Raw genomic sequence first — 144,179 nt, forward strand, 5'->3', positions numbered from 1 at the left:
AGCTGTACCAACCCAGAAAGTGAGGGAGAGTGTAAAGATCTGTAGGGTACCAAGACTTTATAAAAGCATGAGACCGTGTCCTTGTGATGGCAATAGTTTATCCATCCACATGGCTGCATCAGTTTCATAAGAAAAACAAAAGCAAGAGAAGACCACCCAAATAATTACAGTTTCAAAAAGTACTGAAAGCAAGGGCTATTGAGGAGAGTTTCTGCTACTTACCAGTTTTGGCACCCAATTTATTTCTGCCTTCGTTTTGATTACATAGTAGTCAGAACATTCTGATGCTGGAGGAATGTAGTGAAAATGACAATATATTTTAAGCTCACCTTGCAACCTCAGGATAATCTTCAATTAACCCGTTTCAGAAGCTTGAAAGTAAACAGTAGAAAACTTTTTTCAATAGAGAATCACCAAAGTGATCTGTTTGCATTCCTTATTGAATAAAGTGTCACAAATGAAGAACTCCAAACTTATCATTTTTACGAACACATTTATAAGAAGTCCAAATATATTTATATCAGTGGCAGAAAAATGAAGAATCTTTATCCTCAGGCTATACTTTTTTAGAATGAGTTAACTTGACAGTGCTCATTAACACATCAGAAATTGTCTTTGTATTCAAATTTAATATATACTGCAGTCAAGTCTGTTCTAGTCTCAAATAGTTAAAAATATTTTTAAAAATAAAATTCAGAACACGCATCGAAGGAAGCCCTGCAGCAGCTGAATTTCTACAGAACATCGTTGTAAACCACCCAGCCACAGCACGAGGGCTTCCTAGGTGGCTCAGCAGTAAAGAATTTGCCTGCCAGTGCAGGAGACACAGCTTTGATCCCTGGGTAGGGAAGATCCCCTGGAGAAGGAAATGGCAACCCACTCCAGTATTCTTGCCTGGAGAATCCTATGGACAGAGGAGCTTGGCAGGCTACAGTCCACAGAGTTGCAAAGAGTCAGACACGACTGAGCATGCACGCATGCCTCCCAACCCCCACCCCAGCCACAGCATGATACACACCATTTAAGCCAAACATGAGAATGTGGATAATCAATCATTCAGTGTAAACCTGTTACCACTTTACTTACTCAGCTGTGGTTTCCAACTGGTATGTAATAGGCATATAAACTGATTTCCAGTCAATTTAGGAGTTTTCCCAAAACACATCTTCATTCATTCATCCAAAGATTACTGAAGCTTACCATGTGCCAGGTACTGTTCTAGAAACTGGTTACGCAAAAGCAAGCAAACTCCCTTGCCCTCATGCAGCTTGTACTCTAGAGGGGAGGGGCAGGAGACAACTGAAAGTATTTAATAATAAGCTGAAGAATGTGATAAGTTGATGTTATAGACTGAATGTGCTCAGTGGCTTCAGTCATGTCCGACTCCATGCAATCCTACGGACTGTAGCCCGCCGGGCTCCTCTGTCCTTGGGATTCTCCAGGCAAGAATACTGGAGTGGGTTGCTGTGTCCTTCTCGTAGACTGAATGTGTCCCCCTGAAATTCATATGTTGAAACCTAGCCCTCTATGTGATGGTATTTGGAGGTGGAGCCTTTGGGAGGTAATTAAATCATGAGGGTGATGAGCTTCTTTAGTGAGATTAGTGCCTTAATAAAAGAGACCCCCAAAGAGCTCCCTTGCCTCTTCCTCCCTGTGAGAACACAGAAAAGACAGATATCCACGAACAAGGAAGCAGGCTCTCACTAGACACCAAATCTGCCAAGGCCCTGTTCTCAGAGCTACAATCTCCAGAGCTGCGAGAGACAAAGTTCTGCTATTTCTCAGTCTCTGGAACTTTCTTACAGCAGCCTGCAAACGCTAAGCGCCACTGAGGAAAATAGAACAGGGGCTAGGGAGTGTTTCACTTTAAAAGGGCTGCCAGGGAAAGTTACTGAGAAAAGCGACATTTGAGCATAGACTTGAAGGAGGCGAGGGGTCAAGCCATGCGGGTGTCTGGGGCAAGACCATCCCAGCAGGGAGCACGGGGCAAGGGTCCAGGGTGACGCTGCCCAGACACACGTGAGTGACAGCGTGGAGGCCAACGTGGCTGGTAGAGACTCTCAGGAGATGTGCTCAGAAAGGTGAGGATGTGTATGAACCCGGGCTGCTTGGGACCCTCAACCTCATAGCAGGATCCTGTCCCTCTCTTTGCCTCTTCCCTTGAGGGATCACCATCTTCCCATGCATCTGGGAGAAGCAGAATTTGTCTTAAGTGCATTCTTGACCAGACACACTGCAGCCTGCTTCTCTGCATTCACCTGACTAGCCTGCAGCCCTCCATTCACATTGCTTCAGGTCACCTTGGCGGCTGTTGTTGTTTAGTAACTAAGTTGCGACCGACTCTTTGCAATCCCATGGACTACAGCATACCAGGCTCCTCTGTCCATGAGATTTCCCAGGCAAGAATACTGGAGTGGGTTGTCATTTCCTTTTCCAGGGGATCTTCCAGACCCAGGGATCGAAACCACGTCTCTTGAGTCTCCTGCATTGGCAGGCAGATTCTTTACCACTGAGCCACCAGGGAAGCCCTTCCTGTCACCTTAGCTGTTGGGATTAGAATTCTCCCCTGATACAATGCTGCTACGTCTGCCCTGGCCTTACAAAATGACAGTCCCTGCTAAAAGTGGGGCACAGCGTCAATGATATAGACATGGTGTGTCACAGACTTTTCTAAAGGCTTGAAGAAATCATAAGAGGAATCAATGCAGGAGAAAAACCAGGATATCACCATACTAAATCCATAGTCTACCAGGCATCGCCGTCTCAGGAGTTTTTTCCCAGCTAATTCTCTATTAACCCAAGTTCCTCCACAAACCACCAAACTTCAAACATTGTTTTCTCTTACCCAGACCTGAGGCTATCAAATTCCTGTCTCTGGGCCACCAGAAAGAGGCCCAAATTTTGCAATATAGCAACCTCTCGTTGAAAGAAAACACTACTTGAATTTATTCGGAAAAGCCCCTTCGTCTTCATTGTTTCAACTGAGTTCAGACTATCATCTGGGCCTTGCCTGTACCTAACCAAAAGTTTCATGGAAGCATTTTTCCTCTGCCAAGATCAAGTCTTTTGCCATACCAACACACATACATCTGCTGGCAACTTTTCTAAAAATGGCAACATTTTACTTCTAGGATGCTTGATACAATTAAAACCTGTTATATGTGATGGAAAACAGAAAAAAAGTAGCAGCATTACTAAACATTCAGAAAACTAAGATCATGGCATCTGGTCTCATCACTTCATGGGAAATGGAGAAACAGTGGAAACAGTAGCTGACTTTATTTTGGGGGGCTCCAAAATCACTGCAGATGGTAACTACAGCCATGAAATTAAAAGACAGTTAATCCTTGGAAGGAGTTATGACCAACCTAGACAGCATATTAAAAAGCAGAGACATTATTTTGCCAACAAAGGTCCATCTAGTCAAGGCTATGGTTTTTCCAGTAGTCATGTATGGATGTGAGAGTTGGACTATAAAGAAAGCTGAGCACTGAAGAATTGATCCTTTTGAACTGTGGTGTTGGAGAAGACTCTTGAGAGCCCCTTGGACTTCGAGGAGATGCAATCAGTCCATCCTAAATGAGATAAGTACTGAGTGTTCATTGGAAGGACTGATGTTGAAGGTGAAGCTCCAATGCTTTGGCCACCTGATGCGAAGAGCTGACTCATTTGAAAAAACTCTGATGCTGAAAAGATTAAAAGCAGGAGGAAAAGGGGATGACAGAGGATGAGATGGCTGGATGGCATCACTGACTCAATGGACATGAGTTTGGGTAAACTCTGAAAGTTGATGATGGGCAGGGAGGCCTGGTGTGCTGCGGTTGGACACGACTGAGTGACTGAACTGAACTGAACAGACCATTACTAAAATGTTTCAATTTCTCTTAGAAGGAAAGAAGAATTTTTAGATAGAAAGTGTCTTTATATTTTTTTGGATACACTGTTTGGCATGTAGGATCTTAACTTGCCAACCAGGGAGCATGGAGTTTTAACCACTGGACTGCCAGGGAAATTCCCAAAGTGTCTTAATATATAATACTAATATATTTGTCTTTATAGCAGTGCAATCATAAAACATAGTTAAAATTTTTTCTTTGGTGGATGGGGCTTTCAACAGTCCTGCTGTAACCATACCCACTTCAGTGTTCTTGCCTGGAGAATCCCAGGGACTGGGAAGCCTAGTGGGCTGCCGTCTATGGGGTCGCACAGAGTTGGACACGACTGAAGCGACTTAGCAGCAGCAGCAGCAGCAGCTGTAACCATGCAGCCAGTCAGAGCTGCCATGACTTGAAACTTAACTGGGTATTCATGCTGAGAAGTTTGTCTAAACCATTCAGATTTGGTAACAAAATGACAGCAAAACCAATGTGATCCTTAAAAAAATAGAATAATATTTAATTGCTTGTTGTCAGTGATCAATAAGACATTAAGGCTATAGTTATTGATTACATAAATATCTCCCAGTGAGAGAGAAAGTGTACATCAATCCAATCAAGTTAGGAAAGAAGACAAAAGGGAGGGAATTAGCTAGAATTAAACTGACTTCTTTATGACTCCTTTCTAGGCTCTAGGTCATTGATCCATAGTCACTTCTGGAAGCAGGTTAGGCTTTGAATAATAATTATAGGCTGCTGCTGCTGCTAAGTCACTTCAGTCGTGTCCGACTCTGTGCGACCCCAGAGTTAGCAGCCCACCAGGCTCCCCCGTCCCTGGGGTTCTCCAGGCAAGAACACTGGAGTGGATTGCCATTTCCTTCTCCAATGCATGAAAGTGAAAAGTGAAAGTGAAGTTGCTCAGTCATGTCCGACTCTTAGCGACCCCATGGGCTGCAGCCTACCAGGCTCCTCTGTCCATGGGATTTTCCAGGCAAGAGTACTGGAGTGGGGTGCCATTGCCTTCTCTGAATAATTATAGGCACTTAATAATAATAGTAGCAGTCATGGTAGTAGAATTTAAACTGAGGCAAGCTCTATTCTAAATGCTTTGCATGCAAAGTCACTTGTTGGTTGCAAGAGTCATAATACTTTCAGTTTCAAGAGATGGAAGTCCAACTCAAGCAAGCTGAACACACACCAAAATATTGGTTGATATGGTGGGAAGGGTTCAGGATAGCTCAAAAAATCAAAGGAGGAGCAGAAGCAAGGAGAGTCCTGGGGACTCGCTATCCACCCCGTTTCTGCACATTTCCTCTGGTTTCACTCTCCTCCTTCAGAGAAGCCTATTCCACACAGTGAAGAATAGTTACCTGGAAACTCCAACCGTGCATCTATCTTAGTTTGGACTCCCTCAAAGCAGACCCCAAGGCAAGAGTTTGGGTGCACTGCTCTACTGGGGAGATGATCTCAAGAAGTATCATGAGGGAGTGGGGAAGTGAGACAAAGGAGGAGAGCCCCCACATGGATGCGTGAATGAGCAGCCACAGCTGGAGTGGAGCCCAATCCCACTAGGCAGTCTCAGAAGGAATGTGTGGAGAACCCCTCAGATTGTCCACCTGAAGCAAGGAGGCCGAGGTATGTGTCTACCAGCTCCCTTCCTTCATTGTTTGAGAGTTGCTCTGGGGATGGGAGCTCTCTAGCAAACCTAGCTTGCTCCCCAAGCCAGAGAATGGCCTTATGCAGACAGACACAGAGATATCCAAATGGTGAACAGGAACTTCAGCAGGTGACCTCAAGAGTCACGTATCAAGGGATATGGTGGCACGCTTGTAAGAGCCACAGCTCCTTCCAGTGCCATGGCCCCCAAAGCAGTGTGGAGCTGCTCCTCTTCCAGCTCCAGATCCAGCAAGCCCTGGAGGAATCCTGATCTAGCTGGCTTAGGTCACACGCCCATGATGAACCCATCCTGGTCCAGCAGAGGGCTGTGTCCTAGGGAGGTGAGGAGCTTCAACTGTTGGAATGGGAAATGTTTCCTTGGCCCTTTCCTCCATCCTCTTCAGTTACCAAAAGCCATTCACTACCCAAGGGCCAAGTCCTGAGGAGAAAGTCGCTGACAGGCACAAAACTGTCTGGTTCTCCAGTTTTCACCAACTTGATCTCCCTGTAGAAAGAAAATAGTCATTATCAAAAAGCCAATTGTCATTCTGCCTCTTTAGAAAAATTCCCATTAAAGATAAAGCAAATTTTAATTAGATTAAGTATCCAATTACTGTAATTACATTTTTAAAAAATTCACATCATGAAGATGACCCTTTTTAAAAGGGTTACAGGAATAATTAGTGTATTCATATTAACTAAAATGTATTGGATAATATTTATACCCAGAAGACAAAGTACATTACACACATTTCACCTTTGGGGAAAGCCTGCAAATGTTTTGGCAGTGGCATGAATATTTATAGGCGAGAGTGTGCTTTAGCAAGATTATGTGAGGAAGCATTTAAATGCTCACCAATTTTTACCCAGGGGTAAAGTATACAGAAAATGTAATGCACAGATTATGGATATGCAAAGTGTGACTTTAGTGGGGAATTTCTATCAGTTTGCTTAATTAATTGGAGCCAAAGACTATTTCTTCTCATTGAAGGCAGAAAGGCCCAAGGTATCCAACTGTGACCTCTCTCTGCTCTGTGTCACCAGAGGCAGGGGCCAGTGAGGAGCACTGATAGCAAAGCAGTAAGGACATTCTCACCTCGACCCCTCGCCACCAGGAAGCATGGATCTTCATGCCCTTGACCTTTATCTGCGCAGTCCCAGTTGGGTAAAGCTTCAGGGTGAGGAATATGGGCCTTCTAGAAGCTTCCTCCCTATACATTTCCCTCCAAAACCATCTACCCTTTCCTGAGTCCAATTTGTTTTCACTGGACTCACTTAAAGCTGTAGCTCCTACTGCTGTTTTTGTCTCATACACAGTTGCCTTCCAGACTCCATCACATTTGTTAGCTCACAGGAGGGAGAAAGAGGAGGGTAGTGGCATAGGCTCCATTTCACAGGTGAGAAAACTGGGGCTCTGAAGCTTGGAATGACCCCCAGAAGTAGCTGGAAATAACTTCACAGAACTAACCTTGAAAGGGAGCTGCCGCTGGCCCCAGACCTGTAGGGCCTCTGCTCTGCCTTTAGGAAACTACTTAGGGCCTCCACCAACTGCAGGAATATCTGCTCTGCTACCACTTATAGCCATCAAAAAAAAAAAAAAAAAAAGACAGCCCAGAGACAACCCTAGTGGCCCAGTGGTTAAGAATCCACCTTCCAATGCAAGGGACTCAGGTTCAATCCCTAGTCAGGAAACTAAAATCAGCCATGCGGCAACTAAGCCCACGTGCAGCAACTACTGAGTGCACACTCTAGAGCCCTCATGCCACAGTGGAAGATGCTGCATGCCACAACTAAGATCTGAAGCAGCCAAGTAACACACACACACGCACGCACACACACACACACACATTTGTATGTGCATATAAAAGCAGCCCAGGCATTGATGTTTCCTCTCATAGATAACTTCCAAACTGAAATCTGGGTTCATCTGACTGGGAAACAGAGTTATGTATCTGCACCCCAGTGGCCAGGGGAAATACAGTTTGTTGGATTCGACGTTGAGAAAGTGAGGTTCTCCATGTGGATAACATCTGACAAAGAAAGGGTATTCAAAAGGTGTTTATCAAATCTCCTTATCCCTGATAGGAATTTCATCCATCTCTCAATGCGCTGGTCCAATACAGCCTCTTGTGTGTGTCCTGTCCCACCTCTCGCCTGCCTCCACTAGCCTTTCCATTCTGTGCTTTGCAGTTGCATGCTTTGCTCCCTTCTGCTCAGTGTTCTGGATATTTGGGTCTCACTTCCCTGCTCACCACGCTGATTTCTGCCTTTAATAAGGTCTGTGGCTCTACAGTAGGGCCACCATGGTTCCTTATGGGCTCTTTAAAATTGTTTTCAGAGGCCAAGGTACAGCCTTGGAATCTCCTCTGGGATAAAGAAGCCTCAAAAATAGAAGAATTACATTTTCAGAAATAGCCAAAGTCACCATATTAAAGTTCCCCAGAGAAATAGAGCTAATGGTATACTGCTCAGTACATATTTCACTCTGACTCCATCTCCTATCCTTGACTTCCCAAACTTTCTCCTTACTGTGCCTTCTGGATTCAAGATCTACCATCAGAAAAAAAATCAAGTTTGGAAATCACTAATATAAGTCATAGAAGTAAGTCAATAGCTTATTGACAGCAGGCTAAACATTGGGCTATGATCAATGACTATGAATATGACTTAAGGCTGAGTGACTTTTTGATGTCCCTCATGGAGGAACAGTTCAGGGTCCCCAGGCAGGCTCAGCTGGAAGCAGCTGCAGTTAAGTGGCTCTAGCTGCAGGGCCTTGAGGGACTCACATCAGGGAGCCCTGCTGGTCATCACAAAGCAGAATGGAAATAGATTCCAAGGAGAAGGCAAAGAGAGGTCCCCTCTTTTGGGGTTTAAGGCTGAGAGAGCCCCTCTTAACCACTTATTGCACATCAGAGGAAGGTAGGTTCTCTTCCCTGGATCCTGAGGCCCACGAGCAGTTTGTTTCTGTTCTGAAATTGGGTGTTAAGAAAGACTAAAGGAGGTAAATCAGGAGTATTAGGAAGGTAGTTATCACAAAGGTAAGAATGCCAGCAACATAGGAAGAGCTGCTAGGGAACAATTTACAAGTTCCTCAGGAGTGAGATTGCAGGTGAAAGGGAAAACAGTTTGTTCTCCGTGCAAAACCATTAACAACAGAATTAGACCAAATAGTTACTGATAGTGCTTCCCAGGTGGCACTAGTGGTAAAGAACCCACCTGCTAATGGAGGAGACTTAAGAGATGTGGGTTCAATCCCTGGGTGGGGAAGATCCCCTGGAGGAGGGCATGATAACCCATATCAGTATTCTTGCCTGGAGAATCCCATGGACAGAGGAGTCTGGGGGCTACAGTCCACTGGGTTGCAAAGAGTTGGACACTTCTGAAATGACTTAGCATGCATGCATGCAGTTACTGATAAGAACTTGCATGTATTCAGGAAGTTCTGTATAAACATCAATGTATTTTTGTACATAAAGCACTTAGAAGTATGCCTCTGAGTGGTTACTGCAGCCACTACCTGTTGTTGTTTAGTTGCTAAGTAATGTCCAACTTTTTGTGACCCCATGGACTATAGCCCACCAAGCCTCTCTCTCCATGGGATTTTCCAGACAAGAATACTTGAGTGGTTTGCCGCTTCCTTCTCCAGGGGATCGTCCTGACCCAGGGACCGAACCCACGTCTCCTGCATTGCATCCTTTACCACTGAAACACCAGGAAAGCCCACCACCACTGCAGCTGCTAAGTTGCTTCAGTCGTGTCTGACTCTGTGTGACCCCATAGACGGTAGCCCACCAGGCTCCCCCATCCCTGGGATTCTCCAGGCAAGAACACTGGAGTGGGTTGCCATTTCCTTTTCCTACACCTACTCTAAAAACCAACTACAACTCCTTAAAAGAGAAGGTCATCTGACTGCTCATTATACTCTCTGTTCCTGTCACCTTCCAGTGTCTTCATTCATTCAAGACTTTAACACCTGAATCACTGTCTTTTTTTCCATCCCACTTTTGTCATAATACTTGGTAACTTCAATGAAAGGGTGTAACCCAAGTTTCCATTGTGGCTTATCATTTGCACGAGCATTCTGGCTGATGTTATCTTCTCCCAGACTTCATTTAAAATTGATAGACTGATCATTTCTATTTTTATTTCCAGTCCAAACATCTTTTCTGAGCTTCAGACCCATCTATCCAACTGGATAGCTACCTCCAGGCTCCTCTGTCCATGGGATTCTCCAGGCAAGGATACTGGAATGGGTTGCCATGCCCATCTCCAGAGCATTTTCCCAGCACAGGGATTAGATCCACACGTCTGCCTGCATTTGCAGGCAGATTCTTTACCACTTGTACCACCTGAGAAGCCCACCTGGACACTTCATGGACCCTCAAACTCAACTCATCAAAATCTGAACTCATCTTTCTCACAAATCTGATTCTTCTGCTCTCAAAATCTTGTTATATGAAGCCAATGTCTATCCAATCACCCAAGCAAGAATTTGGGGATAATCTGAGATTCCTCTGTGTCTCTTAGAAGCTATATCCTATCAGTCATCACCTTCCTAAGATGCATCTGCTCTCTGTGAGCCCAGAGCTTCTCTGGTTCCAGAAAGCAAAACTGGCAGTTAAGAGAGCAAGTCCTGGAGTAAGCATGTGTGCTCAGTCATGTTCAAGTCTCTGTGACCCCATGGAATGTAGCCCACCAGGCTCTGTCCATGGGAATTTCCAGGCAAGAATACTGGAGTGGGTTGCCATTTCCAGGAGTAAGCCTGCCTGGTTTCAAATAAAAGCTTCCAATGTATATTGTGCAGTTGTGGGCAAGTTACTTCAGCTTTCTGTTCCTTAGTTTTCTCATGTGTAAAATGGGTACATATTTCTTACTTCTAAAGTCAAGAGAATCAATTGTTATGATATGGAAAATACCTGGACAATAGGAAATGCTCAATAACTTTTAGTACTAGTGATGACATCAATAATAACGATGCCCGAGTGATGCTAGTAGGGGCATTCCCCTGGCTGCAATAATTGAGGATTCAGACTTGGAGGATATCAACTGCTTCTTCACAGACTTTCAATCAATCTTTCATTTAATCCCACGCCACATCTTTGCCTTTAAAGAAACTCATTACGTTCAATTCCTAATACTTTATAGGTTCTGAAAGCCAAATTGGTTTGCTTCTTGGAGTCTTTCTCTCTGTAGGCCCTTCACTTTTTATTCTCTAAACCTGCACTGTTCAATATGGCAGCCTCTAGGCATACGGCTACTAAGTCATTGATATGTGACTGACAGTCCATGAGGTCGCTAAGAATTGGACATGACTGAACAACTTCACTTTCACTTTTCAGTTTCATGCATTGGAGAAGGAAATGGCAACCTACTCCAGTGTTCTTGCCTGGAGAATCCCAGGGACGGGGGAGCCTGGTGGGCTGCTGTCTATGGGGTCGCACAGAGTTGGACATGACTGAAGCAACTTGGCAGTAGCAGCAGCAGTGTCACACATGTGGAAATGATAATATTTGGGATATTTTGGGTTAAATAAATTAATTTCACCTGTTTGTTTTCACTTTTTAAATGTGTGGCTACTAGAAAATTTTAAATTATTGGTTGACTAAAAATTTTGTTCAGGTTTTTAATCCAAACAAAGTGTTTGACAAACCCGATACATAAGTAACTGGCATTTTATTTCTATTGGGTACTGTTGCATCTTATAAACGTTTTGACATCTCTATCTGCTGTCACGTTTTCTCCCATCCTCTTCAGTGTTTTAGTTGATACACTTTTTTTTCATTTTTGTGAGGGGTCTGGAGAAAGCAAAGATAAGAGTGTGCTCCATCTGCCATGCATGTGTGCACATGAAGTCGCTTCAGTCGTGTCCAACTCTTTGCGACCCCATGGACTGTAGGCTCCTCTATCCATGGGATTTTCCAGGCAAGAATACTGGAGTGGGTTGCCATTCCCTATTCCAGGGGATCTCCCTGAGCCAGGGACCAAACCCACATCTTTTGTATCTCCTGCATTGGCATGAGCACCATAGTGGTACTCCTGCACCCCTAGAAGCACTTGGGAAGCCCTCCATCTGCCATGTTTAACTGGAAATTATATCTAAGCTTCTCATAACCTAGTTCCTGCTTATATTGCCTTATCACTTTATGTCACTGACCCTAAATGAACTATAACCAAAATGAATTACTAATAGTTTTCACAGCACATAAGGAAGCTTCAAGCTTTCATGTCTTTGCTTTCTCTGCAACCTTTTCCTGGACTATCCTTCGAATTCCTCTCACCTGTCTGCCTAGTAACTTCCTCATTCTTTAAACACTCACTCAAATTTTACCTATTTTCAGAAGCTCTTTCCTTATTTCTCCTTCTTACAGTTGAACTGAGTGATTTGGAGTCCAGAATATTTGCTGCATGTTCTTGATTCTATGACTATCTACCCTATAGGGAACCTATCTTATTCATAAGAACCAAAAGAATGTTTGTTAAAGAAATTCATAAGGACAGTAACAAGAACTGTGGGGACACAGAGGAAGGAGAAGCTGGCTAAAAATGTTTCATGAAGGCAGTACTTTTCAGCTGTTCTTCAGAGAAGTTTTTAGCAGTGGAGATGTGTAAGGAATTTTCCAGGCAGTGTGAACAAGATAAGCAAAGATTCCCGGAACGCAAGAAATATGTTAGGGAAATAGCAAATGGTCTAGTTTGAACGGCGCATTGGTAAAACCAGACCAGGGAGGGCCTTGAGGTCACAGAAAGCAGCTGGACCTTTCTATGAGGATAAAGGGGAGTTTTTCAAAGATGTGAAGCTATGGAGAGCTTCAAACGCATTACACCTGAGTTTTAGCATTATCACCTTGGGCTTCAGGTGGAGGATGGATGTGTGGGGCCTTCCAGAGGGACTGGAAGCTTAACCAGTTAACTGATGGGCGGTTAAGGAGGGGATTGAGCAGTGCGGTGATAAGCGTGAAAGGAAGGGCGCGGCCACCCGTAGTTTAGGTGTAGAACGCCCCTGTGGGCGTGGGTTACAGGGAGGAGTTTCTAGCTGGAACGAATGAGAGGACGCGGGTACCATTCAGCGCACCCGGGGAGCGCGCGGGAGGAGCGAGTCAGCCCCACGCGCCGCGCTCGCGTGTCCCTCGCGCGGCGCCGTCCGCGCAACGCTCGGGGGGTTGGCGGAGGCCGCGGGCGCTGCGGTTCCGGTTCCGGCGGGCGCCCGCACCTGCGGCGGGGGCGGGCGGTCATGGCGTACTCCACGGTGCAGAGGGTGGCCCTGACCTCGGGACTCGTCTTGGCCGTGTCGCTGCTGCTGCCCAAGGCCTTCCTGTCTCGCGGAAAGCGGCAGGAGCCGCCGCCGGCGCCCGAAGGTAAGCGCGGGCCGGCTCCCCCACCCCGAGCCGCAGGGCGAGCACGAGCGCCTAGAGCCCCGCTGGAGAGAGGGCGGCCGCGGGGGTCTCCGGCCCCGCGGAGTTTGGGAGGTGCCAAGCGCCAGGGTTCTCTTGGCCCCAGCGGGCAGCGGCCGGACCGGGTCGCTCCAGGCCTTCGCCTGCAGGAGCGCGCGCAGACGAGCCTGGACGCACTCTCCGGTTGCTCTCACCTCTTCCCCTCGCTGGCCTAACTCAACTACTCACTGTCTGCCCAAGTGCTTTGAGTCAGGAGGGCTGCCACTTGAATTCCCCTTTTTAGGGTGTCCGTGTGCTTTCTCTCGTGCTTTCGAATGAGATAGTTGGACTGGGCATTATTAACCTTAATTTGTTGTGTATTTTCAGTTTGGTGTCGAGAGCCCTCTGCTTCAGGCTCTTTTTGTGCCTTCGTAAATATAATGTGAAGATTTTAGTAATCCGAGTTTCAGTTACTGAGATGCACATGGTTCTGCATTTTCGTTACGTGAACAAGTATTTCTTAATCCTTTGTTACTGGCATGATGTATGTGGTGGTTAAAAATCCAACCTGTGGTTTGCATTCTGGGGCTTTTGCATAATGGGTGAGTGTAACAGGGCAGGAATGCCAAAGGCTGGGAGAAAAACTGGAACAGTTCTCTGTAGATTGTGAAGTTCTGGTAACTTTCTTCTGGAAATTGTCTGTGTAACATCCGTAAGACCCGGTTTTACAGTGTTCGTGCTTCCACTGATATTCAACCTGTTGATGTTGGACAGCTCCTTGAACTGAAACTCATTTCCCTCTAATTTGTGCACATTGACTGTAACTCCACCCTCTTGTACATCATAGATTATAAATACAAGAAATGCAAAACACCAGGCTCTAGGGGTGAAGGGCAGATCCAACCCAGAATTCTGTTCATAGACTTTGCTTGATAATCTTTATGTTTGTAAAACTATCTCCCTAGGAGACACTTCTTTTAAAAAAAAAAGCAAACTACCTCATTTGTTGGGTTTTCTTTTTTTTTTTCTCCTTTCTGTCTTGGTACAAAACCCGAAAGGTTTTACTCACTTTGTCTAATGATGAAGAGTGAATTGATGATGATCCTAAGCGGTTAAAGATTCGTCTACAATAGTGTCTTATCACGTTAAATTTTCATCGTGCTGAATTGTCTTGAATAAGTTCTCTTCAATACGGGTGGGAGAGTCTCTTCTAAATGTTGTGTAGAGAGACGATCAGAGATGGCTTTTTCTCCTAGGAGCTCAAGTAATAATAATCAGTGTTCTTATCTTAGAAACTTTGCAGTTTCTGTTCCCTTCATTCCTCAAGTGTTATTTCCTTGGCATCCTTCTCATTGCTCAGCTTAAATGCAATCTCCTCAGAGGCTTTCCCTGATGATTCTAACTAAAGTCACTCTTTACACTCCCATCATTTCCTATTCCTATGTTTTATTTTCTCGATTGAAGGTGTCATTGTATCATATGACATTTTCTTATATATTTTACTAGGTTTTTTTTTTGTTTTTTGTCTCCACTTTGTAGAGTGTAAGCTCCTGAGGGCAGGCAGTTTGTCTTGTTTACCACTGTTTCTTTAGCATTTGGCATATAATGGACAGTCAGTATTTTTAAATGAATAAAATGCTCTTTTTGCATTCATTATCAAAGTAGTATAATCTAGGTAAAAGTAAGTTAGTTTTTCAGTCGTGTCCCATTCTTTGCGACCCCATGGACTGCAGCCTGCAGATAGCCCCTCTGTCCATGAAATTCTCCAGTCAAAAATACTGGAGTGGGTGGCCATTCCCTTCTCCAGGGGATCTTCTCCACCCTGGGATTGAATCCAGGTCTCCTACATTGCAGGCAGATTCATTACTGTTTGAGCCACCATAATCTATGTGAAAACCTACATTAACTGATGTAGTCCAGTAACTGAAATTTGCTAACTAAAATCCTTGTCTTGGTACACTGACATTTTAAAAACGGTGACTCCTAACCATTATTGGGTTATATATCCCTTTGAGAATCTAATGAAAATTATGGATTTTTCCCCTAGGAAAAATGCCTATACTTTTTGTACATACATCGAGAATTTGAGTATCAACTCAGAGAAACCACAGACTCCAGAAACTCCTGCTCTGTAGAAAGGGATAGCCCTGATTCTTTGAAAATTCATGTCATCCGTGTCTTAAAATTTGTGTCATTATAGCTTCCATCTCTGCCCATTGGAATATATGAAATGAGCATTGTCCCTTTTCCACATGACAGCCGTTAAGTTAGTCTTTAGCAAGTATTTATAATGTACCCTTTAACATAGCTTACACACGGTATATAAATACTGTTTAATTCTTTAAAAAAAAGAGCCAAATCCCTGCCTCGAGGAACTCACAGTTGAGTAGAGGGGATAAGACATTGAATAAGTGCAAAAAAGTATCAATTGCAGGTACTCAAATCCTTGCAGGGAAAGGAGGAGACACATGTTAGAATGGTTAGTTTTATTGGTGTCTCAAGAAAGGTGTTATGGAAGAGAAGAGCCTTTTCTCTTTTTTTGGTAATAGCTTTCTTGAGATATAATTCACATACCATGCAGTTCATGTATTTAAACTGTGTGACTGCATCAAAATATACTCAACATTGCTTATTATTAGAGAAATGCAGATCAAAACTGCAATGAGGTATCAACTCACACTCGTCAGAATCAGTTCAGTTCAGTCACTCAGTCGTGTCTGACTCTTTGCAACCCCGTGGACTGCAGCACTCCAGGCTTCTTTGTCCATCACCAACTCCCAGAGCTTGCTCAAACTCATGTCCATCAAGTCGGTGATGCCATCCAAGCATCTCATCCTCTGTCGTCCCCTTCTCCTCCTGTCTTCAATCTTTCCCAGCATCAGGGTCTTTTCCAATGAGTCAGTTCTGGTCAGAATGTCCATCATCAAAAAATCTGCAAACAGTAAATGCTGGAGAGGCTGTGGAGAAAAGGGACCCGTCTTGCATTGTTGGTGGGAGTGTAAACTGATACAGTCATTATGGAAAACAGTATAGAGATTCCTTTAAAAACTAGGAATAAAACTACCATGTGCACTGACCATACCAAGTCCTGATGAGGATGCAAAGCAACTGAAACTCTCATACTGCTGGTAATGATGTGGAATGGTACAACCACGTTGGAAAACAATTTGATAAATGCATTTTAATAAAATTAAACATGCTTACCACATTAAAAAAAAACAAACTGCCATATAACCCAACAATCCCACTACTGGGTGTATACCCTGAGGAAATCATAATTGAAAAAGACACATGTACCCCTGTGTTCATTGTAGCACTACTTATAATAGCTATGACATGGAAGCAACCTAGATGTCCATCAACATATGCTTGGGTAAAGAAGCTGTGGTACACATACACAATGGAATATTACTCAGCCATAAAAGGACACACAGTTGACTCAGTTTTAATGAAGTGGATGAACCTAGAGCCTATTATACAGAGTGAAGTAAGTCAGAAAGAGAAAAGCAAATATCATATATTAATGCATATATATAGAATCTAGAAAATGGTACTGATGAACCTATTTGCAGAGCAGCATTGGAGACACAGACATAGAGAACAGACTAGTAGACACAATGGGGGAAGGAGAGGGTGGGACAAATTGAGAGAATAGCATGAATATATATACACTACCATATGTAAAATAGATAGCCAGTGGACATTTATGTATGACACAGGAAACTCAGCCCCGTGCTCTGTGACAGCCTAGAGAGGTGGGATGGGTGGGAGGTAGGAGGAAGGTTCAAGAGGAAGGGGACATGTGTATACCTATGACTGATTCATGTTGATATGTGGCAGAAACCAACACAATATTGTAAAGCAGTTATGCTCCAATTAAAAATAAGTAAATTTCAGAAAAAGCAGTAGCCATTTGCAGCAAAATGAATGGCTCTAAGAATATGCGTAGTGAAAACAGAGACAAATACCATGTGATATCGCTTATATGTGAAATCTAAAAAATAAATGAATATGTATGCAAAGCAGAAACAGAACCACAGATGTGGAAAACAAACTTGTGGTTACCAAACAGGAGGAGAAAGGGGGGAGGGTAAATTAAGGGTATGAGATTAACAGATATAAACTACTATGTATTAAATATGGATAAGCAACAAGGATATACTGTATAGCCCGGGGAATTATAGCCATTATCTTGTAAAAAACCTATAATGGAGTATAATCTGCAAAATATGGAATTATTGTGCTGTACACCTGAAATGAATATAATATTGTAAATCAACTATACATCAATAAAAAAGTAAGCAAAAATAAACTGTGTGAATGGTTTTTAGCATGGTCACAGAGTTGTGCAGCCATCGTCACTATCAATTTTAGAACACTTTATCATTCCCGCCGCCCCCCAAAACCATCTTTAACCTCTTTAGCCATCACGCATTAACAGTCCCCCACCCTGAGCCCCTTCAGCCTTCAGTTCGGTTGAGTCATTCAGTTGTGTCTGACTCTTTGCGATCCCATCAACTGCAGCACACCAGGCTTCCCTGTCCGTAACTCAAAGCAATCTCCCTGAGTTTGCTCAAAGCCATATCCATCAAGTTGGTGATGCCATCCAACCATCTCATCCTCTCTCATCCCCTCCTCCTCCTGCCTTCAATCTTTGCCAGCATCAGGGCCTTTTCTAATGAGTCAGTTCTTCACATCAGGTGGACCTTCCTAGGCAACCATAGATTGCCTGTCTATAGATTTGCCTGCTATGGGCATTTCATGTAAATGGAATCATACAATATGTGATCTTTTGTGACTGGTTTCTTTCACATAGTATGTTTTCAAGTTTCATCCATGTTGTAGCACGTATCAGTGCTTCATTACTTTTCATGGCTGATTAATATTCCATTATGTGGAATATTCCATCTGCATTTTATTCATTTATTAGTTGGGCATTTGGGGTTTTGATGATTATGAGTAATGCTGCTATTAACATCCATGTACACGTTTTTGTGTGGATATATGCTTTCATTTCTCTTGAGTATATGCATTTGGGAAATGTGAACATTTTAGTGTGGCTGGAACTAAGAGTGGAATTTCGCTCACATTATTACTCTGTGAGCAGTTTTGAGGAACTGCTAGATTGTTTTCCAAAGTATCTATCATTTTACATTCCCACCATTAATATGTGAGGGTTCCAATTTCTCCACATACTCTCGGACGTTTGTTATTGCCAGCCTTTTTATTATAGCCATCATAACGGGTGTGAAGTGCTATCTTATTGTGGGTTGTTGTTTTTTTTGTATTTCCATGACGACTAACAACTTTAATATATTTTCATGTGTTTATAGGCTGTTTGTGTAACAACTTAGAGAAATGTCGGTTCAGACTTTTGCCCATTTTTAAATTGGGTTTCTTGTCTTTATTGTTGAATTATAAGAATTCCTAATGTATTTTAGGTACAAGTTCATTATCAGATATGTGACTTGCAAATATTTTCTTCAACTCTTCACTTTCTTGATGGTGTCCTCTTAAGAAAAGTTTTTAATTTTGATGAAGTCTAACATTTACCTTCTTCTCTTCTGCTTTTGATGTCAGACCTAAAAAAATAATCTCCAGATCCAAGGTCATGAAGATTTATGTCCATGTCTTCAAGTTTTATAGTATTTACTCTTATATTTAATCCTTTGATCCATTTTGAGTTAATTTTTGCTTTTGATATGAGGAAAAGTCCAACTTCATATGGATATACGGTTATCCCAGTATTATTTGTTGAAAAGAATATTCTGTTTACATTGAACTGTTTTAAGACCCTTGTTGAAATTCAGTTGACTAAGTGTGAGAGTTTATTTCTGGACTCTCAATTCTGTTCCATTGACAAACATCAGATATAGAATATATACCTGTCCTTACGTCAATACCACACTGCCTTGATTACTGAAGCTTTGTAGTTAAATTTTGAGATCATGAAGTGTTAGGTCTCCAAACTGTGTCCTTTTATTATCAAGGTTGATTTCTGAGTGCTGTGGCTCAGGATTTCCATACACATTTTAGGATTAGCTTGTCAATTTCTGCAAAAACCAGCTGGGATTTTGTTTGTGTGGAATCTGTAAATCATTTTGAAGAGTATTGCCATCTTAATAACAATAAGTCTTTTAATCTATGAATAGGATTTTTAAAAACTTATTTAGGTCTTTAATTGATTTCAGGCTTCCTTGATAACTCAGTTGGTAAAGAAATCTGCCTGTAATGCAGGAGACCCTGGTTTGATTTCCTGAATTGGGAAGATCTGCTGGAGAAGGGATAGGCTACCCATTTCAGTATTCTTGGGCTTCCCTTGTGGCTCAGCTGATAAAGAAACCACCTGCAATGCGGGAGACCTGGGTTCGATCCCTGGGTTTGGAAGATCCCCTGGAGAAGGGAAAGGCTACCCACTCCAGTATTCTGACCTAGAGAATTCCATGGACTGTATAGTCTATGGGATCACAAAGAGTCGGACACAACTGAGTGACTTTCAGTAGTTTTCAGTGTACAAGTCTTCTTTTGTTAAATATATCCCTAAGTATTTTATCCTTTTTGATGTTATTGTAAATTGAATTATTTTATTAATTTTAAGACTATTCATTACTCAGCTTTAGAAACACAATCTTTGTGTATCAATACTGTATTCTGTAGATTTGCTGAATTGCTTATTGGCTGCAGTAAATTATTGTGTTGTCTGCTGCTGCTAAGTTGCGTCAGTCGTGTCCAACTCTGTGCGACCTCGTAGACGTCAGCCCACTAGGCTCTTCCATCCCTGGGATTCTCCAGGCAAGAACGCTGGAGTGGGTTGCCATTTCCTTCTCCAATGATCGTGTTGTCTCCAGAGATTGTGTTACTTCTTTCTTTCCGATCTACATGCCTTTTCTTTTTCTTGCCTAACTGCCTGGGCTAGAACCTCTAGTACAATGTCAAATAGAAATGGTGAAGAGTGAACATCCTTGATTGTTCCTAATCTTAAGAAAGCTTTCATATCCTTAAGGATAGTGCTAGCTATGGATGCATTAATAGAACTAAAGAATTTTTAAAAGGGGGCCTGTTGAGTGTTTTTATTATGAAGGGATTGAATTGAATTTTGTCAGGTGCTTTTTCTGTCTATTAAGTGACCATTGGGTTTTTGTCCTTCATTCTATGGATATGATACATTACATAATTGATTTTTGGATGTTAAAACCTTGCAGTTTTTTTTTTTAACTAAATTAAGGAGGTATCTCTAACGTGTTTTTATTAGCCAGATTAACAAGGATATTTCAGGCAGAGAGAACACAGCAAAATCAATACCCAGAGCTTTGAAATAGCTTTAGAGTTGTAAGAGATGAGACAAGGGCCCAAATTGTAAAGATTTTTTTCATGCCATACTTAAGGAGTTTGGATCTTATTCTAAAGATCGGTGAGGCCATTGTGAGTTTGTTAGTAGAAGAGAAACTTACAGTCTGAAAGGACATCTTGGCAACAGTGTAGAGGCTGTATCAGTGAGGGTTTCTTCAGGGAAAATAATGTTGCAGTAGTCCATTTGAGACCTTGTGAACATCATTAAGGCAGTGTGTTTGGGCTCATCAGTTTAGGATTCTCATGGTGAGTAACAGAAAATTCAGCTGAGTTGTCAAGTTGAAAGGAGGATGTATTGACTAGAGCACATGAAAAGACTTCGTGTTAGAATTGGCCTCCTATGTGGTTTGATCCAGAGGTTAACAATCCCATCAGGGCTTCTGTCTGACTTTCTTTGTCCTTTTTACTTCTGGGTTCCTTCTCATGTCGGCTCTGTCCTCTGGCTTCTCTCTCTCAGGCTAGAAACAGTATTTGCAACAGTTCCAGATATCACCTCCTCATATTTAATTGTCCAGAGAAAGAATGTTTTTTTTCTTTTGAACTCTTCCTTCACTCTCATATCACTTTTATACCTCCACTCCCAGTTCTTTCCCAGTAGTTCCAGCTAACATATCCACCCATCTTATTGACTTGAGTAAAGTTATTTGCAGTGCTCTGGGTAGAAAGAATATGCTGATCCGCTGTGGAGTTGAGAGTGGTTCCCAGAGGGAAATAGGGATACTGGAGGAAGAAGGAGTAAATGGAGCAGGGGAAGTGTCCACATTGAACAGGAGGGAAAAGAACAATTTTAAGAGACATTTTTAACTAGAAGTGGAATGTGAGGCAGAGGGAGGCATCTTGAATTATTCTCAGCTTATTGGCTTAGGTGACTATACCAAATATACTACCAAAATAGTAATGAAGCAACACAGATTAAAGGGGAAAGGCAACGATTTCAGAAATTTGTAGACTAGTATCACATCCCCTTTTTCCATCTTTTTTCATACGTGAAATCCCTGGAACCCACATCCATTCCTCATGTGACGTAGTTACAAGTATTTAAGTATGGCCCTCTTAGAAGGCAAACAGTAGCAAGTGTAAGCCAGTTGGCTCATGGAAGAGCAGCCTATTGCATCCCCCATCCCCCTTTATAGGGGGTTCCCTGGTGGCTCAGCAGTTAAGAATCTGCCTGCCAGTGCGGGAGACTCACTTCCCAATCTGGATATAGATATTGGAGCAGGAGGAAGTGGCAACCTGCTCCAGTATTCTTGCCTGGAGAATCCCATGGACAGAGAAGCCTGGCAGACTACAGTCCATGGGGTTGCAAAGAGCTGGACTTGACTTGGTGACTAAACGCATATCCCCCTTTTTAAAATTCTTTAGTTCTATTAATGCATTCTGGGGATTGCTTTAGACTTTGGGTATTTCGCTTGCTGATTTTTGCTGTGTATTAGAATTTTAAACTTTTTTTTTTAAAGGTACTCCTATAGCTTTGTCTATTTTGTACATTCACTTGGTGTTTTGGAACCAAATAGAGGAATATAGCCTTTCTTGTTGCATTTTGTCTCAGTTTGATCCAGAATTCTAGCCTCTTGACTTTTCTTCAGAACATTTATTGTTTCATTCATTGTATTTGTTTTTACCATCTCTCTCAGCTATGTATCATTCTTGATTTTTAAAAAACCTTTTTTGTTAAAGACATTTTAACATAAGAAAAAGTAAAGAGAGTAGTATAATAAGATGAATCCACATCATCCTTCTTCAACAACCATCGTCCTGTATCATGGATATCCCCATTTACTTTTCCCCCTATGCAAATACCAAATCTCAGACACTGGGATTTCATTTCATCCTTAAGTATTTTTGTATACATCTGTGAAGCATAAGAAAATAAAAATTATTTTTTAAATATAGCTTTAATATCATTATCGTACCTGAAAGTCAGTGATTCCTTAATGTCATGAAATCAGTATTCAAATTTCTCTCTCTGCCTCATAATTTTTTTTCATGATTTCCCCCTTGATTGTGATTAGCATATCTTCTTGATCATTCACATTATCTAAAAAAAAAAAAAAATCTATCAGTCTTTTGAAACTGCTCTTAAGGTCACCCCATTGTGTTCATGGAAACCCATTTGTGTACAGTCATTAAACCAGTTGGTTTGATTGCTTTATCCCATCTTATTCTGTCCAATATAGGCTTATGGTCTGCATGCTTCCTTTCTTCCCCCTTCATTGTATTCTCAATATAGAATCCATACTAACCCTGTTAAAGCTTAAGTCTCCCTCCACAGAACCCTCCAATGGCTTCCTGACTCACTCAGATGAAAAGACAAAGTCTGTACAGGGCCTACAAAGCCTACTTAATCCTCTTCTCGTTGCCCTCTTTCCCATTTTGCTTTGAGCGCACTGGCGGCCTCCTCACTATGGCTTGAACGTTCCCGGTGTGCTCTCACCTCAGGGCCTTTGCATTTGGTGTTTCCTCTGCCCGAAATGCTCTTCCTTAGATAGCTGTGTGAATTTCCTTTATCTTCTTTACATCTTAACTTAAAAGACATCTCCTGAGCCTTCTCTGGACACTCTTGCTAAATCTTTACTTTCCCCCAACACATCCTATCCCCTTTGCCTGCTTCATTATTTCTCTTAGTATTTATCATTATCTTGTGTATCATCTCTTTTCTGGTTGAAATAGGAGGCTCCATGAGGGTCAGGATTTTTGCTTTGTTCACTGCAGTATCTCCAGCTTTAGATCAGGCCCACACATAGTAGAAAATCAATTAAAGAATTTAATCAATAAATTGAAGAATTGGAATTAAGCAAATTAATGAATACTGGCTCCCAAGGATCAAGGTTTCCTCCATTAGCATTTATAAGCCATTATTGTTGTTTAGTTGCTAAGTTGTGTCCAGTTCTTTTGCAACCCAGTGGACTGTAGCCTGCCAGGTTCATCTCTCCATGGGATTTCCCAGGCAAGAATACTGGAGTGGGTTCTCATTTATTATTATTTATGGCTGTGTGAATTATTGTACATCCATATGATAGACTGTTATGATTCCAGTAAGTTATATTCATGAAGTATTTGTGTGTGTGTGTGGCCAGGTTTGTTTTTCTTTTAAATCAAAGGGGAAAAAATATTGATTTCTCTGGAATCACTAAACCAGTGGTATTGATTTATAAACAGGGTAGACAATACAAATACAGAATAAATTTGAAATAAATTTGAAATCTGGTACTGTGCACCTATTGTTTGAGACTATTTTAATTGAAGTATAGTTGACTTACAATATTGCATTAATTTCTGCTATTCAAAGTGATTCAGTTATACCTGTATCAGTTCAGTCAGTCAGTCGTGTCTGACTCTTTGCGACCCCATGAACCACAGCAAACCAGGCCTCCCTGTCCATCGCCAGCTCCCGGAGTTTACCCAAACTCATGTCCATTGAGTCAGTGATGCCATCCAACCATCTCATCCTCTGTTGTCCCCTTCTCCTCCTGCCCTCAATCTTTCTGTGCATCAGGGTCTTTTCAAATGAGTCAGCTCTTCGCATCAGGTGACCAAAGTATTGGAGTTTCAACCTCAACATCAGTCCTTCCAGTGAACACCCAGGACTGATCTCATTGAGGATGGACTGGTTGGAGAGTCCAAGGGACTGTCAAGAATCTTCTCCCAACACCACAGTTCAAAAGCATCAATTCTTGGGTGCTCAGCTTTCTTTATAGTCCAACTCTCACATCCATACATGACCACTGGAAAAACCATAGCCTTGACTAGACAGACCTTTGTTGGCAAAATAATGTCTCTGCTTTTTAATATGCTGTCTAGGTTGGTCATAACTTTTCTCCCAAGGAGTAGGCGTCTTTTAATTTCATGGCTGCAGTCACCATCTGCAGTGATTTTGGAGCCCCCCAAAAATAAAGTCAGCCACTATTTCCACTGTTTCCCCATCTATTTCCCATGAAGTGATGGGACCGGATGCCATGATCTTAGTTTTCTGAATGTTGAGCTTTAAGCCAACTTTTTCACTCTCCTCTCTCACTTTCATCAAGAGGCTTTTTAGTTTCTCTTCACTTTCTGCCATAAGGGTGGTGTCATCTGCATATCTGAGGTTATTGATATTTCTCCCGGCAGTCTTGATTCCTATATATACATTTTGAAATAGTCTTTTCCTTTTCAGTTTATCATTGGCTACTGAATATAGTTCTGTGTGCTGTAAAGTAGGACCTTGTTTATCTGTTCCATGTGTAAGAGCTTGCATCTGGTAGCCCCAGCCTCCCCCTCGGTAACCGCAAGTCCGTTCTCTCTGTCTGTGAGTCTGTTTCTGTTTTGTAGACAGGTTCACTCGCATCATATTTTAGATTCCACAAATAAGTGATATCATATGGTATTTGTCTTTCTCTTTCTGAATTCACTCAGTGTGATAATCTGTAGGTCCACCCACGTTGCTACAAATGGCATTACTTCATTCTTTCCAATGGCTGAGTAATACTCCGTTGTATATGTGTACCACATCTTTATCCGTTTATCTATCAGTGGACATTTAGGTTGTTTCCATGTCTTAGCTCTTGTGAATAGTGCTGCTATGAACATAGGGGTTCATGTATCTTTTTGGATTAGAGTTTTGTCAGGATATATGCCCAGAAGTGGGATTTCTTTATTTCAAATATTTTCTTCCATTCTGTGGGTTGTCTTTTTGTTTTATTTATGGTTTCCTTTGCTATGAAAAGGTTACCAGTTTGATTAGATCTCATTTGTTTATTTTTGTTTTTATTTCTGTTGCCTTGGGGGACTGACCTAAGGAAACATTGATACAGTTTATGTCAGAGAATGTTTTGCCTATGATCTCTTCTAGGAGTTTTATGGTGTCATGTCTTATGTTTAAGTATTTCAGCCATTTTGAGTTTAATTTGGTGTATGATAAGAGAATGTGTTCTAACTTCATTGATTTACATGAGGCTGTCCAGTTTTCCCAACACCACTTGCCGAAGAAGCAGTCCTTTCCCCATTATTCTTGCCTCCTTTGTTGAGGATTAATTGACCATAGATGTATGAGTTTCTTTCTGGGCTTTCTATTCTGTGCCATTGATCAATGTGTCTGTTTTTGTCATAAACATCAAAACATCATAATACTATGATGTTTTGATTACTGTAGCTTTGTAGTGTTGTTGGAAGTCTGGGAGAGTTATGCCTTCTATTTTGTTCTTTTTCCTCAAGATTGCATTGGCAATTCTGGTTTTTTTATGGTTCTAAATAAATCTTAGGATTATTTGTTCTAGTTGTGTGAAAAATGTCATGAGTACTTTGTTAGGAATAACATTAAATCTGCAGGCTACTTTGGGTAGTATGGCCATTTTAACAATAGTAGTTCTTCCAATCCAAGAGCATGGGATATCTTTCTATTTCTTTGAGTCATCTTCAGTTTCCTTTGTTAATGTTTTATAGTTCTTAGTGGGTAAATCCTTCATCTCCATGCTCAGATTTATTCCTAAATATTTTATTTTGGGGAGTGCAATTTTGAAAGTTATTTATTTATTTATTTTTTACATTCCCTTTCTGATATTTCATTGTTAAAAGAAATACATCTGATTTCTGCATGCTAATTTTATGTCCTGCTACCTTGCTGAATTTCTCAGTTCTAGTTTTTGTATGGAGTCTTTAGTGTTTCCCATTAATATATATTGTATCATGACATCTGCATATAATGACAGTTTTAGCTCTTCCCTTCATTCGAATACCTTTTATTTCTTGTCTGATTGCCATGGCTAGGACTTCCAACATTATGCTGAATAGAAGGGGTGAAAGTGGGCATCCTTGTCTTGTTCTGGATTTTAGTGGGAAGTCTTTCAGCTTTTCACCATTGAGCCTTTTATTGGCTGTGGGTTTATCCTAAGTAGCTTTCATTATATTGAGGTATGTTCCCTCTATACCCACTTTGGTAAGAGGTTTTTTTTTTTTTTTTTTTTAATCATGAATGGATGTTAAATTTTGTGAAATGTTTTTTCTGCATCTGTTGAGATGATCATGTGGTTTTTGTCTTCTCATATTTATTTGCTGTATCACATTGATTTGTGTATGTTGAACTATCCTTGTGAACTTGGAATGAATCCCACTTGGTTGTGGTATATGATGTTTTTATGTGTTGTTGAATTTGGTTTGCTAATTTTTGTTGAACTTTTGCATCTATATTCATCAAAGATATTGGCCTATAATTTTCTCTTTTGGTGGTGTCTTTGTTTGATTTTGGTATAAGGGTGATGATAGTGGCTTCATAGAAGAGAATACCTTTGGGAGTGTTCCTTCCGCCTCAGTTTTTTGGAAGAGTTTGAGAAGGATCAATATAAGTTCTTGTTCATATGTTTGGTAGAATTTGCCTGTGAAGCCATTTGGTCCCAGACTTTTGTTTTGTACAGAGTTTTTTAAAGATTCTATTTTATGCCTAGCGATTAGTCAGCTCAAATGATCTATTTCTTCTTGATTCAGTTTTGGTGAGCTGTTTATTTCCAGAAACTTACCCATTTTTCCTAGGTTGTCAAATTTGTTGGCATATAATTTTTCAAAGTAGTCTCTTAAGGGTTTTTTTGTATTTCTGCAGTATTATTTGTTAAGGCCTCTTATTTCTTATTTTGTTCTTAGCTTGGCCAGAGGTTTGCCAGTCATGTTTATCCTTTCAAAGAACACACTGTTGGTTTCACTGATTTTTTTCTTTTTTCTTTTTAATCTCTACTTTATTTATTTCCTCTCTGATCTTTGTTTCCTTCCTCTTACTGACTTTAGGTTTTGTTTGTTCTTTTTCTGATTCTTTTAAGTGAAAGGTTAGGTTGTTTGTTTGAGATGCTTTTGTTTCTTGAGGAGGCCTGTATCACTGTGAACTTCCTGATTGTCACTAGGACTTGCCTCTTAGAACTGCTTCTGCTGCAGCCCACAGATTTTGTATGGTTGTGTTTTCGTTGTGATTTGTCTCAAGATATTTTTAAATTTCCTCTTTGGTTTCATTATTGGCCCATTGGTTTTTTAGTAGCTTGTTTTTAGTCTCTGTGTAATTGTTTATTTTCTCATTTCTCTTTTCTGTGGTTGCTTTCTAGTTTCATGACACTGTGGTCAGAAAAGATGCTTAAGATAATTTCTATACTCTTTAATTTGTTGAGGCTTGTTTTGTGCCCTACTGTGTGGTCAGTCCTAATGAATGTTCCATGTGCACTTGGAAAAAGTATGTACTCTGGCTTTTTGGATATAATGTTTTGGAAATTTCAACTAAGTCTAGTGTATTGCATAATCTAAGGTCTCTGTTGCCTTATTGAATTTTTTTGTCTAGAAGATCTATCCATTGATGTGAGTTGTGTTTTAAAACCTCCTACTATTATTGTATTCCTGTTATTTTCTCCCTTTATGTCTGTTGGAATTTGTTTTAGGTATTTGGTGCATATATGTTGACAAGTGTAAATTCCTCTTTTTGAATCGATCCTTTTATTATTATATAATGTCCTTTATATTCCTCTGTGGCCTTTGTTTTATAGTCTGTTTTGTCTGATATAAGTAGTGTAACTCCCACTTTCTTCTCGTTTCTGTTTGAATGCAATATCTTTTTGCGTCCCCTCCCTTTCATGCTGTCTGTGTCCTTTGCCCTAAGATGGGTCTCTTATAGGCAGAATATTGTAGCTGTTGTTTTTTCAATCCCGTCTGCTACTCTGTGTCTTTTGATTGGAGCATTTAGTTCATTGACATTTAAGGTAATTACTGATAAATATGAATTTATTGCATTTTAAGTTGTATTTTCCTGTTGATTTTATATTTATTCTTTTTCTCTTTCTTTTTGTTTTTCCTTTTGTGGTTTGATTTTCTTTTGCATTATACTTAAATTCTCTTTTTTTTTTTGTTTTTGTGAATGTGTTATATGTTTTTGTAGTTATTCTGTTTTTCAAGTATGTTAATTCCATCCTTTATCTGTGTACTTTAGACTGCTCATATAGGCTCAGACACACTCTAGGAAATGAAAAAGAATCTACGTTTTTCTTACTCTCCTCTCTCACTTTATGATTTTTATATTTTCTTGTACATCTTCATATTCGTCCATTTGTTCTTCATTGTGGTTATCACTTTCACAGAAATTTTGAATTTTTAAAAATCTGTACACTGGTCTTATCTATTTTTTAAATTGTATTATTGAGGTTTTTTTAATTAAAAAAATTTTTTTGACCATACTGCACGGCTTGCTGGACCTTAGTTCCCCAAACAGGAATCATGCCCAGGTCCCAGGCAGTGGAAGCCTGAAGTCCTAACCGCTGGATCACCAGGGAGTTCCCCTGGTGTACTGCAAAGCAAATGATGTAAATAAATGATTTAGGTGATTTTGTCTTTCCTATATATTTATAACTTCATTTCTATTTAAAAAGGATCTTTCAATATTTCCTTTAGGATAGATTTAGTATTGCTGTGTTCTTTTTATTTTTTGCCTATCTGAGAAATTCTTTGTCTCTCTGATTCTAAATGATAATCTTGCTTGGTAGAGTATCCTAGGTTGCAGATTTTTCCCTTTCAGAACTTTGACTATTTCTTTCCATTCCTTTCTGGCCTGCAACATTTCTGAAGAGAAATCAGCTGATAGCCTTACGGGAGTTCCCTTGTAATTAAGTCCTTGTTCTTTTCTTGCTACCTTTAGAATACTATTTTTAACTTTTGAAATTTTTATTACTATATGTCTTTTTATAGGTCTGTTTGGGTTTACCTTGTTTGAGATCTTCTGTGTTTCCTGTACCTGGATATCTGTTTCCTTTCGGGAAGTTTTCAGCCGTAATTTCCTTTAATACATTTTCATTCTCCTTTTTTCTTTCTTCTCATGACGAGTTCTAAATGATATGCAAAAATTGTGTGCTATAAATAGAAAGTAAAGATGTGTTCACTATGCATAGTCACTAGAAAGAAGCAGATCAACATTTTAACAGTGGTTATTTTAGGAATTATAGGTGGTCATTATTTATACTTTTTGTATTTTCTCAGTTTTCCATAGGTATGCATTTCTTTTACAACCAGAAAAAAGTTTCTTCCTTTTCATGTCCACTCCATAAAAAAGGGAAGAATCGTTTTTAGAATTGAGCCCAAGAGCTACACAAGATGTTCACTTCTCTATTAGTTGAAAAGTCTACTATCCTGCTTTTGCTTTTTGCAGATTGGAACAATAGTTATCTATTGCCATTTGTTCAAAATTTTTCTTTACCAATTTAATTTCTAAATTTTTTTTTAGTTTGGTGACGTTATTTGCAAGTTTTACCAGTCTTCCTGAAGGAAATTATTTAGTGAATGGATTTGAACTTATCTTCCTCACCCATCTGGGACATTTTTTCCCTCTATAATTGTTAATTCTCTTCTGTTTAATCCTAAATTCATATCCTTTGATAGAGAATATGGAAGTAAAATATAGGTTGAGCAGTTCTGCTTTCTCAGCACTACATTTTATCATCAGTTAAATTTGCGTTTTCTTTTCTTTTATTGGAGGATAATTGCTTTACAGTGTGTCGGTTTCTGCCGTGTAACAGCATGAATCAGTTCTGTATATATAGGCTGGGCTCCCTGTGTTATACGGCAGCTTCCCACTAGTTACGTATCTCCCACATGACAGTGTGTGTATGTCAGTGCTACTCTCTCAGTTGGTCCTACCCTCTCCTTCCCCTGCTGTGTCCATAAGTCCACTCTATGTCTGCATCTCCATTTCTTCCCTGCGAATAGGTTCATCCATATTATTTTTCTAGATTCCATATATGTGCATTAATATGTGATACTTGTTTTTCTTTTTCTGACTTATTTCACTCTGTATAAGAGGCTCTAGGTTCATTTACCTCACTAAAACTGACTCAGATTTGTTCCTTTTCATGGCTGAGTAGTATTCCATTGTATATGTGTACCACATCTTATTTATCCACTCATCTGTCAGTGGACATTTAGGTTGCTTCCATGTCCTGGCTGTTACGAATAGTGCTGCGATGAACATTGGGGTACATATATCTTTTTGAGTTGTGATTTTCTTGACTATATGCCCAGTAGTGGAATTGCTGAGTAATATGGTAGTTTTAGTCCAAGTGTTTTAAGAGATCTCCATGGTATTCTCCATAGTTGCTGTATCAGTTTATATTCCCACTAACTGTGCCATAGGATTCCCTTTTCTCCACATCCTCTCCAGCATTTATTGTTTGTAGTTTTTTTTTTTTAATCTTTTTATTTTGTGTTGGGATACAGCTAGCTAACAATATTGTGATAGTTTCAGGTGAACAGTGAAGGGACTCAGCCATATGTATAGAGGTAGCCATTGTTCCCCAGACTCCGCCTCCATCCAGGCTGCCACATAACATTGAGCAGAGTTATATGTGCTGTCCAGTAGGTCCTTCTTATCCATTTTAAATATAGCAGGGTGTACATTTGTATCCCAAGCTCCCTGTAAATTTTGTATTTCCACTCTAAAAATATCCCTTTTGCCTTTGCTAGCCTTCTGTAAACTTAGTTTGAACCTTGGCTTCCTGTGTGGTTCTCCCAAGTCTTGCTGCTCTTTCACTCTGATTTCTTCTGTCTTCTATTCATCTTTTGTCTGTTCCTTTAGAAGAGCCACCAGTACGTGTTTCCCAGGAAAACAGTAGATGCACTGGTAGCTCTTCTAAATATCCAGGCAAAAGTGCATTTCAAGAGCTTTCTTCTTAGAGTTTCATGCCATGGAACTACATGGCTTTATTTTTAGGACTTCTTAATTCTGCCTTACTAGAACCTGTGCCACACAACCCCTACGTTATTGCCACAAATTCTAAGATGGGATGGTCTCTCTTTCCTATGGTTCTCCTTTCATTTCATCAACCAGTTTCTGCTTTGGCCAGAATAGCCATTCTGCTACTCATCTTACACACCCGTGGAACATGAAAATGTCAGCATACTAGGTCAGGGGCTTGTCAGTTGTTCCCAGTTAGCTGACTAAGACTTAGCACAGGTGCCAGAGCGTTTGAAGTCTTCCACAAAGACAGAGTGCTGCTTCTGTGCTAGAGCTGACCCCAGGAGAGTCCCGCCCTCCATCTCCGTTGGCTGGGCCCATGGCGCTCAACAGCAGTGTCACACCTGGCATCTCTCCTGCTCACCCTGCCTGCCTGTTTTCCATTGCGCATCTCACTTTGAATGCCTATAAACAGGGTTCCTTACCATCGCCTCCTCAGGAAGCCTGCTTCTCTGGAACAGTTCAGACTCCTCTTGTCCCCGTCTTCTCCTCAAGTGAGTCCTACTCACTGGCTCTTAATCTCATGGATACATATGTTATAGACATATATAACATGGACATATATACATAATGGTAAGTGCCTGGAACAGATTATTTTGGTCCCTTACTTGTTCTTCTCCTAAGGAAACATCAGACATCTACTCTGAAAGTGTATACAAAAAAGAGAGGAGATAGTTTGAGAGACTGTGAGTGCATGTGAATTAAACACTTTTTCAAATTCAAAAACTCGGAGGTGTGTGGGTATGGAGCACCATGATGAGTCACTCTGACTGCTGTTTTCTTTTCTCAAAACTGTGAAGTTGAAAACACTCAGGATAATGAAGTAAACGTTTAGCCTTGAGAGTGACTGGGCTGCGTCTTGAGATTCCAGAAAGGGGTAACAGGCCTAGTATTAGTCGTTCAGGTCAGTTCAACAAAGTGTACAGCATGTGAGACCCAGAGCATGCCCTGTAGGCATAAAGAAAATACTAGACTTTCATTCAAGAAGTTCATAGTTTATCCTCCAGCCAGGGTACCGGGAGTGCACCTGTAGTTGAATAAATTGGATTTATTACTTGTTCAGCAAAGGAAGATGTATACCATGATGAAGCAGAGTGTTAGAAAAGTCTTACTATAGAGATTGAGGCTTGTGTTAGGTGATTTTGAAGAAGGTTCAAGGACATGGGGCTTTGCTATGGATTGTGTGCTGTCAGAAAGTTGGGTGAATTCTGTGACTGGGTGTCTTAGAGTTTATGTAAAGAGAGCAGTCTTAAAAGCTATAGCTATAATTAACAAAGTGGCAGCAGTCCACAGTCACTCATCATCTAGGAATAGTGGCTGTTTGATATACACACACACACACACACACACATTTCTTATTTCTTTGGGCAGTGTTTGTGTTTTTTGTGTGTTCAGACAGATTACAGAATGTTATTAGTATTATTATTTTGCCTTGATCCATCATGGTCACAGAATGGCCTTGTCTGCTGTTGATGTCTGAAATTGCCTACGTCAATAACGTCAGATATGCAGATGACACCACTCTTATGGCAGAAAGTGAAGAGGAACTAAAAAGCCTCTTGATGAAAGTAAAGAGGAGAGTGAAAAATTTGGCTTAAAGTTCAACATTCAGAAAACTAAGATCATGGCATCTGGTCCCATCACTTCATGGCAAATAGATGGGGAAACAGTGGAAACAGTGTCAGACTTTATTTTGGGGAGCTCCAAAATCACTGCAAATGGTGACTGCAGCCATGAAATTAAAAGACGCCTACTCCTTGGAAGGAAAGTTATGACCATCCTAGATAGCACGTTAAAAAGCAGAGACATTACTTTGCCAACAAAGGTACGTCTGGTCAAGGCTATGGTTTTTCCAGTGGTCATGTATGGATGTGAGAGTTGGACTGTGAAGAAAACTGAGCACTGAAGAATTGATGCTTTTGAATTGTGGTGTTGGAGAAGACTCTTGAGAGTCCCTTGGACTGCAAGGAGATCCAACCAGTTCATTCTAAAGGAGATCAGCCCTGGGATTTCTTTGGAAGGAATGATGCTAAAGCTGAAGCTCCAGTACTTCGGCCACCTCATGCGAAGAGTTGACTCATTGGAAAAGACTCTGATGCTGAGAGGGATTGGGGGCAGGAGGAGAAGGGGACGACAGAGGATGAGATGGCCGGATGGCATCACCGACTAAATGGACGTGAGTCTGAGTGAACTCCGGGAGTTGGTGATAGACAGGGAGGCCTGGCGTGCTGCGATTCATGGGGTCACAAAGAGTTGGACACGACTGAGCGACTGAACTGAACTGAAGAGAACACCAAGAACTAACTGAGTGCCAGGCCAGCTGGTAGCAACACCAGATCTTTTCTTGTTCTCAGATGTGATTTGTAGGTTTCGATTAGCAATAACTAAAGTTGAGTAGAAATGGTACTTAATGGGAGTCGTTACCCATTTCTGTTCCAGTCCATTCAAGTAGGAGCTATGAGACACAAAATTTCAATGTAACTCTTGAATAAGGCCAGGTGTGATAAGTGTAATTGAAGAAGTTCAGACAGTGTATTCTTAGCAATGGAGATGATAAGAGAAAATGCTTCAGGGACAAGGGCAGCATTTGGCCTGGGCTTAGAATAGGTTGGATTTAGGTATGTGAAGTGGGATGGAGAAGCAAAACCACTGGAATAAGCAAATTTTGGGGCTAAGAGGCAAGAAATCAGAAGGCAGGCCCAAAGCATGGTGAGAAGTCTAGTTTGGCTGAATCGGGGGTATGTAATGGGAAAGAAGTGTGAAGAGGTACTTGTGGGCTAGATGATGGAATTTGGTTGTTTAGGAGTTCAGGTTGTAAGGAGGGAAGATCAGAATTCGTTAAATACCTACTGTGTGTGCTGGGTGCTTTGAATATGTTATCTTATTTAATCTGTAACCCTGGTAACAACTCCAAGAAGTAGGTCTCATGATAGCCGTTTTACAGATGATGAGAATGAGCTCTAGAAAGGTTGATTTAACCTCCACTCAGATGTTGGCTGCACAGTGAGAACCTCTGACTGAAATGGTGGTGCTCATTTTACTTCTCTGGCCTCCTCCTGCATGACGCAGTCTCTTGTCGATAATGGGAACCATTGAAAGCTTTTGATCAGAGATATGGCAAGACTAGTTAGAGTTATGCTTCAGGAAGATTACTCTGATAACAAACAGTAATAGTTAACACCTATTGAGTATATGGACCAGACCCTGTGCTAAGCAGCTTAGACCCACAAATATCTCCTTTAGTTACGTGTAGTATGAATTGGGAATGGAGAGGTTGGTAAGAGATGAAGAAAAACAACTGATTAAACAGGGAGAAAACATTAAGGCAGTAGTCAGCCAAGTAGAGTTAGGTAGGAGGGGAATGTGACAAGATGGGCTCTGCGAGGAGACGGGTGAGAAACAGTCAGCTGTTGTTGGAGCCGCCACCTTAAGTAATGCTGAATTAAATATGGCTTTGAGAATGTCCTCAGTATTTAGGGAGAGGCTTTCATATCTTAAAGGACTGGCCATTAAGACCTTTCTTACATTGTGGTAATCAGAAATATAAACACATCCAGTTCTTTATTGATTTATATGCCCTGAGAATGAAATGCTGCAGATGGTTTAATGTTGCTTTCAGAAAGCTCTTTTGTTAACAGTGCTAGAGTTTCTGTTTTTGTTTTTAGCAGTGGGGCTGGTTATTAACAAGGGAAAGTAGAGCTTCACTCTGTAAAATCCATTAAGTTTTTAGTCAAGCTTAAATGATTTGCTAAGTGAAATTTTAATAATTAAATAAACCGAAATATGGGGAAAGCTTTCAATAAACAATTGGGATTTAGTCAAGTCCACTTTATAGAATACTTAAGTACATATAGAGATAGGAAACACAGCTGTTTTCTATTTTGGAAGGTCTGCAATTTTAATGTTCTAACATCTTTAATGTTCTGATCTCTCTAGCTGTTTGTTTTAAAGCTTTTTTTTTTTTTTTAAATCACAAATCCCAGCTTCCTAATTTATCCCTCTCCTCCTCCCTTTCCCCTTTGGTAACCATAAATTTTCCTATGTCTGAGTTTCTGTTTTGTAGATAAATTCATTTCTATCTTTTTTAAAGATTCCATATATAACTGATATCATATGATATTTGTCTTTGTCTAGCTTTTTTCACTTAGTGGGATAATCTCTAGGTTTATCCATGTTGCTGTAAATAGCATTATTTCATTCCTTTTTATGGCCAAGTAATATTTCTTTGTGTATATATTGCCTTATATATAAGATTAATATATGCACACTATTATATATAAAATAACCAACAAGGACCTACTGTATAGCACAGGGAACTACACTCAATATTTTGTAATAACCTATAAGGGAAAAATATGGAAGTGTGTGTGTGTATATATGTGTTTATATATATACACACATGAAACTGATTCCCTGTGCTGTATATCTGAAACTAACATGACATTATAAACCAACTATACTCTTAAAACCCACAAATCCTTCTATAATGTAGCTGTAAAGTAATATTTAATATTTTGTAACATTTATAATAGTGGAAAATTGTGATATAAATATATAAGGAGATGCTCTAAAGCAGTTTGAGTGAATGAACTAGAGCTACATGTATCAATCTGGTTATATTTCTAGGTCAAAATATTAATCCTCACCCAGAAAAAGCAAAAAAAGAGTTGCAGAAACATCAGTACAGTGTGATACTGTAATATAAAGTTTTTTTTAGTTGTTACAATATACATGACATTTATCATTTCAACCATTAGGTATACTGTTCACAGTGTTACACTACACCATCCATTCATCATATAAAGTTTTAAAATACTCAGACAATATTGTATGTTGTTCATGGATGTATGCTTGCATAGTGAAGCCTAAAAGCATACATTCTGATAATAAGAACTAAACTCAGAGATGTGGCTATCTCAGCGAGGGTGGGAGGAAGAGACACAAGGGGCTCCAGTTAACATCTCGTGGTAGGTAGTAATACAAGTGCTCATGTATTATCATCTATAGTTTTTTTTATACTTGGGGTCTTTTCTTTAAATTTTTTTCTTAAAAAATCATTTCAACCAGACATCTCCAGGTGTTTGCTTGCCATTGACTTTTTAGGCATCCTGGGCTGTTCAGTTCTAGGAAATATGGTGGTACCAAGGTCCAAGAGGTCAGGTTACTCCCTATTGAGAACTCTTGCTGCTGCTGCTACTGTTGCTCAGTCGCTTCAGTCGTGTCCCCATAGACTCTGTGTGACCCCATAGATGGAAGCCTACCAGGCTCCCCCGTCCCTGGGATTCTCCAGGCAAGAACACTGAAGTGGGTTGCCATTTCCTTCTTCAATGCATGAAGTGAAAAGTGAAAGTGAAGTTGCTCAGTCATGTCCAACTCTTAGCAACCCCATGGACTGCAGCCTACCAGGCTCCTCCACCCATGGGATTTTCCAGGTAAGAGTACTGGAGTGGGGTCCCAGTGCAGTTAACTTCATGGAAAAATCTATTCCAGATTCAGCATTCTGAACTTAGCTTGCCATTTCAAGTGTACCTTTGGTTACAGGTGGCAGGGGTTATAGATCCAAAGCCTAATTGACTCTACAAAGAAAAGAAAATACAGGAGGAGAGCAGGTTTTGAAAGGTGAAAACAAGTTTCATTTCATAGCTTTGAGTTGATAGACTCAGAGGACATATACACCAAAGGACATACACTAATGGGATTCAGAGATAAGAGGTAAGAGCTTGGAGGAAAGGTTGGAACTAGAGCCTATACATTTTGGAAATTGAGTGAATGAATTTACCAAAGGAAAAAGAATAAGGAAAAAACAAAAGATGAAACTAAATCTTTAGGAGAAAGGATTAAAGAACAGGTGAGAGAGATGGAAAGAAATAGGTTGATGGACAAGTCAGTGGGCCAAGATCAGGAGAGTGATATGCCACAGATGTTAAGGCAGGAAAGTTTGAGAGATTTGTTCAGATTAATCCAGTATTTATTGAATGACTGTGGTGATCATTTTCTTGTGTAGCAGAGGAATCTTACGAGTGAGAATTGAGTAAAAGCCATTGGACTTGATAGTTGCAGTACGTTACCATGTTGCTGTAACTATACTTCTTGTCTATAATCTCTTTAAATGCAGAAGTTCTTTTTATTTATTTTAATCTGTGTCTGGCATAGTGTCTGGCATATTGTTAAGTGTTCAGTAGTAAATATGTAAAATGTTACATTGAATATAAAATGCACAGTTTTATCCTAGGACATAAAATGTTTTTACCATCTAGCCTATCTCTTCCACTGCTGTCAGTTCCCCCTTCTGCCTTTGAAAACAGTATTCTCTACTTTTTCAGTGTTTTTTCCTAGGGATCTTAGTTCCCCAGCCAGGGATCGAACCTGTGCCCCTGCTAGTGGAAGCAGGGAGTCTTAGCCACCAGGGAAGTCCTTTTAGTGCTTCTTTGATTCTAATTGTAATCTCCAGTTTGTGCATGCTAAGTCGCTGCAGTCATGTCTGATTCTGTGCATGCCAGGTCGCTGTAGTCATGTCCGATTCTGTGCAGCACTGTGGACTGTAGCCCTCCAGCCTTCTCTGTCCATGGGGATTCTCCAGACAAGGATACTGGAATAAGTTGCCGTGTCCTCCTCCGGGGGTCTTCCTGACCCAGGGATCAAACCCACGTCTCTTAAGTCTCCTGCATTGGCATGCAGGTTCTTTACCACTAGCACCCCCTGGGAAGCCCATAAACACCAATAATCTCCTTTAAAATCAATTTTATTATGTTTCTCTACACCTGGCCACATCCTTCAGCGTTGCTTTTTAAACCCCTGTATTACACTTCCTCCCATTACTCTCGCTTTAACTCAGTATAAAGAAGACAAATCTAACAGTCAGGCTATGCAGAGGTGGCATGGGCTTCCTGGGGGGCATACTGAGTTTTCTGTTTGGCATTTGGCAGGGTCAGAACCACCGCTTAAGGAAAGTGGAGGGTATTGAACACAGGTGGCTAGATAGCTCTTTTAAAAAATGTCAGCTTTACTGAGATATAATTCACATACTGTGTTGCACAATCAGTGGTTTTTAATAATAGTCACAAAGTTGTACAACCATCATCGGAATCAGTTTTAGAACATTTTAATCATCACCCCTCAAGGAAAAATAAAACCCATACCTGTTAGCAGTCACTTTGTTTTGCTCCCTCTCCACCCTCCCTCCCTCCCTCCACCAAGCAACCATGAATCCACTCTGCCTCTATGGATTTGCCTGATCTGGACATTTCATATTAATGGAGTCATATGTGGTCTTGCATGACTGACTTTTTTCCCTTCACTTAGCATCGTGATTTACAGAGTTCATCCATACTGTAGCATGTGTCTGTACTTCTTTCCTTTTGTATGGCTGAGTACTGTTCCATTGTACGGATATAGGGCATCTGTTTATTAATCAGTTGATGCACATTTTACTGTTATGAATAGTGCTGGCTTTAAACATTTGTGCGTAATTTTTTGTGTAAGCGCATTTTGGCGGCATTCTGGCGCCAGCAGCCTGAAGAGGCTGGGTAGAATTGCTGGGTCGTAAGGGATTGTTGACCTTTTTGAGGACCTGTCAGACTGTTTTCCGAAGCAGCTGCATTATTTTACATTCCCATCCAGCTGAGTGTGATAGTTCCTTTCTCCACATCCTCCCCAACCCTTTTTATTATCTTGTCTTTTTGATTATAACATCCTCGTGGGTATAAAGTTATATCTGATTGTAGATTTATTTACTTTACATATCTTCTTATAAATTTGGATTCTTGACCTTTATGAGATATGATGTTTTCTTTCATTTAGTGGATTGTCTTCCCTTTTTAAAAATGGTGTCCTTTGCAGCACAAAAGCATTAAGATTTGATGAAGCCCACTTGATCTTCTGTTGGTTGCTTGCGCTTTTGGAGGCATATCTAAGGACGTGTTCCCTAATCTCAGGCCACAAAGGTTTATGTTTATGTTTTTTTCCTAAGACTTTTATGGTCTCGGCCCTTACATTTAAGTCTCTATTTTGAGTTAATTTTTAGAAATTTAATGTGGTGTGAGGTGAGGGGCCCAACTCATTCTTTTCTATGGATGTCTTGTCCCCATAGCACTTTTTGAAAGACTGGATGGCTTTTAAGGCTCCTTCTGACTCTGGAGTTTCTATGATCCTTTGTATCATATTGATTTCTGTTACTGCCATTATTATCCAAGCAGATGGACAGTCAAGATTTCATATGCTGGCCATCCTTTTCCCAAGAACACATTGTGTCTAAAAGCAGGGATAACTATTATTAGTCTTTTATCAGTTTGTTCTAGATTTCTCAGTTGCTTTCAAGTCTATCCTCCTTTGACTTCTCTGATACTGGTTTGCTTCTGGCCGCCTTTGACCAGCTCAGGGTTTTGTTTTGTTTTGTTTTTTTCTTGCTCCTTTTGCACATAACTTTCACATGTCCTTCCACCTTTTTTTGGCATGGGGATTGTTCACTCAACTTAAATTTATTTATTAGCTATGTCATTTAGATAGCTCAGAGTTCCTTCTCAAGCCTAACTAGAATCAAGTAAAAATTTCCTCAGGATGTGCCACCAACACTTAGAATTTAACATGTGCAAATAGGTGTTCAGTCTTCCCCTAACCATAACCCCTCTCGGTTTTCCTCTTTGTTCTCTCTTGGTATCTTAAACCAACCTTCGAGTTTTCTAAACTGCCCCCCTCATTCATTGTTAAATACTGCAGATCATTACAAGGTAAAAGCCCTTGGATCCATCCTTTCCTTTCTACAGGCATAGCTGTCAGCTTGCTGATTTTCTGGACCCTAGTTTCTTTCTGTGTTTAGTCTTTACTCAACTGCTAGGATAATCCCCCTCAAACACCCTTCTTGTTAAATCACTTCCCTGATCGTAGACCCACAGTATTGAATTTATATGACACAAGTTAGCATTTAATCTACCTGCTTTCCTTGCCTTGCCCCTTGCTACGTCCCTAAAAGGATTTGGAAGTTGGCCTTGTTTATTCTTTCTCTGTTCGCATCCTTGTCTCATTGCGCATATTCCTCTTCTCCCGGTGTGCTTTTGCTTCTCTTCTCTTCTGAATCTCATTCCCTCCAATGCTTGATCCCATCTGACTCCTTTCCTTTTTTTGGCATTCTTTCAATACTTAGACATTTAGTTTGTCTAACAATAAGATCCATGATCCTCTGTTCATTTTTTGCTGTTTGTTTTGGGTATACTACTTTTTAAAAGCCTTGCTTCATGTGGGAACCACTGTTTCTGTTTCATTTATGGCTCTCCTCCTTTCCTGCCTGCAGTACAGAGTAATAATAGCTGTCCAGTACATCTTCTTGGTTGATGGAGCTATATAAGTTTTGGGGGGAGGGAAATGTGTGATGTTTAGCATCATCATCATCATTTTTCAGTTATAGAAATGCAAAATAATGCCTTTTGTGCCATTACTTGGTTTTAATTTTTTATATTTTGTTTTATGCCAAGTTTTGGAAATGGTGTTCTCAGTACAGTAAGATGGAACTCAACAACATATTACTACAGATAGTAAATCTACACTAACCACCAGATATATCAGATTCACTCAAGAAGATGGTTAGCTTTTTGGATGCTGACTAAGTATTTGTTCAAAGTGCATGATAGCCTTAAAGCTAGTAGTCACCATTTAAGCTATAAAGATCCTTGACAATTTAAGAGCAAAACAGTCACCAGCACCCAGAGTAAACTTCCCAGGTGACTCAGTGGTAAAGAATCTACCTGCCAAAGCAGGAGACCTGGGTTCGGTCCTTGGGTTGGGAAGATCAACTGGAGGAGGAAATGGCAGCCCACTCCAGGATTCTCACCTGGAGAATCCCGTGGAGAGAGGAGCCTGGCGGGCTGCAGTCCCGGGATCTCAAGAGTCGGCCACGACTGAGGGGCTGCACGTGAGCACAGCACCCAGGAGAAGGAGTAGAGGCCTGCTGTCTTCCTTCAGTTGCCTGAAGCTGTGCTTTGTGCTGACCTCCTTTCAAAAAGAAGCATTTCTTCTCATAATTTCCATGTCATCCGAAGTCATTGACAGGAGGGAAAAGAGGATTATTGGGGTGGAGCTTGTCCGAGAGAAGGTACAAAGCAGAGGGCAGCTCCTGGCCAGGGGCTGGCTGTCCACTCTGTGCCTGCCCACCCACACTCTCTCACCTCAGGAGCAGCAAGTGGACTTAAAGATAGTCCTCAGTTCACCACACTTGATTAACGTCATGAGCGCAAGCTTGCTTTCTTATTTCATTATTTTCTTTTTAATCCTTTACCTTCAGTCTACATGCCTGTTCCTTTCTCCTGTTCATATGCACCTACTCTAGTGTGTCTGTTTTATGTTCTTATGCCTACATATTTGTTTCAAAGATATGTAGTATAATTATGGTGTGTCTTTAGCTTACACGTGGTATTTGCTTATTTATTGTTTAACTCAGTGCTGTGCTTTTAAAAATATGTTCATGCTTCTGTAGGTACATCTAAAGTGTGTTTTCTGAAAGCTACATGAAATTCCATGTTTGTATCTACTCCATTTTGCTTTTATGTTCTAACAGTTACGGAGATCAAAGTTCCTTCAGGCTCCCTACTACAACATCATCACAGTGAACATTCTCACACAGGTCTATAAAGCCTATTGCTTGAATTCAGATATAGACAGCCTTATCTGAGAATTTCTCGGGAACTTATCCATTAGTGTGGGATCACTGGATCATAGGATATACCCTCAACATCACTAAGTACGGCCGTATCACTTAACAGAATGCCTGCATCCATTTACACTCTTACCCACAGTGCACGAGCGTGCTTGCCTCCCACATCTTGCCAGTACCTGCTATTACCCACCATTCTGATTTTTGCCCTTCTAATAGGTATAGTGCTATCTCATTGTTTAAATTGGTATTTTTCTCGTTGGTTTTACTTTGATCATCTCTTAATATACTTGTTAACCATTTGAGCTTCTCTTTCTGAGAGTTCCCTACTAATATCTTTTGGGCATTTTTCTGTTGGGCTTCCTCTGATGTTCATATCAAATTGTAGGAATTCCCTGACTATTCCAGAGGTTTGATCCCTTGTCAAGTTTAGATACTGCAAAAGCTTTTCCTTCTCTGTCATCTGTCTTAACCCCGTTCATGGTATTCTTTATTGAACAGAAATCCACAATTTTATTGAAATCAAATCCACCAGTTTTTTACCATATAGTCTGTATTCTCAGAGCCTGAATCAGGAAGTCTTTCTGTTCCTTAGTCTTTTCTGTCAGTGGTTTATCCACAGAAGCCTGTTTGCATGGCTTTTGAAGAGATGTCCTTTCTTTCTTTCTCACCTATGACTTGCAGGAGGCTTGACAGTTGGTGTTAATGTTTGGCTGCCCCGATGGAGGAAAACAGTGTGAGAAAATTGATGTGCACTCCTTTCTCTAAGCCCTGTTTTTCCACCCACAGAGATGAGCCCCTATGACCCTGTTTGTACTACGTGAATCCTGTCTGCTCAGCTGCAGCTGATTAGAAAGTGCCACATACCTACCCAAGCTGAGCCCTCAAAATCTTCCTGCAGGGAATTTGGAATTATGACCAGTCTCTGCTGACCTGTTGAAGGACATGCAAATTGAAGGGTTTGGGGGTGAACATCTTCATGTTCAAGGAGAAGCTAGTAACAAAGTAACAGAGAAAAAACAAAGAAACGGAAAAAAGCCTTCTGGCCCCTTAGAGAGGGAGAATGATTGAGGTACAATGTGAGAGGAGCTGTCCTGAATCCTGATGGCTTTCCAATTTCCAGTTGTGTTCTCTTCTGAGACCAAAATTATATATATTGCATTTCCTGACATGTATTAGTGGGGGTGGCTAACTGCTCTAACAGATAGACTCCACAGTGTATCATGGCCCTAACACAATAGAAGTTTATTTCTTACTCACATAAACAGGTCCAGATGGTGCTAAGTTGGTGGGGTGGCGACAGCAGAAGGCTCTGTGCTGCACAGTTATTCAGGAACTTGGGTTGATAGAGGCTCTGCCATTTTCAACACTTGACTCCCAAATGCCTCCCTAGGTGTCAGCATCCAGCCTGAAGAAAGGAAATGAACACAGAATTCAATACATGAGAAGTTGTATAGACCAGGCCTTGAACTGGCACCTGTCATTCACGTTGCTTTGGCTGGGTCTCATTCGCACAGCCACATTTAACTGTATGGGAAGCTGAAAAATGTCATCTCCCTGTGGACCAAAAAAGGAAGAGAAAATGGGTTTGGTGAACAGCTACATAGTGTTTATTATCTGTGTGACACTCTAGTGATACCTGTTCCGGTTTTTTCTTAAACTTGTTTGAGTTGGCTTCTATTATTTGTATCTCAGAATGTGACATGTTTCAAAATAGCTGTATTTAAAATAGTAGAAGAAATAAAGACTGGTTAATCTGTTTTCTCAGGGAAGTTGGGTCGATTTCCACCTATGATGCATCAGCAGCAGGCACCCTCAGATGGCCAGACCCCTGGGGCTCGTTTCCAGAGGTCTCACCTCGCAGAAGCCTTTGCAAAGGCCAAGGGATCAGGTGGAGGCGCTGGAGGAGGAAGTGGTGGAAGAGGCCTGATGGGCCAAATTATTCCCATCTATGGTTTTGGAATTTTTTTATATATACTGTACATTCTGTTTAAGGTAAGTGGAATCATCCTGATTGTATTACATCTATGAAAATCTATTATCATCATAATGAGAATCATTGTCGGCATTAAAACCCTTTGTATTTCAGAGCCCTTTTTTAAATCCACTGTCTCTAAATTTTGCCTCTTCTTTAGAAGATACTTAAGACAGTTGTTATCTCAGTTTCATAGATGAGAAAATCTTCACTCAGAACCCAGATAATTTGCGCCAGAATTCACAACTGAAAATGTAGAAGCAGGGCTTGAACCTGGATCCTTCTAATTCCTAATCCATTGAGCAATAAAGTTCAAAGCCTACCCTCTTGCTGCCCTTCCTGGTTTTTTTCTTGACTGGGCATCTTTGCAAGCTGTAAAGGCATAAAGATGTTCTAAGAAGAACTTTATCATTAGGGTTGGCATTGTGATTTCTAGGTAATCACTGTGAGGCCAAATAGTGACTATGCCAACACCACTTTTTCCTCCTTTTACCAGGAGTGCTATTTTTAATGTCAGTTGCAGTAATTCACTCAGTCGTGTCCGACTCTATGACTCCATGGACTATAGTCTGCCAGGCTCCTCTGTCCATGGAATTCTCCAGGCCAGAATACTGAAGTGTGTTGCCATTTCCTTTTCCAGGGGATCTTCCTGACCCAGGGATTGAACCCGGGTCTCCTGCATTGCAGGCGGGCCCTTTACCATCTGAGCCACCAGGGAAATCCTAATAGTAGTAATTCTCCTGAAACAGAACTGCCACATCCTGAAACTAAGCCTGATATTGCCTAGTTCTGAGGAGACATGATTTGGGTCCTTTAGAAAGTAGACTCCTAATTAAGTTCCGTGTCTAGGCAGGCCATGGCCCTTAGTACTGCAAGCAGAGGAAGCAGATTCACTTTGCCCTCCTAACTAGAGTACGAGGTCACTTTTCTCCTGCCTAGGAATTCAGCCAGCTCAACCTGGCAGCCCAGGTTGAGTCTTCAATGAACATGGGCAAAGCACATGACTTGTGAAGAGAGTGTTTTCTTGTGCCTCAATAGTTTTTCACTTGGGAACCTTCTGTTGGCTTTTGTGTTTTGCGATGTTTCTCTAATGTTGCTGCTTGATTTGATTTCTCCCAGCCTTTTTTTTTTTCATTTAATATGAGGGGTTCCGTGACTTTGAGGTTCTGAGCTGCTGTTGATGTGCTGTACCTCCTTCACTTCTCAGCTCTCAAGGGGGAAGAGTACTGCAGAGGACCAGAAGTGCTCTACTGCCACACCTGGAAACACCCACAGGAAAATTAGTGAGTGCCCTTTCAGTATTTCAGAAGTTTCATTGAGTCAGACAGCTGTAAAGCAGCCAGAGTGACAGTCTGTGGATATGCCTTAAAAGCATTTCTCAAAAGTTGTCCCAGTTTAATCTGATGGCATGTTTACCTTAGCTGGCTTCCCTGGTGGCTCAGATGGTAAAGAATCTGCCTGCAATGGGGAGACCCGGGTTCAGTCCCTGGGTCAGGAAGATCCCCTAGAGGAGGAAATGGCAACCCACTCCAGTATTCTTGCCTGGAGAATTCCACAGATGGGCTGTAGTCCATGGGATTGTAAAGAGTCAGACACGCCTAACACACACACACTGGGAATTCTCAAAAGTTTCCATGTTGATATTGGGCTTTTAAGGGACAGACAGTTATGAAAAGTACAGAACTGTCAGTTCATTTTTTGTTAACATATATTACAAATTAATATTTTACACTTAGAACGGGTTTCTTCTCATTTCCAGACTTCAGGATATTGGCAGCAAAATTCTTTGTTTCACGTAGAGGAAAACTGAGACAGTGAGATCAAGTCAGTTGCCAAAGTCAGTTATTAGATCTAGGGATCGAGTTTAATACTTCTGACTCTTGAAACATGATCATCAAATATTTATGGACCGACTAGCATATTCTATGCTCTCTGGAAAAATGAAATGTATGTGGCATGGCTCTTCACTCTGAGAATTTATAGTCTAGGATGAATGTTAGGAAAATATAACTGGTGAAAAGTTTATTGCCTAGAAAAAAGGGAGTTGGTGCAAGCCTTCTGGGAAATCGTGTCTGGCTGTGGAGGAGGCCTGATAGGGAACTTGAGTAAGACACAGCCTGAGACGGGGCAGCTGTGCGAAAGAAGGCATGAAGAGTAGGTCAGTTAAGCTGTTATTGCTGAAGGCCTTGGAGGCCAGACTATCCTGTGGATACTGAAGCCTCATCAGAGGTTTTTAAAAAGAAAGACATCATCAAAATGAAGAAAGGCTGCACCATTGAAGCATCTGCCCTCAGCCATAGTTGCTGTTTGTATTTACTCTGGATTCACCATGAAAATAGATATCCCAGTGGCTTCTGCATCCTGAAATCTTAAATATTCAGGTTTAAGTGACTGCAATCCTTGCTGTATTCTTAGCTGAGATAGTGTCTAACCAAAAGTGATGGTAAACACATCATAAAATTTTTTAAAAATATTTGTGAGCTAAAGAGTAGCAAATTCATAATGTCACATAATGCATTTAAAACAGAAAGAAGTAAATAAGATAAATTCCTAAGAGCAGCTGTCTTATGATATAGTAGCAGTTGTATCAACTTTTTATACTTCAATTTTGAATCATACACAAAATAAAAATAACCCAAGCATTTACATGGCACAGATGTTAATCGGATGCAGAAGAATATGTTATAAAAGTACTAAAAAGCCTTTGAAATGTTATATTTTATAGTGACCCTCTAAATATATCTGTGTAGGATGACACTCAGATATGAAACAGAATGACTAGATTATCTACATAATGAACAACATTTTATTTTCCTATTGCCTTAAAGTTTATTTCATGTGCTGATTGAGTGATTTACTTTTTTGTTCTACTTTTAGGACCTTAACATTAGTTTCAATAGATGTGCTCCTTTCTGACCTTTTTTGAGAAGACTGCTTCTGGGGGAAGGTTACACAGTTCAACCACAGATGACTGAAGTAGAAAACCGGGGCCAGGAACGTGTCAGCCCTAGTTCAAGTCTTTTTCTTTTGAAGAATTAAACTGTTATCTTCCATATGTTTCCAGATCTTAGGTACAGATGAAACAGTGCTCATTTCAAGGCTTTAATACCTTTTCGGAAGACCTTTACCAGATTTGGTACTTCATCCTCAAGTACTGTTTGAATTAGAAAGATGATATTTATCTTCATTTCTTCTTGGCTGACTGTGTAGGGCTGTGTTTTGCATTTGTAGGTGTTTCTTTGGCTGGTCCTGCTGTATTTCTGGGTGTAAGAAAGGGTGATTTATTCATCAGTTTCTAAATGTGTATCCTTTAGATCTTGGTACCTAGACCTCAGTACCCTTTGTGCTCTGATTGGATTAGCTGCAGAGACCGTCAGTCTCTTCTCTGAGTCTCAGGACCAGCCTGGATTATTGTAGAATGTCACAGCCGCTGTGTTTCAGAAAAGAGCTTAAGGAGTTGTATATGATGGTTCTCAGATTAATGCTTATTTTTCAGCCAATTTTGAGCTTGTTCAACTGCAAGAAAAACTGAAGGAAACAGAGGAAGCCATGGAAAAATTAATCAACAGAGTGGGGCCTAATGGTGAGAGGTACGTTTTCACATAACAGGGATCAGACTGTTGCCCATTAAGAGTTAATTCAAAATTTTATCTTTCTTTGATTTCTGGCCCACTTGATTTCACTTTATATTATTGTTATCATATTAGCATTTGCATATTATTTTTCATTTAACATTTCCATGCTCACACTTTCAAGTGTCATTTTCAAGAGTATATGTTCTGTGTTGTGCAACGTTATTGTGAGAGTGAGTAAATTTGTGAGTGGATGCCACAAGGAAAAATGACTGGGTTTTAAGGAAGTCATTTTCCTAGCTGTCTAAAAATGGCATTAAGTGAAACAAGATTATTAAATAGTGTGCTTTCTGTTTGAGACAAAATTCGGGGAGCCCAAGTATGCTCAGAGTAGGCATTTGTTTTTTGTTGACTGTGCCAGAACAGAACTGGATGTGTGAAGTAGGTGTCAGGAGCCAGACTAGCCCTTTAGGATGCCCCATGGCGAAGACACACTCTTCTTGCTACAAGGCTGGCTGAGGATCTGAAATGGTGGCTTTGGGGGTTAGTGGAAGTTGGCATCAACTAAGAAAACGCAGGTGTAGGAAGGCGAGAGAGGAGAAACTAGAATGTGAAATTGAGGACAAAGAGGGATTCGGTTCGTGCTCAGCCTTCTGACAAGGATGGGGTAGGAACTGGGGTGAATGGCATGCGGGAGGTCCCATGCAGGAGGTCCCATGCAGGAGGCTGTCTTGAAAGGTCCCTCCTGTAGACTCAGGGGCTCGATGTAGAGTCTCTGCCTCAGAAAACTGCTCTGCGTTGGCCCCTTCTGTTTGCCGTCCATGGTGCTGTTAGTGCCCCGTACTCTTTTTCCCTGCTTTCTGGCTCCTGCCTTGCCCATATGTGGCTGGATATGAAAAAAGTAAACATCCTCAAATTATAGTCCCTTGGTTTGGCTTTTCCCTGCAATGTCTACATTGCTGCTGAAGTGACCTTTTTAAGAGTGATTCCTGCCTATCTGGGCCCAGCACCCTTGACCTTCTTTTGGTCCAGAAAGCACAGTGACCATCTGGCCTTCTCCAGAGCAGTCGAGGTAGGTGTACATGTCTATACATGAGTATATCTGTGTGAGTGAGTAATACTATTTGGTGTTATTAGCAGTTACTAAGAACCAAGCTCTAAGCTAAATACTTTACGGACATTATCTGTTTCAATGTTTCGTATGAGTGTGACTAAACTAGTTTGTGCAACTATATGTGTCTGGCCTTTTCTGCCCTTCCCCTATACCACTCAGTCTGGGTGGGCAAGTACCCAACTTTTATAGACCCTTGTGCCTCAGAAAATATCGTACCCTGGCCTGGTCTGTTTGAAGCCCTAGGCAACACCTAAAGGTCAGAAAACTATCAGTGAGTATCTGTGGGCAGGGCCTCCCACCTGGGAGACCCAGTCACTCGGCCTTGGAGTAAGAAACTACGTGAAGATATTTTCTCACTATTACTCGCTGCTGTTCAGACTCCCTTAGCTCAGATCAAACAATGCTGCCATGCATCCCATCTGTCCCATTGCCCAAGCTAGGGATGCAGTACTGTGACTCCTAACTACTGTCTGTCCTCTTTGGGCCAGCCAGGATTGCGTCTCCACATTTCATGTGCAAAAGCAGAGGAGTTGTGTGTCTCCTCCACCACCCTGCCATCACCGTTGCATATGAAGTCGTGCCATATCACTGTTTCTGGGGCAACAGGCCCTAGCTCAGATTACTTACTCCTTGTCAGATGCTGGAGTGGGGACTCTCTGAAAACACATGGATTGCACTGCTTCATGGCAACTATTGTGTAAAATAAATACTTCCACAGTACCTGTCGGGAACCAGGGATCAGCTCTCCTTTCACTCAAGAGAGCATAGCTTGTGTCTCCCTTTCCCAGATCTCATTTTCCAGTCCACAGGAGGTGACTTTCTCTCTGAAACGCCTTAATCTAAAACCTTTTATCCTTATAGGTAGGCCCTATGGGTCTTACACCTTCAAAATTGCAAGGGCTAGGTAGCTACATGTTTTATATTCTTGTCTTTTTTATATTTAAATCCTTTAACTTTAGTTTCTGTAGCATTTTTTCTTTTACAAGTCTGTGCTTCTAGGGTTATTAGAAGAGCCCAAAATAACCCAGTATTTTTTCTATCAGATCAAGATTTTGTCACATTGCCAGGCTTCTGGGGGTCAAAAAGGGGATTTAAGACAAAGAAGACATGTTCATTTGCCTTCCAAGTCCTTTTATATAATATCACTCCGTAACTTTAAGATTTTACTTAAAATTCCCAATATATGCCATTTCTAATACTTAGTGCTTATAAAAGAATCAAAATATGGGAAAACTTTTCAGACAGCTTTCACCTCTGAGCAATATAAGTCTGCACATGTTTTAGAATAACTAGGCCTCCTAGAAGGTTGCTATTGTGCCATGTTCTGTCTGATACTAAGCAAACTCTAGTCCCAGGACACAAAGACTAAGGAAGGGGTCTCGGAACCAGAACTGAGGTGTCCTTATTTCTGTCCTGTGATCAGCAAAATTTCCTTCCTGGAGCAGCATGTCCAGCTGTAATTATTTACCTAGAAGCATGGAGTGCCCCGAGAGGAGACATGAGGGTGCAGCCTCTGGCAGCAGACACCTTGGCAGGCATGTTGTATATGTATGTGGGGCTGCACGTTTCTGGCAGGCATCGTTGGGGTATAAACTCTGCGAGGACAGGCTTAGTCTCTTGTCTGTTAACTGCGTTCACATAGTAGGTACTAAGTAAATACTTGCCATTGGAAGAGTATATATAGTCACTTTTGAGGTAAGCATTTGTACTCATCATGGTAGAAGAGTAAATCCTACCCATTCCTTGTTGGCATCCTTCTCTTCCTTTCCTGATCTTTGTACGCAGAGTTCTATAGGATATGTCACATAGATAGCTGCTCTTTTCCTCATCAGACAGAAAATGTCTTTTGAGTGAATGGACATCCAAAACAGAGCTCATCATCTACCCACAGATGAGCCTATTCTACCTGTAATGTTCCGCATCTTAGCAAACAGCTCCACCAACTACTTAGTTGCCCCAAAGAGGAATTAAATGTCATCTTTGATTCATCTTTTCTTCACTTCTCGTATCTCATTAATTACCTGTCCTGTCATTTCTTCCTGGTTAATAAGTGTCTCCTTGCAAAACATTCTAAACTCTACCAGGGCAGGAATTTTCCTTTTTATTCCTGGTGCCTAGCACAGGACAGTAGTAGGCTTTAGAAAAGTATTAGTTGAAATGGAAGAATGAGTGAGCAAATGGAGAATGCCTTAACTTTTTTCCTGTAAAGAAATTGTTGGGGAGGGAGGTGGGAGGGGGGTTCATGTTTGGGAACGCATGTAAGAATTAAAGATTTTAAAATTTAAAAAATAAAAATAAATAAATTTTAAAAAATTAAAAAAAAAAGAAATTGGTGTCTTTTAATTTTTTTTTTTTTTTTTGGTCCATGTTGTGTGGTATGTAAGATCTTAGTTCCCTGACCAGGGATTGAACCTGGGTCCCCTGTATTGTAATAGATTATGGAGTCTTTGGACTGTCAGGGAAGTCCTGAGAATGCCTTTACTTTTGACATAGGTCAGAACTAACTCGTGGTTTCTTTTCCTCTAATTTGCCTCCCTTCACTTCCTGCTTTCCAAACCAGTGGATTATGTCTTTCAGCCCTTCATTAGGTCCCTGTTGCTTTTGATTATGAGTAGAATGTTTTACATGACTTACGTAGTCTGGGCTCTGCATACCTCAGTTGCTTTATCTTTCCCCATTACTCTTCTCCATGTCTGTGATCCATCCACACTGAATACTTGCTTTTCCTCTGAAGTACCTGTGCATTTTTGCTTCTAGGACTTTGCATATACTTTTTTCCTTTGCTTGGGTGTTGCCCCAACCCCCTCCCCACAGACACTTATTTTATTGGTTCCTTGTCTTAGAGGTCTCAACTTAGTCATCATTTCCTCTGAGAGCCTTTCCCTGGACCCACAACTTGGTTAGGTGTTCCTCCTACATGATCCCAGGCCACCTATGTTTACTGGATATTGTAAGCATCATGTTACTTCCTAATCCTCTGTTAACTTTTCTGGCTTCCCTCATGCCTTATAACCTTCTTGAGAATAGGGAGTTTTCATTATTCAGACTTGCATTCCTAATGCTGGCACAATCGACAGTGTCTGTACATGTTAAAAGAATGAATGAGGTGGATGTAAAGAAAGTACTTTAAAGCAGACATTTTCAGCAACAATTAGAATATTTTTGGTACCTATTTTGATTTGCACAACCCTCTATGGCTGTCAATTGCAAGTATTATTTTCTCTGTAAGGCACTGCATCTCAGAGAAAAGGTGTGCTCTAGGAGTGTGTATTAGTTTTCTGTGGCTGCTGTAATGAATTATCCTGACCTTAATGCCTTAAAACAATACACATAGTTTCTTACAGTTCTATATGTTAGAAGTCCTACATTGGGCTAAAATCAAGGTGTTGGCCAGACTTTTCCCTGCATTCTAGAGGTTCTGGGGTAATATCTTTCCTCGCCTTTTCCAGATTTTAGAAGCTGCCTGTATTCCTTGGCTCATGAACTCTTTCCTCTACTTTCACAGCCAGCAACAGTGAGTTGAGACTTTAGCCTCTTCTGCCTCCCCATTCTGCTTTTAAGGACCTTCATAAATGCATTGTGTCCTCCCAGATAATCCAGAATACAGCCCAAACTGGTAGGAATATTATAGCATCAACCAAAATAAAGCACAGAAGAATGAAGATAAGGCTTTGCAGTATGAGTCTTGAGTTCAGCTTTGAGTATGGTTGAAGAAACCTCAGCGCATCCATGTATTGTATATGTATAGCTGAGTCCCTTCACTGTTCACCTGAAACTATCACAACATTGTTAATTGGCTCTACCCCAATACAAAATGGTATGTTTAAAATGAAAAAAAAAAAAAAAACAGAACGTCCATGTATGATAGAAAATTGAAAATCAATAGAAAATTGGGGTATTGTGGTCAGAACAAAGGACCCAAGTTTGGAAGTGTCCATTTGGCTGGGAGTAAGAGGCAGAAAAGATGAGATTACCAAATCCTTGAAGCATGTTATGTCATGTGGCCATTGCCAGCAGTCTTCTGCTGGTCTGATTTCTTTTCTCATTTGAGTGATGTTGTACGAAGCTGTTTCATTCTGTGTTTAACTCTTGGATTCAGAACTTAATGACTCCTCGGAGTTTTGAAGCATTCAAAAGTTTGTGTTGTCTCCCAACTTGACCTTTTATTTTTCTAATGTCTTGGAATCAGCCATACCCAACCTCACCTAGCTTACCTGTTCATGCAGTTGCTAATGATCCTGGGCCACTAGGACATGGTTTTGAAGGGTGAATTTAAGATTAATTTTAGTATAGTGACAAGGCCTCCAAGTAGAAATGCCCAGGAGGTAACTGGAGTTATGAGACTGGCCTTTGTGTGAGAAGTCAAGGTTAGAGGTAGAGTCTGAGCATCATGTATGTAGACGTGATGGTTTAGTCTGTGAATTGGGTCTGCTTCCTGAGGACATGCCTATAGGAGTGGATAAACAGGAGCCCTGGGATTGAGCCTTCAGGAAAACCATGTTGGAGGAGGAGGACATTTCAAGGAGAAGATGGGCCGCAGTACAGAGAAGTCAAGAGGAATGAAATGTGATAAAAAGACTTAGACTTAAGAGTAAAGTGGTCGTTGGAGAATTCCCTAGTGGTTCAGAGGACTCCATGCTTCCATTTCAGTGAGTACAGGTTTGATCCCTGGTTGGGGAAATAAGGTCCTGTGCGCTGTGTGACAAAAGGGACAAAAAATAAAGTGGTCATTGATTTTCACAAGGTTTGGTAAAATGATGGAGTGGCAGCCAGATATCAGGGAGGTAGAAGAAAATGGACGGTGAGGAAGTGGGGACCAGTCAAGCTAACACATTTATTGAGCACTTAAAATGTTCATGGCAGTGTGCCTATACTGCAGTGAACTTATTTCTGACATCCAGGATTATCAAACCAAATTGAGACAATGAGGAAACCATGAAAGTGCTTATTGCAATAAATTCAGAAGATGTAAAGTGGACCATGATTAGCTGCCTCATGCATGATGCAGACACTGAGTACACCTGAGGACACTTTAGTTTGGAATTCTCTAAAGAAAGCGTCTCTCTTCTGTTTCTGCTTTTCTTAGCCTACCCATATCCCTTTAAATTAAGGGCTCTGATTTTCCATGAATTAGAAAACAAAGTCAAGACTGTTGTATTCAGTAAAAATCAGAATGTACTAAGTACAGTCCAGAGAAGTAACATGTGCAACGTGTTGTGATAATCACATAGACTCTTTGAGCTAAGGGTGACCCAGCTACCCCCAGAAGCCTCCCACAGAATCAGTTGTCATAACAACAAGAGTTAGGGGTTATAGAACAGATGAGTAGTTAAGGTGAGTCAGGACTCCTCTGCTGATGGAAAGTATAAAGCAGCTGTTCACATGCATGTAGAACACACAGGCTTTCCTCAGTTCAGAGCTTTGAGACCATTTATTGTAGAAAAAGTGGAGCTCCTGGGGTTTTTATTTTCCTCCCACTGAGATCTATAAAAATGTTGCACCTACATTTTCCTCAGTTAACATGTTAATATTGACAGGAGAAGCAGTTTTCTCTTCTTCCCTGTTAGTCATTAAGGGTAACATAATGTAGGTTAAATGTAAAAAGAAACATAGGCTTGGGACTGGGAAAGATTGATGACACCACCATGAGGCTGGGACAGAATATATCATTTCTTTCCTCTTCATGGGTGTTATATTGACTTCGAGTGCTTTGGGGTTTTAAGAGGAGAATAAGTAGCCTCTGTTAAATCCTGCCAGTAGATAAAACTGGTCCCAAAGCAGACAATTCTCAGTCTTACTGAGTGGGGCCTTGCCTGCCTGTTGATACGATGCAGCGCTTCCCTCTCAGATCATCACATGTTATCCTTGAGCCTCATCTTACTCATGCAGGCATTTCTCCAGAGCCAACACAGCTGAATGAGGTGGTCACATACAGGTTTTCTAAAGTGTGGAACTTGAGCACTGTGCTTCAAGAATTGCACTGAATGTTATTACGACTTAGGAGACTAGTTTTAGGTAGAGTGCTGACATTAACTAACAATGTGAATAAATATATAATTTCTTCTCCATGGGCCTCAGTTTCCCTAGTTCCTTTGGTCTGGATGATTTGTCAGAATGATCCAACTCTCACATTTTAGAATATGTCTTTATTTCTGCACAAGTAGGTTCAGCCTGGCAATTCTAGGGTTGGCCTAGTAGCATATTTTTCCCTCATCCAGGCAAGTGGTCCAGCACATTTTCTTTTGATGACATTACTGCAGAGAAAAGTGGCTTGTAGTAAATGGAGTAATGTAAGTAATGGTGAAACTGCTTGAGGATAGGGAATCAGGGCAGTGAGGTGTACTGTGAAAGAACCTGAAGGCTGAGATATCTGGAGTCTTGTCCTAGAACTGACATTAAATCATTCTGGGACCTCGGACAATCACTTCCTCTGTTCTAGGCCTTAGTTTTCCCATTTATAAAATCAAAACATTGAACTAACATCTCTGGTTCCCATCTATGCAGTTCCAGAATCAATTCCTACAGTAATTATCTGTTGCTATTGAACTTGTTATTCTAGAGTCCAGACAGATCATAGTAATGTCTATGTTCACTGCCTAGGAGTATTTGCTACTAACTAGCTGGATTGTCTACTGTTTCTAAGCAGAGCACAGACTGTGACTTCTGACCAAGAAAAACGATTGCTTCATCAGCTCCGAGAAATCACCAGGGTCATGAAAGAAGGAAAATTCATTGATAGATCCACTCCAGAGAAAGAAGCTGAGGAGGCCCCTTATATGGAGGACTGGGAAGGTAAACAGTGTTTTCTTATTTCTTTGTTAACCGTCAGCCCAGAAAAGAGATCTTCACAGAATTTTTAAAATCAGCTTTATTACTGAGGTATAATATATACACAGTTCACCAATTTTAAGTGTATGGTTGGATAAGTTTTGACAGAGAGTTGTATAATCATATCACAGACATGAAATAGTCATGATACTTCCATCATCGCAGAAAGTTACCTTTCCCTTTGCTGCTAATCCCCTTCTGCCCTGGCAACAGCTGAACTGCTTTCTGTCCCTCTAGCTTTACCTTTTCTGTATCATTGGGCCATACTGCACATGTTCTTTTGCATTCTGGCTTCATTGATTTAGTGCAGTGCTTTTGAGCTTCATGTGATGAGTGTATTAGTAGTTCTTTCTTCTAATTGCAAAGTAGTGTTCTGTTGTCTGGATATAGTTTGTTTCTCCATTCACCAGTTTAGGAACTTTTGGGCTGCCAACTTTGAGCTATTATGAATCAAGCTGCTGTGAACTTTTGCATACACATTTTTATTGGAACATATATTTGTATTTGTTTTGGTATATCTCTAAGAATGAGATTTTGGGGTTTTCTACGTGTATGTTCAACTTTGGAAAGCAGGTTGATTATTCTAAAATAATTTTGCCTTCCCATTTTGCAGTGTATGAGAATTGCAGTCACTCCACATCCTTGGTATCACTTGGCATCGTCAGTCTTTTTAATTTTAGCTGTTCTAGTGAGTGTGTAGTGGTATTTAGCTTGTGACTGTGGTGTGAATTTCCCTAGCAACTAGTGATGTTGAACATCCTTTCATGTACTGATTTGTCATCTGTCTATCTTTGGTGAAGTGTTTGTTCACATTGTGTGCCACTTTCTTGAGTTGGTTATATTCTTACTGAGTTGCAAGAGTTTCTTCTGTATTCTGGATATAAGTTGTCAGTTATGAATTTTGCAAATATTTTCTCTTAATTGTGATTTGCTTTTTAATTTTCTTAGTGGCATCTTTCAAAGACCAGAATTTTTTTTTTCATTTTGATGAAGTCCAGTTTATCATTTTCTCTTTTATGATTCACTTTCTTTGTGAGCTTTTAAGAAATCTTTGCCTTACTCAAAGTTACCTAAATCTTCTGCCTTCTTCTAGAATTGTATGGTTTTAGCTCTTACATTTAGGCCTGTGATCTATTTTTTACTTTTTATATACAGTGTGCAGTATCAGGATGAGGTTAATATTTTTCCATATTGATATTCTATTGTTATTTATTTTGTTATAAACAAAATTTTGTTATATTTAATTATCTTGGTGTGTTGGTTGGAAATCAACCAACCCTTCCCTTTTGGAAAATGGAAAAATCAATTAACCACATATAGGTGGGTGTATTCCGGATTTTCTGTTCTGTTTCATTGATCTTTGTGTGTATACTTATACTAAAATCACAATGTCTTTATATTGACTTGAAATCTGGTCAGGCTAGTTCTTCAACTGTTTTTTTCCAAAATTATTTTTGTAATTCTGGGCCCTTCACATTTTCATATAAATTTAAAATCAGTATGTTCTGTTCACTCACTTAGCCGTGTCTGATTCTTTGCGACCCCATGGACTGCAGCACGCCAGGCCTCCCTGTCCATCACCAAGTCCTGGAGTTCACTCAGACTCACGTCTATCGAGTCCGTGATGCCATCCAGCCATCTCATCCTCTGTCGTCCCCTTCTCCTCCTGCCCCCAATCCCTCCCAGCATCAGAGTCTTTTCCAATGAGTCAACTCTTCACATGAGGTGGCCAAAGTATTGGAGTTTCAGCTTCAGCATCAGTCCTTCCAATGAATATTCAGGACTGATTTCCTTTAAGATTGTCTGGTTGGATCTCCTTGCATCCAAGGGACTCTCAAGAGTCTTGTCCAACACCACACTTCCAAAGCATCAGTTCTTCGGCACTCAGCTTTCTTTATAGTCCTACTCTCACATCCATACATGACCACTGGAAAAGCCATAGCCTTGACTAGACGGACCTTTGTTGACAAAGTAATGTCTCTGCTTTTTAATGTGCTGTCTAGGTTGGTTGTAACTTTTCTTCCAAGGAGTAAGCATCGTTTAACTTCATGGCTGCAGTCACCATCTGCAGTGATTTTGGAGCCCCCAAAAATAAAGTCTGACACTGTTTCCACTGTTTCTCCATATATTTGCCATGAAGTGATGAGACAAGATGCCATGATCTTTGTTTTCTGAATGTTGAGCTTTAAGCCAACGTTTTCACTCTCTTCTTTCACTTTCATCAAGGGCCTCTATGTTACTTTCTACAAAAAAAAAAGCCTGATGAGATTTTGATTGGCATTGTATTGATTCTTTATTTTTTATTTTTTTTTAGTTACATTTTTTATCTTTAATACTGTTAAAATTTTTCCAGTTTTAATTAACATATTTTATATAATTTTCAGGTGTACAACATTATAGTTTGATTTATATAGGCATGCATAAACAAACATATATATGGTAAATAATTATAATAGGTTCATCTAAAATCCACCTTTTCACATACATACAGTAAGAGGAATAAGAAGAGAAAAAATTGTTTGTGATATGAACTCAGGATTTACTCTCTTAACAACTTTCCTGTTTTTCATACATCAGTACCTAGTACTTATTTAACTTATAACTGAAATTTTGTACTTTAAGCCATCTTCCTCCAATTTCCCCTCACCTCATCTTTCACTGCTAGTAACCACAAATTGGATTTCTTTTTGTGAGTTTAGGTTTTTTTGTTTGTTACTTTAGGTTCCATATGTAAGTGAGATCATATAGCCGTTGTCTTTCTTATTTCACTTAGCATAATACCTTCAAGTTTCATCCATGTTGTTACAAATGGTAGGTGCTTCTCATTCTTCTATGGCTGGATGATATTCTGTTGTGTATATGTGTGTATGTATATACACACATGTGAGCTCAGTATCCCAGTTGCATCTGACTCTTTCCAATCCCATGTTTTATAGCCCACCAGACTCCTCTGTCCATGAGATTATCTTAGCAAGAATATTGCAGTGGGTTGCCATTTCTTCCTCTACAGGATCTTCCCAACACAGGTATTGAACAGTGGTAAAGAATCTGCCTGCCAAGGCAGGAGTAACAGGAGATGCAGGTTCAATACCTGTGTATTGATTCTTTAGATCAGTTTGGAAAAATTGACATCATAACAATATTGAATCTTCTAATCCATTAACATTTTTATCTTTCCATTTATTTAGATCTTTAGTTTCTCAGCAATGTTTTATAGTTTTCAGTATTTAGGTCTTGTACATGTTTGTAAATTTATCCTTAAAGTTCATATTTTTGATATAATAAGTGATATTTTAAATTTTTTAAATTGCTTATTGCTATCTGTGTAGAAACACTATTTTTGTTTTCTGATCTTGTATCCTGTGACTTTCTTAAACACACTTCTAGAAGCTTCCTTTTTTTTCTTCAGATTTTTTTAAGATTAAATTTCTTTAAACTTGCTATGTAGATAGTCTCAAATTATTTATATAAGACAGTTTTACTTCTTTTCAATATATAGGTCTTTTCTTTTCTTGGCCTACTGCACTGGCTAGAACCTCCTTGCACAATATTGAATAGAAGTGGTGAAAACAAATATCCTTGCTTTCCTGATATTAGGTGGGAAGTGCTCACACATCCTCCATTAATATGATGTGAGCTCTTGGTTTATCATGGATGTTCTTTTCCAGTTGAGGAAGCTTCCTTCTGGTTTTACTTTGCTGAGAGTTTTTCATCATATATGGGTATTGAGATTTTATGAATGCTTTTTGTTAATCACATGAACTGATCATACTATTTTTCTGTTTTGATGACTTAAGTTAGTGAATTATACTGATTTTTTTTTGTAAAGAAGAGTTTGTGTAGGATTACTTATTTATTCCTTGAATGTCTGGCAGATTACTCCAGTAATACCATCTGGGCCTGGAGTTTTCTTTGTGGCAAGACTTATATGACTCTGAATTTAATTTCTTAACATGAATTGCCCTGTATCAGTTTATTTCTTCTTGAGTGAACTTTCATAGATTGTATCTTTCAATGAGTTTACATATTTTATTCTCAATATCAAATTTATTAGTATAAAATTATTTATAATATTCCCTTATTTATTTAACATGTGTAAGGTTTATAAGGATGTGTCCTATTCTTCTCCAGATATAGGTAATTGGGCCTTTTTGTAATTTTTTTTTCCTGATTAGACTGATCAGAGGTTTAGCAACACTGTTGATCTTTTCAAGAGCTATACTGTGGTTTGGGTTTTTTCTTATTTCCTATTTCATTGATTTCCATGGCTTACTTAGGGTTTGACATTCTTTTTCTAGTTTCTCAAGGTGGAAGCTTAGATCCTTGATCTATTTTTGGCCACTGTTTCATTAATGAGATAGCTCTCTTGAGCTTCTGTGCTCTCTTGATTCTCCAGTTGCATATTTGTTAGATTTTTTGATATTGTTCCACAGCTCACATGTGGCCTCTTTTTTTTTTCTTCAGTCTTTTGTTTCCACCATGCTTAATTTTGGATCGTTTTCCTATGTTTTCAGCTTTATTAATGTTTTTTTCCAGTATATAATCTGGAAGAGATTATATATTCTTATATATGATATATAAGAGCAGTATATAATCTGCTCTTAGTCTCATTCAGTGTGTTTTTAATCTCAGATACTGTATTTTCATCTCTAGAAGTTCTGTTTGGGTTTTCTTATGTCTTTCATCTCTCTCATGTATTTTCTTCTACCTGCTTGAACATATGAGACATAATTATAACAGCTTTCTTAACAGACCTACTGCTGGTCTTATTTTCTGTGTCATCTCTAGATCTCTTTCTGGGTATTGATATTTTCTCCTTGTTATGGGTCCTCATTCCCTGCCCTTCATGCTTGCCTGGTAAATTTTGATTGGGTGATGGGGTATTGTGAGTTTTACATTGTGGAATGCTAGACTTTGTCTTAGTACTTTAGTGTTGGACTTCTTTCTAATACACAGTTAAGTTACCAGAGATCAGGTGGATCCTTCAGTGCTCGTTTTTAAGGTTTGTTAGAGTGGGTCCAAAGCAACCTTTATTCTGTGACTAATTTAGCCCTGTTAGTAAAGCAGTATCTTTCTCTGGACTCTGCCTGATGCTCCACAAGGTCTTTCCACTTTGGCTGGTAAGGACACGAACTGTTCCCAGCTATGTGTGAGCTCCAGGAATTTATAGGCCTAATGCTTTTAGCATTTCTTTCCTGGCCCTGGTTAGTTTTATCCCATATATGCACAGATCCTAACACAGTTACAAACATTAGGAGCTCCCTCTGTAGATCTCTGGAGCTCTCTTTGCGAAGCTCCTTTCCTTCCAGTATTTTTCCCTATATATTCTCACTGCTCCAGTCTCCCTGAACTTTGTGTTCCAAGCTCAGTGAGACCACTGGGCCCTGCTTCCCTTTTCTCAGGATCCATGACTACTTTTGTTACGTAATGTTTGAAAATTGGCTCTTCATAGGTTTCATTTGATTTTCTAGTTGTTTAACGGGGGAATCCTCATGCCTTCATTATTGCCAGAGCAGAAGTAAGAGCATACATATTAACATCAGAATAATCCTAGGTATATGAAATAGTTAAGGATGGAGGGGAGAAACCTTAAAAACTAGGAAAGAAATAGTTGTGAATAGGTATTCGCTCTTGGCAGGAAAAAATTTCTTGAGCATAAAAGCAGTACAAGATCTCTTCATCATAAAAACAGAAATTAGGACTAGAGGGGAATTTCTTCAGCTTGATAAAGAGAATCTATGAAACCTACAGTTAATGTTATATTTAATGGTGAACAATGAGTGCTTTCTCCCTAAGATTGGGAACATGCAGGGATGACTACTTTTATTCAGCATGGTGCTGAAAGTTCTAGGTAGTACAGGAAGAAAAGAAAAGGAAATAAAAGGCCTGCTTGCAGGTGACATGATGGTCTGATAGAAAACCCTGAGGAATCTATTTTAAAAGCTAAAACTAATAAATGAGTTCAGCAAGGTAGATAAACATACAGAAATCAATTGTATTTCTGTACACTAGAATGAACGTGCTGGCGTTAAAATGAAAACTTTGTAATCATTCAAAAAAATGAATGATTTAGGTGTAAATTTCACAGAACATGTACAGGATTTGCATGCTGAAAAACCATACAACACTAATGAAAAAATGAAAGGTCTATTAATAAATAAATGGGGAGACAGACTGTGTTTTTCTCACTTGCATTCATTTCACATGCTAGCAATGTGATGCTCAAATTCCTTCAAGTTAAGCTTCAGCAGTATGTGAACAAAGAACTTCCAGAAGTACCAACTGGATTTAGAAAAGGGAGACGAACCAGAGGTCAAATTGCCGACATCCACTGGATCATAGAAAAAGCAAGAGAATTCCAGAAAAACACCTACTTCTGCTTCATTGACCACACTGAAGCCTTTGACTGTATGGATCACAAAAAACTGGAAAATTCTTAAAGAGATAGGAATACCAGACCATCTTACCTGTGGCTCTTGAGAAACCTGTATGCAGATCAAGAAGCAACAGTTAGAACTGGACATGGAACAATGGATTGGTTCAGAATTGGGAAGAGAGTATGTCAAGGCTATATATTGTCATCCTGCTTATTTAACTTATATGCAGAGTACATCATGAAAAAATGACATGCTGGATGAAACACAAGCTGGAATCAAGATTGCCAGGAGAAATATCAATAACCTCAGATATGCAGGTAACACCACCTTTATGGCAGAAAGTGAAGAGAAACTAAAGAGCCTCTTGATGAAGGTGAAAGAGGAGAGTGAAAAAGCTGACTTAAAACTCAGCACTCAAAAAACTAAGATCATGGCATCCTGTCCCATCACTTTATGGCAAATAGAAGGGAAAACAGTGGAAATAGTGACAGACTTTATCTTCTTGGGCTCTAGAATCTCTGTGGATGGTGACTGCAGACATGAAATTAAAAGATGCTTGCTTCTTGGAGGAAAAGCTGTGACAAACCTAGACAGCATATTATTTCTTGCTGACAAGTCTGTGTAGTCAAAGCTATGGTTTTTGCAGTAGTCACATACAGATGTGAAAGTTGGACCATAAAGAGGGCTGAGCGCTGAAGAATTGATCTGTGGTGTTGGGAGAAGATTTTTGTGAGTCCCTTTGGACTGCAGGGCTTCCCTGGTGGCTCAGATGGTAAAGATCTGCCTGCAATGCGGGAGACCCGGGTTTGATCCCTGGGCTGGGAAGATCCCCTGGAGAAGGAAATGGCAACCCATTCCAGTATTCCTGCCTGGAGAATCCCATGGACAGAGGAGCTGGTAGGCTACAGTCCATGGGGTCGCAGAGTTGGACACGACTTAGCGATTTCACTTTTACTTTGGACTGCAAGGAGATCAAATCAGTCAATCCTAAAGGAAATCAATCCTGAATATTCCTTGGAAGGACTGATGCTAAAGCTGAAGCTCTGATACTTTGGCCACGTGATGTGAAGAGCCAGCTCACTGGAAAGACTGATGGCTGGGAAAGACTGTAGCAATAAAAAGGAAGGGACTACTCATAAATGCAGCAGTTTGGATAAACTTCTAGATATGTTGAATTAAAAGAAACTAGTTGTAGAAGGTTATTATGTCATGTGATTCTATTTATATAACAGTCTTGAAATGGCAAAATTATAGAAATGGAGGACAGACTAGTAGTTGCCAGAGGTTAAGGAGGGAATTAGGGGCAGGAGGGAGTAGGTGTAGCCATTAAAGGGCAATATAAGGGATCCTTGTGGTGATAGAAGTGTTCCTGTATACTGACTATACCAGTATTAACATCCTGTTGTGACATTATAGTGTGTAGTTTTGTAAGGTGTTATCATTAGAAAAAACTAGATAAAGAGTACATAGGATTTCTGTATTTCTTATAACTACACATGAATCTACAATTAACACAAAATAAAAAAACTAAAAAAACAATGCAAGAAATTATAAGGGAGAGGATACCATAACATTAAACTTACATGGTGTATATAAAATTTTTACTTTCTGTAGATCAGATAAGGTCGAAAAGTTTTCAGAACGAACACTAATTTAGAAAAATATTCGTAACAAATATGACTGGTAATCAGCAAAGAAGACGGTATCTTTAATATATACAAAGTTCTACAAATAATTTAGGAAACACTGATCTCCACCTGACTATGCAGTGCACAAAAGAAAAAAGTTCAACTGGCTACAAAACAGAAGAAAAATTATTTCATTCTCAGTAAGAATCAATGAAATGAAAAATGGAATGACTTCTTTCCTTCCGAACTGCACATCTTCTTTATATAACCTGTTCACAAATAAGGTAAAATTATTCTTATTTATTTTCTACCTACTACTTAGGTTTTGTTGAAATTATGTAGAGTTTTAGCTCCAAATGATTTATGTAGCTTTTAAAGATATTAGCCTTTTCTAAGTATTTAACAATGTCATTAAATTTCTAACCACATTGTCAATAATTATTTATTTTACATTGATAATTCTTACAGATTTCATTTTTTTACCACTTTCTTGTATATACTATCTTCTTTCTTTAATTTAAACTTTTGATTAATTTTTGTATCTGTCAGAATACTTTCTTAAGGTCCTCCTCCAGCTCCCCCAAAATAGAAGGGTGTGCTTTCTAAGTATTGGACCTAACCATTTTTCACCTTGATACAAATAATTTTTTGGATGGATATAAAATTATATGATCATTTTTTTCCCTTATAAGTCTGAAAACATTGCTTCATTCTCGACTTTCATTTGATGTTGAAAATGATAACTCTTATCCCAGTCTTATTCTTTTTCTCAGTGGGCAATCTGTTTTTGGTTAGCTAGTTTGTTTTCTGTCTGGAAATTTGTATTCTTTTTATACTTAAAAGTTTGAATTTGTAAAAGTTCATCAGCATATATCTGACTGTGTGTTAATGTATGGATTTTTCAAAGTATTTTTACCTAGCATTTATCCATCTGAAGACTTGGGACTTTATTTCAACTCAAGAATATTTTCTTATAATTTCTTTGATTATTGCTCCCATTTAATCTACTCTGCCCTCTCACTGTAGAATTGTAGTAATTCTAAGATTGGATCTTGGATAGGTCTTCTGTGCAGCTTATCTTTTTTCTCATAATTTCCATTTCTTTGTCATATTTATCTTTGAATTCTTTGAAGAATTCTCAAGGAGAATTCTTTACCTTGGACTTCTAATAATATATTAATTTGGTTTTCAGTCATGTCTATTTCAACCTACTCTTTTCTTCCTTATTCAGGTTAAAATTTTTTTGCTATTAGGATTTTCAGTTTCTGACAGCTCGTTCTTATATTCTGTTTGCTCCTTTTTTTTATATTGAAGCCTGACTGGTTTTATACATACAATAACCAGTTGAATATTACTGGAAATGTCAGTTAAAAGCTGATTGACCTTAACTTCTGTTTCCTGCATTGACTTTTTTAAGGGGCTCTTTACATAGTTTGCGTAGTTTGGTTCCAGTTTTGATCGGCTGACTTCCTTGTAGGACCAGTGAGTGTTTGTTTCTTGCTTATGTTTTAAGTTCCTGCGTAATCAGTACGTTGGTGGATATGGGCTACTCAAGTAGTTAAAATGTGAGTCACTGTTTAATTTTCTTCAGCAGGCTTCCCCATAATAAACCAAGGCAGATAGTCATGAAATTCCAACATTAAGCTTTGTTCTTGGTTTAGGGAGAAGGCAGAAACATGCCAGAAAACAGCCTTCATTCTTAAGCATTCAGTAGCTAGGAGCTAACTAGAAGTGGACTTCCCCAACCTCTGCCTTTGACCAGAGAGACTGTGAGGACCTTGGGTAGCTAAGCTCCAATGTCCCCAGCATAGTTAAACCTGGGAACTATAAGACTGCATTGGCGAGATTCTTGACACACTACTATAGTGCTGGTGAGGATGTGAGAAGATGGAGTTTTTTTATATCACTGGTAGGACTAAAAATTTATACCATTCTTCTGGAAAGTAATTTGGCAGAGTATAAAAAAGGCTTTTAAAATGTCCATCCTGTTTGGTCTAGTTTTCATATTTCTAAAATTCTATCTTAAAAAAAACAGGGAAATGGACATGGATTTATATTCAGAGATCTTAACTAATATGAAACTTATAATGGAAAACTGGAAAGAATCTGAATGTCTTACAGAGGGGCATGGTAAATCGTGTCAGTTATGTAGCTGTATGATGATATTTTGTAGCCAACTTTTAAATGCCCAGTAATATGAAGAAGTACTCATGATATAATGTTGAAGGAAAAGAATCTGGGTACAATATTTTCTGTACGGTATGATCCCTCTTTGTTAAAAAAGAGAAAAATATATGTTATCACTTGCAGTGATATAAAGGCCAGAGGTAGTACAACATATTGTTATCAGTGATGGGATTCTAGGTGACTTGTTTTCTTTTCTAAAACTTGTCTGGGTTTTTCCGATTTTCTACAATAAGCCTGTGTGATTTTGACTTTTTTTTCCCCCCAATCATAAATGTTGTAAAAATGTGTCTCCACACTCTGCATGGCACCAAAAAAGACCCCTACTTTTCAGAATTTGTAGGCAAAAAAAAAAAAAGGTTTATGTTAGGGTTCAATTTGCCAATTATCATAATGTGCAAATGGGTTTTGAATTCTCTGGCCGAGCACGGCTGCTGGTGCCAGCACCGGCATATGAGCTCCAGCACGGCCCATCTGCTGCTTAGGCTCGGCTTGGCTGACACAGATTTATTTCATTTCATTCTTTAATTTGGCAACATTTTCTCTTTTCTCATTATCATTGCTGGGATTCGTTTTGTTTACCAGTTTGCTGTTTTCTTTTGTTCCCTGTCGTGAAGACGAAGAAGCCAACAATGGGAATCCTGTCTTCTCAAAATGCAGTCCTTGTCCTTGGGGATCTTGGGCATGTCTTGCTAAAGTGCTGTCTATTTCTGACACTTGCAAGCCATTTCAATTGTTTTGATTAGTAGAAGACTTTCTGGTGTATTTTTCAAAGAGCTCAACATTCCTTTCCTCCTCCCCCCCCTCCCACCCCGCCCCTGGGAAGCTTTGGAAATGGTTCCAAATAGAAATTATAAACATTAGCCTTGAGCTATGCTCTCTCCATCTGGTGTTTGGCACTTTTTTTTTTTTTTAACTGAGGATCATGTTGTTTGTTTAATCTTCATCACTACTGCAGAAGCTTGAGGTGTGAGACTTACACTCTGCCCCAAGCACCCTGCACTTGAGAAGGGATTTTCAGCTGAATTGGTTTGTATTTCATAGAGCTGGTGGACAGTCAGCCGGATCGCCAAGAATTTGCTCAAGTGAAACTTGAGAACTGTTAGTTATCTTAGAGATTTCTTGAATGGATTTGTTGGGATAGGATGGCTGCTGCCTTGAGAAGCCTCTTTGAGCCTGACACTATTTATTTGGAAGAGACATTCTTTGTAAGACTTTGTGCTACTTTTTTCTCTAGGTTATCCCGAAGAGACTTATCCAATTTATGACCTTTCAGATTGCATCAAGCATAGGCAAGAAACAATTCTGGTGGATTACCCTGACTCAAAAGAGCCCTCTGCTGAAGAAATAGCTGAAAGAATGGGAGTGCTGGAAGAGGAAGAATCAGACCGTGTGGGTTGGGCAATGCCTACTGAGCCCAGAGCTCAGGAAGATAATTCTGTTACCTCATGTGACCCAGAGCCAGAACCATGTTCCTGCTGGTCTCCTGAAGAAGAGGATCCCGCCGTCTTGGCAGAGAATGCTGGATTTGGTGCAAACAGTTACAGTGAGCAGGAAGAAACCACTAACGAAGTGTGGCCCTGTGACTTGAGAGATGAAGGGTCAGGCATCCGTGCAGATAGAGCAGATCCAGGTGGCATGCTGAGGAAGCGGCATCCCCAGGGTTTAGAGTGAGAACAGTCAGTCTAGGACCATTACTGGAGTCCCAAGGTGACCTTTCTCTCCTCTCTGATTTCATCCTTGGCCCTGTGCCCCCGTACTTCATTCTCCGTGTTTAAGTATCACAGCCAATCAGGCCACTACCATGGACATCATGTATCCTTCCTGGTGCTTGCACACCTGTCACTTTATAAAACATCATAGAAATCAGTATGAACACAAGACAGCCTCCCTCTTTCTCTTCCTTCTTTGCTCCATCAGAGATTCGATCCACTGAGTAATTTCTGATCTATCATAATTACAGATGGGACCACTCAGGGCAGAGGTCTGACTCTCCATGTTAGAAGTAACAGATGGTTAGCCTGTGATGAACATCAGATCACACATGATGAGGACTTAAGGTTGCAAGAGTGAAGATTTCAGGGTCTAAGGTGCCTTACTCTGTGGGCCCTGTGCAGGTTAGTGGTCTGCGGGGTTCAAGGAGAATATTTTGTTTGTGGGGATGGTGGGGCCAGAGCGGGAACTCTTGCCTGAGCTGAAGCCCCTTAGAGCGAGGGCCTCCTGAGGAACCCGTTACAGCGAGGGCCTTTTGCAGAGCCCCAAGGCTGCCTCAAACCTCCACCTTTCTCTGGCATAGAAGACTCTCACTGGCCTGAGAATGAGCCTAGAGGCTTGCTAGTAATAATAGTAGTAGTGTTAGTCACTCAGTTGTGTCTGACTCTCTGTGACCCCATGGACTATAGCCCGCCAGGCTCCTCTGTCCATAGAATTCTCCAGGCAGGAATACTGGAGTGGGTGGCCATTTCTTCCTCCAGGGTCGGGCTTGCCGGGAAACGGTTTTTCTCTAATAATGCCTGGATCTCTAGCTTCCTTTGTCCTTGTTCTGCTTAACAGAACTGCCAAACGTAGAAGCACCTTCATACCTCTCATCTTCCGTGGCTAGAGGAAGCTTGAGATAGAGACTTTAGTCCTTACCCTGTGGAGCCAAGGTTTGAAGCTTCAGGAAAGGCTGCTGAAGGGTGGAAGTCCTGCCATGAGATGCTCACAGGGCCAAGGAGTGTCTGACGGAGAGTAAACCCATGCACTGACAGGCAGTCCTTGCTTAGATGCCGTTTCTGAATGTTGTGCCCTCTGGGAAATTTGTTCTTACAACAAATTAAAACAGAAACGAGGAGGATTGAACTTGTAGACCACGTGCTGCCCTTGGTCTAAGGACCTTGGACCCACACTATTGGGGCCCTGTATTGTAGGGACCCAATATAGCAGTGCCTGGGAACAGACCATGTGTTCCCTATTTGGATATCTGAGTCTGTTGAGAAAGTTGGGCAAAGTGGGAGGTATTAGGACAGGGAGGACTGTGACCAGACCCAGAGCGTAATTTCTGAGCTGCCATCTGTCATGTGTCTCCTTGAGGTAAGATGTATTCTGTATGGTAAGGATGAGTGAATTCAGTTTACAGGTAAGACCTGAGAGTTTCAAGAGGACATATTCCTGAGGACCACGAAATGTGGAAGACTTGAAAACTGAGCAGTCAAGTAAAGGTGGACTGGCTTTTAGAGTTCCACTATGCCTGGAATGAGCCAGAGGCCAAGAAAATGATTTAATAACTGTTAAAGCACGTGTAAGCATGCACACTGCCGTCACAGGCGCAGGACCAGATTAAGATGATGTGTCAGCTGGAGCTGTGCAGTGTTTGTTAATGACTTCAGACAAAAGTCAATGAAGACTGAGTCCATAGGAAGCATATTGTGTCTCTCTGGAACGTTAGATTCACTTGTAGAGAAAGGAGTTTAAAATGTACTGAGAACAATCTAGATGTAATATAATGCTGAAGGTAAAAAATAATGTAGGTGCTGTTTTCTGTTTCGATAAATTATTTGCCATGTTCTTTCTCTCCATTCACAGTGGGGGGCTGATTTATGAGGAAAGTTCTGGGACTCTGGTTCAAGTTTCTTTTTTCCTTAGGATATGATTCCCTTAGTAGAGGTGGATATTTGTTTCTTTCTGCTTATTCTCTCATTTATTCATCTTGCAGACCCCTGCTCAATTCCTGCCTTTGAAAGAAAAACGAATATGAGAGCCTTATCCAGTTTATTTTTTAAAATAAACTGAACTATAAAAGGGCTCAAGATGGTGAGTTCTGCAGGCAGAGAAATATTGGTCACAGTCCCAAGTAGAATCTGGCCAGCTCCTTAACCCTGAGAACTTTGGCTTTCTCATCTCTGAAGCTGGGGAGCCAGAGTCCAGGTCTTTACAGGGTATGAGGATTAAATCACAGTTATGGAGATTAAGTGAAATCATCAGTGCCTATAAAACAACATTGGTCCTATCTCATATAGGATAACCACTCAGCAAGTGGTAGCTACTTTATTGTGCAAGATTTTATGCTATAATTGAGATACGGACCCAAATCCATATGAGCACAAAGGAAGAAAAAGTCACTTTTCCTAAAGTACTTCCAAGAAACTCCAGAGGAGATGGGTCTTGAGGGATGCTATGAACTTCTCCAGATGTGCAAAGAAGAGAAAGGATACAGTTGGCAGAAAGTGGTGGCAGGGCAGTGGGTGTGAAAGTAAATGGATGTTCAGGTATTTTGATATTTGAGGCTGGCATGTAAGGTGTCACATAACCAACTCTTTATTTGGAATGTTCATCTCTGGAGGAAATTGGCTTGTAGAAACAGTTCTGCCCCAAGTACTGAGACCTCATGATGATTCTTGCTGCGCTGATTCTTGGTGGGCTTACAGGAAAACATTTATGTATTTATATTTTTAAAAATTTACTTTTCAGTCATTTCAGATTAGGCAGTCCTTTTTGGATTCTTCAGAATTATGTTATTCTTCAGGGATGAGATTATATGTGTATGTACAGTCCAGGATGACCAAAGTCCTGGGCCCGGTATTTGTCATCTCTTTTCTCCTGGTCTTCATTTCTCCAGAACTGATCTGGGCTGAGAACCTGATCAGTCCCCTGGGACTAGGTCTGCAGTGACTCTTGGGCACCATGGCAGAGCAGAGAGTCACACCTCTGGGGTCAGATAGTTGGCCTAGGAAGTAACTGCATCACGTGGGGCCGTGCTTAGTGACTCGGGCGGGTGATCTGGCCTGGAGATGCCTCTTCCTGGTCAGACCAGGCACACGAGGAGAGCACCTCCTGAGCGCCAGGACTGCTGCTGTGGGAGCTCGGGAGCCAGGGACAGAGCGCTGCAGTGAGAAGTGGAGGCCATGTGGCCTCTGGAAGAGATGCCTGTGAGCACCCCATGCACCTTCCCTGGCCTGGGTCATCCAGCGACTTACAGTCCAAACTGGGACAGTTTAGGAAAACGGAGCTTAAATAACAATTACACCAGGATAATAGCTGTCAACCAGGACTCTCCATGGACCCTGTCCAGAGCTGTTGGAGATCATCTTTAACCTGATCACTAAACCACAAAAATCCTCTTTCCTTTTTTCATAGTAGTGTCCTGCAAATGCTATTTCCCAGAGGCAAAGCCACGGAGAGAGGCCACAGTCCAGGTAGGTTCTTGATCTGGGGTAATAACCAACACTGCTCATGACCACATTAAATTCCCTCAACCCAGACTATATTCCAGAGGAAAATCGAATGCTTCAGCTACCCGGAAAGCAGGAAAACAAAGTATCACAGACTTTGCCTTGATGATTTTCATACAGCTCTTTCTAAAATGTACCTAATGTTAGGTTTTTCCTTTCCCATTTTCTTATACACATTAAATAGGCCAAATTTCTTTTCCTTAGATTATTCCTTAACTTCTCTAAGAACCAGTTTCCTCAGTTTTGAATTGGGAAGCTCTCCCCTGGTGGCTCAGACGGTAAAGTGTTTGCCTGCAATGCGGGAGACCCGGGTTCGATTCCTGGGTCAGGAAGATCCCCTGGAGAAGGAAATGGCAATCCATTCCAGCACTCTTGCCTGGAAAATCCCATGGACGGAGGAGCCTGATAGGCTGCAGTCCATGGGGTCGCAGAGAGTCAGACACGACTGGGCGACTTCGCTTTCACTTTCCCCTTGCAGAGCTGTTGGGATGAAGTGAGAGGCTATGTATAGCATCTGTCCAGGGTAGCCTGTGTTGGGTGCTGAGGCCAGTGCCATCAACAGCGTAGCATTCACCAAGTTCCTGTGCTGCCGGGCTGCTGGACTTGACGCTCCAAGGCTAGCCTGACTGCCAGGAATGGTCCAGAGCCCAGGTCCTGCAGTCACTGGGTGACTTCAGTTTTGAAGTCAGGTCTGGTCTGCCTAGGACCAGACCTGTAGCTGTCAGGCATAACTGCAGCCTCCCTTGCTCCTGACACATCTGCCACAGGCTGAAAAGAAAATTCCCAAGCGTGTAGCATGTCCAGGTTTTGTTTAAACAGGTTGGGCTGCTCTGAATATGGCTAGAGGAACCCAGTGGCTGGGTCTTCATGTTATTTCTACCACTTTGGCCTTCCCCGCCTTTTTTCAGCTCCACAGCCGTATGTGTGTTCCTCTGGGCCAGGCCCACAGGGTTTACTAGGAAGCAGCAGCCCGCTCTTCCGGCTGGCACAGCTGAGCCTGCAAAGGATGCGCTTAGTGCCTCCTGTCCTTACCCTTCCTCCCAGCCCTTCCTAGCCCTCTGCGTGTGGGGTCCTGACCATCTTTAAACTTGAGGAGCACAGCCAGAGGGAAGACAGTTTCCTCCCACAGGTGACTGTTTCCAAACCAGCTATGATCCCCATGTTACCACCACCCTCCTGCCCTCCCCGGAGGCTCTTAGGGCAGAAGGAATGAATGATGCAGAAAAAAACTTCTAGGTAAGAAACATGGTTTTTCTTTGATAGGGGGGAAAAAGTGCACAGCAGTGTTGAAACAGTTCAAGTTTAATTTGTTGATATATGGTCTGTACTTAGACAAACATTAAAGTTCTACAACATACATAATAATGTGAACATGGGAAAATACCAACTTTGTCATTGCACATACCAATAAATAAATACATTTGCTCCAGAATACCAAAGAGTTTATTCCAAAAATCACTTAATAAAAGCACAGTTTTGCAAGTTTATCTAAAACTCGATAATTTTGAACAAAAATAAAATGTCTGACCACTCCAAAATAGGAAAAGACAATCTTGTGCAGACAGACACACATTCTAGGCGTTATGCAAACTGGCTAATGCACGCTCTCAACAAGAGAAGTGTCACCGTTCTAAGTCCCCTTTGTCACCAAATGCAGGACTAAAGAGGCCAGAGTTGGGCTTCCCTTTCTACGTCACTCTGTTACTCTCTAGGAAACTCTGGATCTCGGCCTAATCTCCAGCTCGGCCTGGATCTTGAGAGGGAAGCAGGGAGGAACAGGAGAACAGAAGAGGAAAGAGGTGTCACCACCTTCTCAGGAAAGGAAAAAGGCACAGTGATGAGCCAGAAAGTGATGAGCAAGGACCAACTTTCATTCACCCCGAATCCAACCGCAAGCTGCCACAGTCTAACCTCCTTATTCTGTGAGAGAACAGATCTAGAAAAATCCCATGGTTTGCTCAGAATCACTTGATTACTAAGTGCAGTAGTGCTTTCTGTAGGAACCAACTTGCTTCTCAACATGGCTGGAAAATTCAAAAACCAAACCTGTCCCTAAACATTTGTTGGACTCCCCCCCCCATATCCTGAGATGAAAGAAAACTGCAAAACTAGAGGCATGGAAGGACGGATGACCGATAAACTCAAACAAGAGCCCACAGTCTGGCCTGTTCTGGGGGCTGCTCCAGTTCTACAGGCCAGGGCCCAGGGCAGCATAGGGTCCCGGCTCTGGGCCCTGAGTGCCAGGGAGTCAGGCCCCCCTTAGTGCTGGGCATCAGAGCAAGCAGCCTCCTTCAGCTCTCTGGAAACGTGTGCTCTGAGCGCCCCCTGGCATCCTGAGGTGACAGGGCTATCTCAGCTGGGGTAAGGAACGGTAGAGAAGGGAAGGCCGGGAAAGCCGGGGACCCCACCTTGGAGATGGAATTTGTGCTTGCGTTAACAGAGCCGTGGACACGGCCAGCCCACCCACCCCCCTACCTGCTGTAAGGAAAGCACAGGCATCTTAGTTTGAAATCATCACTGTGGCTTCTTAAGAACTACCTCTGAATATTCATTTAGAGGTAAATGCCCCACTACTTCCAGAGGGGAGAAAAAAAAAAAAACAAACATCTGCTTCTACAGTTTTGTCCCTTCTTCTCACTGCAGGAGGCAGGCCCCAAAGGTTCTCTTCTAGCCTGTGATGATAACATTCCTTGGCTTCTACCACCTGTCCTAAGCATGGGTCTGGACCTCACATGCTCGTTCTGAATTAGTGTCATGATTTTTAAGGCACATTCAACTAGAATAAGTTCAAATTCATCTAAAGCACGCATGCCACACCAGTTTCTCCAGGTAATTACAGAATGGAAACTGAGGAACTGAACTTTTCTGGATAGCATCTTCCCAGTAAGAACCTCCGGAGAAGGAGTTGGTACTTCCCAAGGTACGCTTTCTGATCAAAGGGCGTGAAATGAACAGAATCCACAGGTGATCACAGCTACATCCTCATTCCTTTCCTATTCATCCACAGAAATATGATCATAATAGGAAACCTTAATTGATTGTTCACCGATTGCTCTTGGCCCCAAATACACAGAGACAAAGAGACAGACAGAGCACCTTAGAGCCAGAAGGAAAGGAAAGCCAGGACTGGAGAAGAGTTAGGGATGTGAGTCTTCCTGCCCTGCAGAACTGTGTGGGGGCAGAGACGGGGGGTGGCCCCAGGGGGAGTTGGCAGCAGGAGCGGTTACGGAGAGCTGCCTGAGGCCCCAGCCCCCCAGCTCCCCTGGGGTATGCCTGTTCCAACGCTAAGTTCCCTGCCCAACCAAGGACCATCTGGGCAGTGGGTACGAAGGGCAAGGACTCTTACCATGGGAGAGACTGAGCCCAAGTGGTCTCCAGGGGTCCCAACAGCTTTAGGAGTCTGGGTCCATGGTTAAGGAAAACCAGCATCACCCAGAATGGGGTCTTAGGAAAGACCTTGCGAGGCTGGGTCTCCAGCAGGTGATGAGTGCTCTTGCCTGTCACTCAGTACCTTACAGAGTTTTGTTGTTGAGCTACCCTTTGCCACGCCCAGGCTGGAACTCTCAGGCCACACTCCCGACCCTAACGAAACACCCATCAACCCATCCTCTGTGTACTGGAGGAGTAAGCAGGCGACACGCTTTCCATTGTACGTCTGATGAATAATACACTCTGCCACCAGGATCCTCCCTCTCACAAAGATCCAGAATCAACCTTTCTACCTTAAAATCACTGACCCAGAAAAACAGCTTGACTAGACATTAGAGGTCATCTAGCTTCTGTCATTCCAAATGTCAGCGGGTCTGTCTTCTCAAAGTCAAGACAGGAAGAGCCAGAAAGGAGAACATCACAACAGTATTTCCCTGGGAAGTGGACCTGCTCCAGGACAGAAAGTTCCAGTGCCCTCAAGAAGGCCCCAAGTCAGAGTGGTCTAGGTACCAGACCCATGTTGACAACCAGAGATGGATGCCCCGGGTGTGGCTAGGTCCCTGCTAGGACAGGAGGCCTCGCTTTAAGCACTCAACACGTGAAAACCTAGATTCCCAGGGAACGAGAACATCCTAGTTCCACTGAAGTCAGAACAGCTCCACCACCTCACTCAGGGCCTTGCTAACATGTTTGAAGCATGACTTTTTAAAAACCCAACTTCTGTGTAGTCTTTCCAAGCACAGCCATCTACTCTGAAGTGAGGAACGAGTCTCGCTCGCTTCCCACTGATTCGTCATCTCCACCTGGGCCCGCAGCCTCTGTCAAGGTGAATGACACAGACGCAAGCGTTCCCAAGTCTGCAGCGTAGACGGTGCCTTCCAAGGAGGAGGGTGGCAGAGGGAGAGGTCGGGCCACTCACAACCACCTATCACAGCTGGATAGAAAACCGGCCGCAGCCTTGCTGAAGCCTGCCCTCGGGGCGGGGGGTGGGGCTGGGGCAGACACACACCAGTCCTGATCAGACGGACATGCAGAATCAGACAGCTTTCAGCAGGGAACTGCCCGGTTTCCCGCTGAAATGGCCTAGGTCTCACCACCTCTTGACATTTCTAAGTCTGGAATCAGGTGCGTGGGCATGCATATTGTGCCCCAGGAAGGCCAAAGACAGCAGTTTTTTTGGAGGAGGGTGGGAACAAGGAAATGAGCTAAAATCCAAATTCTGCCCTTAACCAGCCAGGTGACCCCAGGCAAGTCCATCTTCTAGGTGATCTCTAAGAGTCGCCACCTCTGACCCCTTGTGGTTCTAACATGTCTCCTGCTCCCCTCACCCTTTCCCATTCCCAACTCACAACTACACACACGCCCTCAGTGGCCACAGCCTAGGCTTTACTGCAGGGAGCTGGGGCACAGGCAGGAGCCCCAGGTGCACCTACCTGTGTGTCGTCTGGGGCTGGCATCCTGGGGTTCCCTGGGTCAGCTGACAGGGCTCCTGGACAGCCCTGGCCCACGTGCCACCTGTATGCTCAGCCCGTATGGATCCTACAGACCCCACCCGCTAGGACATTTGGCCTTGGGGGCCGGCCTCCTGCCGCCTCTGCGCGCACAAAGAAATCCTAGAGAAATCAAATGAGCCCCAACCGCAGGCCGCCAGCCAATTCCCACAGCCACAGCCGGGCCCTGCAACCCTGATAGGGGCCTGCCCCTCACCTTTCCACCCCAATTCTTCCCAGGCCCGGTGGAGGCCAGCTGACGCTCGAGGACTTTCTGCAGTTGTAAGAGCGAGGCTCGGCTACCCAAGCCTGTGCTATGTAAAGCTGATGGGCCCCAGCACTCACATGCTCTCTCTCACACACACACACACTCACACACTCACCAAGCCCTGTACTGCTGGGGCCCGTGGTCATCGGACCCCGGGCTGAGTGGACGCTGGGCCGCAGCAGCCCTGCCTGTGCTTCTCGACCCCTCTTCACGCCTCTCCTGCTGAAGGGGCTGCTCCGCTTGGCAAACAGGACTGCAGCAGGACACTAACCCGAGAGTGGGGGCACAGAAAGGATCTGCGCTGGTCCCCTCATGCCCCCCACTCCTCTGCTTGGCAGCAAAGGCAGAGGAGCCCGTTCCTGGATGGCCAGCCCGGGCCCACCGAGAGCCGAAGGCTCACCTGGCAGGGGGCCTATGTACAGGGGTCGGTGGGGCTGCTCCACAGGCAGGCGGGCAGCGCCACTCCAGGCTGGGCCGCCCCAGAGGGCACGGGGCGGCCTCTACTCGCACGCCAGCTTGCTGTCGAAGCTGGACAGGGCAATGGCGAAGGCCTGCAGCGCGCACAATGGGTAGTTGTAATCCATGGTGAACACGTCCTCTGCTACGCGGCCAAACTGCATCACGATGTAGTCCGCTGGAGCCAGGCAGAAGTGAGGACAGAGAGGAGGGCAGAACAGGGATGCGGAAGCACAGACGGACACCCACATCATGAGAGGGAAGACAGAAGGCCAGAAGCAGAGATGCCAAGAAGATCCCAGAGGAGGCAGAGCACAGATCGAATGGGAGCAGCGGCAGGAGAGAGCAAACAGGTGACAAGACGCAGACACAGCAGGAGAGGGGGAAGGAGAGGGGAGGCCATTCAGAGGGTGCCCCACGCCTGAGACTCTGCCGCACGCACAGAATCCCGGGTCAGGGCTCCAGAGGAGGCTTTTCCAGGGCCTCCCAGTCATTAAGGTCACAAAGCCCTCTACTAACCCAATAACCCATAGTCCTTAAACTTAGCTCTACAGGCAGGACTGAGTGGGCTGAATCCCGAGTTAAGGGCCCCGGTGTCACGCAGTCATGAGTCAGGGCAGAAACACTCACGGTCATTGCCGTGGATGATCTGGAAGTTCTTCACCGAGGCCTGAGTGACGCGCCCGTGGAAGTTGAGTACGTAGGACTGCGTGTCGTCGTTCCAGACGGGAGTCTTGTTTTGCAGCTCAATGATGCTCTCTGTGTTCTTGTTCTGCCAGCGTGCTAGCAGTGTCTCATGCTCCTGGGAGGGCAGCCTCAGCTGAGCCAGGCCCCGGGCCTCAGCCCCATAACCACCCCAGAGAGTGATCTGCCCTGGGGTGGGGGTCCTTAGATCTCCCCACGACCCCCAGGGCTTCTCATACTGTTTACACATGTACACCCACTGGAGCTGTGCCCTCAGAAGTGCGTGCAGAGGCTGGGAGGAGGGGGAAAGCAGGTGGGGTGGGTGGAGACTCACGTTGCGGGGCCGGATGGAGACTCTCTCATGAACCATGGTCATGCCTGGGACAATCACACTCATCTTCCGAGGCCCCTTAAAACCTAAGACGTTTGTCTCCTGGGAAAGAGAGAGAGAAGCTCGCTCAATACTGGCCATCTGAAGATGCTACCTACCTGCTGGACAGACTGGAGGAGCAGATAGAGATGAGCTAGTCAACCACCACTCGAATGTACAGGAGGCATCTATAAACTTACCGTGTCCAGAATTGGCTCCTTAATCTCCACTCTGCCCAAACAAGCTGCTCTTACCATCTTCCTCGCTCCAGTGAATGACATCTCCATTCTTCCGTCTGCTCCCCTACCTGGAGTCCTAACTTAACTCCCCCCACCCTCACATACCACTTCTAACCCATCAGCAAATGCTGCCAGCGCTTCCTTCAGGTTATACTCAGAATTCAACCACTTTTCAACCACCACCATCTCTCAGCAAGAGCACAGGACCAGCCCGTAGCTGGACTCTTCATTTCCTCAGCCCCCGCCCCACCTCCTTGTCATCTGTTTTCCACACAGCGCTGAGCAGTCCTGGTGAGTCAGGTCATTCTCAGTTCACTCAGAGTAACTGAGTCTCAGTCAGAGCACGGTCTTACCTCGTGCTGCAAGGCCTCATGAAATACGGCCCCACCACCCCCCCTCTTCACCACCTACTCTCTGCTACCTTCGCTGCCCTCCTCCTGCTCCCCTGACACGCCAGCGTTTTTGCTCACCATCTCCTCAACACCTGCACAGCTGGCGCTCACTTCCTTCTGGCCTTTACCCAAACACTACCCCAGTGAGGCCCTCCCACCATCCTTCCTAAAAGAATATTCATAGCCCTCTTCCGGTGTGCTGCGGTTCATGAGGTCGCAAAGAGTCGGACATGACTGGGCGACTGAACTGAGCCGTCTTCCTGCTTTATCCTTCTTCAGTTCAGTCGTTCAGTCGTGTCCGACTCTTTGCGACCCCAAGGACTGCAGCACACCAGGCCTCCCTGTCCATCACCAACTCTCAGAGCCTACTCAAACTCACGTCTATTGCATCAGTGATACCATCCAACCATCTCATCCTCTGTCATCCCCTTCTTCCGCCTTCAATCTTTCCCAGCATCAGGGTCTTTTCAGATGAGTTGGTTCTTCACATCAGGTGGCCAAAGTACTGGAGTTTCAGCTTCAGCATCAGTCCTTCCAATGAACATTCAGGACTGATTTCCTTTAGGATCTCCTTGCAGTCTAAGGGACTCTCAAGAGTCTTCTCCAACACCACACTTCACAAGCATCAATTCTTCAGTGCTCAGCTTTCTTTATAGTCCAATTCTCACATCCATACATGACTACTGGAAAAACCATAGCTTTGACTAGACGGACCTTTGCTGGCAAAGTAATATCTCTGCTTTTTAATATGCTGTCTAGGTTGGTCATAGCTTTTCTTACAAGGAGCAAGTGTCTTAATTTCATGGCTGCAGTCACCATCTGCAGTGATTTTGGAGCCCCCAAAATAAAGTCTCTCGCTGTTTCCATTGTTTCCTCATCTATTTGCCATGAAGTGATGGGACCAGATGCCATGATCTTAGTTTTCTGAATGTTATATAACTGTTCTATAGCTAGCCCCCCGCCCCCCCCCCCCCCCCCCGCCCGCCCAGTCAGGATTCAAGTCCCAGAAGGGTGTATCTTTGTTCACTACTGTCTCTCAGTGCCTCAAATGGCACCTGGGGCTAAATATCACCTGAAGAGATTCAGGCTGCCTCCCCAGAGCTGACCAGCAGGTGGCACCATTGGATCATATGAAACAGCTATGAAGTCCCAAGCTAATGGTATCCCTCATTTTGAAATGAGATGGAGAAATTCCTTGTGTTTGTATCCCAGTTCGGTATCTATGAGCTGTGTGACACTGGCAAGTGGCCCAACCTCTGACCTTCAGTTTCCTCATCTATATAATAAAGAAGATAGGCTCGAGCTCTTAGGTTGAATATTCAGTGAGATTATGCAAAGGGCCTTACAGTCCATTTAGGACCTGAATACTGGAGGGAAGACGAGGGTTGTGCCAACATGAACCCAGGCCTCCTGCCTCCTCCTTCCCAGGAGGCATCCGGGCTGGGCTGCAGAGAGGCAGGCCTAGTTCCCAGAACTTGCCAGGCAGGTGGTGAGCTGTGTACTGTCCCAGGCAGGGGCCACTCCACTGCCCTCCTTGTCTGCCCACAAAAGCAGATGGAATAGGCCACAGGCAGGTAGCAAGTCCTGAGTGTCATGCCTAGCTCGAAGCCCAGAGACCCAGAGCCCCCAGACTCACGTAGCAGACAGCAGCCAGCTCCTGACGCAAGGTTCCACTTTCCAAAGTAGAGGCTGATGCTTTCTGAGGGTTGACTCCATTGTCATACACGGTGAACTTGGTGCCCATGAGGTTGGACCTGAAGGACAGACACAATCATTGTAAGGTCATGCATGACCTGTCCCTGGCAGGGAGTAGCTCAGAGGCTATCCTAGGGAAGGAAGACTGGAGAGGACCTTTGTGGGCAGAGAGCAGCGGACCTGGGGACACACTGTTAACAGAATCATCTCAGAAGGAGCTTCATGGACAGAAGGCCTCGACTTGCTCTGAGTTTAATCAAAGGGCATCTCAGCTGAGTTCAGGGAAATCGGAGTTCCACAGAAGGTCTCCCTGGAGGAACTGGGGTGGCCCCCCTCATGGAAGGTGAGCCACCACAGGGGCACCTGGCAAGACTGCAGAGGGATCTCAGCACCCCATGGAGGGTGGAGATGATCCGCTCTGTCCCGTCAGCCTGGGAGTTACGGTCCAGCCCCACCTCCAGCTCTAAGCTTGATTTATGCTCCTGAATCTGCCACACTTCTCAGCACACCCTCCCGCCCCTAAGGCCCAGCTCAGAGCCTTCGCCCCACCCCAAGGTTGCTTCCTCTTCCCTCAAGGGCTCACTCCTGCCCCTTGGCACTGACCATGAGACCAAGGCGGCTCTTCCAGGGTGGCCTACATCATCCCTGACATCCTGGAGTTTGATTTGCCCTCCTAGTGGGCCTGCGCCCCCTCTGCCTGGGAGCAGCTTAGGGTAGGATGACAGGCTCATCTCCAAATCTGGCTCAAAGCTAGCACAGATCTGAGCTTGCGGTTGATCTGATGGACAGAGGACCCTGGGAGAGGATCCGATGCTCGACCTCCTTCAGGGGCAGCAGCTGCCCTCTACAGAGCCTGCCCCACCCCCGCTGGCCTCCTGGGGACGTGCTGGTACCGCAGTTTCCCGATGTAGCTGTCCCCTCCTCTAGACAAGTCTGTAGGGTCCACGGAGATGAGGTAATTGGAAGTTTTACTCTTCTTTCTCTTCCTTCCCGCCAGGAGGAACACCTTGGGGAGTGGAGCCAAGTTATGCATGTTCCAGGCCCAGCCTCCAGTCCACACGCAATCCCAAGACCACTCACACACCCTCACTCACACAAGCAATCCCCTCACTTCAGCTCTTGAACATACACGTTTGCACACATGTGCACCAACGGGGCACACAGGCTTCTGTCTCTTTGGGGGAACTGGCAGGTCAGTGCTGGAGCTGAGGCTTCCAGTCCCACTCCAGCCCAGGACTTCAAGCCCACAGGATGAAACTGCATGTCCAAGCCAACCTCACCTTCTTCCCGTCCTCACGGTCCAGGTGCAGGAAGTAGGTGGGGTACATGCCCCGGTCCATGCCCTTCTTGTCCCGTGTGATGCGGCACTTGATGGTGATCCCCTGGGGGGCTGGCCTTAGGGCAAACTCTTCCAGATCCTGGACCTCAACATCCACCGACGGCTCGGGGGCTGTGGGGCTGGGGGCCGAGGCTGCCTCCTTCCAAGGAGAGAGGAGGAGCCTAAGGCCCAGGCAGGGACCCCAAGCTGAAGCTGGTGGTCTGGAATCCAAAGCTGCCCCCATATGGTGGTGGTGGGAGACAGGGCTGGCACCCTGGGATGTGGGCACAGAGATCCTGGCCCTGGGCCAGCAGCTGGCTTCCTAGCCCTTCCTTCAGCTCAGCACCCCAGGGTGGGGATGGAGGGAACAGGCAGGCTCTCAGAAGCCGTGCTGTCCAACTCCAGAGCCCCCGCCCTCTGGCTTGACTGAAGACTGAGAGGACAGAAGAGCTCCAGGGGAAGAAGCTCTTGACAGGCACCTGGGCCCAGCCCAGGGCCCAGGAAAGCCAGCTCTGCCTCACTTCACTTCGTTCCCCTCCCACCTGGGCGACACTGCTGTCTGCCCTCCTGCTGAGCAGGAGCTCCTCACTCACCCTGGTGGACTTCCTGCTCGTGGCAGAGCTGGGGCGGGTGTTGCTATTCAGCTGGGAGGAGCTGGAGCTGTTCTCCTCCTCCTCCTCCTCCTCCTCTTCGAAGCTCATGCTGCTGGAGATGCCTGGGCCGGGCAGAGGAGTGGGAGGGGACGAGTGGTCACACAGGCACACCCTGACAGTCACCCATTCACTGGCTCCAAGTCACTCCTACACACAACACACACACGCAGAGTGGCACTACACACGTATATCCACGCACTCCCATGCACACATTCAGATGCACACTAGGACACTCTCTCTCCAGTGCATGTGAGCTGGGGCTGGTCACTGTCCCCGGGTGCAGCCCCCCTCCCAGCCTCAGCTGTCAGACCCTCCCTATCTGGCAGCCAGGATGCCCTGTCTCCTGGGTAGCAAAGCCTGAACTGAGCTGGCCCTGCCTGGGAGCCTGCATCTCTGGCCTCAAGTCTACTGGAGGCCTTGGCTGGCAAAACCTATAAAATCTCAAGAAAGTCCCAACTCCTCACTCAGCCTGATGCTCGGGGCCCACCAATCCTCTCCAAAGAAAGTGAAAGTCGCTCAGTCATGTCCGACTCTCTGTGACCCCATGGCTCCTCTGTCCATGGGGATTCTCCAGGTAAGAATACTGGAGTGAATGGCCATTCCCTTCTCCAGGGGATCTTTCTGACCCAGGAATCGAACCAGGGTCTCCAGCACTGCAGGTGGATGCTTTACCAACTGAGCTACCTCAGCTGCCTGCTGAGGACAGGCAGCCAGCCCGTCCTCTCCAAAACCTGCCCTGTCTACATGCCTTCATATCTTCACCCCAGCTCAGCAGCCCTTCCTTCAGGAAGCCGTCCCTCATGCGATGTCTCAGAGCATGTGCACTGCAGGCTCTCCCTCCACCACCTTCCTGGGACAGAGCTCACTCTCTGGGCAGCAGGCCTCCTGGGAGGGTCTGCCTTGCCTCTCAGCCTCCTGGCCCTGCTCCCTCTAGCTCAACAGAGTGGGGACATTTTGTAAGAAAAGAACTTTCTCAGAGGGACAAAAGGGAAAGGAAATCTGTCCCCACATCTGGGCCTCCCTGCGGGCAGGGGATGGGGACCCAGGGCTGGGCTGTGGGCTGGCTGGTTCCTTGAGCCACACTTCTCTCCCTCAACGCAGCCTTCTCAGGGGTCCCGGCCCAAGTTGCTCACTGGTCTCCAAGTGTGCCCCCTACCAGGGCCTGGGAGGGGCTGAAACAGACACAGGAAGGCCATGCTCCCTGAGAAAGGTGCATCTGAGAACCTGGGGCTGAGCTTTGGGGGTGTCTCTGGACCCCCATGGGGCTCACCCTTCCTCTGCATCGTGCCATGGATGTCCTGCCCGCCGGGCCGTGCGCCGCCACCTGCGGCCGTCTCCCCCGTGTCCTGGGCCTGGTCCGACTGGCCCACAGTCAGGATCTGCACAGGGCCTCGGGCCTCAGACTTGTCTTCAGCCGGTGCTGCTGGCCCGCCGGAGCCTGCAGGCCATGGACACTCCTGAGTCCCATCCAGGGGTGCGGAGGGGGCGGGGCAGCCTGGATCCCCAGGTGTCCAGGAAGAGGGTGAGGGAAGAACAGGGACACCTCTGAAAACTTTATTTGCAAAACCGATTTTTAAAGAAATGAATGACTGCTGTCAGCCTCTTAAAGGTGGGTGAGCCAAGAAGGGGCATGGGCTCCATTTATTCTGCTGTTCCCCCACATCTGCGGCCGAAGGGGGGGACTGAAATGCCTCGTGTCCCTAGGCAGCCGGCAGCCGGCTCCAGCTACACGGTGAGCAGGACAGGAGGGAGAATGAGGCTGGGTCCGACACAGCAAGGCCACCACTCAGCTCGGACACGGCCAGCTCTGCACTGTCAGTGCCAGCCTTCTCTCTCCCTCACACGTGCACACAGACTCACACACATCAGTGAAACACACAGGGCCCCTGGAAAAAGACAGGTCGGCATACACTCGCCTTCCCAAATGGAGGGGCTCCCACCTCCCCCATCAACCTTCCTGTCCAAGTTGCCACAGCTTTAGGACCAGAAACAAGCCCTTAAATGCCGCGGTCACTCCACAGGCCCTCGGACCCAAAACACCACTGTCCGACCATGACACGGAGGCCTGGAAGCCACTCCCAGGCCCAAGGTTGAGGAGTACGGTGGCCAGCAGAGATGGGACTCAGGGCAGGGCCACTGTAACTGGCCTTGATCTCCAGGGATCTTTTCTGGAGAGGGAGGAGCAGAGGGAACAGACTGGTCTGTGGGCCAAGAGGGTGGAAATGGGACTAGAGAAGTGAGCAAGCCCACAGGACGATCAAGCACTGCCCAAGGGGGAGACAGGCTGCCCAGGAGACACTGAGGCTCCCAGAGGAGTGTCCTGATCAGGGTGGAGGTGCTCGGGCCGGGGGGGAGGGGCTTCTGGGGCCACAGCTGAGCTGGACTTCACATCCTCGGGCAGCAGGAGAGTCCTGCCCATGCCCACGGGCCAGCCCGGTCCCACATGAGCAGGAGGAGGCCTGTGAGCCAGCTGGGGGATACTGAGTGCCATTCAGGGCTCTCCCCGAGGACTCTCACCCAGCCCCTCACCCCAAGTCTGGAGGACAAGCCTCCTGCCAGCCCCACGGTGGGGGCCGGGCCTCCCAAAGAGGGGGCAGTGAAGGCAAGCCAACCTTTGTGCTTCCCCTTCTTCTCCTTCCTAGAGGCCCCACCCTGGCCCCCTGCTGCGGCGGCTGCCTTGGTTCTCTTGGCTGAGGCTGGTGCTGTGGGATGGGCAGCTCCCAGGGGCACACTGGCAACTGAGTCGGCCTCTTGAACTGCTCAGGAGAGAGCCGGAGAGAGAGAGAGAGAAATGCATACAAGGTGAGACCAGAGCTCCACCGCAACACTACCCAGCTCCCTCACCAGGGCCTCTGCACCATCATTCCTTCAGGCAAAGGTGCGCAGGGCAGGCCAGGCTGGAAGGAGGTGGCACCCCCCAACCCAACAGGGTGCTGAAGTCAACAGCCTGGTCTGCACCATGACCACCCCAGAAGCAGAGCAGTTGGGGAGGTGGAGGGAGTGTGTCTGCAAGAAGGGGGGTCTCCGATGACAGTGGGTGAAGACAGAAAAGGCTGCAGGTTCCAGAAGAGACCACAGTGAGGGCGAGCACCGCAGGGACTGCTCTGTTCTCCTGGGACAAGCCCTCGAAGCAGGAGAGTAAGTGGATCCCAAGAGCTGCCTGCCAAGTGGAAGGTCTCAGAAGGGCCACCACTGGGTATCTCCACCCTCTCCAGGCATCAGAAGCCCAATCTGTCAAGGCCCTTGAGTGGTTTCTCACTGCTCACCGCTCTTAAGATGACGACCAATGTCCTCCCGCCAGCCCAGCCTTCCCCTTGACCTAGCTGCCCTCGTCACCTGTTGGGCATTCCAGGTCCCAGACACACCCGACTCCCTCCTGCCTGCCACGGATCTGCTCTCGCTGTCTCACCGCCTGGACTGCCGTCACCACACAGCCCCCGCTCCCACTAACTCCCATCAGCCTGAGAGTTCCAGCTCAGACATCACCTCCTCAGGGAAACCCTGCTCTGGCCACGACTCTGCCATCCACTCGCCGAGCTTGGCTTCCTTCCGCAACCCACACCTATGACAGTCTGTTTCACCCTCTCTCCCCTCCTAGATCTTAAGGTCCATGAGAGAACAGACTGCATCGGTTCATGCTCACCCTGGACCCTCAGCCTCTAACCCAGAGCCTGACACAAACAAGCTCTCAATAAATATTTAATGGGTAAATATACAAAATGAATGAACACAGCCAGTAGGTCAAAAACTCTCCACTGGGATAAAATGCTAGTTCTGAATTATCTCATCTTCTGGAGTTCCCTAGTTGTTCAGATGGTAAAGACTCGGCATGCAATGCAGGAGACCTGGGTTCAATCCTTGGGTTGGGAAGGTCCCTTGTAGAAGGGAATGGCTACCCACTCCAGTACTCTTGCTTGGAGAATCCCATGGACAGAGAAGCCTGGTGGTCTACACTCTGAGGTCACAAAGAGTCAGACACGACTGAGCAACGAACACTTTTTCCCATCTTTCTCTGGGAATGATCCCTATGTATTTTACACCAACAGCCAGCAGAGGGCAGAGCAGAGGCAGCGGAGGCCGCAGGGGGTGGGGCTCCTGGAAACCCGAATCCCACAAAGGCCAGCCTGATGAGCAGCCTCCTAGAGCTGGGGAAGCCTGGGCCTGAGAAGCTGCCCTCACCCCACCTGGTCTGGAGTCTGGGCAGGGGACAGCGTTCAGCTGACTGGACCTGGGAACACACCACAGCTGCTCCAACCTTCAAAGCCCTGAGACAGAACTTGCCTCGCTTTATAGGGAAGGAAACAGACCTGGAGAGGGTAGGCAACTCGCTCACAGTGACAAGTGGGCAGGTGACCCACACAAGCAGAAACTCTCTGACTTTGGCTGTGCGCGCTCAGAGGCACTGTGGTCTTTCTGCAGGCCTGGCCCAGCCCAGAACACAGTCGGTGCTCAAGAAATACCTGCCAAAGTGACTGCACAGATGTGACCTGCCAGACTCTCTCTCAAAGCCTCAAGATGTTGGCTCTGGCACAAACTGGCAAGGCCTGAAGTCCCTGGAGCAGGCTCCCCTGCCACGGGCAGACTCAGACGGCCAGGTGCCAGGCTTGGCAGAACTGGGGCAGTGATGCCAGGCTCCAGTGGATACAGACTGAACTCCAGCAAACCCAGAATGGCGGGAGGCCTTCTCTGCAAGACACTGTGGCCACCTTTGGGACAGCACCGACGGACAAGGAGCGAGGGGAAGCTGCCAGGTAAGGCTGGGGCCGGGGGCCATGCCGAGTGGAGCAGCTGGGGCCGCTTCCCACAGACCATCCCCTTCTCTAAAGGGCTTCTCAGGTGGAGCAGACGCATCAGCTGTGGCCCACGTGCTGAACTGAAGTGCACACGGGGGCATTACTGTGAAGGAGCCCCAAGGCGAGGCAACTACCAGTCGTCTGAAGTGGCTGGAGGCCGCACAGCCCGAGGAAGCCCGGAAGGAGGGGAGCCTTCTAACTGCAAAGCCAGGGGCCTGCAACCTTCTTAGAGTCACTTGTCAATGGAGGAGCTGCCGTGATCACTGGCCACCACCAGGGGGCAGTGGGGACTAGCCTGAGTCCTCCTTTCAGGCTCAGAGAGACCCACCCTCTGCCCAGCCTGGGGTTCTCAGCAGAAAGGAGGGTCCTGAAGTCTGGGGTGAAATCGAGGCATCCCTGCCCCCAGGATAAACCGCACAGAATTCCCTTCCCAGGGGACTCCGCTGAGAACCAGTGTGTACACAGCTGGGAGATGGAGGCTGCTAGTCACCACAGCTCCATGCAGGGACCCACGGGCCAGAGGCTGGGCACACTGAGGGTTTGGGGAACCCAGGGAGGAGAGGCGATAAGTGTCTGTCTATCTGTGACAAGAGGCATGGGTGGGCAGCATGTGAGATGGAGTCCTCTCGAGAGACAGAAAGCTGGCAGGAAGCAGACTGTTCTGCTCCTGGGAGCTGCCTCCTGCTTTCAGGGAAATGATTCAGATCAGAAACCCAGGCTTTTGAAATCCCAAGCCCACAAAGCTGTACCTTCTGGCCCCACACCTGGCATGGGAGCCCAAGGCTCCAGATCCCAGCCTCCCTCCGCCTGTCCCACCCCTCTGCCCATTGGGCACCCCCAACAAGATGGGCCCCTCAGCTGTCCAGGTCAGCAGGAAGTCCCTGAGGGCCCCCGCAAGCAGTCCCAGGGTGGGGTGTACCTTGGTAGCCGGTGCTGCCGCTGAGGCAGGACTCCACCAGGGGGGCCTGCTCTTCCGACCGCAGGGCCCGCCGGCTCCGGGGCCGCCCGTCGGCGTTGGCCTGCACCATCAGGGGCTCCTGGCGCTTCTTCTTCTGCTTCTGCTCCAGCAGGGCCCGCTACAGAGGCAGCGGACACGCACAGGGGTTGGTGGGCCCTGAGAGAGCTGACCACCTTCCCAGGGGAAGGCGCCCAGATGAGGACTGGTGGGGCCCTGCTGTCTCCATATGGTTCCAGAGGTCACAGTGGGGTCCACGCCCCACTCTAGCCTTGTGTCCTTGCGCCCCAGGACTTGGTATCCAAGGGAAGCAGGCAAGTATCAGTCCAGGTAGCTGCCCTGGCAAGGTCATGGCACAGTGACCCAAGCTGCCTCCTGGCAGGAGCCCTAGATGCCAGGGTGGTGCTAATGCCAAGTGGTGAAGGAGAGAGCTCACCACTTCTCTCCTGGGAAGGCCCCCTCTTTCCACCACACAGGATCACCCAGGAAGGAGGACGGCTCCCCCACCCACCGCCCAGACTCCGGCCTGGATGGTGCGTGCTGGCCACCCTCCCACCCGGCTCCAGCCTCACTCACCTGCCGGTCAAGCTTCTGCTGCCGCAGGTTGCTGCCCTCATCATCTAAGACACTGCAGGGGGAGAGAGGGGCACTCAGGGCCGGCCCACGAAGAGCCAGGACCACCCAGAGCCCTCTCCCAGCACGTCTGTGTTTTTTAAGCCCCTCCCATCACGGCTGCTGGGCATGGGACAGGGCAGAAAGGTGAAGCTATATTCTGGAAACTGGCTAGAGACGTAAAGACATAAGCCGTCTTTCTGCCACTTCAGGGACTTACCTCCTATTAGGATCCCTGCTGCCCAAGGACTTCCCAGTCTACCCTGACCCGGTAAACTGAGGAGGAAACTTTTCCGTTGGGCCCATTAGGGCCCGGCCTGATTGAGATCCAGGGGCATCAGTCACAAGCTGGGCCCCAGGCGAGGCTTCAGACCCAAGAGCCTGCCCCTCCGGCTCCACCCTTCCATCTTTCCATCCTTCTGGTGGAGGCTGGGTCTTCTGGGGCAGACCCTCGCCATCCATTCAAGAGCAACTCCTGGCTCTCCAGGTGGTAAAGTGGAGCTGCTGACACTGCCCACCTCCCTGCCCCACTTAAAGAGGACCCCTACTTCTGGAGAATGAAACTGTAACCCCAGCCAGTCCCTTGGGGCACGGCGAGGACTGGGTGCAGATGTGTGCAGGGCGGACACAGCACTTTGATGCACAGCCCAGCAACCAGCCGCTGGGTCCTTCCTTGGCCACCTACACGGTGTGGGCGGCATCAAATCCTTGAGTCCTTTACTAAGGTCGTGGGACGGGCAGCCTCATCTCACACAGACTGGCCCTGCCTCCAAGTAAGGCAGAGCATGAGGAGGGAGCACCAACCACTTAAGCCTTCTTTCCAGTCTAACACATGTATGAGACCTAGACCCAAGCCTATAGAGCCAAGGTCAGGCCAGCTGCATGGGGGTGGGGCTGGAGCCTGAGGATATGAGCTCTGGGAACACCCAGACTGCCCTGGCCGCCTTATTCCAGAGCCTGCCACGGAACCAGACCTTGTGTGGGTGCCTGTATAGGTATATCCAAGTGTGCTGGGTTTGTGTGTGACACTGTAGGAGTATCTCATGTGTGCGCACACTGGGAGATGTCCAAATGTGTGTAAGCATGTCCACATGTGTAAGCACATACCTGGACATACATGCATGCAGACACCGTGTCAGAGGTGGGTGTCCTGAGTGCAGCCAAGCACGGCTGCATGTAAGGAGGTCACATCACCCTGAAGACAAGGTGAGGTGATCCACCTCCTCCTGACAGCAGCAGCCCTTTCCAACTGGAACAATCATTGACCTGAAATGTCCTTTCAGCTCAGCAAATTGCTTGTGCTGCAGGGGCTGGCCAGGGGGTGGCAGGGAGTCCACAGATTGCAGACGGCCCACCACCCAGCCCTCTGGCTTCAAACCTCCCTGGCCAAGACCTGTGAAGACTGCCTATTTTGAACTCGCAGCTGTCCTACCTACTTGACATCTGGGAAGGACTTGCCCGATGCCCACGGGCTGCTCTACACACAAGAAGAGCCCGACTGTGATCTGGAGCCCTTCATGGAACAGCCGCATTCACCAAACCCTCAGGGGCCAGAGCACAGGAGAACACACTCAGACATGCTTCTAGCCAAGGCCTCAGTCTCCCTAAAAGAGCCCACCTGCCGAAGAGCACGCAGCTGAACGTGGGCCTCTCCAAGGGCAATGCTAGGCTCAGAGGACAGGGAATAGCTCTGAAAATATCCCAGCTGGCTAAAATATCCCAGTGAGGGTCCCATCACAGGAGGCCACACACAGGACAGGCAGGGCAGAAGGTGAGCAGGATGCCTGGGAGTCCAGCCAGGTCCAGAGGCTACAACTCTTCTATCTCTCTGCCTCCAGCCAATGGCCTGACTGGAGAGTTCAAGGGCCACACATCCTCAAAGGGTCAGTGTACCAATACCACTGTCCTCGTGGTCCATGGTGCCCAGTCTGGCTCTGTGTGCCACCTGGCCGAGAGGAGCAACGGGGCCTGAAATCCAACTGTGCCCTGCCCGCCGCGCTCTGTGCCTTGGCACGCGTGGGGCAGCCTGCGTCTCAGGCATGTCGGCCACCTCTGCAAGGCCGTGCTGCCTCCCCTTCCTGCCAGCAGGAGAGGCTGTTTCCTGGCTCACTGGGATGACGTGAGCCAGTCATCTAGGTCATCCCTGGCCCTGGGCTTGGCTGAGCAGGACACAGTCGACTATTTCCATGGTGCTGACACCCTGCCAGGAGCTGACATCTAACGTGAAAGGGCAACATCCTACTGCAAGGTAAGCTCACATCGGCAACGCCACCTCCAAACTGCAGGTCACAGCGGTTGCTCAACCGACAAAAGGTGGTTCCTGCCACCGCGGCCTCCTTGCCCAGTGTCCGGCCCCCACCCCAACAACCTCATCCACGTGGGGAGGACATCTTCCTAGCACAGGCACTGTCCCACTGCCACGGGCTTTCCACTCCGTTCCATCACTTCCTCTTCCTCTGTCCCCACCTCCATCCCCCAATGGGCGAGAATGACAAAGAGCCGCGCCGAGTACCACTACAGGTCGAATGGACTTATCTGTCTGTAAGTAGATAAGTCATCAGCCTTCAGGGAAAGATGGATGAATACAAGGGTGAGGCTTCTGAAGAGATTCCAGAAACTCAGATACCCCAGAAGTGCCTGGAGAGCCAACCCCCTCCTGAGTGGAGGATGCAGGTGAGCGGGGGGATGCAGGGGGCGGCAACCAGGGAGAAGCAACATGTGCCTGGTGAGCAAGAACACGCCTGGCTGAGCAAGACCCATCCAGGAGGGCCGACAATCAATCCAGCTAAACGAGGAGGCTCTGAGAGCAGGCAGCAGCCCGTGCGGGGCAGCAGGGTGCTTCCCTGAGAGCCACAAAAGCAAAGGGTGGACCCCATCACCTGGCACCGGCCAGCTGGTAGTGGGCGGTGTTTCTGCCTGACAACAATGTATCCGGAGCACACAACATCTGTCGCTGGTGAATAGCAAAGAATCCCCTGCACACAGCGCAACAATGACAACAATGATGGCCGTCTCCAGGGAGAGCAGAACCAGAGCTCCTCTCTCACCCCGAAAGCAGCCCAGCCAGTCCTTCCCCCCTCCCCTCCCTCAGACAGCCCTGCCTCCCACAACAGAACCTCTCCCAGGCATCTTCCTTCCTCACTCCCTAGCCTGCCTCCGTTCTAGACAGCACCAAACGATAACCATGAAAGGAGACAGTAATGGCCTTTTAATGACCCGGGCTCCAATTATGGAATCACTGCCAAGCCCAGGCTGCCAGCTGCAGCCCCGCCAGGAGACTCGGACAGGAGACAGGGCACTGATGGATGGGCCTTCCAGCTGACCCCGGCGGCTCCTTCACGACGGTCATCAGAGGGGCCGGGGGAAGCACTGGCCACTGGCTCATGAAGGCCAGAGAAACCTGGCTGCGGTGTCCATCCATCCAATCAAGTGACCCCCGAACCTCCCGGGAGACGGCCCCTCCACATCCCCCAGCTTCAAAGCCGCCAGACAGATATCTGAGCGTGAGCCATGCATGACAGCAAGGGTCAGGGACACTTCCTCCAGGGGCTTGAAAAGCCAGATGTGGCCAACGTCGCTAGGAACCCAGGTCTCCCGTCTCATTAGACCCCACCTCCATTCTCCAGCTAGTCCACCAGGGCCGACCAGAGGCCAGGCCCTCCTCGGAGCAGACCCACTCCCTGCCCTCTGTTCCCGCTCCTCCCACTCAGTCGCAGCGGGGCCTGCCCCTGCTGGACTCGGGCCGTCAGGCAAGTGTGTTGGCAGGGGAGGAAAGACCACCTGCTCGGCTGTGAACTCTGCCCAATGCTGGAACCTCCCCACTCCCCAGCACGTCCAGACCTGTGGCTTCTGTTGCCCAGTGGCTGCTTGGAACATTGCGGGCAACAGGGTGGAGGTGGGAACGGAGGCAACCCCAGAAGCCAGAGGACCACACTGCTCACAAGAGTCAGCCTCCCAGGATGAGGCTTCTCCATGCCAGCCACTGGCTCCCAAACTTACCAGGTGGGTCCCAACTGCTGGGGGCACTCAACCCTGACTCGACAGTTCAGACCTGCTGGGGAAGCCGCCCCAGAATCAATCCCCCACCTCACACTTTGCTTTTTCAAAGCCAACGACACATGTGATTCTAATGCTCAGCCATGCAAATGGAGATCAGGAGTCAGAGCTTGTGATCTCTAAAGAACAAAAGGAAACTGAGAAGTTGCTCTGAGGCTGGGAGCATGCAAGCACAGTCTTCTGTTCAGATGGAAAACACAGTGTGCAAAACAGGGTGGAAGGGGTCAACTGAACATCTAGACAGGACGTGACCATTGGGAGCAAGGCCAAGCATGCTGGTAAGTCAGGGCACATGTCCTCGGGCCTATCAGAAAAGACGGGAGGACAGTACAGCCAGGCCTCCACGTGGAGCTGCAGGGACCGGTGACGCTATCACGTGGGCAAGACGAAGCCATGCAAGTGGTGCACCAGGTCAGTCAGATGGATAAAGGTGTTGCCAGCCATCGGTCATGTCATCATCAAAGGAGGTTCCTACTAATAGCATCACGCTTCTCTCGGTCAGCAGGTTTTTCGATGACCTGACACAAGGCAGGCCTCTGAGCAGACTTACAGGTGAAACAAAGTAGAAGAGATACTAACTGTCCACTGAGAGAGTGTGAATTCAGAAGACCCTAGAAGCCTAACAGTCAAATCTTACATGTGGGTACCCCAACACCCCGTCTTGCCGCACAGGCAGAATGGAGAAGACAGGGCTTGACACTAGCCTGATGAAAGACTCCGCAGTCTTGCTCACAGAGGCCTTGAGAGGAGTGGTCAGTACCAAAGCCATCCCCCGGGGGTGGTAAGGGCGGGAGGGCAGAGTCCACTGTGAGGAAATAACACCTCCCTCTGCTCGATGCTGGACATCTGGACAGGCCACAGCCAGGACCCCGTCTGCGGCTCCGGGAGCTGGAGGAGGGCAGAGACCAATCTGAGCGCATCCCCAGGCTCCCTGCTCCCTGGATCATTTGTCAACTTTGTGCTCCTGCTTCCTCCGCCCCGGGCAGCAGCAAGACGACTTCCCAAAGACGCTTACGGTAGGAGAGGAGAGAAACTCCCTGCGGAACTACGGGTAGAGGGTCTGCTCTTCCCTCCTGCGGCCAGAGGCAAAGCAGCGGGCCAGAGTCCGGGCACCTCTGAGGCAGAAGTGAGCGAGTCGTGAGTCTTGCCTAATGAGCAGTCATTCCTCTCCCCAGGAAGCGGAGTGAGAAGTGCAGTACCAGGAGGATCTTAATGAGGACCAAAAGGAGGGGACGGGCTTCCTTGGTGGCTCACACAGTAATGCGATGCAGGAGAACCCGGGTTCGATCCCTGGGTCAGGAAGATCCCCTGGAGAAAGGCACGGCTAACCACTCCAGTGTCCTTGCCCGCATGGACAAGAGGAGCCCGAGGGGCTACAGTTCATGGGGTTGCAAGGAGTGGGACATGACTGAGCGACTCACACACAGAACAAGAGGAGGGGAAACCCAGAGACAGGAGTAGGCTCACACTAAGGGAGAGTTTTCTAATGGTCTCGTCCATCGGGAGTGAGGCTGCTGGCAGGGATGCTGAGGGAAGCATTCACACAGAAGACTGGGCAGTCTGTGAGGGCCCTTCTTGCCTGAAATTCTCCTTCTCTGACCTAGAGCTGTGCTTTGCCAGTAGCACCCAGGAAGCCCCGTGGTGAGGGGAGAGTACTGCAGCCCTCAGGGATGCTGAGAAGCCAGGTGTGGGGCCAGGAAGTCCTACAGTCTACCTGGGAATGCCACTTTGATTCAAAGCAATGGGCACCGTGTCCATGCAGGGTTGTGCCAGGCACGTGGTTGCTCTTCAGGTGCACTCCCCACTCTCCAGGAGTTCATGGCTGGTGAAGGAGGTGCCAGGCAGCGGCCACAGGATGGTGCAGAGCACTGAGGACAGGGCTGGCCATCATTCCCTCCTCCAGTACACCTGCGGGCAGCAGGCTTTCCTGACTCTCACTGCTCCTCCTTCAGCCCATAAAACATAAAATCATGAACCAGGGACATCTGATACTCCTCAAGAACACAGGTGAAGGCAGAATGGCAGAAATAAAAACCAGTAGTTGTAATAATATGGAAAAAAAAGCCAAAAAAGTTATAACAGTTGTTAACACTTTATAAACTAAATGGCTCCCTTCTAAGTCAGAATGTGAGGTTAATCCATGATCATTACAAATTGAGTCACAATTACCCTTAAGAAGATTATCACCAGCTGTCACAGCTTCAAAGAAAATGAGCCAGGTCTGGGCGATGCAGGTGCAAACCACCACTGAGGCAGCAGAACCCCCACCAGGAGAGCTAACAAGATATCGACCCACCTCTGGTCCCCAAGCCAGATGATACCCTCCAGTTCCGACATGCTGTGACACGAGGGAAACCTCACACCAGAGCACGTGCACACCCGCCTCTCCATCTTCTGCCCCAGTTTCCTCTGTGATCAGGCAGGCATGTGGCTACGACTGCGATCAGCAGCCCTGTTAGTGCAAAAGGCAATTTGCATCTGCTCCTCTGAGCCAGATCTCCTCATTCTGGAAGTCTACACCCGAGTCCAATGCTTTCCGAGGCTCACAAAGGCTCAGAAAGACCCCAGCGAGGTGGGAGACACCGACAACTTCTAACCCCAGCTCACCTCCAGCTAAATACCTACCCTCCCTGCCACAGAACAAGAAGGTGGCAGAGCGATGGGATGGTGAACAAGGCAGGGCCCCAAGGGGGCCAAGATGTTCCTCGGGGCTGGGCTTCAGGGTGGCAGGATTCTGTGCTCCAGATGGAGTGTGTGGGCTCAGGAAAGGAATGAGGGGATGGGGTGGTTGGGCCTGAGCTGGGGCAAGTGCCAAATCCCTCTCTGCAGGATGCCAGTGCCTGGGGCTCGTGGGAAGACTGAGCATCTCCGGGAGACAGCCCCATCTCCTTAGTGCCCTCTCCCCTAGAGGCAGGCTTAAGCCTCCCCAGTATGAGGCTGACTTTCTCTAAGCCCTGAGCACTCCCTTCCCAAGTTGCTGGCTCCTGGGAGAGGCTCCCCTGAACCATGATCTGGCCTGGTCCTCAGCCTGCGGATCCTAAACACGCCATCACATCCCAGCTCCACGCGCTGCCCCGTTTCTCCCTTCCTCCTAAGTCAGTCTGTTGCCACCACCCTGCCATCAGCACCCTGGGCAGGTACTTCCACAGCACTCACGGCCTCTAATCGCACAGGTACTGCCCAGGCATCTCTGCTGGGTGGTTAGAAGAGGTTAATGATACTCTGTGGGCTGCAGTGTCTTCTACAAAGTCCTCAGCACACACGTGTCAAGAAGGCCAGGATGCTCCGGAGACTACTTGCACCCCCAGCCAAGATGCCCTGTGCGGGGTGACAACCCTTCTGAGTCAACAGAGCCCCAGTCCCCTGATGGGACTGTCTCCTGGTCTACATGTGACTGCATGTGTTCACAAGAAATCCTGGGTTGATGTGTGTGTATGCACACACGTGTGTGTGTTGGTGGGAGGGGCACCCACAAATTCTAACTTGGGAAGCCCTGAAGCCCCCAAAGCAGCTGAGATTAGAGACCACAACAATTTTCAGGAGAAAACTGTGAAGTCTCAGGCCAGTGACAGGTGCTTGTTTGTAGCAGGATCTACTTTTAACAAGCCTCAGGCAGTTTCAGCTGATTTCCATTTGGATGCTGTCTGGACAGACTCACCGAAGAGCCCTATCAGAATTATTTTCTATTAGTGACTGGAATCAGGTCTCTTTAAGAGCAGGCTGTGTTACAGGCAGGTCTGGAGTCTGTGTCTGCCAGCCACAAGCGTGTGCACCTGGGCTGGCAAGAACATGGTGGACCTTAGAAGTCCAGCACCCCTTTTACACACAAGCCTCTCAGGGGAGGCCTGGAGAGAGGCCCGTAGCCCATGGCAACCAAGGAGCCAATGGGTGGCCAAGGATTTAGCGCTGCCATGGCGATGAGCTCTTCTCCAGTGGTAATGGAGAGAATGGAGTAGAGTGGATGGGGAAAGGCCCGCACCTGTGCAAGCCCCAGGGACCCCCCCCCACCCCCCACCCCAACCTCCACATAGGCGTGAACACTCAGCTGTCCTTGGGACACACCACAGCATCGGGGAACACAGACAGACCATGCTTCCCTGAGTGTGCCCCGGGTTCCTAGGTTCATTCTCTTGTGCATGTGAAGGCAGTTCTCATGTACTGAGTTGGTTTGTATGCAGGTGTTTAAACCAGTTAGCAAGCGGATTTCTGTGTCTTTGATAGATACCAGTGGTACTTGTGTGTGAGTAGTGGGGAGCAGGTATTCCCCCAAATACAAGATGTGTGTGTGTACAGATAGGCAGGAGTGCACCTGTGTGAGCCTGAGAATCGGTGAGTGTGTGCGTGTGTGTACATGCGCGCAGCAATACAAGATGCATGAATATAGGAGCAGCCTGTGCTTTAGGTTCAGAACGACTGTCTCCAGGAATTCATGTTCTGACTGTGTGACCCGACCAGCAGGAGCGTCTTTGGTCCACTGGACCTCCGATGGGTGCATGTCTGCAGATGTATGCGTGTGTGCACGCGGCTATACTGGCGTGTGACCAGTATGCTTGGCCTAGGAGGGGGCTCAGCACGGTTAACTCCCTCCCCGGGCAGTCACATGGCGCTGCCCGACCCAACAAGGCCCATACAGGCCCAGAGCACTGGCCTCTTGCAGCAACCCCGGCCGGTAAGTGGGGAGGGCAGAGCAGGCGGGTTCACTGGGGCCCCCAAAGTTGGGGTAGGAAGGCCCAGCACCTCCAACCCGCACCCCTAGGGTAGGGCCAGATGGGGAGGGTACAGCTGTCCTGCGCCCCAGCCCTGCATCCGCAACCAGCCCTGCTCCCGGAGTTCGGAGTGGTGGGCATCCCGACCCAGTACCCTCGACCCTGCCCCGAGCTTTCAGCATTGAAGGGTGGTGGGCTAGACCAGCGCCCCGGGGGGAAGTGAAGGTGGGGGCCGGCGCCCGCGTACCTGTAGGGAATCCAGTCGGAATGCGGCTTGGAAGTCATGTCTCTCGGGGGCGGGGCGGCAGCTGCGGCTCGGAAGGCCGGGGCCCTTGAGGGCCGGCGCGGGGGCCCTGCTCAGCTCCCGGGCCCCCCAGGGCCGCATCCTCCCGGGCCGGGGCGCTGGGCCCCGCCGAGGCCCGCGCTGCACGCCAGGGCCCCGGCCGCGGGTTCGGAGAACGACTGCTTGCGCCGCGCGATGGGCGAAGCGGCAGAGTGCGCGGGGCCGCCACGGGCGTGCGCGCGCGTGGAGGCGGGAGAAGTCGCCCGCGCCGCCCCCCGCCGCCAGAGGGGCTGGGGCCCGCGCCGGGGGCCCGGCCTTGGCGTGGCAGCGGCGGCCCGCCCCCGCCTCCCTCGCCCCGCCCCGCCCCCGGCGGAGACCCCACCCCCAGATCGGCTCCGGCGTCCCAAACGCCCCCGCCCCCCTCACAGAAAGCGCGGGTCCCCTGGCTGGGCGCAAGTGAGAGCGCCTGCGCCCACTCTGGGTGAATAGAGGCGCTGCCACTGGGCGGGTCCCCGACCTCCAAGCCTCAGTTTCTCCTTCTGTAAAACGGGGATAATTCTAACACCTATCTACCTTCCTGAACTACCAATCTCCGCTAAGGGATGGGAAACCGTTGCTTAAATGGGGTGAGGGAGAGAGAAGTAGGGGGTGGGATCTAGTTGTGTAGGAAAGCAATGATGCTCCAAAAGACCGAAAGAGGTCCAAGGGGACCTTCAGGTGCCGAGCATGGAGGTTGGCCTTTCCCTCTCCCGGCAGCTCCAACCGCCTCCCCGGGGAACCTTCTTTCTTCGGGTTTAGTAAAGGAGGTTATCTTCCCACTGCGGAGGAGTCCTTCCCCTCTAAGCTATCGCCGTCAAGACAAGGATAACATTCAGTCTAGTGCATCCTTAGCCCTTAAATTTTATATTATTTAATCTCCACAGCAGCCTTGAGAGGCAAGTGGTTGCTGCTGTTTCCCAGAGAATAAAGCCTAGGGAAGGCTAAGATGTCCAAGGACAGAAAGCTCCCAGCAATGGAGCTAAAAAGGACCCAGCGTCTCTGTCTTCCAAAGCCCTAAGGACCACACTTAAACGGAGGCAAAACCTCTCAACAAAGATGACCCTACAGTCTCTGAGTACTGAAGTGGTCTTGGCTGTGACAAGCACTGAGTTCAAAGCATGTTGAGGTGAAGGGCAGCCAATCCACAGCAGGGCTGGCTGAAGCTGGGGGAGACCCGGGGATAGCGGAGGGGTCTCCACACTGCAGATGGGTGTCCTCATGTGCACCCTGGATTCAGCAGTGCCATCCCCCAGGCAGGCCAGGGGAGTGTCCCTGACTGCCTGGCTAATGGCAAGAGCCTGGGAGGGCAGCCCGCTGTCCTCCCACATAGGAGGGCCTCTACAGCCGCCCTGGGTCCACAACCAGGAGACCCCACCCCAAGACTCTCCCCACTATAAAAACAGCAACCAGGATCTTGGCCGGGTTGGTGGGGGGGGCGTTTGCTGAGCATCAGGTGCCAGCTATATAATTTGTGTAATCCTCACAACCACACATCATGCCCATTTTATAGCAGAAGAAACAGGCGCAGAGAAGACAAAAGATCTTGCCCGAAGTTACACACCTGGTCAATGGTGAAGCCAGGATTCACACACCAGTGCCCACAGCCCTTGTCCTTAGCTTCCTCCTGCCTATCACAGTTCTTGCAGTGCGCATACACACACACACACACACACACACACACATATGCATGCCATCTCCCTCTTCAGGCTTCTGGCTAACAGGGCGGTCAGATCCATCACTGTCTACTGCAACATCAACGCTCGCCAAAGGCCGTGACCTATGATTATTTATCAGCCTCCAAGAGCTATCACTGTCAATGAGAACAGAGAGCAGACAAAAAAAAAAAATTCACCCCAGAGTAGGGTGCATTGGGGAGAAGGTAGGGTGGTTTCCTTGTCTGCTGGGACCCTTGGCCTGGGCCTCTGTTTTCACTTCTGTCGGGTTCAAGAAGGACTGCAGAAAGGGGCTGGTCCCTGGCCTGGAGACCAAGGCAGCACAGCCTATCACTACCCAAGGCCTCTATCTGTCAGGACCTGTGGACAGAACACTGCCTAGAAGGAGGAGGTCAGTACCACCCTCTGGACCATCAGCAGCTACCAACCACTTCAGAGATGAGCTGAGAAGACTGCCTCTTCAAGAACTTCAGGCTACTTTCCTCCTTTTTTCCCAAATTATCTGACACCTTAAAGCAATCAGAATCAAGTTGGAAGGTCTCAGGAGCCTGGAGTAATTGAATCTATTAAATAGACACTTTAAGTTCTGTCCTAAGGGAGCATAATCTGGAGGCAGAGTGAGGTGCAGAAAAAAGTTCTCCATGTCTCTTTCTGTGGAGGCTGTGTGCACCCATGGGATGTGGGGGAGCCAGAGGGGCTGTGTGCCATGTATGTGTGAATGTGTGTGTGTAAGGTATCCCTGCAATCATAATGGGACTGCACAAGAAAATTTGTTTGTTGATATGTTGATGTGTGTGCATGAGAAGGATCTAAGCATGTGCTTCTGTGAGTTCTACAGGGATGTGTGAGTTTCACACTCAATTCAGAACTGGTGATGGGTTTTGCTGCTCAGATGACTTCCCTGGTTGACATTTTAAGCGTATGCCCTTGGCTTCTTCTAAAAAACCACTCCAGAAAGGCATGAGAAGAATATTGTGCTAAACTGTGGTTAAAATACAGCTGTGCTGTACAGTGACCTTGAAGAAGTACCTAAGCTTTTAAAATTTAGCCCAGGAACAAGGGTATCTCTACTGAAACAGAGCAGCCCACACGCCCTCCTCACCACCTGTCCCATTCCTCAAAGATGACATATTTGCTGTGAATTTAAATTCTCCTCATGGCATGTTAGGCATTTTCAAACATGGTCATGGCTTGTCAAGGGAGAGGAAGAATACATGGGGACAGAAACAGCCTGAAGGAACCTTCACCAGCTGCCACCCACCTGGAAGGGACCCTAGCGCAAGTTCCCAGCAGTAAGCCTCGCTCAGTTAAGGAAGAAGGTGAGCATGTTGGCACCTTGCTACTTCCATGTGGAATCTTAAATTTTCTGTTCCTAATTTAACAGCTTGAATGTGGGCCACCTTGCGTCAATTTTGGAAGCAAAAGGATATGAAGAATAAATGAACATCGATTCAGATTGGGCACCAAGTCCCGAGGTGTCCTCCCTGCTTCATAGCTTGGCACAGTACCCTTGTATTCTGAGGAAGACAGTGCAATCGGCCAAACATCAACTCGACCCAACGGGGCTCAAGGGTCCTTGCAGCAATTCAGCAGGTGTCATGCTCAACCCTGCTCTCAGGGAGCTTTCAGTTTGGCAGGAGAGACAGAAAGCACCAACGCACCGGTATTACAGTCCAGGTGTACAAAGTGCTGGGAGCAGCCAGTGATTCTAAAGGGAGGGGTATCAGGTTAGGATAAGCCTTCCCCAAGAATGAGAAAGGATGGCAGTTGAATTGGGCCTTGATGGATGAGGAAGTTTTTGGTTTTTGTCAGCCAGAGAAGTCCCCAGGAGGGTTTTGATAGATGAGGAAGGAATGGGCGAAGTTTAACAATTCCTGAGAGTCTATCACTGGCTTGGCATGGTTCTGGGCTCTTTTCCCAAAGGGCATTCTAGACAGAGAGGATGACATGAGCAAAGGCAGGGATGTGAGAGTCTGTGACCAAGGCACGTGAAAATCCAAGTGCAAATCGCCTAATGTGGTAGCGTGTAGGTGAGTGGTTTGGTGTGGCAGAAAGGCCTAAAAGTTAAGGTAGGACCAGATCACATGGTCCTCAGAGCATCCGGCGGGCTTGGATTTTACCCTATAGCCAATGGGGAACCACTAACGGGTTTTAAGCCAAGGGTAATCCAATCACTGTGGATGGTGACTGCAGCCATGAAATCAGAAGACGACTGCTTCTCTGCAGGAAAGCGATGACAAATCTAGACAGTGTGTTGAAAAGCAGAGACATCACTCTGCCAACAGAGGTCCATACAGTCCAAGGCTACGGTCTTCCCAGTGGTCATACACGGTTGTGAGAGCTGGACCGCAGAAGGCAGAGCGCCAAAGAATCGATGCATTCAAACTGTGGAGCTAGAGAAGAGTCCTGAGAGTCCCATGGAGAGCAAGGAGAGCAAACCAGTCAATCTTCAGGGAAATCAACCCTGAATATTCACTGGAAGGACTAATGCTGAAGCTGAAGCTCCAGTATTTTGGCCACCTGATGCAAACAGCCGAGTCATTGGAAAAGTCCCTGATGCTGGGAAAGATTGAAGGCAGGAAGAGAAGGGGGTGTCAGAGGATGAGATGGCTGGATGGTATCACCAATGCAATGGACATGAACTTGGGCAAACTTTGGGAGGTGGTGAGGGCCAGGGAAGCCTGGCTTGCTGCACCCCATAGGGTTGCAAAGAGTCAGACATGACTGGGGGGCAACTGAACAACAATCTGCCCATGTGTACCTTTTAGAAAAAGAGAATTGGGAACACAATGGGGGATAAAGAAGACAAACCCAGAGGCACTGAAGCCTGCTAAATGGTGGATGGGGAAGTCCAGGGCAGAGATAAACGGCCCTACACCAGGGACCAGTGCTTTGCAAAGTAGTGGGGCAGACATCATGGCAAGATGGCAGCACATGTGTGGGCAGTCAGAGAAGCCCTCTGAAATTCCCATTCAAACTGCAGAATATACAGAGACCACTGCTCCATTACACATGATTAAAGTGAGATAAATAGGCTTACTGATGTCTGTGGAAAAAAATGTAGGGTAACCACTCATAGAATTAAAAGCAGTATGTCTATTTTCCAAATCACTGCAGAAGAGAATAGCAAATAAAAATCTTCAGAACAGAAATGATCACAGTCTAGGGACTTCCCTGGTGGTCCAGTGGTTGAGCCTCTGTGCTGCCAAGACAAAGAATACAGGTTCCGTTACTGACTGGGGAACTAGGATCTGACATGCTGCACAGTGTGGCCAAAAAAAGAAAAAAAGTGATTATAGTCTAAAGGAAACAGAAAACTCAGAAAGTATAAAACAGTGTAATGGTGAGGAAGTCAGCGTCAATGAGTGCCTATAAGACTGGCAGACGTGACTATCATTTGTGGAGGATACTCTCTATGCTGGGCACCCTCTGTTTCATAAAAGCAAAAGGGTGATGAAATGGAACTATGTAGTTGAGGCTCCAAGGCAATAGATATCACATTCCAGGGTGAGGTGGGACACCACCGAATGTGACATGGAGAAGAGGCTGTATCATTAGCTGACACATCTTTGATACATATAAAATAAAACAGTCTGAAAAAAAAAAGGTTGTTGGAGGTTCAACAGGAATTTTAGAGAGAGCCCCCAGGGTCCAGTGAGCCCTGAGCAGGAAGGGGGGAGAGTACTATGTCCTTCAGGTGGAGCTTGATGGAAACTCCTATGAGAGCTTAGTGTCCAACTCTTTCCAATCCCATGGACTGTAGCCCACCAGGCTTCTCTGTCCATGGGATTCTTCAGGCAAGAACACTGGAGTGGGTTGCCATTCCCTCCTTCAGGGAATCTTCCCAACCCAGGAATTGAACCTGGGTCTCCTGCGTTGCAGGCAGATTCTCTACCGTCTGAGCCGCTAGGGAAGCCCAGGATGGGCCACAGTGCTGGGGCATCTGAGTCACACCTGCCCTGATGGCCGAGAGGGAGCTGCTGCCCCAGGGTCAGCCTGTGCTCTCAGGTTAGTGGGGTGATGGATACAGTGTGGGCCCTAGCACAAGGAACAGGTGTGACTGTCTTAGATCCCAGGCCAGAGGGACTCCTTGTCAGGGGAGGCCACCGTGGGGGAGGGGATGAGTCCAGCCGCTTTCCCAGGGCCTGAGAATGGGTCCATAGGGTGAGCCATAGAGCGGAAGCAGCAGCCACATCAAAGGAGCTGTACTTGGGGAGACACCCCAGTGATGGAATGATCGCCAAGAATCCACAAAAACACCCCACGCAGAGAGATAGCCCAGAGAGTGGGACACCAGCTCATCAGAATATCGTATCAGTCAGGGGAGAACTTTCCCCCCCACTCTTCTCCCCACATTGTACCTTCATCTTGGACCCTGGAGAGGGTCAGAACTGCTGAGTGGACCCTTGCCTACAAGCAGCTGGCCTGAAGCAGGCTGGGGTGGACAAGAGAAGCTGATGTTATTCTGGAGTTCAAAGATTTTTTAAATCACAATAGATAGAACATACTAATGGCTGACAGGACAACCTTTGGTTACCTGGAAATGGCCAGAAGTCATGGACTTACCTTCAATTTCATCTAGGTTTTGGGGAAGGGGAGGGGGCGGGGAAACAGCCTTGAAGAAAAAAATTAAAGAGACCATGGGAGACAAAAATAAAGCTGGCTTTATGATTCCATCTCATGAGTCATGCCTATTCAACCCAACAGCTACACATGGCTTCTCTCATCTAATCCTCACAACAACACTATGAGGTAGGTACTATTATTATCCCCATTCTGCAGATGAAGAAACTGAAGGTTACGTAACCTGCTCAAAGCCCCACAGATAATAAGTGAAAGAGTTCAAACTCAGGCAGCACAGAGTTCTAGAGCTCACAGCTCAATGGCTATCATTTAGAGACAACCCAGTGATGAGGGCTTAGCCCTTTGACTCATTAATTCCTGTCCTAGAAATTCAGCCAAGGGAGAGATGTACTGGAGCCGAAGTTTATGTACAGAGATAGTCATCCCAGCTTTACTTCTATGGGGGAAATTGGCAGGAATTGGGCGGGTGGGGGTGGGGTAACAAAATGCGTGTCATCTGGGACTTGGTCAGGTCAATGATTCTACATTCACAGGATGGATCTCTGAGCATCCTTTAGGAGGAATGTAACTACAGAGGAACAGGTTTATGAGGTAAGATACAATATCATAGGAAAGTATAAGATCCTACAAAGAAGCTCCACACTAACATATGCACACATGGTCTCAGAAAAAGTTGCCCAGGGTGAGAAAGACACAGTCTAGTCCATCAGCAAAGCCACCCTAGGACCACCTTCCAGGTGCTGGCTTCCTCTTAACTCTAGCTTTTGGCTCCTTAGATATCCTGTTGACCTCTCCATAGCACAGACAGCACCCTGCCAGTGTGGTTAGGGAGACAGACAGTAAACGAACACTTGGTACACAACGGGTTTAGTGAATTAATAAATAATATTCTTAAAGCTGTACAACTGAAATATCCTTAATCGTCCTATGTAGTATGATCTGTTACCGAGATGGCACCCAGGTGGCCACTCTCCAGTCCCCCTGGGCATTAAAAATGTTTGCAATTTTGAGCCAGGTATTGAATGATTTATCTTGGACAGGGTGGGGAAGTGTGGGAAGGAGGCTTAATACTTGCTTTCAGCCCAGTTTACCAGCTCTGCTTTGAGGATCTGCTGAGCATCTTCTGCTCCGAGAACCCAGACGTGGGTGGGGTGTGGCTGGGGGACCCAGAGCCAAGGCACAGGGTCTCTGCCCACTTCCGCACAGGGCATCCAAGGAGCAGGGGCTGAGGTAAGAAATAGGAAAAGGCTCTGAGGAGAAGCACCCAGGCCCCTATGCTCAGCCTGCAGGAGGGGTTTATTTTATCAGTGTTATTGAATTTGCAGATAAGCAACAATGAATTAAGCTGATCAGGAAGAGAGGGAGAGAGTTCCCATTTGTTCATAATGCAAGATTTATCTAGCAGAGCTCTCTCCTTTGTCAAACAGAGAGCCACTGCCTTTATATCCTCCAGCAAAGAACATTTTATTTTGTAACCTTTCAGAAAACCTATGAGTTTGCGGTTTTGACCTGGTTTTTTTTTTTCCCCCTCATCTAAGAAAACCATGGTTATTTAAAATGTGAGATGCATTTTAAACAACCCTACTCTGAATGTGCTAACCCATCTCTCTAGCAAAGGAATCAGACCCTGAAATTTAAACTATTTTCAAAGTTTATTACCCAAGCTGAGTGCCAAAGAATTGATGCTTTTGAACTGTGGTGTTGGAGAAGACTCTTGAGAGTCCCTTGGACTGCAAGGAGATCCAACCAGTCCATTCTGAAGGAGATCAGTCCTGGGTGTTCTTTGGAAGGAATGATGCTGAAGCTGAAACTCCAGTACTTTGGCCACCTCATGCGAAGACTTGACTCATTGGAAAAGACTCTGATGCTGGGAGGGATTGAGGGCAGGAGGAAAATGGGACAGCAGAGGATGAGATGGCTGGATGGCATCACTGACTCTATGGACGTGAGTTTAAGGGAACTCTGGGAGTTGGTGATGGACAGGGAGGCCTAGCGTGCTGCAATTCATGGGGTCCTAAGGAGTCGGACACGACTGACTGACTGAACTGAACTGAACATACCATCTTTTCGCTCCACGGCCCTTCTCTTTTGCTGCTAATGGTTCATAAATATCAAATTCTAATCAGATTCTAAAGCTACCAGGTCACTGAAGAAGCAGTGTACTCTAAGGGAAGAGCTATGGGACTGGAATGAAGCTGTTCTACATTTCTGTCTCAGTTTTCCCATCTCTGAAATGGGGAGAAAAGTCACCAAGACCTATAGAGGCAGCAGGTATAGGAGAAAGAACACCAGACCCAGAATTCCAGTTCTGGCTTTATTGTTAATATGCTGTGTGAGTTTGAGTATGTTGTCTGTGCCTCAAGAAATTCAGGGGGTGGGATGTTCTCCAAGTCTACCTTCCAGCACTACACATCTCTCTGATATTTTAACTCTTTACAGCAGGGCTGTTAGGAGACAAAAGAAGGGGATTAGAATTGGTCCAACTCTGAAATAAGGATAAAAGTCTTGCATTTTAGAAACACACGGCAGTGAATACACACTAGACTTGAACTGAATTCTTGTCTTCTCTGTGCTGCTAACTCATTGGGTAGCCAAGGACCACTCGCAGGGCTCACCTCTGTTTCCTCATCTGTTATGTGGGGACAATGCACACCTGGCCTACCACACAGGGTGAGAGAGACTGAACGCAGAGAAGGAATGCGAACCTGCGATCACTGTGTTCCAAAGCACCACGGAGATGTGACAACACATAGTAATTAGAGCTTCCACTTATTGAGCCCTGGTGCGGAGCCAGCACTGTGCTGAGCATTACCTGTATTATCTCATTGATTGCTCACAGCAACCCTGAGGAGCTATTACACGAAAGGAAGCATAAGCTCTACGGGTGGTCACAACAGCAAGGATTTACTTGCCTTGGCGGAAGCCTGGGCTTTGGGGCCTGAGCCCATCTCAGAGGAGGATGAGAACAGGCAGTCCCAGTGGCTGCTGCCCTGCCTGGGCTCGGCGGGGAGGAGAGAGCTGCTCCACCTCAGCATCCCCGAACTCTGGGAAGCTCCTTCTAGACTTCCTCAGTGAGACAGTGCCCAGGGCTGGTGGGGCTGCACAGGGTGGAACTCACCTATGTCTTTCTCCAACTCCAGGCTGCTTCCGACCTCTCTGCGTCTCTCTCCCTGATTCTCGGTCCTCCTCCCAGGCCACCCTCCTTCACATCTCTGCTGCAGGCACCATCTCCCTGCTGCTGCAGAGCTGGCCCCTTCCATGGCCTTAAGGCTGACATGGGGCAGGTGGCAGGGAATGAGGGGCCCTGCTCAGCAGGACAAGGCCCTGGATTTTGGCTTGATCTTCTGAGGCCAGCTGGCCCTGTCCAGGCCCTCATACTCATCACTACTTCTGGGATCTCCTTGGAGATGGGCAAGCTGGGCTGGCCCTCAGAATGGGCTTCAGAGGTCTCCTCTCCCAAGCAGGCAGAGTTCAGAGAGGTGTTGTGTGTTCCTCTAGCTCATGTCACCCTCCACTCTTCTCCAGCTTCTTGGAACACCTGATCCAAAATCTCACAGGCCTCCCTGCTGGGTCCCACCTCTGCATACTTACACCTCAGCCTGTCTGGTTTTCATGGGTGATGGGTACCCATTTCTTCAGCTCAACCCAACCTATTTTTTACTTTGCCCCATCCCACCTCTTGGCTCTGACACACTGTAGGATCTTCCTGGGGACCCCCACCAGAGCAGGTGACTGGACACTTGCTGATGCTGTTGGCTGACATCCTCGCTCATCCAAAGATACATTTAGTGTCTTGGATGTTGGGAGACCTGCATCTAAGTCCCTGGCCTTCTTCCATGACCATCGACAAATCTCTTCCCAGTTCTCCTGCCCTCGATGTGCCAATCCAGAGAAGGCAATGGCAACTCAGTAGTGTTCAACTCTTCGCGACCCCATGGACTGCAGCCTACCAGGCTCCTCTGTTCATGGGATTTTCCAGGCAAGAGTACTGGAGTGGGGTGCCATCACCTTCTCCGAGATAATGTCTAAGGCCCCCAATATCACTGGAGTTCCAGTATCCAGGGCCCCATCTGACAATTTACATGAAAAGAATGCACATTTCTCACCTCCCACTCTAAATGCCCTGGGAGAGCTGAGTAGGGAACACTCAGAGCAGGTTCACTTCGCTCTCACACCCTTAAGCAAAAATATAATGAGCAGAGACCATATCCCTCAGCTGGTTGCACACCCAGAAGACACATGGGAGATTCAGAATGCACCCTGGCAATGTATCTGAATTCCTTCCTTCCCCAGAAAATGAGTAGAGGTGATAAGCATGTACAAATAACTCAGTAGAAAAGTCGACAGACAAGTCCCACAAAAACTCCAAATGACCACAAGGACATAGGAAAAACTGGAACCATGGTATTTCCTCCCACCACCCCACTGCATGAAATCCATCACCAGGTCCTGTGGCTATGAGCTCCTAAGTATTTCTTCAATTGGTCCCCTTCGTCAATCTTCCCACCATTTCCCATGCCACCACCCTGGTCCATGCTACGTCATCTGAGGTACATGGGATCACCTGTGCGCTTCAGGTGTCCACTCTGGAGCCAGATCTGTGGCTTCAAACCAGGCTCTGCCACAAACTCCGTGTGTACTTGGAGACTTAACAGTTAATATACAGAAACCACTCAGAACAGCGCCTGGCATGTTGTAAGGAAATGTATGAGTTAGCTGCTATTACATAATGAGCTGCACCCCTTTCCCTCTGGCTCTCCTGCAGTCTGTTCTCACATGGCATTGAGAGTGATCTCTCCATAATGCAAATCTACCATTGCACCTGCTGCGTTAAATCCTTCACTGACTTCCCTTGCTTGCAGACCAAAAAAAAGAAATGTTTAAATGTTCACACAACTGATCAAGTTTCCAATCTCCAGCCATACTGGTCTGTTTTCAGACAAGCCAGGCTCACACTCTCCCAACCTCAGCAGAGGCTGTCTCTTAGGTCTAGAACCTACCCCCCACCCTCCCCACCTCCAGTTCAGGCTCTATTGCTGAGACCTAGGGTGAGGGTTCAGATGGGATGGAGCCAAACCAACTACCTCAGTTTTTAAAAGTTCCTGAAGGCGACATTGAGGAACAGTCATTCAGTTCAGTTCACTCACTCAGTCATGTTTGACTCTTTGTGACCCCATGGACTGCAGCACACCAGGCTTCCCTGTCCATCACCAACACCTGGAGCTTGCTCAAACTCATGTCCATAGAGTCGGTGAAGCCATTCAACCATCTTATCCTCTGTCATCCCCTTCTCCTCCCGCCTTCAATCTTTCCCAGCATCAGTCTTTTCTAGTGAGTAAGTTCTTTGCATCAGGTGGCCAAAGTAACGGAGCTTCAGCTTCAGCATCAATCCTTCCAATGAATGCTGCTACTGCTGCTAAGTCACTTCAGTCATGTCCCACTCTGTGTGACCCCATAGACAGCAGCCCACCAGGCTCCCCTGTCCCTGGGATTCTCCAGGCAAGAACACTGGAGTGGGTCAATGAATATTCGGTACTAATTTCCTTTAGGATTAACTGGTTTGTTCTCCTTGCAGTCCAGAGTCAAGAGTCTTTTCCAACACCACAGTTCAAAAGCATCAATTCTTCAGCACCCAGCTTTCTTTATAGTCCAATTCTCACATCCATACATGACTACTGGAAAAACCGTAGCTTTGACTAGATGACCTTTGATTGCAAAGTAATGTCTCTGCTTTTTAATATGCTGTCTAGATTGGTCATAGCTTTTCTTCCAAGAAGCAGCATCTTTTAATTTCATGGCTGCAGTCACCATCTGCAGTGATTTTGGGGCCCCCCAAAATAAAATCTGTCACTGTTTTCATTGTTTCCCCACCTATTTGCCATGAAGTGATAGGACCAGATGTCATGATCTTGTTTTCTGAATGTTGAGCTTTAAGCCAACTTTTTCTCACTTTCACCAAGAGGCTCTTTAGTTCTTCTTCAGTCATTAGCGTACTATATTAGACTATACATTAGCCTATAACAGTCATTAGTCTACTATATTAGAAAGTAGAGTCATAATTTACATTGTTGCAAATAGGATCAACCCAGAGAATCAAACCTGTAATAATTTACATTATTACAAATGGCACTCTGTACTGGGTTCTTGAGAAAACTAAAGTGGATCAATGAGAAAATCTCTAGAATCAGAAAGTTCAATAAAGTCACCACATAAAAAGATGAAAAGAAAATAGTCAATATTTCTTTTATTATTATAAAATAACAATCATTTACAGCTTGAAAGATCTCTCATATATAATGGAAAGATTATGTGTGAAATGTTTTAAAATCATATTAATGAAACTTATTTGTGATCCATATGAAGAAATTTATGCAATATAATTGAGATTTATAAAAAGAACCTGAATGGAGATTCCTACGACTGAGCGACTGAACTGAAATGAACTGAATATATTCCTACCTGATAAGAAGGATATTTTAAAGATAGTAATTTTTCCTAAATTAGACTTCACTTAATTCAAAGCAAAAATTGAAGGGAATTTTGAAACTTGATAATGTGTAGGGATTTCTTAAGATTCCCTTAGGTGATGACCTGAGGAAAGGAGGGCACAGGCCAAGATGGTCTGTGAACCAGGCTTCTAAGCAAGAAAGGCAAAGTAGTCACTTTGCCTAGCTGACTAGTGCCAATCAGCAGTGTTCCTAAAAACAGGTCATCAACAAGGATCTCTGTAGAGCCCAGGGAACTCTTCTCAACACTTTGTAATAACCTACATGGCAAAAAAATCTGAAAAAGAATAGATATATGTATATATACATAACTTAATCACTTTACTATACACCTGAACTGAATATAGCATTATAAATCAACTATACTCTGCTCAAAATTCCCCAAGCCAGGCTTCAGCCCAGATGTTCAAGCTGGTTTTAGAAAAGGCAGAGGAACAGGAGATCAAATTGCCAACATCCGCTGGATCACGGAAAAAGCAAGAGAGTTCCAGAAAAACATCTATTTCTGCTTTATTGACTATGCCAAAGCCTTTGACTGTGTGGATCACAATAAACTGTGGAAAATTCTGAAAAAGATGGGAATACCAGACAACCTGACCTGCCTCTTGAGAAACTTATATGCAGGTCAGGAAGCAACAGTTAGAACTGGACATGGAACAACAGACTGGTTCCAAGTCAGGAAAAGGAGTACGTCAAGGCTGTATATTGTCACCCTGCTTATTTAAGTTATATGCAGAGTACATCATGAGAAACGCTGGGCTGGAAGAAGCACAAGCCAGAATCAAGATTGCCAGGATAAATATCAATAACCTCAGATATGCAGATGACACCACCCTTATGGCAGGAAGTGAAGAAGAACTAAAGAGCCTTTTGATGAAAGTGAAAGAGGAGAGTGAAAAAGTTGGCTTAAAGCTCAACATTTAGAAAACTAAGATCATGGCATCCGGTCCCATCACTCCATGGGAAATAGATGGGGAAACAGTGGAAACAGTGGCTAACTTTATTTTTCTGGGCTCCAAAATCACTGAAGATGGTGATTGTAGCCATGAAATTAAAAGACGCTTACTCCTTGGAAGCAAAGTTATGACCAACCTAGACAGCATATTAAAAAGCAAAGACATTACTTTGCCAACAAAGGTCAGTCTAGTCAAGGCTATGGTTTTTCCAGTGGAAATGTATGGATGTGAGAGTTGGACTACAAAGAAAGCTGAGCACTGAAGAACTGATGCTTTTGAACTCTGGTGTTGGAGAAGACTCTTGAGAGTCCCTTGGACTGCAAGGAGATCCAACCAATCCATCCTAGAGGAGATCAGTCCTGGGTGTTCACTGGAAGGACTGATTCTGAAGCTGAAACTCCAGTACTTTGGCCACCTCATGCAAAGAATTGACTCATTTGAAAAGACCCTGATGCTGGGAAAGATTGAGGGCAGGAGAAGAAGGGGATGACAGAGGATGAGATGGTTGGATGGCATCACCGACTCAATGGACATGGGTTTGGGTGGACTCTGGGAGTTGGTGATGGACAGGGAGGACTGGCATGCTGCGGTTCATGGGGTCGCAAAGAGTCAGACACAACTGAGCGACTGAACTGAACTGATACTCTGACATAAAATGAAAATTTTTTTAACAAAGAGGATTCCTAAATTTTGTCTTACAAAGCAGTTGGGTCAGTGATAAAATTAGGTGTCTATTCTGTACCTCAAGTAAGTGCTTTTAAGGGTAACTGGCTCATTAGAGGTGAGGTGTTAGTTTTGAGGTACCAACTTTGAAAGAGTGGGCAGTGAGAAGCAGGCTCCTGCACCAGAGCACAAAGACCTAAGGGTGCAGACAGACTGGGCCCCTGCTGAGGAGGTGGGAAGGCTGCAGGGCTGGTGGTGCATGTTCAGAGGATGTGTGGGCTGGGCCTGCTCCCTCGACTCCCCACCCTACACAGGATGCTGCCAGGAGGCTCCCGGTCTCAGGGAATCCCATAGTTGCTGAGTGATCAACTGCGCCAGCTACGCCCACCCTGAGGAAGCACATCTGTCACCATGCGGCCATCCTGCCCTGCCTCCCAGGACAGTAGGTGAGGGGCAGTGGCAAGGGGAGTTGGTGTTACCACTTCCTTTTTTGCCTATTTCACCCAATCATTGGGCCTCTTTTTCATTTTCAGAGCCGTGAGTTGAGCACACAATTCAACTGATCTGTGTTGATGCCCAAGATTAGGGCAGCCTGGGATAAACTCTTTTCCTGCTCTTGATTCCTCTGGATAACCCAGGTAAAAATTATCTGGAGGAAAAGAAAAGTAAGTAAGAAAAGCAAAGAAAATTCTGATAATCATGGCTAATAAGAGAAGGACCAGTCCCACTAGATGTTAAAATATATCATAAAGCAACACCAACTAAAACAGCATGCTGACAGGAATCTCACATGAAATTTCAGTGGACAAAGACAGGCAACCCAGAAATATACCCCGTTTTCTATAAGAACTTAAATATTACCCAAAAAGTACTAAACAAGAAAATAGGAATGCAAACTTGTGATGACAGCTGTATAAAATGACGTGTACATGGGGTTATCTGGAAGGGGAGAGGGAAACATTCCAGAGCCTTAAGATTTCGGCTGATTTTCAGGAAGGAATTGGAGTTACCACAGCAGGCAGTTTACACTGAGAAAGAGCAAAGAAAAAAAAAATCTAACAATTCAGCAAAGCAGGAAGTATGCTGGGATCTGAATTCTAGTCAGAACTTCTCACTGATGAATCACCTGGGACTAGGTCTTCCCCTTTCTGGGCCTCAGTCCAACAATTCAAAGATAAAGGATTAACATAGATGACCTCCACTGGCCCTTCCAGCTCAGCCATTCTTCTGGGATTGACAATCTTGAAAATCATCCCCCATTTCTGGTTTCTACAGTAGGATATGATGGGAATAAAAGAAAGACCCTCAGACCTTTCCTGACCCAAACTGCTGAGTGACACTGGAGGTTGGCTCTGTTCATCTGAGCATGGAGACTCCCTCTGCAGCCAGCCCTGTTAGCCTCTGGCACCCAAAGATGAGTAAGACATGGTGCCAGCCTATGAGAATCACAGGGCAGTGGAGGACACCGGTGAACACAGACACAACAAGTGATAATCCTGAGCAGAGTGAAGGTCTGGACCAGTGGGGTCCAGCACTGTGGGGGCATAAGGGGGGGCAGTAGAGTCTGGCCAAGGGTCAGGCAGAGCTTTGCAGCAGAGGCACCACTCAGGCTGGATAGAGGTTTAATGAAAAGGAGTAAGGGAGACACAGGAGGCAGGAGAGCACTGGGGTGGGTGAGTGGCGTATGGAATGAATGGGGAGGTTATTTGAGGCCAGGCTGAGGTCTTGAATCTCTTAGCAGCAACAGGAAGTTGGGGAGACACATAGTCCCGCTTGTAAGGGAGATCGCAGGCAGCCCTTGGAGCAGGGTCTGGGGTGAGGCAAGAGGGATGCAGAGATACAGGTGAGTGGGCTCTTCAACAGCCCAGAACAGAGGGGCCTGGCCTCTGGCTGAGAAGGGGACCAGGGTGAGTGGCACAGCTGAGGTGAGCCCACTGAGAAAGGGCTCAGGGCAGGGCACACAACCAGAGGGAAAGCAGGGCCTTTGGAGATAGTTTCTGAGGCCAGGCTGCCTCAAGCTTTTGTGTTTGGAGTCTTTTCTGTTTTTTGGGTTTTTTGGGGTTTTTTTTGGCTAATAATCCTGGCTCTGCCATTTAGAGTCATGGAACCCTGAACTATTCATGTAACCACTCTGGCCTCAGTCTTCTTATCTGCAAACAATTGCAACTACTTCTTAGGGATTTCAGGAGATTAAGTGATTTAATAAATGAAAGCCTTTGGAATAGTGCCTGACATAGTAAGTGCTCCATGAGAGGCGATGATTACAATGAAGATGATAGAGGAATAGCTGGAGGTGGGGCAGGGATCCCCACAGGAAACAGCGGGAGAAGAGGTTTGGGAGGGGGGTTGGATACGTGAGCGTCAATTCAGATATGCTAGGTTTGCGTGTCTGTAGGACACACGTTTTGGGCAAGTGGAAGAGCATACACAGAGGATGGGCCAGGAGATGAGTTCAGGGAGTCTTGAGGGAGGAGGCTGAGGGAGAGAGGGCAGAGAGGTTGTCCCACGGGAAGACGCAGAGAAGAGGCTGACAGAAGAGGGGGATTTTGTGGGGGTGAAAACCATCAGAGTGAAAGCTCCCAGGGCAGGGATTTCCTCAGCTTTGCTCCCCAGATTATCCCCATTACCTAGGGCAGGGCTGGAACAAAGCAGATCAATATTTCTTTGCTGGGTATATAAATAAAGATAATTGTCCCTATCTACTCCATATATTTTCTTAGGCACAAAGTAATAACAGAAGCTAATGTTTATTAAACATCTACTATGTGCAAGGACCTGTGCTAAAAACCACATCTATGGGGTCTCACTGAGTTTTTATGGTAGCCCTACACGGGAGGTACTATCAGTGTTCTCATTTTACAGACCAGGAAACAGGTTTCAAAGGTAAAGCAACTTGCCTGAGTCACACAGCTAGGAAGGAGCAGACAGAGTCCAAACCTGGGAATTTGTGACTCCTTGACACTGGTTGAACAGGATGGGAAACTGGGAAAGGACAGCCCATCAGCAACCCCATCGCACTGACTCCCAAGTGCCCCATAAAGAGTGACAGTTCCTAGATCTTGCTGGAGGAAGGGGGAGGCAGAAGTACGAGCCAAAGATGCAGGACCTAGTTAGCGTAAGACTGGTGCGGTAGGGCCATCGACAAACCAATCTCTTATGCAGCCAGACGCTGGGAGGACAGAGAAATCAGATCAGGAAATCAGAGTGGAGCTGCTGGAGTGAGAGGTTCAGAATGAAGGGCAGAAACAGAGAGAGGGAGGGGTCCTATCTTTACGTGGTGATGGCTCTGTGCATGTGTGAGTGTGTGTGTGCTGCAGAGAGGTGACAGGCTACACAGGTGCCCAGAGGATCCTGGCAGGTCCAGACAGGTCCAGGGGTGTCCAGGGGGGAAAGGGACTGAGGGCCATTTGCCAAGTGTAGGGACTGCACACCTGAAGGGGGCGAAGCTTGTGCAGGTGTCTTCACACCCCTTCAGAGTGCTTTTGTAACCACTGCTGAAGTCCCCAAACACCAGCAGTTATTACTGGTATAATTTACAGGCCAGTTCCTAGACCAAGGACTCCAGACCCAGGGATCATGTCTGATTCTGGCCCCTGCTGCGTACCCAGTACAAGCACAGCACCTGACAAATGAGCACATTTTCCAGAAAGGGATACAAAGAGTCACATAGGCTAGACTTGCCCTGGATCTCCAACTTGCAGGTGACAGGCTGGGACTCAGGACCCCGGAATCCTCTTGCCCCAGGGCTGCGGTGCCCAGAGCTGGGGTCCTGGAGGAAGTCCGAAGCAGTTTCAGCTCGACTCCCAGATGTCTGGATCCTCTACATGGTCCTCCTGCCTCCAGAAAACAGTCCATCCCCTGGTCCCCTGTGCACAGTAATGGACCAGGCCTGGGATCAGGGCTTGGGCACAAGCAGCTGACCACACGGAACTGCCTGCCCGCTCCCCCACCGACCCCCACGTCCTGACCCCATGCTGGGCCCCTCCTGCCTCCCTCCTTCACTGTGCTGCCTGCCTCTGGTGATGCTCCTGCAGGGGAAAGGCGGTTCCCTGCTGTGCCAAGCAAGACCTTAGCCCAATCCTGATCAGACCTGCTGGCTCTGCCACTCTGGGAACTCCCAGCGTGAGAGAGAACTGCTGAGGGCCTGTTCTGCCCCTGGCAGGACCCTGGAGCCCCACAGGTCCTGGGGCCTCCGGGCAGTGTCCGGCTGTGCCCTCCCTCCTCAGCCAACTCAAGGATAACACGTTAGCCACAGACTACTTAGCCATAGCACCAGCTGGAGCACTAACCACCATGCATATACTCGTTCTCTCTGTGATCCTGGGGTCACAGACGTGTCAGCAGTCACAGAAACCACACTGTCACATATGAATGGGCCTACTATGTGCATGAGTGGTGTGAGTGCTTTCCACGCATCATTGTGACGCCTCATGTGATTCTGGATTTGAGATGTTAATAAACCCATTTTTCAGATGAGGAAACAGAGGCTCAGGAACTTGCCAAGATTTAACCATCCACTGGGGCTGCAGTCCATGGGGTCGCTGAGGGTCGGACACAACTGAGCGACTTCACTTTCACTTTTCACTTTCATGCATTGCAGAAGGAAATGGCAACCCACTCCAGTGTTCTTGCCTGGAGAATCCCAGAGATGGGGGAGCCTGGTGGGCTGCCGTCTATGGGGTCGCACAGAGTTGGACCCGACTGAAGTGATGCTTTTGAACTGTGGTGTTGGAGAAGACTCTTGAGAGTCCCTTGGACTGCAAGGAGATCCAACCAGTCCATTCTGAAGGAGATCAACCCTGGGATTTCTTTGGAAGGAATGATGCTAAAGCTGAAACTCCAGTACTTTGGCCACCTCATACGAAGAGTTGACTCATTCGAAAAGACTTTGATGCTGGGAGGGATTAGGGGCAGGAGGAGAAGGGGACGACAGAGGATGAGATGGCTGGATGGCATCACTGACTCAATGGACATGAATCTGAGTGAACTCCGGGAGTTGGTGATGGACAGGGAGGCCTGGCGTGCTGCGATTCATGGGGTCACAAAGAGTCGGACACGACTGAGCGACTGAACTGAACTGACTTAGCAGCAGCAGGGCTAAACTCACCATAACCCACAGGTCAGATTAACGCAGAACCTGAGGTTCTGTTCCAGCTCTGCTCCTGGGCTTTGCCAGTGCACCTGCTGCCCCCTCCCCTCCCCCACCCCCTCCCCAACCCCCGGGCCCTCCTGCTGAGGGCAGAAGCCCACCTGAGACACACATGGCCCTGCTCTAGAAGCTAAAAGAAGCAAAAGGAGGGAAACTGGCATTTGCTGAGCAACAACTATCTGTGCTGAGCACGTTCATACGTTCCTCTCTAATGCAATTCTTTTGAATTCCTCTGTAATTCAACCACCCTATAGTGAATATCCCCATTTTACAGAAGAGGAAGTGGAGAGTGGGAGATGGTGAACTAAAGTGACACAGAAACACACAGCACCAGGATCAAACTCGGTTATCCGAATCTGAATGCACATTTCTGCTGCAACAAACCACTTCTCAGCTCTGTCTAGTTGCCATTCAGGGGTCCTGGGGCCATGTCTCCCCTGTCCATGATCACCTGCTCCAGCCCTACCCAGGCACTGGGTCCATGAGCATCAGGCCAGGAATGAGAGGGAAAGGAGATTCACTTCTGGCCCAAAGGTTGGAGGTCCCAGAGCCCAGGACGGCTCCCAGCTGCACCCCCTCAGCCCCATGTCTATGAGCCAGGCCTCCTCTCAGCAGATCCGAGCCCAGGTGCTGGGCTGGAACACTGATCCTGGCCAGCTTCTGCCAATTCCCCTCCAAGAGGCTGGCCCCTGTTTTCTGTATCACACACTGGCCCTGTGTCCTCCCCTCCCCCAGCATCCTGCTTCAACACAGACAGGCCCTTGGTACAGGAACTCCCAGATGCCCTTGGCTCACAAACGGCCCTGTAACTCCATCCTACCCGGGACACCCTTGAATGTCCACATGTGACTCTGTGTTCTCAAATTTTCTCAGTACTTCGACTCTGACTGCCAGCCTCACACTCTAGTTTCCACTGCCCACCAGTCAGGTCTGCCTGGACTTATTCTCCTCCCTCACTCAGGCCTGTTCCCTCTGAGATCCCAGGGTGTCCCGTGGTCCTGCCCACAGTAACCACAGCACCGAGTTGCCATCACCGGGTTTCATGCCCTTGAACCTCACTGTCTCCATCTTGAGAGCCCCTTACATCATTGGTGAGCCCTCCTGACATTATGTACAGGCCACAGTGCTAGACCTTGACATGGGTCAAGGCTCCGTAAGACTGCCCCAAATTCATCAAGCCTGAAGCTCAGCCAAGGCATGGCAGCCCAAAGCTTACAAATGTTCTTGGCCTTACCCAGATGGCCTCGCTGGTCACAGTCAAAGCCCTGGCTTCACAGGCAGTGGACAAACTCCTGGTGGAGCTCCCCAGTGGTGGTCGAGATCAAACAACAGGCAGGTAGACTACAAAGCCCAAACAGAGTTTAACCCCAGGACCACAGCCACAAGCACAGCATGGTAATCTAGGCAGCCAGAAGGCCACAGCTGGTGCAGGCAGCTATCACTCAGCCCCAGAGCAGGTGGAACTGGGGTCCAGGTGCCCTACCGCGAGGGGCAGAAAGACGAAGTCTAGAAAACCAACATTTTCCATTTCTCAGCTCTAGTCTAACTCTTTGACTCAGGACTGATCCCACAATAATCCCTGCCTATCATTGGAAAAGGCTCTGATGCTGGGAGGGAATTGGGGCAGGAGGAGAAGGGGATGACAGAGGATGAGATGGCTGGATGGCATCATTGACTCAATGGACGTGAGTCTGAATGAATTCCGGGAGTTTGTGATGGACAGGGAGGCCTGGCGTGCTGCGATTCATGGGGTCGCAAAGAGTTGGACATGACTGAGCGACTGAACTGAACTGATCAGGTTCTTAGGGTCTTTCAGAGAATGCCCAGCTCCACTGGTCATTTCGGGAATACATATGGGAACAACTTTACTGCATCACCGCTCCTAGCCAATATGGCAAGACAGGAAAAATCAAATCAAAATAAAACAAACTAGTGGATGCCAACGAGGAGGGAGGGTGGGGGAGGGATGGTGTGGGAATCTGGGATTAGCAGATGCAAGCTATCGTACACAGAATGGATAAACATCATGGTCCTACTGTATAGCACAGGGAACTATGTTCAATATATTGCAATAGACCATAATAGAAAAGAATATGAAAAAGAATATATATATTTGTACATAAAACTGAATCATTCTGTGGTACAGCAGAAAATAATACAACATTGTAAATGAACTATACTTCAATAAAATAAATTTTAAAAATAAATAAATAAAAATAAAAAACAAAACATCTCCAAACAAATAAAAACAATGAATCTTACTACCAGAGGGCTGTGTAGACTGGCCACACATAATTGACATCATGGTAAACGGGTTCAATATTTCCAGAGTACTATTTAGTAATATGTGACAAGAACTAAAAAATTGTGCACGTCCTTTGACCTAGTGATTCCACTCGGGGATTGCTTCCCAGTAAAATACTAAGAAAGTAATTTGTACAGAGATATTCATAGCAGTGATATTTATAATAGCAAGAAATTGGAAAGGGCCCAAAGGTTCAGCCCTTGGGAAGTGACTCAGCAAACTGGGTCGAGTGAGCAGCTCAGAGGCTCCGCAGCCAGGAGGTGTGGACGTGCCTGGGGTCAGGGAGATGAACGTGCAGCCCCAGGCAGGCCAGATGGGCGGTGACCTAGCTCACAGCACCTCAGACTCCAGCTCCAGTATGCAAACATTCAGTTACTTCTGTTACTTTCACGTTGATTCAGTGAAGTCAGTAACCTTCACGTTAATCAGGAGAGCTTTTAAAGGTCATTTTTCAAAAGACATTAAAAATACTGAAAAATGAACTCTACTGACAAAATTCCATAATAATCCTTGGGCATGCTTGCCTTCCAAGACAACCTCTCCAATTTCTCTGCTGAAGGAGTCAGGCTCACTCTCGGGACAGATGGGGCAGGGGCGTCAGGCTGGGGATGGGGGCAGTGCGGGGGCTGGTGGACCTGGGTGCCCTGGGCCCTGAGCAGGCTACGAGGACCACAAGCCTGGGCGTGAGGCCCGGACACTCAGGTGCAGGAACCCCATTCCTTCAGGCTTCATCCTTCTCTTCCTCAGTCTTTTTTCCTCAAGGGCCCACCATATGCACGATCCTTTCTCCTCTGGGCCTCAGGAAGAGGTTCCTGAAGAGGTCTTCCACGCTTCACGTGAGATTCTGGGTGACCAGAACGTCTCTAAGAGCCAAAGCCTGAGTATCTACTCGTGGCACTGTGGGCAGGGGCCTGTCTATGGGAGGACTGGGCCAGGGTGCGAGTCCTCACCCAGCCACAGAGCTCCATCAGAATCACCTGATGGGCTTTCAAAACTAGACTCCTGGGCCCCAACCAACACTCTGTGAGAGGAGGGCCTGGGAACATGTATAAACTCTCCAAAGGCCTGTATGAGGCAAATCACTGTCCCAGTGCCTCTCGTGCCTAAGAAAGAAGTCACGGGCCTGTCTTCCTGGGCTCCTGGGTTCTCGTGGCTCTCATCTGGACCAAAGGTAGCTTGCAGTCAGCAGTCACGGCAGAGACCATAGCCTCCCCACCTCCACACGACCCTCAAGGGAAAGCCCTAGCGCAGTAACCTAGGACATCTCAGAGGGTCCTCCACAGGCCCCTGAAATGGGAACTAGGCTCCTTAGCGGTCCACAGGCTAGTTCCCCACCCCCTGCCTTGGCCCCAGCATTGCACGTCCCTGACACTGGCAGCCCCCCAGCTATCCGGCTTGCCCCAGAGCAGCTGCAGCTGCTCCTGGTCCACTCCTACATCCCAGGGTGGGGCAGAGGGGCCTACAGCCCCATCCACCCAGTCCATACTTACGGAGTCATTTTATAAAGCTGCGTCCTCCTCTCAAACAGTGACCCTCCCCAGGCCCAGGGCCACACCCCGGCCACGGGCGTGGCCTGGGCAGACTCGGTCTCACTGCCCCCTGTCTCCACGACTCTCTTCAGCTTCACATTGGTGCTTGAGTCCCCCGGCCTGTTGTCAGAAACACCAAGAGTTGTCACCCCACCCCCCACCCAACCACCCTGCCAAATGACAACTGCTGAGGTGGCCTCCATGGTCCTAGGAACTGAGAAAGCAGGGGAGGGGGTGAGGGGCTCATCCCAGGGGTCCTAGAGCAAGCTTCTGAGCCCTAGCTAGGACACTGAGGGGGTGACAGGGAGGAGGCCACTCTGCTGAGCTCTCCCTCCAAACTGTTCCCAAGGTAGCAAGAGACCTGGGGACCCTGGAGCTCCCCAAAGGCACAGCCTTCAAGCCTGGGATCCTGGGGCCCAGTGTGGCCTGGTCTGGGCCATCTGGATGCCTTAGGAGGTAGGGGCAGGGGCAGTACCACCTTCCCAGCAATGGGAGGGTGGTGCATGCTGGGCCATGAGCTTGGGCTGAAGAAGCAAGGGGCAAACAGGCATGAATGCTGGCCCCTCCCAGATGACCACCTCATGGCAGGATCCCAGAGCCAGGGTGTGGGCAGGGGCCTTCCACAGCTCAGGGGCCCTGCCTGGAGAGAGGGAAGCCAGGCATGGGCTTCTTGGGACTGTGAATGCACACAGATTTGAAGGGTCTGGGTTTTCCCTAGGGGGCACTGTTAAGGCCATTTCTGCTCCCATCTCTGACCCCCGCTCATCTCCCTCCTGCACACATGTCTAGGCCCAGTCTCCCTCCAGTTTGCTGACAGTGCCTAGCTTTGAGGAGCACTGGGGGACAGTTGGGTGAGGTGGGCAAGTCTTAACCAGTGGAGGTCTCCAGCACTCAGTGGGCATCATCATGGAGATCAGACTTTAGGAAGAACCCAAGTGTTTTCCATGCTGTTCAGAGAATCTTTATTCTGTCTTTATAGCGGCAGTGGACAGACAGCATCAAGGGACAGGGAGGCCCTTTGCTGCTTCACAACCAACCTCACACTGTGTTGTCCCCAGAAGCTGTGGGGAAGGGCTGGTGTCACACAGACCCCCAGGGAGGGGGCGGCTCTGATGGTCGAGGCTTGTGACCCACCAGCCAGGAAGAGGGAGCAAGTTGAGCTGCTGAAATTGCCCACAGCCATGCAGAGTCTTGGGTAAGCATGGGCATGACCATGACTGCGCTACATGGGAAAACGGGCATCAAGGCTCACACAGTATCTGAGTGAGGCTACACGTTTTCTCATCGTGTTTTATTACCCTTCAGTCTCCACAGTGTCTATGTGGATAAGGCTTCACAGACTTGGGATTCTCTGACCCAGTGGTTCTAGTGGAAACCAACACAGAGACCACAAAAGCTCTGGTGGCTCTGGACGAAGCTGGGGGAGGCCAGGGACTGGAGTGCCTCACCCTCAGCCTCTCCCTCCTCCTCCAAGGATGCCCTAGAGTTAGTTCTGGGTGACTCTGGGGCTTCAAATGTCATGTGAAAACCACTGGTCTGGTCCAACCTTCCCACTTTCAAATAAAGAAGCTGAGGCCCAGAGTGGGAGGTGATTTATCAAAGGTCACACAGCAAGTTGGCAGCAGAACCAGGACTGGAGCTAGAACTGAGACCCCGAGACTCCTAAGTGCTGTGACCTCCAGCTCTCGTGAAAGGCAGCTTCCTGCCCACGGTTCTGAACTACTGCAGCCTCCTCCAGTCCCCTCTCTGGCTCTCTTGAATGGAGGGACCGGTGTCTGGGCCACCTCTTCCAGAAATAAGGCCAAGTCAGGCATCTGAGCTCCTGGCCCTTCAGGACTGGATCCAGACACCTGTTCTGAGGCCCTTCTCACTGTGTGTTCTCCCAGGGAATCTCTCCAATCCCACCCCAGGCCCCCACCTACCTTCTGGGGCTCCCAATCTACCTCCTTCAGGTTTCCCTGAGCTCCAAGTATCTTGGGGTTCCTCCAGAAGAACCCCAGCTCTCTAGGTCCAAAACTGAACTCTTCTCACTCCAGACCTGCTCCTCCTGTGTTTTCTGGCACCACGAATGGCCCTGCCATCTACCCATTCACCCGCAAACACTCAGATCCCACCCTAACTCATCTGTCCTTCACCTAGCCCTGTGAGTTCAACCTTCAAGGCCTTCCTATAGGTCCCTCTCCCCTGTCCCCCATGCTTCTCTCTGAGTTTAGGCCTCACGTGACTCTAGCCTCCTTCCAGAATCCTGACCTCCAGTCCTGCCAGCTCTAAGGGCACCATACTTTTCCAAAGTCAACCTGAGCACGTCGCCTCTCTGCTAACCAGGATCTTTCAACAGCCCCTCATTCCACAGGACAGAATCCAAACCCCTTGTGAGGCTATGTGAGCGGCTCCCTCCGTCTCCTGCTTCTCCCCACCCTCCCCCTCCAGGCTGGCCCACCTCCACTTTGCTCCAGCCCCCTCTCCCCTCCTCTGCCCCCATCAAGTCTCATTTCAGATTTCCCAGCATGACTTCATCTTTCTCATCCCTCTGCCTCTGCACACACCCTCTTCTCTCCCCAGATCAAGACTTCTCCAAGTGTAGCCTGAGGGTCACCGCCCCGCCACACCCAAGCACACTGCAGACTCCTGGGCACCAGATTGCCCAGACCTACTGAAAGAGTCTCTGCCTGTTTAACCGAGAGCCCATGGGTACTGTGCACCCAGTACTGAGAAGCGTCTGTATCAGGCCAGCTGCTCGTGTCCTGGCTTCCCTCCTTCTCCAACTGGGTGAGGGGTCTGCTTTCTGCCCCATGCTCTCAAGGAGTGGCTGGCTGGGCCTGGGTATCTCCTCCTCTGGGCTGTAAGTTCCATGTAGGCAGGGACCATGTCCTTCTCTTCCTTGGGAATGCCCAGCACCTGGCAGAGAAGGGGCTTAGGTAGCTATTGCTGAATAAATGGGGCCACCAGGTGAGCCCCAAAGCCCAGGAGCAGGAGGAGGTCACAGCTGAGCCAGTGAGCTGCTGCAGCTTGTCTGGGGATCTGAGAAGCGGCTCCCAGTGTCTCTGAGGTTGCACCTGCACCGTTCCCCTCACCCCATGTACAGTAAGGGAGACATGTGTAGAGGGGGTAGGACCTACTGAGAGCTCTAGTCATGCTTAATACCCGGCTCGCCAGAAAACATCTGCATGCCTACATACATAAGCTTATCATAAATTTTGCTGATATAAAGGATGTACAGCACATAATTTACAAATAAAAATTCCATATAGCCAGTTGACTGTCCCCCAAATCAATGCATTCATTGATTTCTGCTTTCCTCTTTAGCTAGAGCCAACCTATTGCAGTGATAGATGGTATAGTTCTGATGCGCATGTTGGTTGATAATTTTGTTTAAAAAGTAAGATGAAGGTGAAACAATGAAGACGTGTCAAAACATCAGCCATTCACCAGTGATGTGAGCGGCTTCTTTGCTGAATCGGTAAACAGTTTTTGAATACTTAAAAAAAATTGTCAACAGCACTAACTATCGAACAATGAAGCAGCCGCACACATTTCAAACTTGAAAATCTGATCTGCACTCATAAAACTGTTTTCTGTCCCTTTCTGAAGTCTAGACCATCAACAAAAGAATAAATCAAGTCTTAACTTATAGCATCTGTTGACTTCTGGGGAAGGAATACTTGCATTCTGAGACATGACTGAATGTGGAGTCAGGAACAGATGCAAGGCAGTGCCTCACAACAAGACCAGCCACAAGAGTGGCTGCACTGGGGATGCAGTCCAGTGTAGGAAAAAACTTACAAAGTGGGGAGTTTTGAGTATTTATACCTTTTTTTAAAACATAATTTAATTTTACGTTTATATTATTTAAGTGTCAATAACAGCTATATTTAGCAGCTGGCTTACAACATTTTTTCTTTATTGCACAATTGGTCCTCATGGGGTGTGGGAGCCAGCTCCAGGACAATAACCCTAAGGGACTGAACATGACCGGCTATAACCCACCAGCACCAGGCCACCAGAGGGGCCAGTCTCCCCTCAACCCTCACGAGTCTGGGCTGTGAGCTGCTAGGCATAGGGCCATGCTTATTTCCCTACGTGAGCTTCAGGTTCCTCAGCTTGGAGAAACAAGACCACGGCCACCAACACCTGTCCCTTCTTCACACACACTCCACATTCTCACATGCTAGTTCGTTTTCATTACTCCTCCAGCACACACTAACTAGGACACACCATGCTCACAATTTTGGAGCCACATATAGCCCTCCCCCTGCCAAGCCACATATACTAACATGCCAGCTCTTCCAGCATAGTCAGGCTCACATGTGTACAGCTGCCTCCCACACACCACCTTGGACACTCCACAAACATATTTTGCCTCCAGCTCTATTTCACACACACCCACTATCCCTGCACCCAACTGTCACACACAATACCCACACACACATATGTACCTGAAATTCCTTCATGTACTTCATATGTGCATACCCTCCAACAAAGACCTGTCAGCCTCCTACTCAAGGCATTTCACACATCAGTGGATACTATACCAGCCCATCACATACCTCCACCATTCCAGACACACCACACACACTTCTTTCCCCACCACGCACACACACACACACCATGCACATGTGTACACCATCACCTGCCTCATCTCTTTCCATGATCACTCTGCACAGGCACTTAGACCGGCCACCCCACACACAGAGCTCATACTTCAGGCATCCTCGTATCACCCCCACATTCCAAGGCAGGAGACTCCTCCCAACCCCTGCCAGAACTCTAAGCCCACCTCCTAGATCAATCATGAGGGTGACCCTGACAGCAAGGGGTGGGAAAGCTGGAGGGAGCCTCCCTGGGGTCACAGCTCCATTCCCAGAGGTCAGGCCTCCCTGGGGCACAGGGATGAGGGGGGACAGGGAAGGGATGGACAAGCGCTGCTCGCTCAACACTTCTGGGTCCTTCAGACCCAGCCCTGGGCACCACGGGTGCAGCCCACCTCCTTCCTCTCTCCCCAGCACCCCACCTCCCAAATGAAGCACCCGCCTGCTTCCAGAAGCTCATCCCATGCCTGCCCGGGGAGAGCCTCCCTGGGTCCTGCGGCCCTTGCTCAGGGGCAGTTAGTTCTGGGCTCAGGCTCTCCTGGGCTGGCGGGGAGGCTCAGGACCCAGGGGGGCAGGAGCAGGGGGCAAGGCGAGCAGGGGGCAAGGCGAGCAGGGAAGTAAGGACTCCCAGCTACAAACTCCACAGATGCTCCCAGGACCCGCGGGCCTCCCCTGCCTGAGTCTTGCCAGACTGAGGCTGTGAAAGAATCACGTGCTGGCCTTGGCTGTCCCAACCCTGAGCGCCATCTGCAGGTGAGACCCTGTCCACCCCTCCTGACCATCACCCTGTGGACTCCTGCACTGTCCTTGCCCCCTGGCCCATTGTCAGTGGAGATGAGTCTTGGGGTGAGAGGTCAGGCTCTTCTGCCATCATCTCAGGGTCTGTGTGGCCTGGGTGGGGGCCTCCCTTTGGGCCTCGAGGGAGGAAGAACCAGTGACCAGCAGATGCCAGCTGGACTCCAGGTCCTACGATGGGCAGATGCTAGCACTTCTGCCTAGAGTGCTTCCGGCTCACTCTAAGAGCAGCCTTGGACACCCCTTCTTACAGCACCACCCAGTGTCAATCTAGAGTATGGCACCAGACCTTAGTAGACAATGATGAGGTGGGTACCTCTCTCTCCTTAGAAAGTGTTTCCCTTCCCTTTCTCTACCCTCCGCCTCATACATACACACACACACACACACACACATGCACACACACACCCTAGACTGGTCCCATCCTAATGCAGTCTGTTCTCTCTAGACTCCACATTCTGGTCCTCCCACAAGATGCCACTAGGTTTCCATGGCAACAGCAGTTGGCTCCCTGATTACTGAGTTACAATGAGCCCTTCTCTCCATCTAACTTAGGTGGTTTCTAGGGGACACAAGCTGGGAATCTACTCCTGGGCTCCAGATTCACCCTGTGACCAGAGGCAAGACCCTACTCCTCAGGCCTCGGGTCTCCCGGGCTCAGTGAGGATGAGGCTACACCCTGATCCTTCAGTTCTGACACACCTACTCCAGTTCTGACACACTGACTTACATAGTTATCTTACATATCAGAAACATCTAGTTATAAATATAAAACAAGAGATTCTAGCCTATTCACATATCCAGAAAAACTTCACAAGAAATGTCTCACATATACATGAAAACATACTAAAATTCTAAAACAAAAGACAAGAAATCTTACCTATACGAACACTCCTGATTTAAGGAGATGAATCCTCTGTTCCTGTCTGGTATTATACTTTAGGTATTCATGTCTACAAATGAATTTATAGGTTTGATGCCATTCTAATCACCAATGCAGAATTTTTTAAATTAAACAAATATATCCCAAAATTCACCTGGAAAAAATAAGCCAATTTCCCCAAGATATCCAAGAAAACTTTATAAAAGAACAAGAATATGAAGGCACTTGTCATACCAGTTCTCAAACTGTACTAAAACTCTGAAACAACCAAAATAATGGTACTGGCTCGAGAATGACCAAACAGACTAATGCACTGTGGAAAGAGACCCATGTCTGCAGAGGAAATCGGTTTATGATAAAGACGGCCTTTCAAAAGACTGAAGAAATGTTGCACTATTTGCCAAATGCTTTAGAGATCAACTTGCTATCTGGGGGAAAACAGTGTATCCCTACTTCATATCAGACACAAAAACAAATAACAGATGGATTAAGGTTTATGCAAAAAGGAAAACATTTCTACAAGGAAAAAATATTAGATAATAGTGTTCCAATCATGTGTAGAGAGTAGAGGAGCTGCTCTAAGCAAGTACCTAAATCCAGAAGCCAAACAGATTTTATAAGGTTCGAAACAGCAGCCTTCTCATACGGCAAGAGACACTGAAGCGAGAGCAAAGTTGGTGGACATCCAAGGGGGTGGCGTGTCATCTATCGTCATATATTGCTGAATGATGCTCTTTCCAGAAGAAATGGCTCACACTGATGTATCAGAGACCGTTAAAGACATTCACTCTTCTGAGCCATTAATTTCGCTTCTCTGAAGCTATTCTAAGAAAGTAATCTAAGTGAGCATGGAAATTTACAATAAGGACGTTCATCATTGAGAATTTAGAAGCTATTGAAATAACCAAAACAGGAGAGTGATTAAATAAGTTTCAGTAAGTCCATTAAAAAAGCTTTTCTAGAGACACTAAAAGTTTTAAGTGTTAAATGATATGGGAAGACATGCTACAAGAAAACTTTAGATGTCAGTCTGCACAACTCTGAAAAGGATATCTGTACACATGAACATATATAATTGTCTTGTGGATAAATTCAATCTGTATATTTTTTCAGATAATGCCCAGGAAGATTTTTTTCCTAAAGCATCTAAAGAAAATTTAAATCCATTTTTCAATTAACAAACAGTTTCTGCATAGCAGCACAAAACAAAACAACCTTATTTCTAGAATTCGCTCTGCTGGGTCCACAATTTGACTTCTGCTTCACTCTACAAAGCTTCTACTGTTTCCGAGGGAATGACAGTAACTTGTTCTGGGCATTGGCTACCCAAGGCTTCCCTCTCTCAGCCTGAATTTAAGTTTCTCCTTTGTCACAATAGCTTTTCTTTGAAGAATATTAGTGCAAAGTTTATAAAATTGCATCCCCCACTCCCAAAGATACAAATGCTGTCAGTAAAGCAAGTGAAAATTAAGTGGTTGAGAGAAGCACAGGAATCAAGAGCTAAGAGATGGAACAACAGCAAAGCATATATTTTCTTTAAGGTCTGAAAGTCAGACAGCGTTTATTTTTAATTGACAGACTTCACTGAAGGGAAAAACAACATAGTATTTTACTCTGGTTTTTATTTTACTTGATCAGATTTTTCTTTTGTTTTATGGTTTGGAGGTGTCTATCTTTTTCTGTTTTTCTTTTTAAATGAACTAAGGGTTGCCAGAGGTGAACACAGAGTAAAAGGTTAAAAAGAAATACATGAAGGGTGGGAATTTCCTGATGGTCCAGTGGTTAGAACTCGGTGCTTTCATTGCTATGGGCCCAGATTCAATCCCCGGTCAGGGAATTAAGATCCCATAAGCCGCAAGCTGCAGCCCAAAAAAACAAAAACCATGAAGGAAAAGATGCTCAATTTCAGTATTCACCAAGGAAATGCAAAGGAAACCCACAATATCACACACTATGCACTCACCGGGATGGCTAAAATAAGACAGTTTTGGTGAGGACGTGCACAAGCAGAACTCATATACTGCTGGCAAAGGTGCATTTGTAGGGCCATTTTGAAAAACTTGGGCAGTATCTGCTAGAGCTGAATGTAAAACTCAGCAACTCCACTCCTAGGTGCATACTTCACAGACATGCAAACACACGAGCAGCAACAGAAAGGCACAAGAAGGTTCATAGCAGCACTAGTCACAGTTGCCAAACACTTTCAGCTCCCTAAATGCCATCGACACTAAAATGGACACATAAACCGTGCTACAGTCACACAAATACTATACAGAAGCAAAAATGAACTACTCTACATTCTTAACACAGATGAAGCCCACAAGTATAATATCAGCAAAACAAGCCAGACTCAAAGAGGAGATAAGAAATTATCCATTTATTTAAATATCAATCATAGGCAAAATTATACAGTTCATGGGGTTCTCAAGGCAAGAATACAGATGCTGGGGAAAACTGAAGGCAGAAGGAGAATAGAGCAACAGAGGATGAGATTATTGGATTGCATCACTGATCCAATGGAGATGAGTTTGAGCAAACTTTGGGAGATGGTGAGGGACAGGGAGGCCTGGTGTGCTACAGTCCATGAGGTCGCAAGGAGTCAGACACGACTTGATGACTGAACAACAATAGGCAAAATTAACTAGTAATGTTAGAAGTCGGTTTAACTGCTTTGGGCTTCCCTGGTGGCTCAGCTGGTAAAGAACCCACCTGCAATGCAGGAGACCTAGGTTCGATCCCTGGGTTGGGAAGATCCCCTGGAGAAGGGAAAGGCTACCCACTTCAGTATTCTGGCTTGGAGAATTCCATGAACTGTATAGTCCATGGGGTCGCAAAGAGTCAGACACAACTGAGCGACTTTCACTGTTCTTCGCTTTGGAGGGAGAGGTTACCAGAAAGGAGTTCAAAGGGAGTTTCCTGAATGCTCTTGACGTTTTGTTCCTTGGTCTGGGTTTTGTTAACATAACTGTGTTCAGCTGTGAAAATTCATTATAAGCTGTGTCCCTAATAGTTGTTCATTCTTACGTGTACAAATATACACTTCAAAAAAGAGTTTAAAAAGAGAAATGAATCAAAATGTTAACAGGAGTTGCCTCTAGGTGTTAGGATTATAGGTAATCTTATGTTTCTTCTTTATATTGTTTTATGTATTCCAAATTTACTACAAGGTTTTCTAATATTATTTTCCAATATATGTTCACACCACATGAGGCCACTGTGTTTCTAAAAGGTAGTGTAAAGTTGGTCTGGGAAAGAGTCCCCACTTCTTTTCCTAAGGAGTATCCATTTCCTCTTTCCTGAGCCTGGGGTCAGTGGTTCCCAAATCAGTCTAGACATCAGAGTCACCTGGGGAGCTGTTTAAAAGTTCAGATTCCTGTGCCTCCTCCCTGAGGTTCTGATTTAGTTGGTCTAGGATGGGTTCCAATATGGCACCCCTCAGGTTCTAAGGGACTAGGACGACGCATCACAGTGTCTGAACTGACAAAGTGTCACCTCTCCCTCCTGGACAGGGGCTGGAGAAACTGCCCGGGGCACAGGTGGTCCCCTTGGATAGTGCTGTGAAGTGGGGACCAGGCCCTAGGATTTGGGAGTTTCCTGGAAGAGCGAGAGCTTGGAAAGCCCAAGGCAGCCCCTGCTTCAGCCAGGCTGGAGAGGGGAGTACAGCAAAGGCCTTAAGAGCACAGATATGGCGTCAAATAGACAGGGGCTCAAATTTGGCTTTGTGATAAGCTCTGTGACCTTGGGCTTGACCTTTCTGAGCCTTAGTTATATCACAGGGATTCTAACACCAATTTCACTGAATTATGAATATTAAATAAAGCAATTTATATAAAACACTTGACACAAAGCCCGGCAGGCAGTAAGATCATAGTGTTAATAGTGATGATATTTACTATATATGAGCATTACGTAACACTTAATACTTACAGAATTATTACATTTAATTGCATATTATATTTAATATTATACTTATATAATATAGAGAGATTAATTAACATTGTGTATGGATACTCAAAATTATAGAAAGTCTGATGTTCTGATGATTGTTTTAGGAACTATACTTTTACCTATTGTGGTCCCCTTTTGTAGACACTATATCAAAATATTCATTCGTTCATTCAATAATGATTAAGGGTACACCCCTTTGAAAGCTTGCCTCACTACTTATATAACGATGTGACCTAGACCAATTTACTTAACCACTCTGTGTCCCAGTTTCTTCACCTCATATTGTGAATGACAACGGTACCTACCTCACAGGGCAGTTGCAACTTTTTATGAGTTAATATATGTAAATGGCTTAGCATACTGTAAATCCTCAGGAAATTTTGGTTATTATTGTCCAGTCAACGTTTATTGAGTGCTTACTGTGTACATGCACTACAGGCTGAGGACAGAGAGTGAAAAAAATAGACATAGCCCCTGCCTTCATGGAGCTTGTAATCAAACAACAGTAAAGTATATAAATCATTTTTAAAATGGATGAGAGAATAGGATCATTCTTAGCAGAGTTACACGGCATGGTCGTAAGACCTCAAGCAGAACATGAAAAAGACTGTACCAAGATACTCCATAATCAAACTGTTGAAAGCCAAGGATCAAGAGAAAATCATAAAAGCAGCCAGAACAATGGATGGAGTGGCAGATACTGCAAACAGAAACAAAGAAAAAAATGGCAGAGGATTTCCTGAATCTGACAAGGAGCATCTTATGGAAAACCAAAACTAACATCATACATAGAAGTAAAAGGCTGAATGCATTCCCAACAGGATCAAGACAAATCTAGTCAACGCTGTACTGGAGGTTCTAGCCAAGATGAGTAGGCAAGAAAATGAAATAAAGGCTCCAGGTTAGAAAGGAAGAAGTGAAATTATCTCTATTTATAGATGACATGACTGTATAAAGAAAATCTAAGGGATCTACTAAAAACCATTAGAACTAAGAAACAAGTTCAGCAAGCTTGCAGGATATAAGACCAATATACAAAATTTGTAACATTTCTATACACTTACAGTGAACAACCCAAAACATGAAAGAATAACTCTATTTACAAAAGCATCAAAAAATACTTAAGAATAAATTTTTTTAAAACAAGTATAGATTGTTCATTGAAAACCACAAACTTCTTTCAAAGAAATTAAGAAGACCTAAATCAATTACAAGATATCCTGTGTTTATGGATCGAAGATTCAATGTTGTTAAGATAGCAATATTCCTCAAATTGACCTACAGATTCAACACAATCTCCAATCAAAATACCAGCTGGTTTCTTTGCAGAAATTAACAAGCTGGTCCTAAAGTTCATACAGAAATTCAAGGGACCTAGCACACAGCCAAAACAATTTTGAAAAAAGACAAATTTGGAGAGCTCATACTTCCTAATTTCAAAACTTACTATGAAATCACAGTAATCAAGACTGTATAAGGTTAGACTCATAAATCAACACAGTAGAATTGAGAGTTCAGGAATAAACTCACATTTACAGTCAGTTGATTTTTGGCAAGGATGCCAAGACTGCTCAATAGGAGAAAAATTAGTTTTTTTCAGCACATGATATCGGGAAAAACTAAATATCCAAAATGAGAAAAGCCTGGGATCCCTCTACCGCATACTATATACAAAAACTCACTCAAAATTAATGAAAGACCTTAGTGTAAGAGCTAAAACTATAAAGTTCTCAGAGGAAAACATAAATCTTTGTGACCTTATATTAAGCAATCAGATACAACGCCAAAAGCACACGCAACAACAACAACAAAACAGACAAATTAGACTTCATCAAAATTCAAAACTTTTGCGTTGTAAAGGACACCATTAATAAAGTGAAAAGCAATCCGAAGAATGACATAAAATATTTGCAAATCATTATCTGATTAAGGATTTTCATCTAAAATACAAAAAGAATGTTTACAACTCAGTAACAAGACCAATAGTCCATTTAAAAATGAGCAAAGGATTTGAACAGACATTCTTCCATGGAAGACACACAAATGGCCTATGGGCACATTATCACTCATGATTAGTCATTAGGGAGAGAGAAGTCAAAACCACAATGAGATACCACTTTAGACTCACTAGGATGATTATTTAGTCAATACCACAGCTAAAACATGTATTGGCAGGAAAGTGGAGAAACTAGATCTCTTACACATACACTGCTGGTGGGAATGTGAATTGGTCCAGCCACTTTGGAAAATAGCCTGGCAGTTGCTCAAAAGGTGGAACATACAGTCTTCCAAAAGTTCTAGGCATGTACCCAAGAGAAATGAAGCATGTCTGCAAATATTCACAGCAACATCATTCATAATAGCTAAAAAGCGGGAAAATGTGTATGTCCATCAACCAATGAATGGATAAACAAATGTGGTAAATCCAGACAATCGAATATCATTTGGCAATGAAACGAAATGCAGTATTGAGACATGACACAACATGGATGAACCTTGAACACACTGTGATGTTTGAAAGAAGCCAGTCACAAAAGGCCACTTAGGATTCCAATATATGAAATACCCACAATAGGCAAATCTACAGACAGAGGGTAAATCAGCAGTTGTGCAAGGCTAGGGGAAAGGCTAGTTGTGTGTGGCTAGAGGAAAGAGGAATGACTACTAATGGGCATGAGTTTTCTGGGGAGATGGGGTAAATGGAAATGTTCTCAAATTGATTGTAGTGTTGGCTGTACAACTTAAAACACATGGAATTGTACACTATAAACAGGTGAATTATATGGTATATAAGCTTTATCCCTCAGAAGTTGTTTTTTAAAGATAATTCACTGTTTAAAGCAAAAATAATAAACTGATATTTGGGTTTATAAGTAAAAGCAAAATGCATGACAACAACAGCTCAAAAGACAAGCAGGGGGAACTGAAGTATACTGTAGCAAGTTTCTTAAGATATTCATGAAGTACTGTAACATTTTAAGGTAGACTATGGCAAGGGTTATATCAATAACCTCAGATATGCAGATGACACCACCCTTATGGCAGAAAGTGAAGAAGAACTAAAGAGCCTCTTGATGAAAGGGAAAGAGGAGAGTGAAAAAGTTGGCTTAAAGCTCAACATTCAGAAAACGAAGATCATGGCATCTGGTCCCATCACTTCATGGGAAATAGATGGGGAAACAGTGGAAACAGTGTCAGACTTTATTTTGGGGGGCTCCAAAATCACTGCAGATGGTGACTGCAGCCATGAAATTAAAAGACGCTTGCTCCTTGGAAGAAAAGTTATGACCAACCTAGATAGCATATTCAAAAGCAGAGACATTATTTTGCCAACAAAGGTCCGTCTAGTCAAGGCTATGGTTTTTCCTGTGGTCATGTATGGATGTGAGAGTTGGACTGTGAAGCAGGCTGAGCGCCGAAGAATTGATGCTTTTGAACTGTGGTGTTGGAGAAGACTCTTGAGCGTCCCTTGGACTGCAAGGAGATCCAACCAGTCCATTCTGAAGGAGATCAGCCCTGGGATTTCTTTGGAAGGAATGATGCTAAAGCTAAAGCTCCAGCACTTTGGCCACCTCATGTGAAGAGTTGACTCATTGGAAAAGACTCTGATGCTGGGAGGGATTGGGGGCAGGAGAAGAAGGGGACGACCGAGGATGAGATGGCTGGATGGCATCATGGACTCCATGGACGTGAGTCTGAGTGAACTCCAGGAGATGGTGATGGACAGGGAGGCCTGGCATGCTGCAATTCATGGGGTCGCAAAGAGTCGGACACGACTGAGAGACTTCACTTCACTTATGGCAAGTATAAAGTGTATACTGTAAACCCTAGAGCAAGCTTTCTTCTTTGAAGGAAAGCTATGACAAACCTAGACAGGATATTAAAAAGTGAGATATCACTTTGCCTACAAAGGTCAGTTTAATCAAAGTTATGCTTTTTCCAGTAGCCACTTAGGGATGTGAGAGTTGGACCATAAGGAAGGCTGAGTGCTGAAGAACTGATACTTTCAAATTATGGTGCTAGAGAAGACTCCTGAGAGTCTCTTGGACAGCAAGGAGATCAAACCAGTCAATCCTAAAGGAGATCAACCCTGAACACTCACTGGAATTCATTGGTGCTGAAGCTGAAACTCCAATACTTTGGCCACCTGATGCAAAGAGCCAACTCACTGGAAAAGCCCCTGATGCTGGCAAAGTCTGAAGTCAGGAGGAGAAGGGGGAGACAGAGGATGAGATGGTTGGATGGCATCATGGATTCAATGAACATGAGTGTGAGAAACTCCGGGAGACAGAGAAGGACAGGGAGGTCTGGCGTGCTGCAGTCCATGGGGTCGCAAAGAGTCAGACACGACTGAGCAACTGAACAACAGAGCAACCACTAAGAAAAACAAACAAAAATGTGTTACAACTAATAAGCTAAGAATAGAGATAAAATTGAATCATGAGAGACATCCAATCTCAAAGAAAGTAGGAAAAGAAGAGAAAAGAACAGGTGTGACAAACAGAACACTGATAGCAAGATGGTAGATTTAAATTCAACCATATTATAACAGTAAATGTAAATATTCCAATTAAAAAGTCAAATTCGTCAGATTGGATAAAAATGACACAATGATATAATTCCTAAAAGAAACCCACTTTAAAGTCAGAGAGGTTAAAAGGATGGAAAATGATACACCATGCAAACACTAATCAACAGAAAGCTGGAGTGACTAGATTAACATCAGACCAACGGAATTTCCGAACAAGAAGTACCGCCATAGATAAAGAAGGACATTTCTTACTGATGAAGGGGTTAAGTCTTGAGAGGACATAGCAATCTTAAATGTTTATGTACCTATAAAGAAAGCTTCAATACATATGAAGCAAAAACTTATAGAACTAAACAGAAAAAGTAAAATTAAGGAGAAAGGTGTGAGGAGCAGTTCTAGTCATCAGTGAGAGATGAGGTTGAAGCCAGGGTAATCCATGAGACCACCAGGAACAAGTTTATGAGAGAAAAGAGCCCAGGACAGACTCGGACCACATCAGCATTTCCAGGATGAACAGAAGAAAATCTCATGAAGAAAACTGCAGGTGGAAAAGGAGAGTGTGTGGTCATGGAATGCAAGGAAGAGAGCTTCTAAAGGCAGAGAGCACTCCCTTCTATCAAATGCAGCTGAGAGGTCAAGTAGGCACAGAAAGGCTTCAGGGGGATTTACAGCAAGACCCACTGGAGATAGGATGAGAAGCTCAGGTGGTGAAATGGGGGCAGAAGCCAGGTTGTAGAGGATTAATCAGCAGCAGGTGGGGAAGTGGAGATAATAAACACTGACTTTGATTTTAATAGGCTTGGCTGAGATGGCAGGAGAGAGAAGAGGCTATAAAGTCAAAGTACTTGTTTCATTTCTTAACTGAGTTACAAATGAAGGAGCCAGGAGAGGAGCTGGGCCAATGAAGATGCAGAGGAGAGAAGGAATAAGCAACAGAGTGGGGAACTTGGATGGAGAGGCAAGGTGGAGGGTCTGAGATCTCTTGTGGAGAGGCTAACTGGAAGAGGAACACCCATCTCTCAGTGTGATGGGGGCCAGAGGCATGGATAGGCATGGATGCAGGAATGCTGCCCAGAAGCAGGGGTTAAACAAATTTCTTCCTGGGGGTGGGGTGGGGGGCAGGCAGAATGGATCCAGGTATATGTATGACTGAGTCCCTTTGTGTTCACCTGAAATGATCACAACATTGTTAATCAGCTATACACCAACATGAAATAAAACGTTTAAAAAAATGAAATGTCTTCCTGGCAGATTTTCTTTATAAAGAGAGAGCCCAGGTTGACTGCTAGGAATGAGAAGGGAAATTGTGGTATAGAGGGATTATGTGAGAGCTTAGAAACAGCTGAGGGGGCACTGCAGTGGCCCAGGCTGGAGGACTGCTGGGGGCTCAGGTGAGGCTACGGACCGTGAATTTGGACTAGTGTTCATTCATGAAGGGATTCCCACCCGCCCCTCCTCCTTGTAAGTCAGGGCTAAAGAAGGGAGTCAGTTACCATGTTCTAGGGGTGGTGTGGGAGACTAAGGGGCCAGGTGGTGACTGGTAAACAGCTGAAGCAAGGTCATAGGGTCCAGACTGGAGGAACAGGGTTGATTCAGGGCCAGGAAAAGCACTAGGAGGCAGGAGCCTGAAGGTCACTGTGAACTGATACAGGGCATCAAAGGGAGACAATGCCTTGGAGGTACAGAGATTAAGACTTCGGAGGTGGGACAGTTTCACGTGATGGTAAGATCCCAGTAATGGGTGACTATAAGTAAAGGTGACAGTCAACGAGTTGAGGAAAACAAAAAACTCCGAGGGCAGGGTATGGAGGAACGTCCTCAGGGACGTGGAAGCTCCCCGGATGACTGGGAGAACCTGCAGTAAAAACGCTGTGACGAGATTCCTTCATTCTGGCTATGTCCTTCCATGGCTAGACCATCAAACTTTATCATCAATTATGACTATTGCCAACTTGCAGAGATACGTCCCCAGAACTCAGCCTTAACACTGAGGCTGCCTGGCTCCCTTGTCCATCTACTCACCACCCCGTGAGCCCATACAGGACTGGCTGTTGGGAGCAAAATGTCACGCTTGTTGGCACCATCTTGAATAACACAGCTTTAAAGGGATACTGGCAGAGCCTTTCAACACAGAAGAGCCAGAGTAGCAGCGGTGCGAGGAGGTGCTGGGTAAAGTAGTTAGGCACCTAGCCCCAGAAAAAGTCATCCCAGAAACCTGGTATGGCCAGGAGTCCTCGACAGCCAGGCATCAGCTGTGGATATATAGCCCACAGTAAGCTCAGGGCCTCCATTCACAGGAGGAAACCAAAGGACCACTCACTCCTATCAGGCCCCTTGACTCCTACACAGTGAGGTGGCTCCCAGGCCTGCATTGCAGAGAAAGAGCCATGAGCAGGGCGCCTGGGTTCAAGTCCTGACTCTGCTGTCAACTTGCAGGGTGACCCTTCCCTGAGGGCTTCGTTTTGTTGTTAATCAAAGGGTGATCTCAGAGGTTCCTGTGGCCTTGACAGTGTATGGGTGGTGGGTGCCAGAGGGGGCCTCATCAGCTCCCATCACTCAAATTGCACCAGCTGCAGAAGACAAATGAGCTGAAGTCCTCGAGCCTCATTTGTGTCATACAGCAGAGTGTGCCCCCTGGGGTTCAATCCTTACACCCCTCCTCCTCTGCCTCCTCCCAAGAAGCCTCTGAAGTAGGCTCAAGGACTACCCCTGCCTCCCATCTTTCTCTTCATGAGATTTTCTTTAGGCTTAAAAAGCCAACCTGGTTTTAGGCCATGTGCAGAAAAGAACAGAGGGCCACAGACACATGGTTTTCCACAGAGCTCCTCTTTGAGGACAGCTCACCAGAGACCTCATCAGAAACCCAGGACCAACATCCCAGAGGGGGCAAACCAGAGCCCCAAATGCCCCCCCGCCATGTCTCTGGACTGAATTCCTGGAAGACCAGATGTGTTCCGCAGGTTCTGGGAACCCTCGGCAGCCACATCGCACCTGGGAAGGGGATCCCACATCTGGCCTCACCTATGAGGCAAGCTCCCTCCTTCATAGGCAGCTGTTCCTGCCTGTCCTCTGGGCCAGGAAATATATCCCAGGGACCCTGCCATCAGTAAGGCACAGAGGAGGCTCTGGTCAGGAGTTCTAGAAAAGATCCATCTCCGGACTATGAAGACAGGCCTTGGGGATGCCAGCCTGGGGCAGGGAGAGTGTGGGTCTGGGGACGCCTGGCCAAGTGACCCAGGACAGGCCGGGGAGTGGAGCCCAAAACTCTGCGCCCTCTCGGCAGCATCGCCAGGCTGAAGTTGGGAAAAAGAGCCCCATGAGGGGCCAGGAGGAGCAAACCAAGGCCACAGCCACAGAGAGGGCACACTTCACTTCCGGTCACACCTTCCTCCGGACTTCATTTCCCACGCACGTAGCCCAGCACATAGGGCGTCCATGGCCGCAGAGGTGCCCTCCCCTGCCCACACCCTCCCCACACAGGCTTCTGTCGGGGGCCTTTCCCCAGCCAGCGCTCCCTCCTCCCCTGCCAGCTCACCGAGCGATCTCCCTTCCTTCCTTCCAGTACTTCCTCCTGGTTGTTCTCCTGAGGACAAAAAGCAGGGGTGACTCCACGGCCTTGTACTTCACCTCGTCATTCCTGACCCTGGCCTGGCCAGACCGTGCACTCATCAAGGCCTCCTCCAGGGCCTCAGCCCCAGCTGCTTCCGGTGGGAGTTAAGTGGGATCAGATGGAGGGACTTCCGGCAGGTGCTGGCTCTGTGGGGCCCGGGACAGCAGGCAAGCAGCTCAGGAGGAGGGCGATAATGACCAAAGCCAGGAGAATGGAGATGGGGGCAGGGTGGAGGCAGAGGGCAGGAGCGTGGAGCAGCCAGGAGCAGGGGCCTCACTCCCGTGGTGGAGGATTCCCCTGAGATTCAAGTGAGCAGAGGCGCAAAGGGCCCCACTGACCTGTCCAGAGCCTGAGGTGTTGGGCGGGAAGAGCCATGAGACCCCATGTGGTGGGGGAAGGGAGGGCCTTGGGACTGCAAAGGGAGGAGGTCATGGCGGGTGCAGTGGACACAGGGCTGGGGTCCATGGGCTAAAGGAGAGGGTGTTGAGTGCTTACCGATCTCTTCGGTGGCCCCGTTTCAGGGGCCCAGGTTTCCTGTGTTGCTTTGAATGCTGAGATCCCATGGGCCGGGGAGTGCCTCCTGGGAACAAAATCCCTGTCTTGGCAAAAGGGTGCAAACCCAAAGAGCAAGCAAAGAGGTCCTTGTCCCCATGGCTGCCAGAGGGTGGGGTGAGTTTGAGGTCTGGTCCTGTCCAGGCTGCACACAAAGCCGGTTGCAGTGCTTTATCTCACCAGCTCAGTACTGAAGCTAGCACCAGTCACCTCGGTGTCTTTCTCCATCACCGTGGCAACAGTCAGGCTAACAGCTGCCATCACTGATTCATTATGATATGGAAACCCTCTCTGCTGGTCACAGTCTCCCTCTCAAACCCTTCAGAGCAGACTGAATCCTCAAGTTCTCCGTAGCCATGCCACTGAGGGACATGCAAGTGTTTGTTTCCATGACAACACAGAGACCATGTATCCCTACATTTGTGGTTACTATGGCAACCCTGGCAGATCCAGGTACATTAAGGACAAAGACCTCATCTGGGGGAACCACAGTCAGACACTTTCACTGATGTCCTCTCTGTGGTCAGCCCTGGCCTAGGGGTCAGTGGCAGGCCCTGTGCTACGGGACACACACAGCGTGCCTTTGAGGAACTGATGGGGGATCTAGGTTTCCTAGTCTGCGTCCTCAGCCTCTTGTCCTCTCACTCCACCTAGAGTGTACAGAGTGATCTTATCCCCTCACAGGGCTTCAAGTCCCACAGCCCTGCCATAGAGAACATCCATGCCTGCATCATGGGTTCACCTCCTCCTAAGCGCCAGACCCTTACATCTACTTGCTCTCTGGACACACCCCCCTGGCTGTCCTGCAAAACCTCACACTGAGGTACACCGCCTGGGACTTCCTGTGACTCTGAGCACTTGTTCTATATATTCTATCTCTGTGAGTGACACGCCCGGCCCCCCGGTGCTGCTGTCGCTTCCTCTTTCCCTGTCCACATTCCTCGACCAGTGCAGACAACCATCAAGCCCTTCTGAGGTTACTGACCCAGCATCACTCAGCTCCCCATTCCCCCTCGCCTGGACCCCTATCCTCTGTAGGGCCTCCTTGTCTGTTGCCCAGATCTCAGCATCAGGATGGTGTCTGCTTCCAACTTACTTCTCTCAGATCCATCCTCCAACTGGTACCAGAGTGAGCATTCTACATGCAAATCTGATCATGCCTCCTGACCCTGCTTAAACCCCTCAGAAGCACCCTGTTCTGCCTTAAGGCAGAATCTAAGCTGATTTCCTTTGCCAGAGTCCTGCCAGCCCCTCTAATGTCCTCTGCTCCCAGGCTTCTCTTTGCTTCCTGCTCATGTCACCTTCAGCTCGACTTGTTCCCTTTCTTATCCATCCTCAGCCACACTCTTGTAAAAATTATACTCAGATTTTCAATGAGAGCTTAGAATAGTAATTAGGAATAGTGGGACTTCAGTTTCAAAGTCCTGAGCAGGAAATGATGCCTAGTTGCAAAACCAGGCACTTCTGACCCTACCCTGATGGGACCCCAGAGCCCTTGGCCCCTAGGTTTGCCAAACAGACAGAAAAAGACTTGTGGGGAGACTGTGAGTGGCCTGGGAGGAAAGTGCAAAGATGACCCCATTCTATCAACTCTAATGGCCCCCAGAGAATGGAACACAGATTGTCAACTGGGAAGGCATCTCATCCCTGCCCTTTGTGTCACTGACGGCTCAGCGGGAGGAGGCGTCAGAGCTGGGCTCCCCAGCTCTCGGTATGCTGTTCTCTCCACTTTGACACATGCCTCAAAGCTCCAAAGCCAGTGCAGGAAGGCGGCACCAGTGTAGAGTGCAGACATGCTGCACGTAGCAACTTTCAGGAGGGTGAGTATATGTGTGAGGCCACCTGGAACCAGAAACCACATCCCTCCACATCTCAGGAACTTCTTTCAGATGTCTTCTGTCCTGATTCGGGCAGAATGGAACTTTGCAGCCAGAGTCAAAGGGCATCTCAAAGCTGAGGCTCAGGCTTTGCTGCACTTTGCTGCACTTTCTCAAGCACAGCATCCCTGGTGGTCCCCTTTCTGCCCAAGCTCTCAGGTTTATATATTGGTCCATAAGAATGTGGACCAGGAAAAACCTTATCAACTGTAAGTGAAGCCAGCTTTCCCTAAGGAGGCCATTCTCACTTTATGGCTGGCCGTGGGACCGAGCGGCACTACCCCCCAGGAGAGGACTGGGGAAGGACGGATGAAAGGAGTCATGGAACCTCGGGGCTGGATAGACTGCATCCCTCAGGGTCACACCTCCTTTGGAAGCTAAGCTGATCAACACGGGGCTATAAAACCTCCACGTGTGCTTCCAGCACCAGGGTGCTCATTCTTTCCAGAGCAGTCCCTCCACCTGCAGTCAGCAATTTCTTCTTCCCTTCAAGCCCAGACACACTTCTCTGTGATTCTCCTTCTGTCCAGCAGGGCCCCACAGAACATCCATCTCAGGACTTGGCCATTTCTGACCTCTTTTATATACATTAGCTCTTTTACTGGTGAGCACAACCCTGAAAGGAGGGCGCTGTTCTTGATTCCTTCCCAGGAGAGGAAACTGAGGCTCAGAGGGAGAGTGACTTGCCCAGTAAGTGGCAGAGCAGGCATGGGGTGACCAACTGCCAGGCTGGGGGACCGGACAGCGTGCAGCTCAGCAGGGCTATGGAGCCTCAGCAGGGACCCGCTGCAGCAGAACGGCACGGGCGGAAGTGTCTCCCATGCATTTCATCCGGGGGCCTCCCACTGGGACAGCACAGGCCTGGACCATGGCATGACAGTGCCTCGACTCCAGATACAATTTGGCGTCCTGGCCAGCCCTTCAACATTGATCTTTCTGAAACAGTTATTTAGCGCTTAGACAAGCTGTGCACAGCTGGAGGGCTGGGCAGTGGGGACAAATGTCCCTGGGCTCAGAGGCCCTGTTCAGCAAAACAAAAGCCCTTCAGTGAATTCGATCTACCCCCTGCAGAAGGCTGGCTGGCCAGCATCCATGTTTTCCTGTCACAAACAGGTCATCACAGTCTTCCTTTAGCCACATGCCCTTCTTAACCCACTCCTGCCCGGGGAGGAGTTATTCTCTCCAGACACCTCCAGCAATGTTTTAACTTCTCTAAGACTGATGCATCAGGGACATTGTCAGGCACGCCTGCACTTACCTGTCCCTGCCTGGACGGGATTTTAGGAGTGGGGCAAGACCAGCAGTGTCCTGTCCTGCAGCTACCACAGCGGCTACCATGCAACCTCGAGGCACTCTTTGAGATGCCTGAAGGCTGAAGCAGGGTCCAGAGGGATGGAGTGGAGGCAGGGCACCGGGAAGAATGGTCCATAGTAGGGGCTCCAATTCAGAGATGCGCTGAAACCTCTCCTACCTGAAGCAGTGGACAGTGAGAACTGAAAGGAGCAGGCCCAACAGGAAGCGGGAGAGCAGGGCCAGGACTGGGGTGAGCTGAAGGAGGCACTCACCTGGGGTCCAAAATTTAAGAAGGTGCCCCCAAACCCAGTGATCAAGATAAGTTTAGTTCAGTCGCTCAGTCATGTCCGACTCTTTGCGACCCCATGAATCGCAGCACGCCAGGCCTCCCTGTCCATCACCATCTCCCAGAGTTCACTCAGACTCGGCGTTCATCGAGTCAGTGATGCCATCCAGCCATCTCATCCTCGGTCGTCCCCTTCTTCTCCTGCCCCCAATCCCTCCCAGCATCAAAGTCTTTTCCAATGAGTCAACTCTTCACATGAGGTGGCCAAACTATTGGAGTTTCAGCTTTAGCATCATTCCTTCCAAAGAAATCCCAGGGTTGATCTCCTTCAGAATGGACTGGTTGGATCTCCTTGCAGTCCAAGGGACTCTCAAGAGTCTTCTCCAACACCACAGTTCAAAAGCATCAATTCTTTGGTGCTCAGCCTTCTTCACAGTCCAACTCTCACATCCATACATGACCACAGGAAAAACCATAGCCTTGACTAGATGGAACTTAGTCGGCAAAGTAATGTCTCTGCTTTTGAATATGCTATCTAGGTTGGTCATAACTTTTCTTCCAAGGAGAAAGTGTCTTTTAATTTCATGGCTGCAGTCACCATCTGCAGTGATTCTGGAGCCCCCAAAAATAAAGTCTGACACTGTTTCTCCATCTATTTCCCATGGAGTGATGGGACCGGATGCCATGATCTTCGTTTTCTGAATGTTGAGCTTTAAGCCAACTTTTTCACTCTCCTCTTTTACTTTCATCAAGAGGCTTTTTAGTTCCTCTTCACTTTCTGCCATAAGGGTGGTGTCATCTGCATATCTGAGGTGATTGATATTTCTCCCAGGAATCATGATTCCAGCTTGTGTTTCTTCCAGTCCAGCGTTTCTCATGATGTACTCTGCATATGAGTTAAATAAGCAGGGTGACAATATACAGCCTTGACGTACTCCTTTTCCTATTTGGAACCAGTCTGTTGTTCCATGTCCAGTTCTAACTGTTGCTTTCTGGCCTGCATACAGATTTCTCAAGAGGCAGGTCAGGTGAACTGGTATTCCCATCTCTTTCAGAATGTTCCACAGTTTATTGTGATCCACACAGTCAAAGGCTTTGGCATAGTCAATAAAGCAGAAATAGATGTTTTTCTGGAACTCTCTTGCTTTTTCCATGATCCAGCAGATGTTGGCAATTTGATCTCTGGTTCCTCTGCCTTTTCTAAAACCAGCTTGAACATCTGGAAGTTCATGGTTCATGTATTGCTGAAGCCTGGCTTGGAGAACTTTGAGCATTACTTTACTAGCGTGTGAGATGAGTGCAATTGTGTGGTAGTTTGAACATTCTTTGGCATTGCCTTTCTTTGGGATTAGAATGAAAACGGACCTTTTCCAGTCCTGTGGCCACTGCTGAGTTTTCCAAATTTGCTGGCATATTGAGTGCAGCACTTTCACAGCATCATCTTTCAGGATTTGAAATAGCTCTACTGGAATTCCATCACCTCCACTAGCTTTGTTCGTAGTGATGCTTTC

At 46.0% G+C, this 144,179-nt stretch overlaps 2 protein-coding genes across 4 annotated transcripts; one reads left to right on the forward strand and one right to left on the reverse strand.

Annotated features, from left to right (window-relative positions):
* Positions 1-12,541: 12,541 nt before the first annotated feature.
* On the forward strand, positions 12,542-67,172 carry RIC3 (RIC3 acetylcholine receptor chaperone). Of its 2 annotated transcripts, none has more exons than XM_069554499.1 (6): positions 12,542-12,886; positions 43,382-43,608; positions 44,796-44,871; positions 47,085-47,178; positions 54,921-55,066; positions 66,529-67,172. In XM_069554499.1, exons 1-6 carry the CDS (start codon positions 12,574-12,576, stop codon positions 66,963-66,965), a joined length of 1,293 nt encoding a protein of 430 aa, XP_069410600.1. In that variant the 5' UTR covers positions 12,542-12,573; the 3' UTR covers positions 66,966-67,172. The 2 variants fall into 2 exon arrangements, with proteins under 2 accessions (XP_069410600.1, XP_069410601.1); XM_069554500.1 differs by having other exon boundaries at positions 12,603-12,886; positions 66,568-67,172.
* A 4,613-nt stretch (positions 67,173-71,785) lies between these two features.
* TUB (TUB bipartite transcription factor) lies at positions 71,786-97,177 on the reverse strand. 2 transcript variants are annotated; one of them, XM_069554498.1, is made up of 12 exons: positions 96,865-97,177; positions 87,820-87,871; positions 87,208-87,364; positions 84,108-84,251; positions 82,766-82,933; positions 81,436-81,557; positions 80,805-81,002; positions 80,418-80,530; positions 79,466-79,583; positions 77,163-77,261; positions 76,775-76,946; positions 71,786-76,322 (listed from the first exon to the last, which is right to left on the reverse strand). In XM_069554498.1, the coding sequence occupies exons 1-12, from the start codon at positions 96,900-96,902 to the stop codon at positions 76,189-76,191; spliced, it is 1,515 nt and encodes a 504-aa protein (XP_069410599.1). In that variant the 5' UTR covers positions 96,903-97,177; the 3' UTR covers positions 71,786-76,188. The 2 variants fall into 2 exon arrangements, with proteins under 2 accessions (XP_069410599.1, XP_069410598.1); XM_069554497.1 differs by having other exon boundaries at positions 82,766-82,990; positions 96,865-96,985.
* Between the last annotated feature and the right edge of the window lie 47,002 nt (positions 97,178-144,179).

Source organism: Ovis canadensis, chromosome 15 (genome assembly GCF_042477335.2).
Source record: "Ovis canadensis isolate MfBH-ARS-UI-01 breed Bighorn chromosome 15, ARS-UI_OviCan_v2, whole genome shotgun sequence".
Lineage (NCBI taxonomy): Eukaryota > Metazoa > Chordata > Mammalia > Artiodactyla > Bovidae > Ovis > Ovis canadensis.

Coding starts and splice junctions, on each gene's coding strand:
- RIC3 (XM_069554499.1), top strand. CDS start 12,574: ATGAGAGGACGCGGGTACCATTCAGCGCACCCGGGGAGCGCGCGGGAG. Junction 43,609..44,795: donor TACTGTACATTCTGTTTAAG/GTAAGTGGAATC, acceptor TTCACTTCTCAG/CTCTCAAGGGGGAAGAGTAC. Junction 55,067..66,528: donor TTATATGGAGGACTGGGAAG/GTAAACAGTGTT, acceptor TTTTTTCTCTAG/GTTATCCCGAAGAGACTTAT.
- TUB (XM_069554497.1), bottom strand. CDS start 96,902: ATGACTTCCAAGCCGCATTCCGACTGGATTCCCTACAG. Junction 84,252..87,207: donor CGGCAGCACCGGCTACCAAG/GTACACCCCACC, acceptor TCTCCTGAGCAG/TTCAAGAGGCCGACTCAGTT. Junction 81,558..82,765: donor TGGCACGATGCAGAGGAAGG/GTGAGCCCCATG, acceptor TGCCCGGCCCAG/GCATCTCCAGCAGCATGAGC.